General features: G+C 44.2%; 2 protein-coding genes, 2 non-coding genes and 1 pseudogene across 7 annotated transcripts; 4 read left to right on the top strand and 1 right to left on the bottom strand.

Moving 5' to 3' along the window:
• Positions 1-12,989: 12,989 nt before the first annotated feature.
• SLC25A30 (solute carrier family 25 member 30) lies at positions 12,990-117,788 on the bottom strand. Of its 4 annotated transcripts, none has more exons than XM_059995466.2 (10): positions 117,511-117,779; positions 32,198-32,319; positions 30,526-30,673; positions 26,568-26,662; positions 25,562-25,647; positions 23,681-23,776; positions 22,865-22,989; positions 21,425-21,563; positions 19,987-20,067; positions 16,692-19,051 (listed from the first exon to the last, which is right to left on the bottom strand). In XM_059995466.2, exons 1-10 carry the CDS (start codon positions 117,525-117,527, stop codon positions 19,010-19,012), a joined length of 951 nt encoding a protein of 316 aa, XP_059851449.1. In that variant the 5' UTR covers positions 117,528-117,779; the 3' UTR covers positions 16,692-19,009. The 4 variants fall into 4 exon arrangements, with proteins under 4 accessions (XP_059851452.1, XP_059851449.1, XP_059851450.1 ...); XM_059995467.1 differs by lacking the exon at positions 117,511-117,779 and adding an exon at positions 44,008-44,094 and having other exon boundaries at positions 16,693-19,051; XM_059995468.1 differs by lacking the exon at positions 117,511-117,779 and adding an exon at positions 43,793-43,995 and having other exon boundaries at positions 16,693-19,051.
• LOC132413760 (eukaryotic translation initiation factor 4E-like) lies at positions 50,230-51,447 on the top strand (annotated as a pseudogene).
• Positions 105,734-109,485, top strand: TPT1 (tumor protein, translationally-controlled 1). Its single transcript, XM_059995465.1, has 6 exons — positions 105,734-105,893; positions 106,160-106,233; positions 106,762-106,952; positions 107,353-107,458; positions 108,261-108,377; positions 109,272-109,485. The coding sequence occupies exons 1-6, from the start codon at positions 105,866-105,868 to the stop codon at positions 109,272-109,274; spliced, it is 519 nt and encodes a 172-aa protein (XP_059851448.1). The 5' UTR covers positions 105,734-105,865; the 3' UTR covers positions 109,275-109,485.
• On the top strand, positions 109,077-109,204 carry LOC132414000 (small nucleolar RNA SNORA31). Its single transcript, XR_009516878.1, has one exon. It is a non-coding gene; the product is annotated as a small nucleolar RNA SNORA31 (small nucleolar RNA).
• On the top strand, positions 110,288-110,414 carry LOC132414001 (small nucleolar RNA SNORA31). The gene has a single exon (XR_009516879.1). It is a non-coding gene; the product is annotated as a small nucleolar RNA SNORA31 (small nucleolar RNA).
• Positions 117,789-118,381: the final 593 nt, after the last annotated feature.

Here is a 118,381-nt window from a genome sequence, read left to right on the forward strand (position 1 = left end):
ACAACTGTGTTCAGTGACCCTGCCGGCAGGGGCCTTCGTGAGCCGCGGCATCTGCTGCTTCTTTCTGCTCACAGCCTGGTAGTCTGGGTTAGGTGTGTGGACTGATTTCCGTGTTGACATGTTGCCAGTTTTCACAACTTTTCAAACATCAATAATTCCGCTGTTAGAAATCTAATTTATGAAAACACATAAAAACTCAAAGATTTATATATATCAGACATCATAAATAGTATCAAATAACCACCTGAACGTCCAACATTGAAGAACTGGATCAATAATTCATGGCACAGACGTGTAATTGGAATACTGTTCTGCCATTTAAATCATGTTGTAGATTTCAACAACAAAATAAATAATGATTGTATTGGGTCATAACCTGTAGAATAAATACCCATGAGTCCATACTGATATAAATAAATGACTGAATAAATAAATAGGGGAGAAGAGACAACTCCACCTTACTGAAGAATTCCAATCAATAAATTTAGAAAGAATGAGGGGAAAGAAATCATTAAGGATACTACAGTAATGACTATAGCAGGCAAAATCTAAGGATGGATGCTAAAATTAGTGGGTGAAAGTCTGAGGAGAAACAGAAATTTGCATGGCATCTCTCCAAGGTATTTATTAATGGGGGGAGGGGAGGGTGGCTGTTAACTTTACAGTGGAGAAACCTGGAAGACATCCCCCCTTAACCAAATGATCAAGGTCAGCATCATCACCATGAAACTCCTAATATGATATATCAAGAAGCACACAATATTTCTTCTGTGATATTCTTGCCAGAAATGCAAAACCACATTCTAATTATGAGAAAACATCAAACAAATTCAAATTGATGGACATCCTACAAAACAATTCACGAGTACTCTTCAAAAGTGTCAAAGTCAAAAAAAAAAAGTGTCGAAGTCATAAAAGACAAGGAAAGACCGAGGAAATGTTACATTTTGGGAATGAGGGAGACATGACAAGTAGATGCAATGTGGGAGCCTGGATTGGATCTTGGGTCAGAAAAGGGAGAACTATAGAATAAAATATAGATATCCAAATAAGGTCTACAGTTTAGACGATAGTAGTGTACCAAAGTTAATTTCCCAGTTTTGATTGTTGTACATGATATAGTTATGTAAGATGATAACATGAGGGGAAGCTGGATGAAGGGCATATCTGAATTCAGTAATACTTTTACAGCTTTTCTAAAGTCTAAAATTATCTCAAAGTCAAGAGTTAAAATTCTCATGTTGTAGAAAGTATTTATCTCCTTGGAGAAATGATATAATTAAGAAGAATGAAACAGTGTATCATCCTATTGACCAAAGGAAACACTTCCAAAATATTCATAGATGGTTAGAATTACTAATAATTATTTTCTTCCTTTTCTCTTTTTTTTTCAATGAGTTTTGCATCTAAGCATAAGGGTGTTTGTTTGTTTTAATTGGTATACCTAAAACACACTTCCTCCTTTTCAGGCCAGGCTGATTCCAAAAATCTCAGAAATGAAGTTTATCCTGTTGAGTTTTGTGATGATAATTCTTCACGAAATATCATCCTTCAAGGGCCAAATATAAGCATCTTCTCTCACAAATGTGCTTCTACTGCAGATATTCCTAAACCTATAATCATGCTACTTTCTTCTAAACATTATGTTTAATTTCTTAAAATATTTTTACCAACTGGTGATTCATGATGCTAAAGGGATGCAGTGTAGGTCATGGCACTCAGAAAAGATTTGGGACAAGGCTGAATGTCTAATCAGCTGCTGTGAGGGCAAATGAAGGGAGAGAAGGGTAGATATTCAACACAATAATGCCTGGACTATTCCTGAATTGAAGAACTGGAGCTAAGGGAGGTCAGCAAAGATCCAGCAGTCACCAGCTGGCCCTGCAGGGTGGGGGAGAGACAACAGCAATGAAGCAGTAAGTGCAGTGTTACTGGGGTGTTTTCATTGCAGAACACTAGCACAGAAGTATATATATTTAAACGATGCACTTGTTGCTCAAAATACAGTGGAAAGGGTAGTATACAATATGCTGAACTCTGCTTCAGACTCTAGGGCTCTTTTCTGTATGGACAAATACTATCTAGTGTGCCCCATCCCCAGAAGTAGTACAAATTTCCTACAATGGATCCACTTTTATACTCTGTATTACAAGTCAAATTTCTTCCTGTTTCCAGCTGGTGATTAGCTTATTCCCAGAAGCACTAGATGTCATGACAAATACAACTGCAGCTTTAATTTTCTACTGTAATTTTTTTTTGACCGCACCTCACGGCTTCAAGGATTCTCAGTTCCTCGACCAGGGATTGAACCTGGGTCACGGTGGTGAAAGCGCCAAATTCTAACCACTAGACCACCAGGGAACTCCCTCTACTGTCATTTTTAACAATATTATTTATTTGATTCAAGTATTTATAAGTGTTCCCTTAGAAATGTTCAAGTTGATATAGTAAACACTCATATAGCATGTATCTGTACATATGCATGTACATATAAGGCACACATGTATTCATATCGTGTGTGCATGAAAAAAGAGAGAGAGAGAGAAATGAGCAGACAGGATTACATAGGCTATCTCGGGAAAAGGACGAAGATGAGGTCAGAGGAGTCTCATCCCCAAGTGATCAAGGTCCCATATCACAGTAGATGACATTTTGTTTGTAAGGTGTTATTCAGATTTCCCTCTTGATCTCTTGATTGAAACCCTGTAAGGCAGGTTATTCTCCCATTTAGATTTAAGCAAATGAAACACAGGATGATGAAGTGAGACATCAAAAACATTTGGGAAGGTGAAGGAAAAGACCACTTTTCTACACTCTTTCTAGAGGGAAACTTGCCAACACCTATCAAATCACAGGCTAGACACAGGGAGATCAGCTCGGTGGTTTGTGACCACCTAGAGGGGTGGGATAGGGAGGGTGCGAGGGAGGGAGACGCAAGAGGGAAGAGATATGGGGACATATGTATATGTATAGCTGATTCACTTTGTTATAAAGCATAAACTAACACACCATTGTAAAGCAATTATACTCCAATAAAGATGTTTAAAAAAACCCAAAAACACAGGCTAGAGAAATGGAGAGAGGATAGCTCTTTGATCCAGCAATTCTGTACCTGAGAATCTATCCTAGAGAAATTTACATATTAAAAAAAATAGTAGTACCTGCACAGGATAGTTTGCAATGGAGAAAAAGTGGACACAACCTAAATGTTTTTCAATGGGGAAATCGTTTAGTTTCTATTATTTATTGCTACCTAACAAACTAACCCCAAAATCATGCCCTAAACGAACCACCACTTTGTTCTTATCTTTCACAATCTTGCAGGTCAGGAATTTCTAGAGGGCACATCAGAAAAGATTCCTCCCTGCTCACCATATCTGGAGCCACAGCTGGGGAAACACAAATGGCTGCAGGCTGGACAGCTGGGGTCTGGCTGTGCATCTCTGCATCCTCGTGAAGTCTCAGAGCTGGTCCACTGGGTCTCTTAAGTGTGAAGACCTCAGAGTATTTGGATGTGGCTCAGGGCTCGAAGAGATGGTTCCCACTTCTGCCCTTGCATCAGAAGTCACAGAAGGTCATTTCTGCTGCACTCCACCAAGCGAGTCACTATAGTCAGGCCAGATTCAAGGGGAAGGATTGACTCTTCTTAATGCGGGGAGTAGTTAAGAATGGGCAGCTTTTTTTTTTTTCAGGCTGTGCTGCCTGGATTGCAGGATCTTAGTTCCCCGACAAGGGACTGAACCTGTACCCTCGGCAGTGAAAGTACGGAGTCCCCATCACTGGACCACCAGGGAATTCCCTAATTTGTGTTTTAATGTTACGTTAAGAATGCATAGTGTTTTACAACGTATGTGCAACTATTATTGCAGACCTGTCATAAACAGAAAAGTCTGCTTGTGGGATATATTAAAAAATATATCTTGTGAGGATAGATAGATAATCTTGCAATAGTTTGAGGAGCCTTTCAGAAAAGGGTAGAGGAATGCTTTCCTGACAGGGATTTGTGACTGTCTGCTGACATTAAGAACATGAGTTTAGGGCTTCCCTGGTGGCGCAGTGGTTGAGAATCTGCCTGCCAATGCAGGGAACACGGGTTCGAGCCCTGGTCTGGGAGGATCCCACATGCCGTGGAGCAACTGGGCCCGTGAGCCACACTACTGAGCCTGCACGTCTGGAGCTTCTGCTCTGCAACAAGATAGGCCGCGACAGTGAGAGGCCCGTGCACCGCGATGAAGAGTGGCCCCCGCTCGCCGCAACTAGAGAAAGCCCTCGCACAGAAACGAAGACCCAACACAGCCATAAATAAATAAATAAATAAATAAAAATTAAAAAAAAAAGAACATGAGTGTAAACATCACAGGAGCCTGGAAACTGAGCAACAGCTGGGCCAACTGTAGAGGAAAGAAAGGAAAGCTAGAGGCACAGAGGACTTCAGGGGATTGACCAAGTGTTGGAAACCACTCCACTGGCCTCTGCTGGTATTAATTCCCCACCTGGTGCTCATTCAGCTTGCGAACCCCTGCCAGGAACCAGAAGGTTACACTTACAGAACATGTAAATGAACATGTACTAGCAGTAAATCTAAGATAAACAAACACTGACACAAGGTCTGAAGTGGTTCCCCCCTCCTCCCGAAGTAGGTTCCCCCCTCCTTCCTTCTCCTCTTGGCTGGGATGAAGGGAGAGGAGGTATTTGTCACCTTTGGAGGTATCCTGGGGGGAAGACAGCGTTTCCAGACTTCTGTTTTAAAACTAACAGTCTGGTATATGAGGGGTGTTTTGTTTTTGATGAATAAAAACAAAACCACCAAAAAGCAAAAACATCTCTCTTCTTTTTCAAATTAAATAGCTTTCACGATTATGTCATGGCATAATGGGCATTCCCCCGGAATAACCTAGATCCTGCATTTTAAAATTTTCACTTGCAGGTTTTTATCAGGTGTGGCTGGCATTTTGTTGAATCCAACCGACAGCTTTCAACAGGGGAAGGAGGAGAAAACAATGTTCTGACCTTTTTCCTTCCATTTCTCTCACTTCCTTACTGGGATGTGAGCCACAGGACCAGGGCTGCCATGGTTTCTGTGGCCTTGGGTCCTAGCCTCCCTCCCGCCGCCCTTCCCCGAGTGTGAGCATTTGTGGGTTGGCGGCTCCGGGAGGACACGGGGGCCGCTGATGATGGGCGGGCGCCAGGTGCTAGTGGGCCTGTGGCCAGCTCACCACAACACCGCAACAGCCCCACAGAGCCCGTCCTTTCCGGGCCGGAGCTGCGACTCGGGCCCCACCTACCTGGGAACAGGCTGCTGGGGGTCACTCCTGTCCCTGTCGCAGAAGGCAGATCCCAGGCAGCCGTGACCCGGCTCCCCGCTGGAGAACGCAGACAGCCGTCAGCACCCTGGCCTAGGGCCTCTTTGGTTTATTCATTCCACAAGTGATGGTTGGGCTGAATTGTTCATATCCATGAGGCCGGCCCCAGGGTCAGCGGTCCAGGGTGCTCACCAGCCTTTGCCTATCCTCGTGTTGGTGCTGACAACAGTGTTTAACAGCCCGGCCCCGGAGCCCAACCACCCAAGGGTGTGTACCCTGCTTACCTTCCCCAGGTGAACATGGGCAACTAGAAACTCTGTGCCTGTGTCCTGATGTGAAAATGTGCACTGAATAAAATAATAAAAGTACTTGCCCTTTGGACGTGTGGTGAGGATAGCACAAGATGATCTGTGTGAAAGCCCTAGAATGACACAGGGTGGGTGCTCAGTAAGGTACCGGAGAGGAAGAGAGTGGGGAGGAGAAGAGGGAGAGAGTTAGGAGAAACGTTCAAGTAGTTTAGATTTTAATCCCTCTGGAATTCTGCAGCCTGATCTTCCAAAGTCTCTAGGACTTGAGTGCAGCTGTACCTCTGCCTGTGCGGATCTTTAAAAAACATCAAGCACGTTCCAAGGACAACTTCCTCAGCTGCTTTCCAACCATTTTTCTGTGCCACATCCCAGATGATTGGATCCACTGCCAGCAGCTCCAGGGGTCTATTTCCACCTGGTTCTCAGGTGGGGTGGGGCTCCAGATGGAAGTTCGCTGGATTGAGAAGCCCTGATTCTGATGACACACCACCTTCCCCAGGCCCCATAAGGAATCGCTGTCATACAGCAGGGACATCCAAAGCGTGTGCCTTGTGTCTGAGCCAACAACAGTTAAGGAGACCCCTTTCTACTCTTCCATGGGGTCAGAGCAGCTAAAGCAGCTTTGTGGTGATCTTGACAGTCTCCAGCTAGGGTCACAGTGACTTCAGGCTTTATCCCCAGGGAACAAATAGCACAAACCAGTGGCTGGCTGTGTTCCCAAATAAGGGCTCTTTGACCTTTTAAGAAGAGAATTCAGAACTGGCAAAGAATCTAAAGATCATATAATCAAACCTTTCATTCCGCAGATGAGCAAACTGAGGCATACAGAGAGGAGATGACAAGATGACCAGTCCAAAGTCCTACAGGTGGTTAATGTTAAAGTTAGGACTAGAACTTAGACAAGCTGACTTCTGGGGCTGAGGCTCTTTGTACGACCCCAGGGTTCTCCCAAGTTGAGTAATGCACAAAGTCCTTTTAAAAAACTGTAGATCGGGCTTCCCTGGTGGCGCAGCGGTTGAGAGTCCGCCTGCTGATGCAGGGGACACGGGTTCGTGCCCCGGTCCGGGAAGATCCCACATGCCGTGGAGCGGCTGGGCCCGTGAGCCATGGCCGCTGAGCCTGCGCGTCCGGAGCCTGTCGGGAGAGGCCACAACAGTGAGAGGCCTGCGTACAGCAAAAAAAAAAAAAAAAACTGCAGATCCCCAATGTTGATGTAATATATTATGTTGCTCAAGTATAAAAAGAAAACTTGACCTAAGCTTTGTATGTTTACATTAAAATGGATTTATAAGTTACATATCACTAGAAGTATAAAACCAATATTCAAATTAACGAGGTGGATGATACTGTCTTGCTGGAAAACGAAATTGCTGTTGGCAGCACGAAGATGGTGCTGACTGCTACCACACAGCTGCTTTGGGGTTCACGCACTTATGTTACACCGGTAACACGCTCAATCCCCTGACATTCGAATCACCAGGAAGCCTTCACTCAGGCTGTATCCCTAACATCATTTTGCCTTTAATGGTCTCGTACATACCATTTGCATATAGATCAATCCCTGTTCTTCTTTAATAGCTTAATTAAAATAGTCTAAATACACACATCAGGAGGGTGGTGGGGTGAAGGTGAAATCACGTGGCAATCCTAAGACAATCATGTCGATGATTCAGAAAAAAAAAAAAAATATATATATATATATATATGTTTAAGTATATGAAATGAAAATACATACTTAAAAAACTGTCCACAGGCTCTGGTTTTAGAAATGCCGCATATTATATCCTGCTACCCTAAAGGCATAGAAAGATAGTCGTGAAACTTCCCTATTACCTTCTGTAAATGTCCCCAGAGCCATAACTTTGCTTCTTAAGACTTCATCTATTAATGTCTTAGCATAGGCCTGTGAGGGACTTCTCTGGTGGTCCAGTGGGTAAGACTCCGAGCTCCCAGTGCAGGGGGCCTGGGTTCAATCCCTGGTCAGGGAACTAGATCCCACATGCATGCCGCAACTAAGAAGTCCGCATGCTGCAAGTAAAAGATCCCGCATGCCACAATGAAGACCCCACGTGCTGCAACTAAGACCAGCAAAAATAAACAAATAAATATTTAAAAAAAAAAAAAGAATAGGCCTGTGGAAAAAATACCCTAAGGGACAAGAGGCAAGGATGTTCCAGGTCAGGGATGGAAGGAGAAAGCGGAGGAGATGGAGATCGGGATCCCAAGACCTCCTTCCAGTGCGTACTTCAAGTCTCACCTCAGTCAGTCCCACTCAATTTTAACTCAGGAGGAAGTTGGTGAATATTATTACTATTATCTTTATTTAATGAGTGAAGAACTGAATCCCAGGAAGGTTTGTGACCTGTTCAGGATAATGGTTAGTAAAGGGCAGACATGTCATCGGAACCAGGATTCCTGACAAGACTTTCTCTTTCTCCTGTACACTAATATTATGAAAGGGAGTCACATGAAGATGGACATTTAAACCCATTAGTGCTTTTCTGTAATAGGGCATTTTAGCAAGCATGAGCCCCGAGGGTGAGCATTACAGGCTTGAAGGAATGCCTCTAAGAGGAAAAGGCTTGAAGCTTTGATAGGTTCTGTTCTACTGTAAGGCAGGAGTGGTTCAAGCGCCAAAACACTAAATCATAGCATCGATGAGGAGGAAAGATAAAACATCAGGCTTCTCCCATCATGCTCCATTTCACTTCATTGCTTACAATGAAGTCACAAAATGAAATGATTTAAAAGAAAAAAATTCTTATGCCACCTGCATGTCTGCAACTCCCTCCTGAATTTTCAGAGCATGTTCATTTGAAATTGCTGAAGTTCTTCATGTTCGATCCTCCAACTTACTATCAGAATCACTTCTCTTGGTGTTGGTTTTTACAGTTTCATCAAGTATCTGAAGATGTTTCCCTTTTCAAATTACTTCCTTGCTTACTGTATCAATTTCTCATTCACACATCAGTGAACTGCATAAATCACTTTAAATCTTGACTATTTAAATAGTACGTTGGGCTCTATTTCATAACAGAGGAATTGCTTCCTTAGATCAGACAAATGGTCCCTCAGCTTAGAATTTAGGATATTTTGAATCAAGGCATATTTTGAAGAAAGGCATAATTACCTGTCAAGATTTCAACCTCAAAAAGCTATGAACTGCATTTTTGCTAGTAAGAAAATGAAAAGAAATGGAATAAAAAGCATTATTACATTACGGTGATAAAAATAAACATTGGCAACATTGGTAAAACATCTTTGGAAACATCATTAGCTTTATAATATTCATTTTTTTACTTCTTCTTTGGGATTCTTTCAAAAATGATAATCTTAAATATATATATATATATATATATATATATATATTTTTTTTTTTTTTTTTTCCTTGGGTGGTGGTACGCAGGCCTCTCACTGTTGTGGCCTCTCCCGTTGCGGAGCACAGGCTCCGGACGCGCAGGCTCAGCGGCCATGACTCACGGGCCCAGCCGCTCCACAGCATGTGGGATCCTCCCGGACCGGGGCACGAACCCGTGTCCCCTGCATCGGCAGGTGGACTCTCAACCACTGCGCCACCAGGGAAGCCCTTAAATATTTTTTTAAAAAGCTTCAGACTCTGCAGTTCAGCTTACCCTCCAGAGCTCCCCTCCAGATCAGGTTGAAAGCAGAACTTAACACCACATTCCCGTGCAGCAACTTCTCCATCCCTATCTTGCTTCCTTCCCTCCCTCCCTTCCTTCCTTCCTTCCCACCCTCAATAAATCATGAGTGTACACACACACACACACACACACACACACACACACACAATAAATTAAGTTAAAAAAAATAAAAAAGCTTTATGCAGAAAGCTGTTCATCATAGGCTACTAACAAACATTTGTAAGCAATTTACATACAGAACTATGGTAAATTTGTTTGATGGCCTACTAAGACAGTGATTTTAAATTGTTTAAATTTTACTGGTATTTTTGTTTTTATATATTTTTAAATGAGTATGTGTTACTTATAATGATGGCATATATTAATTATTCCTACATATTTTTATGTTGTTGGCATGTGTATAGCATTAGGGATATCAAAACATAACCAATTACCCATTTATTCATTAGCTCATCCACTTATCGAAATCTTTGGTGTGTACTTACTAGGTGCCATGTGGTGTGCTGGTCTGAGTCTTCAAAACTAAATAAGAACATTTCGTGCCTTCAAGAAGCTTACAATCTAGTTAAGACAAGCCGACAAATGCTGGAAAGTATATTACGATTTGAGGTGCAGTCCCACTGGAATAAGCATAATTACATATTACAGAAAGCACAGAAGAAAAACACTGAATCCATTCTTGGAAGATCAGGGTAGGTGTCCTAGAGGAAGGAACCTCTAAGCACAGTGTCTGGCATATAGTCAATGCTCAATAAGTGTATTTTGAATGAATTGGCATCTGAAGGAAAATAGGGCAAAGAAGGAGAAACACTTTTAAGCCAGAGGGAAACAGGTGAGCTAAGGCCTAGAAGTGAGAATATACCACATTTTTAGGAAGTCAAAAATTTTACAATATGGCTGGAATTTGGAGTTGCAGGTGGACAGGTGATGAGACAGGAAGCCAAAGAAGTGAGTAGTGACGAGACCAGGAAACCCCTGGGCGCCATGCTAAGGAGGCTGGCCTCTACACTGAGGAGACTGGGTAGTGAGGACACTGTCAGATTGGCTGCAGAAAGGTCCTTGATAGGATGACGTGTGTATTGACAGGCCGGACCAGAGGTGTGGACATAGAGTGGAGGCTGTTTCAGCATCTAGAAGGCCTGAACTCAGGAGTGTTAATGGAGATGGTGCAAGGAGGATGAACAGAAGAGATATTAAGATAAAATCCACAGGGCTTGAGGTTTACTTGAATTGAAATAAAATGCCCAGAGAGGGGTCAGGGTGTCTGGCAGCAAATGGAAGTGGTGTGGGATAGACAGACAGCATCAAGCATGAGCCGTTCCTAAAGGCATGAGTACGGGGCTCAGGCTCCCACGGCAGGTAGTTCTCCTGCATCACTGCCTTGCCCTCAAACCACACCTATGGCATCACTGGGATTTCCCTATGGCCAGCTGACAGAGGAAGAAAAAACTTAGCCTCGTTTATAGATGGTTCTGAACAATATATAGGTACCAACCAGGAGTGGACTGCTGCAGTGTGCCAGCTCCAGTTAGGAGTGTCACTGGAAAATAACTGGGAGGGAAAGAAAATCTGACCACTCAGACTTCAAACAGTACCTCTGTACTACCAGGGCTGGAAGTCTTGAATCTATGACCATGGTCAAGGTGGTGAGTCTCCATTACCCGCCCCGAGTTACTATATCTACACCCTGCTCTATGCTTTGGGGTGATGGCTCCTTGAATGTGGATTGGATTACTCAGGTCTCTTTACTTTCTATTTTCCAGTTGGATTATTCAGTGAAAATAGCGGCAGGAAATTGGAGAGGGAGAGAGAACAGGGTATTTTTTCATGCTCTCCCTGTTTCTCTGCTGTGTCACTGGCCATAGCTGTGTCCTTCTATGATCACAGTTCCAGCCCAATGGCCCCTCCTCCACAACTGCAACTTGCACTAGGCTCTGGTGACTTGATTTCCTAGCCTTGCCTCTTAAACAACCAACGTACCAAAGAAGGCACAAGGGAAATTAGAAATTCTTAGAGATAAATGAAAGTGAAACACAACTTTACAACTTAAGCAACTAGAAAAAGAAGAACGAACTAAACCCAAAGCTAGCAGAATGAAGGAAATAATAAAGATTAGAGCAGAGATAGATTAAATAGAGAATGGAGAAAATAAATGAAACCAAAACTTGGTTCTTTGAAAAGATTAACGAAATTCACAAACCTTTAGCTAGATGAACTAAGAAAAGAAACAGAGGACTAAAATTACTAAAATCAAAAATGAAAATAGGGACATTACTACCAATTCTACAGAAATAAAAATGATTATAAGAGACTACTATGAATAATGGTACATCAGCAAATTGGATAATCTAGATGAAATGGACAAATTCCTAGAAACAGAAAACCTACCAAGACTAAGTCAGGAAGAAATAGAAAATCTGAATAGACCTATTACTAGTAAGGAGATTGAATCAGTAATTTAAAACTCTCCTAACAGGACTTCCCTGGTGGTCCAGGCGTTAAGAGTCCACCTTCCAATGCAGGGTATGTGGGTTCGATCCCTGGTTGGGGAGCTAAGATCCCACATGCCTCAGGAAAACTAAGCCCGAGTGCCACAACTACTGAGCACGTGGGCCACAAGAGAGCCCCCACGCTCTGGAGCCCGTGCGCCACAACTAGAGAGAAGCCCACGTGCTGCAACGAGGAGCCCAAGCACCACAACGAAGATCCTGCCTGCCGCAACTAAGACCCGACGCAGCCAAAAAAAAAAAAAGAAATATTAAAAAAACGAAATGACTAGAGGGGTTAATAATAAATTTAAAATAACAAGTAAAGAACTTGAGTAGACATTTCTGCATAGAAGATATACAAATGGCCAATAAGAACAGCAAAAGATGCTCAACATCACTAATTATTAGGGAAATGCAAATCAGAACTACAATGCGATACCACCTCACATCCATTAGGATGGTTACTATCAAATAGCAAACAAGTGTTAGCAAGGATGTAGAAGTGGAACCCTTACGCACCACTGGTGAGAATGTAAACCAGTACAATCGGTGTGGAAAACAGTATGCAGCTCCTCAAAAAATTAAAAATAGAATTACCGTATGACCCAGCAATTCCACTTCTGGGTATATGATCAAAAGGACTGAAAGCAGAGTCTCAAAGAGATATTCATACACTCATATTTACAGCAGCATTATTTACAACAGCTAAAACATGCAAACAGCCCAAGCGTCCACCAACGGATGAATGAATAAGCAAACTGTGGCATAAAGGTATAACAGAATTATTATTCAGCCTTAAATAAAAGGAAATTCCGCAATACGCTAAAACATGGATGAACCCTGAGGACATCCTAGAGACTGAAAGTAGAATGGGAGTTGCCAGGGGCTGGGAGGAGGAGAGAAAACGGGGACTGCTTATTTAATGGATATAGAGTTCAGTCCCACAAGATGAAAAGTTATGGGGATGGATGGTGGTGCACTTAATGTCACAAAACTGTACACTTAAAAATGGTTAAAATGGGGGGCTTCCCTGATGGCGCAGTGGTTAAGACTCCACCTGCCAACGCAGGGGACATGGGTTTGAGCCCTGGTCCAGGAAGATCCCACATGCTGTGGAGCGACTAAGCCCACATGCCACAACTACTGAGCCAAAAATAAATAAATAAGAATAATAAATTTAAAAAAAAAAAAAAAGGTTAAAATGGTAAATTTTTAAATGAATATCTTACCACAATTTTAAAAAAATTAATATCAGCCTGAACTGAACACTAGCTGACAGAGATTTTGAGTGTCATAAGAGAAACTGGGTAAATCAGGCAGTCAGTAGGAAATACTACATGCAGTGATCTCAACCCAATTCTCAGACTCCTTGGTGACCTTAAGGTCACATTTATTACATAAGAATCCCAGAAGTAATGAGCAAATCTTAGTAAGTTGCTTCCATTTGACACGGCAAGTATTTTTGGTATTATCTACTCTGCGCAAATTATTATGCTAAAAAAGCACAAAACAGTGCAGCAAATTAAAAAAGTGATGAAGGAATTCCCTGGCGGTCCAGTGGTTAGGACTCTGCACTTCCACTGCAGGCGGCACGGGTTCGATCCCTGGTCGGGGAACTAAGATTCCGCATGCTGCACAGGCCAAAAAAAGAGGTTAAATAGTGATGCAATTCAAGATAAAACAGTTTTTGGATGTTCGTAACCCAGGCATTAACTGTAAGATGCAGACTCCTTTTAAGTCTAGAATCATTGGAACTCTCACACATACATTCAGTGGACAGAGGTAACAGCTTATATTTAGTCAGCTTCTCTTTCCGTAAAGAATTGTGGGGTGTTTCAGAAATATATTTGCAAGATTATAATTGATGAAGCAAAACCTCTTAAATGAAAATGTAGTTGTCACTCTACCACATGACGCAATGAAAACAAACATAATTTGAAAATCAGTATGTAAGAGGGAGATTAATAATTATATAAAATACTCCAGGAGTTCGGAGGCTAAGTATGTATTCCACATGATACACCACTCTTCTAGAGGTTTCTCCTCACTGTCAAAAAAACACAAAAAGTTAAAAAACTTCTTAATTATAGAAGTATTAAGTTCATTGAGGAACTAAAGAAGTAGTTAAAAACTGAAATAAACAGCAAAAGTTTCCCATTTAAACTTTCAGCTCAATTTTATGTTTGACATTTAGTATACTTTTAGAAACACAGTATAGTTAAAATATAAGTAGAATATTATATATACTGCAACTCTCACTTTCCCCCCAATTCCCTTCACTTAGATGTCACTTGGACATCTATATTCCAAGCTAGTCCTTTTTAAGATTTTGTTTTCAACAGCAGAATATCAGTTTTCAAACCAACCAATACAATTATGCATAAAGAAAATATTAATAATTTTCTATCCTGTGATGGCAAAATTTTGTGTCAATCTGACCCGGCCACAGTGCCCAGTTGTATGGCAAACACAGGTCTAGGTGTTGCCATGAAGGTATTGGTAGCCCTGAATAACATCTACCATCAGCTGACTTTTAAGATTACACTCCATAATATGCGTGTGCCTCATTCAATCAGTTAAAGATCTTAGGAGGGAAAAACTGATTTCCCAGAGAAGGAATTCTGACTCAAGACTAAAAGAGAGGGAATTCCCTGGCGGTCCAGTTGTCAGAACTTTCACTACCGTGGCCTGGGTTCGCTCCCTGGTTGCGGGGGGCGGGACTAAAAGTCCCACCAGCCATGCGGCACAGCCCAAAAAACAACAAAGACAAACACCTGCCTGAGTTTCCAGTCTGCTGGCCCAACTGCCCTACAGATTTTAGACTTGCCAGCCTCCACAATCACATAAGTCTGTTCCGTAAAATGAATCATGTGTGGGCACACACACTCAGCCCACTGATCTGTTTTTCCCTGGAGAACCCTAATACACAACCTTTATATCCATTCCCTCCTTACATAAGTTTATGCTTTTTTTTCCCTAAGAGTTGCGTTCATGATACACCAAGAAGTTTGCATCTCAACTTTTTCCTACCTGATAGCATATCATGGACATCTTCCCAGGTCAGCAGGCTGAGACGTAACTCATTCTTCTCATGAGCCATGTGATAAGCCACTGTATAGATTATTATTTCAGCAAGGGACATATAGACATAGGGAGTTTCCAGTTTTTTGCTCTTGGTTACATGATTTGCATCAAGCTTTCAATAAACAGATTTATCCATGCCTTTGTCTTATAGTCCCATGCTTTGCTGCAGGCTGGAGATACTTGTAATCTATCAAAACTTTACCATCAGTTTTTCTCAGCTGTCCATTTAAAATTAAATAGCCTGGGACTTCCCTGGGGGCGCAATGGTTAAGAATCTGCCTGCCAACGCAGGGGACACGGGTTCGATCCCTGGTCCGGGAAGATCCCACATGCCGCGGAGCAACTAAGCCTGTGCACCACAACTACTGAACCTGCGCTCTACAACCCTCGAGCCACAACTACTGAGCCCGCGTGCCACAACTACTGAAGCCCACGCACCTAGAGCCCATGCTCCGCAACAAGAGAAGCCACCGCAATGAGAAGCCCACGCACCTCAATGAAGAGTAGCCCCCGCTCGCCGCAACTAGAGAAAGCCCATGCGAAGCAGCAAAGACCCAATGTGGCCAAAAAAAAAAAAAAGTAGCCTGGATTTCATGCCTAATGCTTCTAACAGGTGCGCTAATCCAGTGGGACATGAGTTCTCCAGGCATTTAAGGCTCCCTCTTTTTGCCAATTCTGTTTTTTCAATAGACCACTGTGTTTTAACTCAAACATTAAGACAGGCACCTTGAAAACATTTTCAAATAAAAAAAATAATGAACCAGGTTTGCATTTCATTCACTGGCTGTTTTATACCAACCAGAGGTATCTCTGCCTGGCCCACAGTTAACCAAGGATCCCGGCTCCGCCTCTAGCCAACACCAGATGCTAGAAGAAGGACTGAGGGGTCCTGGAATTTCAAGGCACTGATGGCGTACCACTGGTGTTCTGAATCTACAAGGTGCCTTGCCCAGCAAGCCCACGAACCGAATTCACTGGCCTCTACTGAGGTGCAGAGTGTTTCATAGACTGGGAGGTCACACAGGTCTCTAGGCAATTAGTAAGATGATCCCAACAACTTCTCTAAGCAGAGAGGAATGTCTGTGGCCACTTTCACGAATCCTATTTCTACTCCAGCCTCCTGGACGCTTTGCCGCTTATCTCTGTTTAAACGTTTCTATTCATCTGAAATAACCACGGAGCATTTTTTACTATTATATATTACTCCAGTTTATTAAATACTGAAACCAGTTTATGCCACATATTCCAACAATGTTTATATAAAGAGCTCAAAATATAAAGGCTTATGAAAACTTTTATAGCCTTTATATAATATACACTATTTCTCGTACATGAATAAATACGGAGAAAAGAAGCCATTTTTTATATAACAATCCGCCAACACTTAGCATCAATGATTACACAAACCCACAAGCAAACAAAAAAATCCACTTTCGTCATTTTGGTTTTCAAAGCTAAAAATCCCTTTGCCACATGTAGCGATACCCAAGGGGATGGATGACTTGTAGTCATGGCCCTGGAAACAAGGGGACCAAGTCTCCCAGTTCTTCAAGTTTCTTTCTTCGTTAGAAGCTTCAACAACTGCATTACTCTTTCAAGAAGCAGAAAAAAAATCAAAACAAGTTAAGACTCTGTTCTATAAGGTATTTAATAAACCTGCACTGAAGAAATACTACATTTTCGTCTTAAATACATGCTTACTAGGCTTCCCTGGTGGTGCAGTGGTTAAGAATCCGCCTGCCAGTGCAGGGGACACGGGTTCGAGCCCTGGTCCGGGAAGATCCCACATGCTGCGGAGCAACTAAGCCCGTGCGCCACAACTACTGAGCCTGAGCTCTAGAGCCCGCGAGCCACAACTACTGAGCCCGCGTGCCACAACTATTGAAGCCCGCGCACCTAGAGCCCGTGCTCCACAACAAGAGAAGCTGCCGCAATGAAAAGCCTGAGCACCACAATGAACAGTAGGCCCCGCTCACCACAACTAGAGAAAGCCCGCGCGCAGCAACGAAGACTCAACACAGCCAAAACTAAATAAATAAAATTAATAAATTTATAAAAAAACAAACACACACTTACCTTTTACAGTGAGGTTTGGCTTTCCTTTCATCCTGGTATGAACATGTACATTTTTGAATAAAGTGATATAATCAATATTGCATGACATTCAATCTTTACATTGTCTTCAAAATGAACTTGCTTCTACTGTTTTAGGAATTATATGTACACTTAACATGTTTTCTACGTTAAAAAAAAAAAAGAGTGGCTCATAAAAAGTCATCCTTTAAACTCAAGGAATTCAAAAGTGAAAAAGGCTTTCTATAGAAAGCCCTTACCATATCAATGGAATGTTTTAGTAAGAAGAAGAATAATCTGCTCTCTGAAGATATGGTCCAGTACGAGGGGCGAGGCCTGAACGGGCTCAGCTCTCCAGAGTCATGTCCAGAACTGGTCAGGGAGAACTGGGCTTCCATCTGAGCCTTGAAGCAATCAACACCTACCTGCCCTTCTGACCTCCTCCTTTCTTGACTTAGCTCTTACTTTTGGAACTAAAATTCTGCTTCACAAAATCTTTTTCAAAGAAGGCAAGGTCAAGGTGACTGGGAGCAAAACTGCCCAATCCCCAAGAAAAACATGCGTGCCTTCCATCCTGCTTCAAGGGAGGAAGCAGCCCAGGGGCTGGACCCACTGGGAACCTGCATATACTGCAGAGGTGTCTGTCCTGGAGGCCACAGGGAGTATGTATTTAATGTTACTCTCAAAGGGTGGAACCGAAGGTACCCAAGTAAATATTCAATATCGTCCCTTTCCTGGGGCTGTCTTCTAGAAGGGTAAAGATCGTGGGGCTCTGAGAATCACTTTTTATTTTGAAAAGAATAAGATGAAGATGAAAAAGAAGAATGATATCCTGTCTTTAGAAGAAGGAAGACATTATATACCTCTTATCAGACTCCAGATAAACAGGCACACACACAAAAAAACACCTTTCGAATTTCAAGCAAGTATTTTCATTCCAAACTGATTAGGAAGTCCAAGACAGGAAGTATTTTGACAAATGTGACCAGAACTAAAGTAAAACCCGGGAAATCTGGGGAAAAAAATCAACTCTTTGATTCACTTGCAACATTTTGCTACAGAAAATGTAATAAAACCTTAACCTCTTTCTTGCACAAGGCTTTTAACAAACGATCTCACTCAGGAGAAGCCCATGATAAAATGACTCTCTTCCATACACACGGACCATTTATTCTGGGATGATGGCTGTATGACAGCATGATGTAAACACACTAATCCTACAAGTCAAGTAGTAGCAGCTACTATCTTCTTCACCTGACCCTCAATATCAATAGATGTTATTATCCCCATTTTACAGATTGGGAAATAGAAACTTTGCTAAAATCACAGAGCAAATTACAAACATGACTTAAGACAGAACCCAAGTAGATTAATAACACCTCCCACCAGCACAGACTTTGCCACCTTCCAAGCCAACCTATCACACCATCATGAGTTTTGATATTAATGCTTTGTAACAATTCCTCACAAAGGTCAAGTGGTCAAAGGCTTAAAAATCACTTATTATAAGTGAAAGGTCCTGCCAAAATTGGAAATTAGAAAGCAGTGCAATATTCCAGGGATCTATATCCTGCACTGTTTATACCTGGGGTATACCAGGCCTCCATGTGTGAATTTCTTCAGCAGACACGAAGCCAAAGCCCCCCCAGAAGTTCAGGAACAATAACACCCTCTTGGAGGCTCTATTCATTCCATGGTTCCGAAGAGCTTCTTTCGAACAGTCTGGGAGTCTCAGCTATGAGCTGAGATGCATCAGGAGTTATTCTCCCCTGAGGGAATCAGTCCACAGTTCCTGATCTTCATGCAAGTTTTCTTTAGCAAGAAACATGCATTTCATGTTATCTTTGATGTCGAAGGGCACTTGAATGGTAAGGACTAGTGTCTGGATGTTACAGTCTATGCCATTAAACATCTGGTGCAGAGCGTCCAATGCCAGGACACAGCAATCCGAGCTAACCCAGTCTTCACCTGTTGCTCACACCTCAGAATCTGTGGCGGGCCAAGCAGTGAGAAGCAGTGGGAAAGACAGGAAGCTTCGCTATTTCAGACGTGAGCATTTTCAGCGGGATGTCTCATGCAGTCTTGACTTGTCACAAATCCAATTTCTTCAACTGCTCATATGTCACAAAGAACTGCAGGTATTAGTTAAGGCTGACATTTTATGCCATCTTAACCCTAACGCATCAAAACAGACCCACGAATAGCACACCTCCTAACAAATATTTCTGGGCAGACCACATGCCATGGACATGATTAAACATGAGGGGCTCCACCCTCAAGCACCCCAAGAGATCTCCCCATTAACCTTCCCAAGATCAGCTTGGAAGAGACAGACCACAATGGAGACACATAAATCCCCTGCATCAGCTCCAAAAGCTTCTAAGATTACATCCACACTGCTAGCTTTTCTGACTTTTAGGAAGACTTCACAGAACAGTAAATTCTGTGAGAAAGAGAAAGAGCAACCTCGGGGAGTTCTCCTCTAGGGCTGCCAGTAGGCAAGCTTGCCTGGGAGGGAGGCGCAGATAAACAAGGATGGTGCAAACTGACATCCCCTGCTTTATAATTCTGTCCTTTCATTTCTAATGAACTGTCTCTTCCTTCCTGCCTCCCACTTTGGCATAGAGGGAAAAGTGCTAGTCAGCCAAGTAATTCTGGGGCTGATTCCTGTCTGTCCTTAGGCGCTCTCTGAAATAAGCATTCTAGAACACGGCTGCCAAGCCACATCCTTCCCAAGGGTGGCTAGGGACTGAAAAAATAAACAAGTGAATAAATCCTTGTCTCTCCTCTCTCGGAAATCATAAACACTCTCAGCTCCTAGAGCAGAGTCTAAAGAAAAGTTTTTATTGCTACCATTGCCTTTCAATATCACCACCATTAAGCCACGTTTCACAGTGCCTAGCAGAGACTTTATACCTCCTGAAAAAGAAACTGAATAGTTATTTCTTGAATCAGAGGAACAGAATAAGAACCTACTTCTAAATTCTAATTAATAACATGACAGTTTATATAAACAACATTCTTCAGCTGTATCTTTTTTCAGATCTACTCCAACAGAAAAGGATACAATAATATTCCAAGGACCAAGTCTCAACCAATTTGGCCAAAACCCTTTATATAGAGCAAAAAACCCTTCATTCTTCCATGTCTGTTATAAGGGAGGGGGGAAAAAAGTTAACGTCCAACTTTCCAATTATGTCAAATATGCATTAATAATTAGTAGCCAGACTGAACTGATACATTTTTCTTAAAAACAAAATTCTATTTGGAAGGACTATCTAAGAAATCATTGCCCACTGCCTCTCTTCTTTCTTTAAAGGTTTCTGCATAGGTGAAGACAAAGACTCTGTACCAAACTATCCCACACCCAAAGCAAACAGCAGTTGGATAAGAAATGAGATTTAATTCCAACTAGAGTCTATTGCCTCCTTGCCATGTGGGCTTACAGCAGGTCAGAAATAAAAAAAGGAGGCAATGGCAGTAAAGACGTAATTCAGAGTACCACTATTTCATGTTGTTGGATAGATAACATTAAGTGTCTTTGCTTCATTAAAGCAATATTTGAAGTCTAGGGATGCGCCAGCATCACGCCGGTAAACAGCAACCACAAACGTGGTCCCTCATCTTTGGCTGCCGGCAACCCAGCAGGGGAGACAGTCACAAACTTTCATCTACGCAGGAACAGTAGGCCCAATTATTTAAACTGAGAATTAAGGTTAAGATTCATGTGTTCCTTTGAGAGATGTCTGAATGAAGGATGTTCATTCCAGTTTGACTCAACAGGAAGGTGATACATTCTGGAAGGAGACACAGTTCTACTACAATCACAGGAAATATGACTATTTTCTCACGCTTCACAGCAGAGCAGAGATATAAGAAAAATGAACTTTCATTTCTAAATATTCATTTAGATTTTGTATTTAAAACATTAGCCCCTGTGTGGCAAAAACTCTGTACCATCTCAAGACTTTAGAGCATCACTCGTCTTAGTTATTTTAGCCCTCAAAATTCAGATACTCCGTTGGTTAAATAAATATAAATACAAATATATATTTGGGGGCCTGTTTCACGGATTGAAGCAATCCACTAGAATGTTGAAGACTAACTTAAATAAATGTGCTTACTTCACCAGTGTCCCTTATTATTATACTAACAAGGTTTTATTATTATGTCTATACTTATTATTATAAATGTATATGATGTTTCTACCTAACATTACTCCAGGCACTGTGCTATTTTGTAGGTATGATCTCAATGATTTTTATAATAATCCTGTGATGTAGGTACTATTATTTATTGTCCCATTTCACTTGTGAGGAAACCGAGGTGTAGAGTCTGTACCTTGACCAAAGTCACACGATTACAAATGACAGAATCACAGGTTCGTCAGGCTCTAAATCCTTGTGTTTTTAAATCCTGAAAAGAAACTCTTCAGAAGGCAACGTGGAAGCCAATGAGCCACGAAAGGCATTCACAACAGCGTACAGATGGACATCCCCGCTCACCTGTAACAAGCAATCCAGGGAACCTGTGTAGCCAGGGCATCTGCCATCTCGAAGGACTCTCTGATTCATCATACGTGTTCTCACCACATCAACAGGGTTTGAGGCCAGGGCCCCCGCCAGCCCACAGGTGAAGCTTGAGCTATAAAGAAGAGACCGTTTGAAAAATAAAAAGTTTAATACCCCTGAGCTGCAGCCCCTACTATCAAGGGCAGGAAACAGCCTCCTCCCAAACTAGGTTAAAGTAACAGGTAACAAGATGGAATATATGAGAATGAGGCCCTTATCTAAAGAGCTGCACAGACTTCTTAAACACCAGCATTGTTTATACTGGCTTATAAATTCCAGCCTCGGCTAAGAATACTTTTGAGGTTCTGGAATGTCAACGAATCATAGAAACAGGAAGGAATGTCCTCCAAGGACGATCTATTGCATCTATCTATTCACCTACAAATAGGCATCAGAGTAATTTTAGCCATCTCATAACTACATTGCTCTTAGAGATCAGAGAAAAAATTTCCTCACTGTAATGTGATGCCCACCAGGGCCCTGGGTTCTACTAAACTTTCAGTCACAAGACTACCATAGACCAGCCCTGGTATCAACTGACACAGAGTAGGGTTTCACAACTTCAGCACTACTAACATTTTGGAACAGAGAACTCTTTGTTGTGGATGTCTGTCCTGTGCACTGTAAGATGTTTAGCAGCTCGCTGGCCTCCACCCAGTAGATGTCATTAGCACATAAGAATCAGAACAGTCTCCGAAACGGCCAAATGTCATAGAAACAGAGAGTCAAAAAGTGGCTACCAGAGCTTGGGGTTGGGAAGAAGTTGGTAAAAGCGTACAAAAATGTCAGTTATGAGATGAATAAGGTCTGAGGATCTAATGTATAACACGGTGATTATGGTTGACAACACAGTATTATATATAATTTAATTTTGCTACGAGAGTAGAATTTAAATGTTTTCACACAGACATAAAATGATGGATGTGTTAATTAACTCGATGAGGGTAATCATTTCATAATGCATACGTGTATCTAACCATATTGTGCACTTTAAGTATCTTACAATTCTACTTGCCAATTATACCTCAATAAAGCAGAAAAATAAAAAAATATAAAAATAAAAAGCAAGCAAGAGAATGCCAAGCATGATCGTAGCTGTATAATAAAGCACATGTAATATACTTTCGTAGACATATTTGCATATGCATAGAAAACACCTGAAGGTACATAAGCAAACAGTTAACAATGGCTACCTACGTAAAGCTGTAAGGACATACTTTTTCCTGGTTTACTTCCGTATTATAATTTTTCAAATATGAGAATATAATATTTTATAATAAACTTTCTTTAAAATGTCTATAAATTTGCAGCAAAGTTCTACCCTAAGCTCATGCATACCTAAAATATTAATTTTTTTAAAATCCATAAACATACAGGAAATGGGTATACACAGTGTCTCCCATCAAGCCCGAGAGAATAAGATGCTTCTTGGTGAGGTCGTAGACCGGCAGCTCCACACCAACAACAATAGCGGCCCTCTGAGCAGTAAGGGACACGCCCTGGGTAAAAATATCAATAATAACAAGTCAGACATGTCTCCCCTACAAACTATGGCCAATTTTTACATTTTCCTGCTGGTAGGTAGAAATGTAGAGTGAAAGAGTAGAAAAATGCAGACGGTAAGAAGTCAGAAACCCCAAAGTCTAATTCTGATTCTGGCACTAACTGTACGACCTTGACCAGGACGAGTCACCTCTCAGAGCTTCCGGTTTCCTTGTATGTATGGAGAGGATCGGACTGGATGACCTTTAGGGTCTAATCTATGAGATGACAGTCCCTAGAATACTAGGAAATAGCATTCCATACCAGCGCTTGCCTAACAGTCTTCACTTAAGAGCCATGAAACCATACAGATCAAAAAAATCCAATGTAACTATAACCTCTTCTCCATAAGAACTTAGGGGGAAAAAAAGCAAACAAATCAAGTATTCAACCCTCACAGAATTTCTTATATATGAATTTTCCGAAAGGTACTTTAAAATCACGACATACTCCTTATGTAAAATCATGACATTTTCACTTTTACAGATTAAGAAAATTAAGGAAGAAGACCTCTTCAAGGGCAGATGTCATTCTTCTTCCTTTACTCCATTATACCATTTGGATTAAATAAAATAATAAAAATAGGAAAAATAACTTTTTTTAAAAATGGGAAGAACTAAGTCAGTTGGGTCTGTTTTTGAAGCTTACCTTCCAAAGTCCTCTTGTTCCCTCTTGCTGGTAAATGTGAATGAAGTTGCCTATCATTCCTCCTTGAAGGGAGCTATTTTGTGCTTGCATCCGAATCTAGAAATTAAAGACTAACGTGAGAAAGAAACTAGCATGTTTCTCCACAAATGCAGACTTAAAAAAAAAAAAAAAATTCAATTTGTTGTTTAGTGATCATTAAAAGAAAAAAAACTGTCATATAACTATTACTACAATGCTAGTTTAAATTTATCAGGATTGGTTCTTAGGCACTTTAGAATCAACAAAAAGCATCTAGTAGAGTCCAGTCTTGCATGCAGTAGCTCGTTAAGTGTCAAAAAGAAATTTTTTTTAAATAGTCTTTTAAAAAGGAAAGAAAATGGCATATCTCCCTCTAGGTTACTAAGTAGGAAAGAGAGAATATCATGGTTAATTCTAAAGATTTATCATAATTTATGAGTATCCAGTGTACCTGGCAGCACTAAGCATTGGTAAGCACATTTCTTAAATTAGTTACTCCAAGCCCTATTATTTCCAACCAGCCAAACCCTAAGGTACACAGACGTGCTGGCCAAAGGATGGCCGTGTGATGTCCCTCACACTCTGTTACACGGGAACTTACAAGTGAACTTCACAACCGCCATGGAATTCACATGACCAATATTCCAACATAAAAATAATGTTTGATGTAGCTCTGCATTTTTAAGAATAAAAAGGGACTTCTCACTAAAAAACTGGTACCTTATTTTGGTTTAGGGAGCACATGCATTACCCTCTAATTCTACAGAGAACTGTTACTGCCAGGCTAACGTGAGAAAACAAAATGCAGGAACCGCCTTTCCACAGCCCTGATACAGCTTTAAGAGGTTAACAGGAGTGCGGATATTCTTCTCTAGCAATTCTACCCCAGCACAGGGTAAACTCAAGGCAAAAGGGCCTGGTCCTTCTATTCACACCGCGTGTAACTGTAGTGCACCCAACACCCTGCTGCATGCAATGTTGATGTTGTCAGAATCTCCTGTTAGACTGAAAGCTGAAGGCGGGGTCCTTGCCTGACTCACTTTTGGATTCTAAGCATATAGCACACCAACTGGTGCAAGGCAGAAGCACAGTGAATGCTGCTTAAATAATGGGGGAAAGAAAAAGAATGAAGGAAGGAAAGGAATATCTTCAGAGGGTGTGACCAATAACTCACACCTGATTTTGATTTTCTTTAATTAGTTAGTCCCTTGCCTTATTACAAAAAGGATTTAAGGAGGCTGTATCCCTGGTATTGTTGATAAGGTCATCTAATGCGTTATGTCTAATTGTAGTTATGTAAATATTTTCATTACTATTTCCTGAAATCAAATTAGTGGAAAACGTAACGCCTTCAGAAACGGTCACCAACAAGCTGCCTAGACTGCTGTAAAGCTTGCAGTCCATCTATTTTATTTTAGTTTTCATTTTTTGGCTGCGTCGTGTGGCTTTCGAGATCTTAGTTCCCGGACCAGGGACTGAACCCGCACCCTCAGCAGTGAAAGTGCCAAGTCCTAACCACTGGACCAACGGGAAATTCCCAACAGCCCATCTATTTTAATGAACCAATAAAAACAAGGGAGATTTTCAATGAAAAATGAAATTCAAATGCATCTAAGCCTAATTTTCTTTTTTCTGGTTAATCACCAAAACCTCCAAAGTCTCCAAAAATGGGTCCTACTTGTGAGCTTATCTGTATCACTGGGAAATCCACCTAGTGCATGTTTCTGAGTCTTCACGGCACTAAAACTGTAAAGATTCACACATACACAGTATATGTTACATTCACAGATTTTCATTATCTGTACGTTGATTACAATAAGAAAATGCGGCGTGTGCCTGTAAGACCTAGATAGCACTGCTTACTTTCAAAACATCAGTTGGATTAGCAATGGTTGAGGATATGACTCCAGAGAGAATTCCACAGACCACATTTATCAGCAGGGTTTCATCTGCAAACAAAGACATATTATTTGATTCTTCGTATGTACAGGACTCTTCATATGAGTAACTCATGTATAGGTGTAATTCACTTACACATCACTTGTTCATTTAAGAGACGAAAGAAATACATGCTTAATGAATCAAGTAATTTTCAAAGGATTAGGGATTTTGCTGGCTGAAGGGATTTTGCTCAGCAAAATTTCTTGACACCTAAAAAGGAATGTGAACTATCACGCAAGAGTAACCATGGGAATCATCATGGAAGTGAACCATAATTCACATCTGTGTGTAAGTACAGACCACTGTAATTAAGACGAGGTCGTACACCAACTGGTAGGAGAATAAAAGATACCCTCCTATGAGATAAGGTGGAGATAAAATTTTAAAGCACATCACACATATTTAATTTGAAATGTACTGAAGCACTTCTCAAACATCTTTGCTCCTGGCTCACTGCGCTCATAGAACAGTGACTAGTGCTTATCTCTTTGTAAAAAAGACAGAAACTTGTAGGGATTAAAGCAAAGTCGAATAATCAACCAGCAAGAGAACATCAGAACTCAGAGCTCTTAATACTAAGAAAATGTAGTCACTGCTTTCCTGAAAAATAGGTGATAATTCCTATGATTGTAGAGAATTTTAAGTGGGCTAGAACTACAACAACATACCCTCTAGTCTGGACATTGTGGAAACAAGGACAACTCATTAAGACGTTTGTAAGATAGCTCTGTTGCCCCCCTAAATTCAGCTGATATCCAACTTGCTTATTTATACAAGCAAGTATAATTCATTTAGATTTTACACCCAACCCAAAGTTCTCCTCCACAGTAGTAAAGACACAAATAAGAAAATCGATCCCAAACCACTTGAACAAAAAGACAAACAACCCACCTCCTGTCCGTAAGTGGAAAGAGAATTCCCCACTCACCTTCCGGGCGCTCGACAAATAACCGCTTCAAGCTCTGGTAGGCGCCTATCTTGATGGTGCCATAGGAAGCCTGGCGCAACATCGCAGGAGCAATCCTGCCAAACCAATGGGCAAAGGGACAAAAAAATCTAAAAAACCACTTAAAATCCTCTAGAAGACACACACAGGAGACGTAATCACGTATCTGCCTTCCACAATCAAACTACACTAAGACAGATTTCTTAAGAGTTTAAAATCCAGCAAAAATATAGGTGGAGGACTCCCCTGGTGGTCCAGCGGTAAAGAATCCGCCTTACAATGCAGGGGACGTGGGTTCGATCCAGGGTCAGGGAACTAAGATCCCACAGGCTGTGGGGCAACTAAGCTCACGCACCTCAACTAGAGCACTAGTGCCACAACTACTGAGCTCTCGCACCTCAACTAGAGCCCGTGTGCTGCAAACTACAGAGCTCACGTGCCCTGGAGCCTGCACGCTGCAACTAGAGAGAAGCCCGTGCACTACAACGAAAGATCCAGCGTGCCTCAACAAAGATCCTGCATGCTGCAACTAAGACCCGACGCAGCCAAAAATAAACAAACTAAATAATAAATAGGGACTTCCCTGGTGGCGCAGTGGTTGAGAGTCCGCCTGCCGATGCAGGGGACGCGGGTTCGTGCCCCGGTCCGGGAAGATCCCACATGCCGCGGAGCGGCTGGGCCCGTGAGCCGTGACCTGTAAGCCTACGCGTCCGGAGCCTGGAGAGGCCACAACAGTGAGACGCCCGCGTACCGCAAAAAAAAAAAAAGAAGCCACCGCGATGAGAAGTCCACGCACTGCAATGAAGAGTAGCCCCAGCTTGCTGCAACTAGAGAAACCCCGCGCACAGCAACAAAGACCCAACACAGCCAAAAATAAATAAAAATTAAATTAAAAAAAATAAGTAATTAATTTAAAAATATTTTAAGAAAAAAGTTAAAAAAAATTTTTTTATAAAGGTGGGTTCTGGGACTTCCCTGGTGGCGCAGTGGATGGGAGTCGGCCTGCCAATGCAGGTGACACGGGTTCGATTCCTGGTCCGGGAGGATCCCACGTGCCACGGAGCGGCTCGGCCCGTGAGCCACGACTGCTGAGCTTGCGCTCTGGAGCCCGCGGGCTGCAGCTGCTGAGCCTGTGTGCCACGGCTGCTGAGGCCCGCGCACCTGGAGCCCATGCTCCGCGGCAGGAGAGGCCACCGCAATGAGAGGCCCACGCACCGCAATGAAGAGTAGCCCCGGCTCGCCACAACTAGAGAAAGCCCACACACAACCAAAAATAAATAAATAAAAATTAAAAAAAAAAAAAGGTGGGTTCTTGGGAGTTCCCTGGCAGTCCAGTGGTTAGGACTAGGCACTCTTTCAATGCCAAGGGCCCAGGTTCAATCCCTGGTCGGGGAACTAAGCTCCCACAAGCCACACAGTGGAACAAAAAATAAAACATATGTATATGTGTGTGTGTGTGTGTGTGGTGTGTGTATATGGGTTCAGTTAAATGTGTGCAAGTTATTAGTTCCCTAAGTGATAGCTCAGCCCCTCATATTTATCCTCAATGAAAACACACGGAGTTCTATTTGCCCATTCACATTATAATGGGAGGGCTTTCCTTTCTCAGGACAAAGCACCTGGTGAAATGTGGCCTCTGTAAGCATCCTCCAGGGTTGCTGGAGCTCATCTCCCACCTCCCTGGGGGCCCTGTTCCATTTATTCCCTCTCCCTCCTCCAGGACCCTCCCCACCCCAAAACCACCCTGTGGCATTCATACTCGCAGGCTCTTCTGCCACACTTCCCACCTCCTTCTCAGATTGCAATGCGGCTTCCTTCCACCCTCTTCATCAATAGCCCCCTCACCAAAAGGGGCCCAAGGGACATCTCTGTAGCTAAATTAAATGATGCTTTTCAATCAGCATCTTATAAAGCCTCTCTGTCTTTCCAGTATTTGCTATGGTCCACTCTTTGTCCTGCTTGCAGCCGTCTCCTCCCTGAGCTGCCATAACTTCACTCTCTCCAATTCCTCTCCTTTCTCTGCACATCCTACCTCTGTCCTCTGAGGGGCCCAGGAGTTCTGTCCTTCCTCTCTTCTCTCACGGCTCCACACACTCCCCAGATGAGCTCATCTACTCGCATGGCTTCAACTGTCCAAAGAGTGATGACTCCTAAATTCATGTTTCCAACACTGATCCCAAGATGCATTTCCAGCTGCTTCCCAGATTTTTCAATTCACATGTCCTACACCTACCACCAGAGCAAGTGTCTCACCCAACTAATTATCCTCCCTCTCCAAACAATCCGCTCTCCTCTTCTGTGCCCTAGACCAAGGAATGGTACCTCCATCTGCACACTGGCCAGAACCAGAGACACTAGCCCGTCTCCTCCTTCCCCACCACCCCTCATGTATGAGGTCGTACACTATGTCGATCCTCTGCCCTAAACAGCCTGCCTTCTTTCTCTCCATCCCCAAGACAATTCCTCAGGTCAGATCCTTGTCTCTGCTTCCTATGTGCCAGCCTGCTTCCACTGTCACTGTCTCTCTTTCTCCCAATGGCAGGCGGGAATTTTTTACAACGGAAACCTGATCATGTCAGTCCCTCTACCCAAAACCCTTCAGTGGCTTCTGTCTGCCACAGGTATACTAAACTCACACATTTACAGGTACCGGGCAGATGCTATGAGCGTGTGAAGCGGGCTGAGTCTAATTGCACACCTACGCTATGTGAGTGCCAGAGATTTGGTAAACCAGAGAAAGCATCCTTAACACCAGTTACTGTTATCATAAGTGACCCAATGTGGGCCCAGATGTTAGCGTTCTTGAGAAGATCGAATGGTTTTTATGTTCAACTTCTCGCATTTAAAAGACTGGCTCGACTGAAAGACAAAAACCTTTGGGGACCCGTGGGTGGAAGGGCTGTGAGACATCAGTTTGGGATCTGGACCTGGTCCTTCAAGATCAGATCCAGGGCCTCTTAGTCTGGGATTGATGCCCTGCCTCAACCAGAGTCTAGTACTCGGCAGACGCCACTGTAATCCCGTTTGCACATCTGCAGTCCCCATTCAACCACAGTTCCTTCAGGGCAGGGGGCTGCTGCCGATTCCCATGTGTCCACCCAGATCCAGTCTCGCCCCTCTCCGTGCTGCTCTGTGCCGAGGCTGGTGCCATGGATGACACCACCCAGCTCCCCTGCCAGCTGGTTCCAGCCAATTGAAGATGGGAGAGAGAGAGGGAGGGAGGGAGGGAGAAGAAGTGGAGGTATTTCTTCCTCTCCCTGGGCACTAACTAGCAAGGCATCTCTCAACAACTCCTGTTGGGTCCTTCAAGGCTCCAACCCTAGTAGGCTCTGCTAACATCATTCCTGTCCTTGTCTCTCTGGTCCTAGGGTTGGTAACAATTTCTCATTTTGCTAGTTTCTAGGTACCTCAAAATCCTTTATTCGTTCCCTTAACCCTTAAGTAGCCCTTTCATTAATCTCCCTTCCTTTAAACCACCCAAACGAATTGTTTCCTGCAGGGCCTCTGACTGACATAGGCAGGACCCCGCCTTACACACTTTCCTATCCAGTGCCTGCAGTACACTGGTCGTTAAATGTTGGATTAAAGAAAAGCTGTTCACTGCAACTCTTACCTATGGCGAATATCGTATCATTTTCATTATAGCAAAAACCTCAGTAATTCAGAATAACCCAGAGGAAGGGCTATTAAAACAAATGTAATTTTTGTATTATTATCTGTATTTGAATATAATGAAAACAGGTTCACCACAACACTCGCTACATTAAAACACATATATAGAAAATAAAGTTGAAATGAAAAATGAAAAAAAAAAATCAACGATTGCTACTTGCTCTTGAATACACCCCAAACTTGTATTTTTTCTCTATGAAGTCTTAGTGTGAAGTCTGTTCATTTGAAAGCTCAACACTGAAATATAAACACACGAAGGTCTACTTACCCTGAATACAGTGCTTTTAGGCCTTCCTCTCTGCCTATCCTCACTAACGCATGCAACGTTCCTCGATACCTGATTTCTTTAAAGTTTGCATCATTCTTCTGGCCTTGAATCTGGAGCCGTGTCTTGGTTAAATCAATTGGAAAAGTACCTTAAAATTTTTAAGAAGGAAATGTTTCACTTAATAGAAAGAAATTTCACTAAACAAAGGATACACAGGGATACATTACTGAGGAAACATTCAGACTATAATGTAAACTAAGAAACAGAAATAAGAAAGGCAGATACTCTGCAATCTTCCTATTTAAAAAAAAAATTAGGAACCAAAAGATTTTTTTAAATCTTTTTAAAAATGCATAACTGTGTTTTCTGTACATTTTTATTTATGTCCCATCTTATTCTACCTAGGATTTGAGGAGGCTGCACTGCTATCAAAAGTAGGTACATGGAATGATTTACACAAACAGGAAATCCACTTTCAAATATAAGTTACTGGGAACTCCCTGGCAGTCCTGTGGTTAGGACTCAGCACTTTCACTCCTGGGGCCTGGGTTCAACCCCTTGTTGGGGAACTTAGATCCCGCAGGCCGCGCAGTGCAGCCAAGAAATAATAATAATAATAATAAAATACAAATAAAACGTAAGTTACTATTTTTCACACATGTGAAGGCTGATACGGGGTTCAACATGAACGGAGATAAATGCGTTTTCTAAAGGAATTTCTCACCTGTGTGTTACAGCCTAAAAGTGACTCTTAATGTAGGTAAAAACGTTTAATGTAGTACCTAAGAGATAGTCCATCCAAACATATAAACCCATACACAGTAACCTTGAGTCACTGTGGCGACGAATCTACACGGGGAGCCTAAGCCAGTGGTCGGTGGTTAATGTGCCTCAACCCCTCAGCCCAGGTCCCCACTGGCTCCTCAGGGGCAGCCTCTGTCCCAGGACAGCAGCGATTCAGCCCAACACCTGGCACTTGGCAGCATCTCAATCAACATGTGCTTTGTTTTGGTTTTGGCCACGCCACACAGCTTGTGGGATCTTAGCTCCCCAACCAGGGATTGAACCCGGGACCTGGGGCAGTGAAAGTGCAGAGTCCTAACCCCCCCACCCCCCCCCCACCCCCGCCGTCAATTAACATGTGCTGAATGAATGATCAGGGGAATAAACAAAGGAACAAATAGGATCTGACTGGAGCTGAGCGGATGAGGAAGTCACCAGCAGGACATGAACAACAGGCATGATTCGAACATGATGACACGATGACAGTCACTCGCCTCCGGCTCAGGAAGGCCCTGGGGCTCCCTAAACCTCTTTTAAAGCCAAACGTGTTAACAGTGATGAAGCGGGGGAAAAGGACAAGGAGAACAGGACAGATGGCATCCAACAATGATGCATGAAACTTCCATTTGAGCAACAGGTCCAACTGTCTCCCCACTGAACTTTCAACCCTAAACTGCTAATAAGCAGCCCAAGTCACTATTTCGTCTTAAAAGTATCGCAAAGGAAGAAAGAAATTGTGAATCCTGAGATTCAGTGTTTCATAATCTCACATTCTGTGCCTGAACTACATTCACACCGTAAGTCTTATGACACCCAACGATCACATCCATAAGTTTCAGCCTCATCACCTACAGCAGGCAGCTGACCGGCCTCGCCCTGGGCTCCTTACCGCACTCCGCTGTGATGGAGGCCAGGCCTCCGTACACGAAGGGCTTCCAGTTCAGGGCTGACATGCTCACCGCTGTCCCTTCTCCTTTGTTCACAGACGCATAGCCTCCAACAGGGTTTTTCCTGGACACAAAAGTAAGGTGTTTCAATGCTGTAACTTCTCACACAGGCAGTTTCTTCTTTTTTTTTTTTTTTTTTGGGGTACGCGGGCCTCTCACTGCCGCGGCCTCTCCCGTTGCGGAGCACAGGCTCCGGACGCGCAGGCTCAGCGGCCATGGCTCACGGGCCCAGCCGCTACGCGGCATGTGGGATCTTCCCGGACCGGAGCACGAACCCGTGTCCCCTGCATCGGCAGGCGGACTCTCAACCACTGCACCACCAGGGAAGCCCCAGGCAGTTTCTTCTTTAAGCTCGTGTTTCACTTGGAGTGAGCACTACCAGATGCTACCCCTGAACCCTGCCCTCACCCACACATGCACGGTTCCCAAGATGATCCTCACCTTATAAAGGAAAGCACCCCTATTTCCTAAACCCCAACTCACTCCATCAGTTGCCTTAATTCTAACCCAGGCCTTAAATAAGCCGATATATTGATATCTTGATATGCGTTGATTAGTGTAGTACAATGGAGGTGATTTTCTGGGTAGTCCATGTTATCTTAAATCTGTTCTTCACTTAATAAATATTTGCCATTTGCTTGCCACTGTCTTAGTGAGTCCCTCCCAGGAGGTACTGGAGTCTTTCAGATACACAGAAGCAGAAAAATGTTGCAACCCAGCGTCACAAACTAAAATGATAATTACTTAAAATGACCAAAATGAACCTGTAGTTTATAAATGTTAGCTCTCTTCTCTTACTCACGTTATGTTACTAGCTGTGAGGCGGCCCGGGATGAAGGAACGAGGCAGACTATGGAGTCAGAGCCTCATCACCCTCTTCCTAGTAAACTTCCTGTTAACCTCTAGGTTTTTAAATTCTCCCTCATCATCATCATAGTTGAAGCAGCCAATACAACCAATTAGGGGTAGAGTCCACACCTTTACTCATGCCTACTGTGGAAATTAAATACAAAAAAGACACTCACGGGAGGTGGAGTCAAGATAGTGGTGTGAGAAGACGCAGAGTTAGCGTCTCCCCACAACTAGTGCGCCTGCCTGGAGACTCTGACTCTCAAGGAGACGGGAGGGACCCCAAAGTGAACCAGTAGGATGTAGGGGGACTGAGGGGAGAGAAGGCGCGGAGGCCAGACAGGATCGGCGCCCCTGAGGCCAGATCAGGAGAGGCAGGCGGGAGGGACTCTCCTGGAGCAGCGGGAGAGGAGTGGAGGGCGATTGCCCCGCCCACTCAGGCCCCGGGAGCCTGCTGAGCTCCCAGGCCGGTACCCCACCCCCACCCCCACCCCGCCCCCGCCAAACCCCATCCAGGCCAAGTGGGTCCTGGGGGCATAGGAGGGAGGCTGGGGAGATCAGGAGAGGCAGGCTGAAGAGGCCATGCAAGAGAAGCGAGAGGAGTGGAGGGTGCTTGCCCCGGCCACTCAGGCCTGGGGAGCCTGCGGGGCTCCCAGGTGAGGTCCCCTGCCCTCTGAGACCAGGGCTGGGGGGCACGCATAGGCCCCTTCTGTTCCCCACAGCCCCCCTTTTCCAGCCCTCTGCGTCCTGAGCATTGGCCCCGCCGAAACCTCGCCCTTGCTTAGGCCCCGCCTCCACAGCCAAGGACTTCCCCCACACTTGGTTTTTTTCTTTTCCCTCCTCCTCTTTATTTATTATTATGGTAAAGATGCACCTTCCAGTTGTTGATTCATCTATATTTTTATTTTTATATTCTTCCTAACATGTCTGTTAGTTTCCTACTCAAATTTTATTTTTTACTTTGGTTTTTTTTTTTTTTGCCACCCCAGGCGGCTTGCGGGACCCTGGTTCACGAGCCCAGAGTTGGGTTGAAGCTCCTGCGGTGGGAGGTCCAAGTCTGAACCACTGGACTAACAGAGAACCTCATACCCCAGGGAATAGTCATCAGAGTGAGGTCTCAAGGAGCTCCTCATCTCAGCACCAAGACCCAGCTCTACCCAACAGCCTACAAACCCTAGTGTTGGAAGCCTCAGGCCAAACAACCACTAAGACAGGAACACAATCCCACTCATAAAAAATAAAAAAATAAAAAAAAAAGAGACGGCAAAAAAATATATCACAGATGAAGGAGCAAGGTAAAAACCTACAAGACCAAATAAATGAAGAGGAAATAGGCAAACTACCTGAAAAAGAATTCAGAGTAATGAGAGTAAAGATGATCCAGAATCTCAGAAATAGAATGGAGGCACGGATGAGAAAATACAAGAAAGTTTAACAAAGACCTAGAAGAACTAAAGAACAAACAAACAGAGATGAACAACACAATAACTGAAGTGAAAAATACACTAGAAGGAACCAATAACAGAATAACTGAGGCAGAACGAGTAAGTGAGCTGGAAGACAAAACGGTGGAAATAACTGCCAAGGAGCAGAATAAAGAAAATAGGATGAAAAGAACGGAAGACAGTCTCAGAGACCTCTGGGACAACACTAAACGCACCAACGTTGGAATATAGGGGTCCCAGAAGAAGAGAAAAAGAAAGGATCTGAGAAAATATTTGAAGAGATTATAGTTGAAAACTTCCCTAACATGGGAAAGGAAATAGTCACCCAAGTCCAGGAAGCACAGAGAGTCCCATATAGGATAAACCCTAGGAAAAACACACCAAGACACATATTAATCAAACTAACAAAAATTAAATTCAAAGAAAAAATATTAAAAGCAACAAGGGAAAAACAAAAAATAACATACAAAGGAATCCCCATAAAGTTATCAGCTGATTTTTCAGAGGAAACTCTGCAGGTGAGAAGGGAGTGGCAGGATATACTTAAAGTGATGAAAGAGAAGAACCTACAACCAAGATTACTCTACCCATCAAGGATCTCATTCAGATTCAATAAAGAAGTCAAAAGCTTTTCAGACAAACAAAAGCTAAGAGAATTCAGCACCACCAAACCAGCTTTACAACAAATGCTAAAGAAACTTCTCTAAGCGGGGGAAACATAAGAGAAGAAAAAGACACACAAAACCAAACCCAAAACAATTAAGAAAATGGTAATAGGAACAAACATATCGATAATAACCTTGAATGTAAATGGATTAAATGTCCCAAAAGACACAGACTGACTGCATGGATACAAAAACAAGACCCGGAAAATTTAAGAAAACTGAAATTGTATCAAGCATCTTTTCTGACCACAATGCTATGAGACTGGAAATCAATTACAGGAAAAAAAACTGTAAAAACCACAAATACATGGAGGCTAAACAGTGTGCTACTAAATAATCGAGAGATCAGTGAAGAAATCAAGGAAATAAAAAAATACATAGAAACAAATGACAACGAAAACATGACAACCCAAAACCTATGGGACACAGCAAAAGCAGTTCTAAGAGGGAAGTTTATAGCAATTCAATCTCACCTCAAGAAACAAGAAAAATCTCAAATAAACAATCTAACCCTACACTTGAAACAACTAGAGAAAGAAGAACAAAGAAAACCCAAAGTCAGCAGAAGGAAAGAAATCATAAAGGTCAGAGCAGAAATAAATGAAACAGAAACTAAGAAAAAAGAGAAGATCAATAAAACTAAAAGCTGGTTCTTTGAGAAGATAAACAAAATTGATAAACCCTTAGCCAGACTCATCAAGAAAAAAAGGGAGAGGACACAAATCAATAAAAGTAGAAATGAAAAAGGAGAAATCACAACTGACACTGCAGAAATACAAAGGATTATAAGAGACTACTACAAACAACTATATGCCAATAAAATGGACAACCACGAAGAAATGGACAAATTCTTGGAAAGGTACAATTTTCCAGGACTGAACCAGGAAGAATTAGAAAATATAAACAGACCTATCACAAGTAATGAAATTGAAACCATAATTAAAAATCTTCCAACAAACAAAAGTCCAGGACCAGATGGCTTCACAGGCGAATTCTATCAAACATTTAGAGAAGAGCTAACACTGATCCTTCTCAAAGTCCTCCAAAAATTGCAGAGGGAGAAACACTCCCAAATTCATTCTACGAAGCCACCATCACCCTGATACCAAAACCAGAAAAAGATATCACAAAAAAAGAAAATTACAGACCAATATCACTGATGAACATAGATGCAAAAATCCTCAACAAAATACTAGCAAACAGATTCCAACAGCACATTAAAAGGATCATACACCATGATCAAGTGGGATTTATCCCAGGGATGCAAGGATTCTTCAAAATACACACATCAATGTGATACACTACATTAACAAATTAAGGAATAAGAACATATGCTTTCAATAGATGCAGAAAAAGCTTTTGACAAAATTCAACACACATTTATGATAAAAACTCTCAAGAAAATGGGCACAGAGAGAAACTACCTCAACATAATAAAGGCCATATATGACACATCCACAGCAAGCATCATACTCAATGGTGAAAAACTGAAAGCATTTCCACTAAGATGAGGAACAAGACAAGGATGTCCACTCTCACCACTATTATTCAACATAGTTTTGGAAGTCCTAGCCACGGCAATCAGAGAAGAAAAAGAAATAAAAGGAATACAAATTGGAAAGGACGAAGTAAAACTGTCACTGCTTGCTGATGACATGATACTATACATAGAAAATCCTAAAGGTGCTACCAGAAAACTACTAGAACTAATCAATGGATTTGGTAAGGTTGCAGGAAACAAAATTAATGCACAGAAATCTCTGGCATTCCCATACACCAACAGCAAAAAATCAGGAAGAGAAATTAAGGAAACACTCACATTTACCACTGAAACAAAAAGAATAAAATACCTAGGAATAAACCTGCCTAAGGAGGCAAAAGAGTTGTACTCAGAAAACTATAAAACACTGATGAAAGAAATCAAAGATGACATAAACAGATGGAGAAATATACCATGTCCTTGGATTGGAAGAATCAATATTATGAAAATGACTACACTACCCAAAGCAATCTACAGATTCATTGCAATCCCTATCAAACTACCAATGGCATTTTTCACAGAATTAGAACAAAAAATTTTACAATTCATATGGAAACACAAAAGACCCCGAATAGACAAAGCAATCTTGAGAAAGAAAAATGGAGTTGGAGGAATCAGTCTCCCCAACTTCAAACTATACCACAAAGCTACAGTAATCAAGACAGTATGGTACTGGCACAAAAACAGAAATATAGATCAATGGTACAAGATAGAATGCCCACAAACCCACGCACATAGGGGAACCTAATTTACAACAAAGGAGGCAAGAACATACAGTGGAGAAAAGACAGACTCTTCAATAAATGGTGCTGGGAAAACTGGACAGCTACATGTAAAAGAATGATATTAGAACACTACTTAACACCATACACAAAAATAAACTCCAAATGGATTAAAGACTTAAATTAAGACCAGACACTATAAAACTCTTAAGAGTAAAACATAGGAAAAACACTCTTTGACATAAGCCACAGCAAGATCTTTTTTGACCCACCTCCTAGAGTAATGGAAATAAAAACAAAAATAAACAAAAGGGACTTAATTAAACTTAAAAGCTTTTGCACAGCAAAGGAAACCATAAACAAGACAAAAAGACAACCCTCAAAATGGGAGAAAGTATTTGCAAATGAAACAACAAAGGATTAATCTACAAAATATACAAACAGCTCATAGAGCTCAATATCAAAAAAACAATCAAGTTAAAAAATGGGCGGAAGACCTAAATAGACATTTCACCAAGGAAGGCATACAGATGGCCAAGAGGCACATGAAAAGATGCTCAACGTCACTAATTATTAAAGAAGTGCAAGTCAAAACTACAATTAGTTATCACCTCACACCAGTCGGAATAGCCATTATCAAAAAATCTAGAAACAATAAATGCTGGAAAGGGTGTGGTGAAAAGGGAACCCTCCTGCACTGTTGGTGGGAATGTAAATTGATACAACCACTATGGAAAACAGTGCGGAGGTTCCTTAAAAAACTAAAAATAGAATTACCACATGACACAGCAATCCCACCACTGGCCATATACCCTGAGAAAATCGTAATTCAAAAGGAGTCATGTACCACAATGTTCATTGCAGCACTATTTACAACAGCCAGGACATGGAACAAACCTAAATGTCCGTCGACAGATGAATGGATAAAGAAGATGTGGCACATATATACAATGGAGTGTTACTCAGCCATAAAAAGAAACAAAACTGAGTTGTTTGTAGTGAGGTGGATGGACCTAGAGTCTATCATACAGAGTGAAGTAAGTCAGAAAGAGAAAAACAAATACCATATGCTGACATATAACATGGAATCTAAAAAAAAAAAAAATGGTACTGATGACCTAGTTGCAGGTCAGGAATAAAGAGGTAGACATAGAGAATGGACTTGAGGACACGGGGTGGGAGGGCGAAGCTGGGGTGAAGTGAGAGTAGCATCGACATATATACACTACGGAATGTAAAATAGTTGGCTGGTGGGAAGTAGCAGCACAGCACAGGGAGATTGGCTCAGTGCTTTGCGAGGACCTGGAGGGGTGGGATAGAGAGGGTGGGAGGGAGGCTCAAGAGGGAGGGGATATGGGGACATGTGTATGCATATGGCCGAAGGGCTTTGTTGTCCAACAGAAACTAACACAATATTGTGAAGCAATTATACTCCAATAAAGATCTATTAAAAAAAAAAGACACAAATGTTCCTTCCATCCTCCTTTCCTTGTATAGGTCCTCACTCACTGTGACATATATGCACGCACCTGCCACAGCCAGGCCCCCCACATTCATTCCGTGTTCTGCAGTTTTATGCGATTTCCGTCGGCAAATCTGGCCTTGCGCCAATTAACAGGAGACACATGGAAATTAGCACACTTCTCTGTATATACTATCAACTCTAATTCTTGTCAGTTTAAAATAAAATCCTAATTTACTATAGTCATTGGCAAGCAATATGCCCAATGTTTTTACTTCGCACGTTTGGGAGTGTTCCCAAGTCTGTATTTCCCAGGAGACCTACCACAAGTCACCACTGCCAAGAACGTCACTTCACAAGATGGCCAAGGGGCTTCCTTACACCAACAGAAAACAAAGGAACTCAAAAAGGACCCTAACAGACATACAGATACCTGTTCCTCATCTACAGACATTAACCAAATTCAGAGTGGTTACACATGACTAAGGTAGAAGGCTCCCTGAGCATGGAACTTAAAAAATCATCATGTTTTATGTATTTCAGTACCAAAGAACAAGTCCTGCTCCCCAAAACTCATCTATTAGCCTTGAAAAAGTTTAATATCTGTGCTTAATTCTCAGCCTTACTAAATTCATAACTAAGGGAACGATTAACACTATAAGTTACAGACTATAAAACACATTAATAATAAATCCAGTAATTCATTACTGTCCTCAACCCATTCTTGGGTTTTGCCGAGTCCAAGTTAAAAAGCAAAACAGGGCCTCCCTGGTGGCGCAGTGGTTGAGAGTCCGCCTGCCGATGCAGGGGACACGGGTTCGTGCCCCGGTCCGGGAAGATCCCACATGCCGCGGAGTGGCTAGGCCCGTGAGCCATGGCCGCTGAGCCTGCGCGTCCGGAGCCTGTGCTCCGCAATGGGAGAGGCCACAACAGTGAGAGGCCCACGTACCGCAAAAAAAAAAAAAAAAAAGGCAAAATAACTACATAACGTTAGCGTCTGGAAGCACTGTAACTTGCCGTTACAAAAGTGTTCAACATAAATGATTTCAGTGGATCCCCCCTCAAGTTTGGGATAGGACAGAAAAAGAGACAAGGAAACCCAGTTTCAGGAAGGCAACTTGTCCAAGGCCACATGGCTGACGGGGCAGAAGTGGACCTCCAACACCCAAATGCTTTGATCCCAAGTTTAGTGTTCTTTCTGCTACCACCTGAGGCTGTACATGATCAAAAAGGAGTGATGGCATTTTAATTAAGGAGAAAATATTACCAAGCACCTTGGAAAAGGTACTACTGATAAGATGTACCTTAGAAACAATGAAAATGTGCTTTAAGAGAAAAGTCTTAAGAGAAAAATATAGTCAGAAGGTAGTCAATCTAAACAGTTATAATTAATTTTTCCAATACACAGTATACAAAGATAGTATTCGTACTTTTTCCCAAAGTTTTTTTACTGAGGTGAAATTCACGTACTGCAAAATAAACCAGGGAAGTCCCTGGCGGTCCAGTGGTTAGGACTGGGCACTTTCACTCACCGGGCCAGGGTTCAATCCCTGGTCCGCTGGTCGAGGAACTAAGATCCCACAAGCCGCACGGTACAGGCAAAAACAAACAAACAAAAATAAAATAAACCATTTTAGCAAATAATTCAGTGGCACTTAGTACATTCTAATTTTGTACAACCGCCATCTCTAGCTAGCCCCAAAATACTCCAGCACCCCAAAAGGAAACCATTAAGCAGTTCCTCTCCATTTCCCCTCCCCCTAGCCTCTATGATTCTTATTTTCTTGGCTGTGATACTATACATGCGTCAAGCATCTCTGTGGAACACTAGACTCCTTATTAGTAGTTCCTAACCTGGCTGATGAGCTTCTTAAAAGTAGACACACAGGGCCCCGGCCACTGAATGAGGGAAATCCCAAGCATCAATGAGTCAAATAAATGATGGTCTTGGAATATGTATCACTTAAAATTAGGTAGTTGATTAGGTAGTGTTGACATTATAGCCGGTTCTTCTTGGCATTCATCTTATTTAGTAGAGATTTTTTTTCCTACAGTGTATACATAAATGTATATGTACAAAATAGACACACACACACACAAGATATCCTCTAAAATGTCAGCAAAAACGTTATTCGGAATGGGATTACAACTTCTGATCTCTAATTAGAAACAAAACATTTTTTAGAAACTATGTCGTCGGGGGGCTTCCCTGGTGGGGCAGTGGTTAAGAATCCACCTGCCAGTGCAGGGGACACAGGTTCGAGCCCTGGTCCGGGAAGATCCCACATGCCGCGGAGCGACTAAGCCCATACACCACAACTACTGAGCCTGCGCTCTAGAGCCCGCAAGCCACAACTACTGAGCCTGTGAGCCTAGAGCCTGCGCTCCGCAACAAGACAAGCCACCGCAATGAGAAGCCCACGTACCGCAACGAAGACCCAACGCAGCGAAAAATAAATTTATTTTAAAAAACAACAAACTATACTGTCATGTGACTTCATGTCATCTCATCCATTAACTTTCTGATTTCCTGCCAATACTTTTGCCAGTTTAAGTTTAATGAGATCTGGCTATTTTTTCTTCTGTTGGTTTTGATATTAAATTTTTAGTTAGTTATAATATTAAAACCCAGAGGTTCTGGGTTATACTCATATGCAACTACTCAAGTAGAGCTCGACCTTGTGGTGGAATTGCCTCCCAGGGTTTTGAATCACATAGGATGAAGCACACACCCATTAGTTCCTATTCAGATATTACCCCACAATAACTTATCTTCCACAAACAAGGGTCCCCCCTCCAGTATCCCTGGTTAAACTGTAAGAAAGTACAGTCTATTCACTACAATGTTTAAAAGTTAACTAAGACGAGGATAAATTAACTTTGGGGCTCTTCTCTTTTCCTTTCCCAAAGCTAGGACTAGCTTCCTGAGCAGTTAAGACTACCGTGCCTTCCCAGGTTACTGTTTGCAGAGTCAAATAAGAATAAGTAAGCTGTACTGGCCAGGCCAAGCGGTGAAGGGCTTCAGTTATCTTGGGCTGAATTCTCTGTTCAGTAAACTAAACCACTTCTTTGTTTTTGAGCTCTTTGAGGGGTTCTCCTCACACACATTCCTTAACTTGCTAGCTCAATTTTTGGGAAAAATCCCAACGCTACTCAAGTGTCAAGACTAACAGGCCAACACAGTCAGGGAGATTGATGTGTCCCTTAGCGATCACTAGTGTCTGAGCAGCAGCTCAGCCTGAGACTCAGGGAAGGAAGGGCTTACAACCTGCAAAAGTTCCAGCTTCCGGCACGGAAGTGGCTATTGATCGCTTGCTACTTTGTTCTCCTCTTGGGGCCCTACCTTCTAGCCAAACTAAGACCCAGAGACCACTTCTCTGTGCTGCACTATGAACACAATACTGTCATTATTAATACCTGACATGTCAGGCACTGCTATATGTCTTCCACATGAAGGATTTTATTTAACCTTCACAAGCCTATGAAATAGGTATCATCATCTCATTTCACAATTGAGGAAAGACAGCCTGAGAGAGGGAAAGTGACTGTGCCTAGTCACACAGCTAGGAAGTACTCAAACTGAGCTCTCCCTGAGGCAAAGCTGATCCTTCCTCTATGTACTACAAAGCCAAACGCTATTTACCAAAGGCTGTTAAAAATACTGGCGCAAATAATAAGAATACAATAAAAAGCGGTGGGTGGGAGGGTAGTTAATCGACATATTCAAAATACAAGTAGGGTTTTCCCGAGCGGGATGTACAAAAATTTTTATCTATTTAACAACCAAAAAAAGTGTTTTCTGAGCAGAAGTGTCTATACAAATTAAGAACTACAAAGGATTCTCCCTACACCTAAGATATATGCTAAAGTTACATTCCTCTCTACTACATTTTCTATAACAGCATTTATTTTCTCCTTACCTCATCTATACAGCTACAAAGAGAGGGAATTAAAAACAGTAATTGCTGCTGGAACTTCCGAAAGCTTTCCAAGTTTCTCTTATATAATCAATTCTGGCTAAGTTCTTTCACTTTTACTGTGCTCCCTTTTCAGTCCCCAATCTTAAACCCCAATCCAGTCTCTAAACTTCTGCGCGCTCATAAATCTTTGTTCCTCGCAGGGCTGCCTTTCATGGCTTTTTCCTATTTCTCATTCTTTTTAAAGGTACGGGGCGAAAAATAAGCTCATCAGACTAATAACACGTGGGATTTGAAGGGAATCTTAGAAATTTATCTTATTTCACGTGAATTAACTAAGTCCATGGTCACAGAGCTTGGCAGCAGCAAAGTCAAGAACAGAATTCATGCCTTTCAACTTTCCTCGCCAGAGGAGGAGACCGAATCTCGACTCTTGCAGGGCAGTTCGACACGTTTTGCTATTCCTGCGCAGGAACAATGCCATTTCAACTGTTTTACACGAAATTACTCACACCTAGAATTACGCTAAAATCCAGAGCTGCATTAACTTTCCGAGCAAATGAATTCAACCGGTCCTTGCTAACGTGAGCCAGCCTGGTGTGTTCCAGGAACAATTCAAAGTACAGAAAGCCTTTTCCCATAGTAGGCAGCTCACGGATGCCCGGGCTGCACGCTCTTGAATGAACCGCAGGTGTGAGGGATGCAGAGGCAGGAGAAACGCACCTCGGCGGCAAGGGCACACACGCCGAGATGCCAGACGGGCCTCACGCCTGATCTCGGTGACGCTGGAAGAGAAATCACCCCCTACGCCACCGAGTGATGAGGGCCGGGAGCCGGCTCTCCTGCAGAACCGGCCCGGCCGCAGGCAGCTGCAGCCCGAGGAGCAGGGCCCACGCCGGAACCTCGCGCCCCACCGAGCCAGGCCCCGCAAACGAACCGGAGAGCAGAGGTGGCCCCTGGGTAGGGCCACCGGAGCCGGGGCTCTCCGGGACCGCGGCCGACCAGGGGGGCAGCGCCGCCGCGTTGGGGCCGGGAGTTCCGCGCCAGTGGTTCTGGACACCGGGGGGCAATGGAGGGCGGGCCGGAGCAGGGACGACCCGGAGCAGGCGCGGAGCGGCCAGCGCGGCCCCAGCCGGGAAGTCAGACACTTACCGGGTGGCGGCTGCCCTGCACCTCCTACTCCCCAGGCGCAGCAGCAGCCGTTTCCAGCGGCCGCACGGGAACTGGAGGAAAGGTTGGGGAGCGGCGGGGGCGGCCCAAGAGCCCGCGCGCAGCCCCGCCCCGCCCTGCGCGGCCCCGCCCGCAGCCTTGGCTCCCATTGGCCGCTCCCGGCACAGGCCACGCCCAGGTCGCGCGCCCGGCAGCCGGCGGAGAGGGGCCGCAGAGGGAGTGGGCTGCGGGACTCCGGCTCGCCGCTGGCGGGGGTAGGAGCTGTCCGGACTCGGTGACGCCTCCGACGGCCTCGAGGTCAACTCTGCGGTGAAAGAGAAACTTAAGAGCCTTCTCAGGGTGCTGATTCTTTTTGCTCACGTGAACCTCTGCAGTCAGAAGGAAGTAAACTTGCACTCCTTTTTTTAAAAAGTCAGCTTTTTAGTGTGAAAATTTATAAACCGACTGAAGACTTAAACAGTATACTCTGCACTAAATTAAATGCTAACATTTCACAGTATTTGCGTTCTCTCTCACTGTATAGTTTTTTTATTACCCCGAACCATTGGAAAGTTGCAAACAACACTGCTTCACCCCCAAAATACCTCGGCATTAGAACATGCAAGAAATTAAATACCATTTCAGTCAAATCCAATATACTGTCCATATTTCAATTTCCTTTGTTGTCCCTAAAGGTCTCACACACACACATATTTTTTTTCCAGTTCGAGATCTACCCAGGATTCGTTGCATTTGATTTCATGCCTCTCTGTACAAACTCCTTTAGTCTACTACCCTAGTACTAGTACTCTCACTTTAAAAAGAATCGTTTGTTAACGCAAGTTCGTGGGCGGAGGCACAGCGAGGCCAAACAAACTGAAACATCAGAGTTTGGAGCAGAGAAAAGCTTATTGCAAGGAGACAGGCAGCTCACGCCCTAAAAGCAACGAACTCCCCAAAAGGGTTTCAGCAAAGCACTTTTAAAAGCCAGGTGAGGGAGGGGGCGTCGCTGGGAATGTGATTAGTTTGTGCACAGCTCTCTGACTGGCTGACGGCGAGGTAGCAGGGTGGTGTCACAGGGGTCAACAGTATCTGTCCTCAGGCTCCAGGAGGACTGGGGCTAGTTGCTCACAGGGGTTGTCAAGTAATTAACATCTTCCATTTGTTGGAGGGGGGGGCGGGAGGGGGTGTTCACTTCTGCAAACAACTCAGGAAGTGTGCATCAAATACTATTATCTAGGTTCTTCAAAGAGGAGCCAGCACAGAGGAGATGGGGGAAGGCCTGTCCCTGGAAGGCTCCCATGGGGTCCTGCTCCGTTACACTTTCATTACTTTGACATATTTGAAAAGTCCAGGCCAATTGTAGACTATATCAGTATGGGTTTATTGAACTGTTTCTTCATGGTTAGATTCAAGTCAAACTTTTTAGTAAGAAAAGTCGGAGGTGATGCTATATACTTCCATCAGCAGGCACAGTATCCTTTTGGCCTATTATCCGTGATGTCAAGCTTGATCACTTGATCAAGGGTGGTCTGGTAGTTCTCTCCACAAAGATCTTCTCTACCTCTGCAACAGATATCTGCAATGCTAGGCTGAAACCAGATGAGTATTTTTACCCAATAGGGGTAGCAAACACATAGCGCAAATGTTATAAAATGGAGATTTTCTAATGCTATCATTCCTTCTCCGTTTATTAGCTGGCATTCCTTTCTAAAGAAGAGGACTCCCGCCCCCCACTTTCTCCTTTTCTTTTTTGTTTCTCCTCCCCTTCACAATTCCCCTCCCCCACCTTCTTCTGAATAACAGTGTGAACTCTGGCATTCTTTTAAAATTCAATTTAATTAAATTACTGTAATCAAATACCATTATTATTTGTTGTGCTCAAATTGCCCTTTTGTGAGCCGTGGAAGCCCCCTACCCGGCTCCTTTTTCCTTACATATATCCTATCAGTTTTTGAACATTACCTTGCTTTCTGACCCAGGACCTCCCAAGCTCTCCTTGCATTTTCTCTGCCTTATGCAGAGAAACCTTAGTTCCTTTTAGTAGGAAATGGTACTTGGAAAACTAAATCTGAGTGTTTGCTACTGGGATGTCATTTCTTCTAGGCCCTTTCAGTGGACCAAGTGTATATGTATTCATATAGATATAAAACAGTAAACAGGGCTTCCCTGATGGCGCAGTGGTTGAGAGTCCGCCTGCCAATGCAGGGGATGTGGGTTCGTGCCCCGGTCCGGGAAGATCCCACATGCCGCGGAGCGGCTGGGCCCGTGAGCCATGGCCGCTGAGCCTGCGCGTCCGGAGCCTGTGCTCCACAACGGGAGAGGCCACAACAGTGAGAGGCCCGCGTACTGCAAAAAAAAAAAAAGAAAAAAGAAAAAAGAAAAAAGAAAACAGTAAACAGTATAGTCTTTACCCAAATATATTTTAAAATCATGAGTTCATACTGATAACCCCAATTAAAAATTCAACACCGCGAGGTTCATTCTAGTCTTCCTCTTTCCATATTTATATCTTTTTTCTACCACAAAGTAACCCTGGTTACTAACAAAAAGATATGAAATATGATGTCAAAAACAGTAAACATGGCAGGGGTAAAAATGCAGGAAAATGCTGGTTCCCATCAGCATCAATATATTTACTCATTTATTCTATCCTACAATATACACAAAAGAGCTGAGACTTCAGTACTAATACCAGCAGCAAAACTTCTAAGTTCAGGATTTCTTTGCAGTTCTCTTTATCTTTATTAATACGGCCCTTCTCAACGATGTGCAATATATGTGATATATTGTTAGGTTTGTTATTTTTATTTGCATAATTTTAGTTTGCTTTTTTCATCTTTCTTATCTAGTTTGTTTTTGTTTTTGTTTTTGTTTGTGGTACGCAGGCCTCTCACTCTTGTGGCCTCTCCCGTTGTGGAGCACAGGCTCCGGACACGCAGGCTCAGCGGCCATGGCTCACGGGCCCAGCCGCTCCGTGGCATGTGGGATCTTCCCAGACCGGGGCACGAACCCGTGTCCCCTGCATCGGCAGGTGGACTCAACCACTGCCCCACCAGGGAAGCCCCTAGTTTTATTTTTTGAATGTATAAAGCATTCACCTAGTTCAAAATCAAATCTTACAAATGTTTTATTCAGAGGAAGCTCTCCCTTCCTGTTTCCTGCACTCTGTTCCCACTCACTTCCTATCACTAACCATTGTCATTAGTTTCTAGTTTATTCCCCCCCAAAATTAAGAATATTTATTTATTTGTTTGGTATCTATTGCTGTATAATTATGCTTTGCAGCTTAAAACAACAAACATTTATTACCTCACAGTTTCTGTGCATCAGAAATCCAAGAAGAGACTTCCTTGGTGGCACAGTGGTTAAGAATCTGCCTGCCAGTGCAGGGGACACGGGTTTGAGCCCTGGTCTGGGAAGATCCCACATGCCGCGGAGCAACTAAGCCCGTGCGCCACAACTACTGAGCCTGCGCTCTAGAGCCTGTGCTCCGCAACAAGAGAAGCCACCAGAATGAGAAGCCCGTGCACCACGAAGGCTTCAAAGAGTAGCCCCCGCTCTCCACAATTAGAGAAAGCCTGCGCACAGCAACGAAGACCCAATGCAGCCAAAAATAAATAAAATAAATAAGTTAAAAAAAAAAAAAGAATTGTGCACGAACTGATCACACACCCTGTGACACCACCCCCGCCCACCTTGCCTTTAAAAATGCTTTCCCGGGAATTCCCTGGCAGTCCAGCGGTTAGGACTCCGTGCTCTCACTGCCCAGGGCCCAGGTTCAGTCCCTGGTTGGGGAACTAAGATCTCACAAGCAGTGTGGTTCGGCCAATAAATAAATAAATAAACAAAAATGTTTTCCTGAAACCCACTGGGGCGCTCGGGTGTTTTGAGCACTAGCTGCCCTGGACTCCTTGCTTGGCACCTGCAATAAATGTTGCAATTTCCTTCACCACAACCCTGTGTCAGTAGATTGGCTTTACTGCAAGCAGGTGACCCAAGTTTGACTCGGAAACAAAATCAGTGCCCAGTACTACATTCATTATTTTGTAATAACCTATAAGGGAAAAGAACCTGAAAAAGTATGTATATGTATAACTGAATCACTGTGCTGTACACCTGAAACTAACATGACGTTGTAAATAAACTGTGCTCCAATTAAAAAAAAAAAAAAAAAAAGACAGTTCCCAGAGGCCTTTCTCATCCTTCATTACTACAGCATAGTTCTCCCTCATGTGGATAGACCCAGGTTATTTAACAGTTAGCTTCTTGTAGTGTGATAGGCAGAATTCTAAGATGGCCCCTAAGATTCTTGGCCCCTGATGTGCACATACCTTCTCCTAGTTATTCAATCAAACACTAATCTAGGTAAGTCTGTGAAAGGATTTTGCATGTATATTAAAGTCCCAGCGACTTCCCTGGCGGCACAGTGGTTAAGACTCCATGCTCCCAATGCAAGGGACCCGGGTTCGATCCCTACTCAGGGAACTAGATCCCGCATGCATGCCACAACTAAGGAGCCTGCCTGCCACAACTAAGACCCGGTGCAACCAAATAAATAAATTTTAAAAAATAAAAATAAAGTCCCAAGTCAGTTGCCCCTATGATAGGGAGATTATTTAGTGGGCCTGACCTAGTCATACGAGCCCTTTAAAAGTAGAGAATTTTCTCTAGCTGGTCACAGAAGGAAAGTCAGAGCTTCAAATCACAAGAAGGATTTGACACACTGGCTTGACAATGAGGCTTCACACGGCAAGGAATGAGGGTGCCTCTAGGGGCTGAGAACGTCCCGAGCTGACACCCCACGAGCATCCTCAGTCCTGCCACCACGAGAAACTGCCTTCTGCCAGCAATAAGGATGACTTGGAAGCAGGTTCATCCTGCTGAGTTCTCTAGATGAGAACTAAACCAAGCTGGCACCTTGATTTCAGCCTCGTGATACCCTGAGTGGAGAACCCAGCCACACCACACCACACTTCTGATCGACTACTAAATGGGTGTCACTTGAAGCTAAACTTGTGGTTTTATATTATGCAGCAATAGAAAACGAATAAATGTGGCATATGGTTGGTTTGCAATCTTTTGCTATGACAAATAGTGAGATAATGAAGAAACTTTTGCATATATGGTGTTCATTGGAGGAGGTATAGCTTCAGGATAAATTCCCACAAGTGGGATTGTTGGGTCAAAAAGCAAATGCGGGCTTCCCTGGTGGCGCAGTGGTTGAGAGTCCGCCTGCCGATGCAGGGGACACGGGTTCGTGCCCCGATCCGGGAAGATCCCACATGCCGCAGAGCGGCTGGGCCCGTGAGCCATGGCTGCTGAGCCTGTGCTTCGCAACGGGAGAGGCCACAACAGTGAGAGGCCCGCGTACCGCAAAAAAAAAAAAAAAGCAAATGCATGTGTACAAAACCTGCATTTATTGATGCAAAGCGCTCCTCCAGGAATCTTTATATTCAATGGTTCATTCAAGCCAAAAAACGTGTTATTTCCATTTTATAAATGAGGAAATTGAGGTTTCAGGAGGTAACTGGTCTACGCCAGAGACCAAAGCCCCCTCTCTCTCATTCCCTTTTCCAGTTTCTGTAGCTCAGGCTCCAGGCTGGGCTTAAACAACCCCAATTTCCACTCTCCAACTTGAGCTCTAAGTGAGACCCTGGAGTTTCGTCAACTCACTGTTTTGATGTCAGTACAGTTTAGACCTGTTTGAGGTTTCACATGAATCCTGCCATAAAAACAAACGTGCGTGTGCATTGAGATTGCAATGTGCACACTGTTTTTTGTAGTTGTGGCATCTTGCTGACATCGAATATGACTTTGATAATAAATACCAGTTCCTGAAAAAAACAAAACGAACAAACAAACAAAAAACCAAATGTAATCCCCAGGCTGTGGAGAAAGTCATTGGAATGCTTTCCTTTCTAGGGCAGGGAAATAAGAACATGACTTTTTCTACCCCAGCTCTCACCTCACCAAGTCCTTTCCAGACTCATGACTGTGTGACACACCCTTTCCTATAGATTCTTCAGACATCCAAACTCCACTATTTCCCCGTGCCCCACCAGCCTCTGCTAGTAGGCGTATCATCCTTAGTAATACACAGATAATATCCAGTAATTTATATTTAGTATGAAGATCGCTTTCAAGAATAAAGATCCGTCTGTAATACAAACTAAATTTTTAAAAATCTTGGAGTCCCCGGATTGTGCGATCAGATCGATCTAAGATGGCGACTGTGGAACCGGAAACCACCCCTACTCCTAATCCCCCACCTACTGAAGAAGAGAAAACAGAATCTAACCAGGAGGTTGCTAACACAGAACACTATATTAAACATCCTTTACAGAACAGATGGGTACTCTGGTTTTTTTTAAAATGATAAAAGCAGGGCTTCCCTGGTGGCGCAGTGGTTGAGAGTCCGCCTGCCGATGCAGGGGACACGGGTTCGTGCCCCGGTCCGGGAAGATCCCACATGCCACGGAGCAGCTGGGCCCGTGAGCCGTGGTCGCTGAGTCTGCGCGTCCAGAGCCTGTGCTCCGCAGCGGGAGGGGCCGCGGCGGTGAGACGCCCGTGTACCACAAAAGAAAAAAAAAAAAAAAGAAAAGATAAAAGCAAAACTTGGCAAGCAAACCTTCGGCTGATCTCTAAGTTTGATAACTGTTGAAGGCTTTTGGGCTCTGTACAACCATATCCAGTTGTCTAGTAATTTAATGCCTGGCTGTGACTACTCACTTTTTAAGGATGGTATTGAGCCTATGTGGGAAGATGAGAAAAACAAACGAGGAGGACGATGGCTAATTACATTGAACAAACAGCAGAGACAAGTGACCTCCATCGCTTTTGGCTAGAGACACTACTGTGCCTTATTGGAGAGTCTTTTGATGACTACAGTGATGACGTATGTGGAGCTGTGGTTAATGTTAGAGCTAAAGGTGATAAAATAGCAATATGGACTACTGAATGTGGAAACAGAGAAGCAGTTACACATATAGGGAGGGTATACAAGGAAAGGTTAGGATTTCCTCCAAAGATAGTGATTGTTTACCAGTCCCACGCAGACACAGCTACTAAGAGCGGCTCCACCACTAAAAATAGGTTTGTTGTTTAAGAAGACACCTCCTGAGTATTCTCATAGGAGACTGCGTCAAGCAATCGAGATTTGGGAGCTGAACCAAAGCCTCTTCAAAAGCAGAGTGGACTGCATTTAAATTTGATTTCCATCTAAATGTTGCTAAGATATAAGAGACGTCTCATTCGCCTTTGTCTTGTACTTCTGTGTTCATTTTTTTTTTTTTTTTAATTTTGGCTAGAGTGTCTGTTATCCCAATCAAAGAATTACAGTACACATCGTCCCCAGAATCCATAAATGTGTTCCTGGCCCACTCTGTAATAGCTTAAAAGAATTAACGATTACAAACACATTTGACCCATCTACAATATTAAAGAATTTGCATTTCTATACCTTATAAGAGAACGATTCTGTTTATGTTCCATTGTATGCAGAAGCAAATTTTTCTGGTTTGAAAGAGTATGATGCATACAGTTTTCTAACAATTTTCTTTGTTTCTTTTTACAGCATTGTCTGTGCTGTACTCTTGCTGATGGCTGCTAGATTTTAATTTATTTGTTTCCCTACTTGATAACATTAGTGATTCTGATTTCAGTTTTTCATTTGTTTTGCTTTTTTTCCCTCATGTAACATTGGTGAAGGATCCAGGAATACGACACAAAGGTGGAATAAACATTAATTTAGTGCATTCTTTGGTAATTTTTTTTTTGTAACTACAAAGCTTTGCTACAAATTTATGCATTTCATTCAAATCAGTGATCTATGTTTGTGTGATTTCCTAAACATAATTGTGGACTATAGAAAATGTAACATCATAATTACATTCCTAATTAGAATTAGTATGTCTGTTTTTGTATCTTTATGCTGTATTTTAACACTTTGTTATACTTAGGTTATTTTGCTTTGGTTAAAAAATGGCTCAAGGGCTTCCCTGGTGGCGCGGTCGTTGGGAGTCCGCCTGCAGATGCAGGGGATGTGGGTTCGTGCCCCGGTCCGGGAGGATCCCACATGCCGCGGAGCGGCTGGGCCCGTGAGCCATGGCCGCTGAGCCTGTGCGTCCGGAGCCTGTGCTCCGCAACGGGAGAGGCCACAACAGTGAGAGGCCCGCGTACCGCAAACAAACAAACAAACAAAAAAAATGGCTCAAGTAGAAAAGCGGTCCCATTCATATTAAGACAGTGTACAAAACTATAAATAAAATGTGTACAGTGAATTGTCTTTTAGACAAAAAAAAAAAAATCTTGGAGTCCCTATAAGATGGATGGTGGTACTTTCAGCATCTATCAAGAAAATTCACACCGAACTTGAGGACCCTCTGAATAACCTTGGGTTCCCACAAGGGTCCTGATCCACGGGTTGGAAATCACTGCTCTAGGGAATAGTAACATGGTTACATCATTATAACCAGTTTTGAAACAACAAGAATAACAAAAAAGAAATGTAAGTCAAGAAACAAATCTACTAACTACTCAGTGCCAGTCCCTGCTAAACACAGCTAATTTCTCACCTATTCTTTGCTCTCACCTTTGCACTGTAACAGCCCTTCGTATGTGCGTTTTACCTGACTACAGTCAAGACACCCAGATGGCAATATGGAAATGAAGACCTGAATTCTACTCAATCTTGGCCAAACTGTATTGGCTCTCTGACCTTGATTAATTAATTTCTCTAAGTCCTCAGTTGCAAAATGCAAACAATACCTCCCTTACAGAATGTTAAATGAGGTGATGTGTGCAAAAACACACTCTGTAAAATGTAGGTGCCGTGGAAATATCTTCTAAATTCATCTGGCTATGTCACTCATGAGCTTAAAATTCTTCCTTGTCTTCCCAGTGTCTTCAGAATCAAGGATAAGCCCTTAGCCTGGCAGAGAAGCCCCTCCCTGTGTGGTTTTTAGAGCTTCCAGTCACAGGAATCAGTTCCCCATCCTCCCCTGTTCATCTGCCTCTCAACCCTGCGTTCTAAAGTCTGGCCATCTCAAGGAGCTGGACTCTTCACCGTATTTCCATTTCGGCCCTTTATTAGCGCACTGTGTATGCCACTGTTTAGAACAGTAAGGCCCTCAAACAAGCCACAGTCTATAAGTTGGGCTATGCCAGGCCTCATGAGGAGGCAGCAAGAACCATTCCTCACCCACATCTTGGTTTTCATCATCTTGGTAGTTACATTTGTACTGTGATGAAGAACAAATGATTTGGAATCAGCTAGAATTCAATAAGTGTGTATACAACTAACTTAAGCTACAGGACTGATATTGATAGATTGTAATATGGCCCTACATTTGTCAGGAAGGAGTCTCTTGAGTTTTTCTGGATGCTTGATGCCATGCAGAATGAAAGGCCTGAATCAGACCCCTTTTAGGGTAGCCTTCAGTGATCGGTGGGGGGGAGAACATTGTATCTGAGACATCTGGTCACCTTCCCCTGCTCTTGGCAAAGTGGAGCGGTAATGAGCGATAGCTACTCCTAACAAGAACAGCTGGATAGGCGGTGTTCCCAGCTGGTATGCTCGGGGAATGAGCCAGTGAAATTCTTTATCCTCACCTCTTACAGCAGTGGATACCAACCAGGAGATTTGCCCCCCAGAGGACATTTGGCAATGTCTGGAGACATTTTTTTTTTGGTTGCGTTGGGTCTTCATTGCTGCCCACGGGCTTTCTTTAGTTGTGGCGAGAGGGCTTCTCACTGCGGTGGCTTCTCTTGTTGCGGAGCACAGGCTCTAGGGCATGTGGGCTTCAGTAGTTGTGGCTTGCAGGCTCTAGAGCGCAGGCTCAGTAGTTGTGGTGCACGGGCTTCAGTAGTTGTGACTCGCAGGGTGTGGAGCGCAGGCTCAGTAGTGTGGCGCACGGGCTTAGTTGCTCCGTGGCACGTGGGATCTTCCCGGACCAGGGATTGAACCCGTGTCCCCTGCATTGGCAGGCAGATTCTTAACCACTCCGCCACCAGGGAAGTCCCTGGAGACATTTTTGGTTGTCACAACTGACTGATAGCTACTAGCATCTTTTGAGTAGGGACCAGACCTGCTGCTAAACATCCTACGATGCCCAGGAAAGGCCTCCACAACAAAGAACTATCAAAACAGCAATAGGGCTGTGGTTTGAAAAATCCTGTTTTGTAGGAATGTTGCTTTTGGTATATGTTTTTCTTGGTTACAGGTGCTCTTTTGAGAGCACATCTTTTGCATAGGTCTGTGAGTGTTCATTTGTATAAAATAGTTGCAGCTCCCTGAACATGCCATTGCTCCCTTTCACCTCTGGAACCTTGCACACGCTAAGGTGCACCTGCTAAGTTCTTTCTCTTGCTAATTTCTTCTCATCCTTCAGGCTTCAGTTTGGACATCATCTCCTCCAGGAAGTCTCTCCTGATTCCTAAAATCTAGGCACAGTAGGTGCCCCCATGCACACCCATCCTGCGATCAGAACAGTTACGGCACTGCAGTAGAATTAACGTTTTCTTTGTCAGTCTCCCCGCCAGACAGTAAGCTCCTCGGGGTAGGGACGCAGTCTCGCTCGCTACTGTATGCCTAGTACCCAGTACCGCACCTGATGTGGTAGGCAGTCAATTAATATACACACATTTGAAGAGTCTACATAATCTGGGATCTGGCAGAGAGATGAAAGGCTTTTCAAAATGGTCCACCCCGTCTTCCTCTCATTGCTATCAGTTGTGTGTTTTGTTTGATCAAAGCTTCTCTAGTTGTGCTTCAGTAGAGAAAATGGAAGAATAGTGCAGAGAATCTCACGTGAATTCTGGTGAGCTGTACTTGGAGATCTCATTTATCTACCTTTACGCTACTCTCTGCATTGTTTTCCTTTTTAGTAGCCTTTTAGTAGCCTTTTAATTTGTATGCCCAGGAGCTGGCAAACTATGGTCTATGGGCCAAATATGGACAGTTGCCTGTTTTTGTATAGCCATAGAAATGGTTGTTACATTTTTTTAATGGTTACTTTTTTTTTTTTTTTTGCCAGACTGCACATGGCACGTGGGATCTCAGTTCCCGGAACAGGGATCGAACCCGTGACCCCAGCCATGGAAGCACAGAGTGCTAACCACTGGACCGCCAGGGAATTCCCAATAGTTACATTTTGAATGGCTATGTAAGTACCTACAGAATAGCCTCAATTTTGCCTCCTGGACTAAAGAGCAAAATATTTACAATCTGGTCCTCTACAGAAGAAGCTTGCTGACCACTGCTGTATCCTTTAGCGTATTTGCATTTAAATATTCCATTCTGGTCTCAGCTGTGCTTTGGCTATTGTGTCATCAGCCTGTTGGGGCTCATTTGGTAAAGGGGGAAGAGCACAGCCTTGTGACAGCTGATGGTAGCAGAACCGACTATCATGAGACCCTCACAAAGACCCCTGGCACCTGACAGGACAGATTTGTACCATGATTCTCTTAATACAATCAATGCAGTTTACACACTTAACCAAATTCTCTTGCACCTTCACTTTAAAATCATAAATATAAAATCAATTACACACTTCAAATTGAAATCACAAGGCATTCTGTCAGATTCTCTAGAGTATAGTTTCTATTTTTATTACAGACACTGCACATAAATAACAGACACGTAAGCGTTGTGTTACACTTCCAAGGTTAGTACTAAAAATATTAGTACTATGGGCTTGATTTAGCTCACCATTGCTATATTTAATTCTAAACCTTCTCGGGGTTATATAATCATATAATAATGTACCCAACTAACAGCAGATTTACTAGCTCAGGTCAGCTGAGTAACTAGATAATGAAAAAAATCAGGACATCAATAAGATTATCTTGAAGTGTTGTGAGACACACTCCAGTTATGTGTTCCCTTTTTACAGAGGAGCTGTGTCTGATACGTAGCAGGGACCTCAAGTCTAAGCCTTTCACTTGGAATTTCATTTTTCTATCTTCATCCCTGGTCATTTTCCCTCAGCAAACCCAATTTGTTTGTTTTAGAGCCTGATTTAGGTGGAGAGAGAGAGAGAAGCAAGTCACATTTAAAGGACTGAGAATACTAACAATTTCAAACTTCTCAACAGCAATACTGGAAGCTAGAAAACAACGGAGCAATGCCTTAAATGTGAGGGAAAATTATTGCCAAACTGTAACGCCATATCTAACCCCAAAATTTTAAAAGCTACAGACGTGCAAGGTCTCAAAGAATTAGCCTCTCCTCTATGTGTCCTCAGAAAAGCTAATAAAGGATATATTTCCTCAAAACTAAGGAATAAACTTTTTTTAAAGGTTTACATGGGAAATAGGAGCTCCAACACAGGAGGGTAGGGAAAGGACTTCCTAAGATGACAGTGAAAATCAATCTCAGGACAACAGCAACCAGCCTAGATCAGAGCAGGGATACAAAGAGATCCTGGAAATATATTGCAGAGAAAAACTGATACTGAAAAATCACCTGATGTTTGTGAAAGTAGTGATGGGGGCTTTAACTACAAAGAGAGAGTTTGCGGATGAATTTGAAATAGGCACCCAGAAAAGTAAGCCCAATTATTATTATTTTTTGCTGTGCTCGGCCTTTCTCTAGTTGCGGCGAGTGGGAGCTACTCTTCATTGTGGTGCGTGGGCTTCTCATTGTGGTGGCTTCTCTTGTTGCGGAGCGCAGGCTCTAAGCACGGAGGCTTCAGTAGTTGTGGCACTCAGGCTTAGTTGCTCCGTAGCATGTGGGATCTTCCCGAACCAGGGCTTGAACCCGTGTCCCCTGAATTGGCAGGCAGATTCTTAACCACTGTGCCACCAGGGAAGTCCCCAAAAACCTTTTAAATGATGACAATTTTTAATTCCAGGGAAAACCAGAGGTCATAAAAAGAAGAAACATAATCATGGTATACTACATGGCTCAGCTATGAATAACATTTACAAAGTCAGAGTAATTAAAACACTACATATTGGGAATTCCCTGGTGGCCCAGTGGCTAGGACTCCATGCTTCCACTGCAGGGGGCAGGGGTTCGATCCCTAGTCTGGGAACTAAGATCCTGCAAGCCGTGAGGCACTGCTAAAGAAAAATGTTCATAAAAAAAAAACCCTATATATTGGTTTAACCAAAACTGGTGATGAAATTGTAATTAGAGGATAGTGAAGAGCTCTGTGTGTCTGTGTGGGTAGGTGTGAGAGTGAGTGTGGATGGGCGTAAATCTTTGTCTTCAGAAGAAGGAAGTCTATAGATATCAAAGGAGAAAAATCAGGAAATGGCAGAGAAATCAGCTTATTACAAATCAAGGAGGTAAATGCCAAAAGAAACAGCTGAGGACTTCCCTGGTGGCACAGTGGTTAAGAATCCGCCTGCCAATACAGGGGACACAGGTTCGAGCCCTGGTCCGGGAAGATCCCACATGCCGCAGAGCAATTAAGCCCGTGTGCCACAACTAGTGAGCCTGCGCTCTAGCCCGCGAGCCACAACTACTGAGCCCACGTGCCACAACTACTGAAGCTCACATGCCTAGAGCCCATGCTCTGCAACAAGAGAAGCCACCGCCATGAGAAGCCCCCGCTCAACGCAACCAGAGAAAGCCCACGCACAGCAACGAAGACCCAATGCAGCCAAAAATTAATTAATTTTTTAAAGAAAGAAAGAAAAGAGCAAGGGGAAGGCCCACCTGCTCTTTACTGTCTCTGGTCACAATCCATGTGCAAGAATTAGTCCCAAAGCCCCACTAAGATACCAAGATGCTGGGAAGTGTGCTTTAATTGTATATCTAGGGGAAAAAAATGGATTTTGGTGAATATCTGGTGAATCTCTTCCCACTTTGGCGGAATGTACTTGCAGGAGGGAAGGTATATGATAATAGCTAGCCTCTCATGTCCACTCTTGCCTCCCTCATCCATCTCCACAGAGCACAGTGACCTGGATCAAGTCTTCCTGCTGCCTAAAAGCTTTCCACTGTACTTAGCATTAGCCTCCAAATCCTTATGCCAGCCTTGGAGGCCAGCATGACATGGGTTCTTCCACTGTGCCAAGCTCTTCTTCATCTGCACAGGTTGTCACCTCTGCTCGGAATACTACCGTCCTGCTCCCTCTTTTCACAGCCTGACATTTACCCATGTTTTTAGTCTCAGGCCAAATGTTGCTTCATCCAAGAGGCCACTGTGATAGTCACAGTAACAGCCCCAAAGAACTCTATGTCCTAATCCCTGGAATCTGTGACTATGTTAGGCCACGGGTTCGTGGCCCGGTCCGGGAAGATCCCACATGCCTCGGAGCAGCTGGGCCCGTGAGCCATGGCCGCTGAGCCTGCACGTCCAGAGCCTGTGCTCCGCAACGGAAGAGGCCACAACAGTGAGAGGCCCGCGTACCGCAAAAAAAAAAAAAAAAAAAAAAAAAAAAGATTACAGATAGAATTAAGGTGGCTAATCAGCTGGCCTTCAGGTAGGGAGGTTATTTGGGATTATCCAAGACAATGAGATAGTGAGTGGGTCCGATGTAATCACACAGGTCCTTATAAGTGAAAGAGGGAGGTGGAAAGGTCAGAGATACAATATGACTGTGGAAGTAGGTTGGAGTGATTTGATGTGAGAAGAACTCTACCTGCCATTGTCGGCTTTGAAGATGGAAAAGAGTCATAAACCAAGGAATGTGGGCAGCACCAAAAGCTGCCCAATCAGTCAAGGAAACTGATTCTCCCCTGGAGCCACCAGAAGGAATACAGCCCTGAAACGCCCTTGAGTTTTGTCTAATGAGTTCCAGTCCAGACTTCTGACCTCTAGAACAAAAGATAATAAATGTTTATTGTTTTATAGCATCAACTTTGTGGTAATTTGTCACAGCAGCTATAGGACACTAACCCATGCTCGCTAACTCTTCCCTGACCACCCTCACCTCCCTGCCACGTCAGCTGGGTCTGCAACTAATCTCTCTCCCCAACAAGACCTCTGCTCTTCCCTTGCACATCTGGATCTCTGGCGGGTCCATGCCTGGGTCTTCTGGGACCTCTCCTGGGAACTGACCTTCACTTCTCCCGGTCTCTCCATAAACACTCAGGAATGTGTTGAAGTTTTTCCCCTCCAATTTTTTTTCTTTTTTCTCTCTCCCCCACCCCCGGCCCCCCACTGCCTGGATCTTAGGTCCCCGACCAGGGAGCGCTGAGTCCCAACCACTGGACCGCCAGGGAATTCCCTCCCCTCCGGTTTTGCACCTGGTGAGTTGACAGGCAGAACAGTCAGGTAGGAGGAGGAACAAAAAAGTGTAAACACCTCCATGAAAATGGCTCAAAGGGTCCACATGCCTGGCGAATTTCTCTGCCTCCACAAAGGAGGGGATTTGGCATCCAACTCAGGAGAACTTTAAAAGTTATTTATCTTCTTTATAATTCTCAGTTCTCTTCAAAGTAAAATCATAAAATACTTTCTTCAGAGGGTTTTTGTAAGAATTAAAGGAAATAAATGAAATCGTGACCACGGTGCCTTGCATATAATCAACATCACTATTGCCATCGTTAGTATTACATCATCATGATTGTCATTATTCCAAATGACTCTTTCGTGTTATATACAAAAGGCCCACTCCATTGGGAATTCCCTGGAGGTCCAGTGCTTAGGACTCTGCGCTCTCACTGCCGAGGGCCTGGCTTCAATCCCTGTTTGGCCAAAAAAAAAAAAGGCCCACTCCATTTAAGTAAAACCAGTATTGCTAACAGGGTAAGAGTCTAAAATTAAAGCCTTTCACGTTTCTTAGTGGTTTTGTCCTGAGATTTACACTCAGCACTTCCAATTAATTTTTATTGAGTGATACAGCTTCAAAAATGTAATAGGAACAGAAACCAAAATGGCTACTTACTTGCTCTTACGGCAAGTCATATCTTTGAAATACTATGAAAATTAGCCAATTCAACGTGCCCCCCCCAAAAAAAAAATCATTCTGGGCTTTAATTAGAATTGTCTGCATTTTTTTTTTTTTTTTTTTTGGCGGTGCCCAGTGGCATGTGGGATCTTAGTTCCCACTACCGGGACCAGGGATGGAGCCCGTGCACCCTGCAGTGGAAGCGCGAAGTCTTAACCACTGCACTGTCAGGGAAGTCCCTGTCTGCATTTCTCTTTTATTTTATTTTATTTTTATTTACATTGGGTCTTCGTTGCTGCGCACGGGCTTCCTCTAGTTGCAGGGAGCGGGGGCTACTCTTCGTTGCAATGGGCGGGCTTCTCACTGCGGTGGCTTCTCTTGTTGCGGAGCACAGGCTGTAGGCGCGCGGGCTTCAGTAGTTGTGGCTCACGGGCTCTAGAGTGCAGGCTCAGTAGTTGTGGTGCACAGACTTAGTTGCTCCGCGGCATGTGGGATCTTCCTGGACCAGGGCTCGAACCTGTGTTCCCTGCATTGGCAGGCGGATTCTTAACCACTGCGCCACCAGGGAAGTCCTGCATTTCTTTAAGTCAATCATTTGGTTAAATATTTTACTCCCTTTCTGGGTGCCCTCACGTAGACACTGCCTAAGAAACTATCAGACTTCAGTTTATCAGAAGCAAAATAAAGGGGCCAACTGAAATCTCCAGTAGATAGAATAAATGACTTTTTCCACAAAAAAGGATTTGGGGAAGTGTAAGTGATCTGGGCCACCCGATGCTGAGAGGCACAGGATAAAAGGAGGTTAACAGGTAGCCTCTGCAGGGTAATTTTAGCCAGAGCTCCCTGCAGTGTGCTTCTTGGGGCCGGGAGGGAGGTCTGTGCGCTCGCCAGCGTCTATAGAAATGCCCTAGAGGGCTTCCCTGGTGGCGCAGTGGTTAAGGATCTACCTGCCAATGCAGGGGACACTGGTTCGAGCCCTGGTCCGGGAAGATCCCACATGCCACAGAGCAACTAAGTCTGTGCACCACCACTACTGAGCCTGCGATCTAGGGCCCGCGAGCCACAACTACTGAGCCTGCGCTCTAGAACCTGCAAGCCACAACTACTAAAGCCCATGCGCTTAGAGCCCGTGCTCTGCAACAAGAGAAGCCACCGCAATGAGAAGCCCGTGCACCACAACGAAGAGTAGTCCCCGCTAGCCACAGCTAGAGAAAAGCCCGCATGCAGCAACAAAGACCCAACGCAGCCAAAAATAAATAAAATAAAATAAAATAAATAAATAAAATGTAAATTAAAAAAAAAAAGGAAGAAATGCCCTAGAATGTTCGAGGACATTCACAAAATAACTGGGGACAGCAAAGCCAGGACTGACACTGTTTTTACCACTGGAAAGTCAAAAAGTTGTATAACCAGTGACAGTCATGCTCTTGGTTCTTGGAACTTGCCTTTGGGGCAGATGGTCACACTAAATTTTTGCCCCTGATAAAGAGCACAGTACTCTGAACACACACATGACATTTCCATCCTGGTAATATTTGGAGGGTCTGGGCAGCAGGCGAGGCCTGAGGCTGGCAGTGCTCAGATCTGAACAGTGCTGAAGGGACTGCAGCCATTTCTGTCCACAGCTTTCAAATCTGAATTTGTTAAACTGTAACCCACATTAGGAAACACATTGTACATCATGACCCAGTACACATACATACACACACACACACACACACACACACACACACATATGACTGAGGCAAACATTTCAGGAAAGAATACTTACTATGACTACAATGCACTCTGATATTTATTATTCTATTTTCTTTCATTTTGTTCATACTATTCATAACCCACTAAATGGAAAACCCACAGTTTGAAAAATACTGGTTATAAAAGTCAAATCAAATCATACTCTCTCCGAGTTATTCTGTAATTAGAGGGGCCTCTGCAGCCCTCCTTTCCTATCTCTACAGTTAGAGGAGGTGAGTGCCTAGAAGAGAGGCAGCCACTGTCTGATTGCGGGCAATGCTCTCAGAGCACAGGGTCCTCTTCTCGCGAGATGGCAACACCTGCCCTGCCTCCTTCATTGGACTGCCGTGAGGATCCCATGAGCTGACTCTGCGAGTATGCCAAAGAAGGGGAAAGGGCTCTGCGACAAATGCTGTTAAGGTTGAATAGTGACTTGGCCATCCGATAACTCATCTTAAGGACTTAACCTGGAAAACTCCTCTCCCAGTGGGTGAATTAAAGGAGAGATTCTATTTTCATGTCACACCAAGTCCACCCATGGCCTTGAACCTGACTCAGTTTGGTCATCATTTGCTGGTTTTGCTGTGAATTAACTGCTATCTAAGCCACCATAAAGTGGTTAAACAACAAATCCTCAGCAAACAAACAGCTTCTCACTGCAACTTTTGCAGCTGAGGGATGTTTGAAAGGGGGAGAGTGAGAGGTTTCTGAGAATTGGGACGGATGTCTGGTAACAGTCAGAAAGATAGCTTTTTCTTCATTAAAGTCTATACCAAATCCATAAGCGCATGGCTCCTGGGGTGAGTCTGCGGGCAGTGCCAACAGTCTTTTCAACACGGAGGACCAGATCATCCTCAGCATTCGTGATCACTTGTTCAAAAACGTATCTTTGATGCAGACGTAGAGAATGGACTTGAGGCCACGGGGAGGGGGAAGGGTAAGCTGGGGCGAAGTGAGAGAGTGGCATGGACACATATACACTACCAGATGTAAAATAGATAGCTAGTGGGAAGCAGCCGCATAGCACAGGGAGATCAGCTCGGTGCTTTGTGACCACCTAGAGGGGTGGGATAGGGAGGGTGGGAGGGAGACGCAAGAAGGGGGGGATATGGGGATATATGTATACATATAGCTGATTCACTTTGTTATAAAGCAGAAACTAACACAACATTGTAAAGCAATTATACTCCAATAAACATGTTAAAAAACAAACAAACAAAAAACCATATCTTTGGGTCTGGATAGAGGGATGGTTGCACAACATTGTAAATACACTAAATGCCACTAAATACACTTTTTAAATGGTTAGGTCTATCTTATGTGAATTTCACCTCAATTTAATTATTTTATTTATTTATTTTTTTGCCACAACGCACGTCATGCAGGACCTTAGTTCCCCAACCAGGGATCGAACCAGCGCCCCCTGCAGTGGAAGTGCGGGGTCCTAACCACTGGACCGCCAGGGAAGTCCGTCACCTCAATTTTTTTTAATGGAAAAAAAAGAGGAAAAAAAAAAAAAAACAGAGGAATACATACCACCAGAGCAATGTAGGGGTTTTTTGTGGTTGTTGCTGTTTTATTTATTTATTCTAGATTTCTGATACTCTGGGTAGTCAATGCAGAAAACTTTTAGGGCTTTAACTTTGAGCAAATGAAGCTAGAAAGGCAGATAACTCTTTGTAAATAGTAAAACAGCCCCAATCCCCATCTCCACCCCCCAAAAAAGGCCAGTCTGACACAGCTTAGCAAATAGCCTAGAACTAGGAATCCAGGACCAGCCACAGTTTCACTACCTCCTCTGGAAAGTCTCAGGGAGCCTCCCTCCCCCACGGTCCCCTTGGTCACCCCTGAGATGACCGAGACTGGTAGGTGGAAAGCGATCCTTCAGCCCGGTCACACTACTAGACCAAGGGAGCCAAGCCAGCCAGAGGCCTGAGGTGGCCTTGAACGAGCACCCGCCCCATAGGGGTGCCTCCCGTGGACAGTGAGTGCTGTCCAGCTGATTCCCTCTTGGGACTTCGATAGAAGACACAGGAAAAGCCCTGGAAAAGGCAGAAGGAGCAGGTTCAGAGGCAAAATATCTGAGTCGCCATCATGGCAGAGCCCAAAGCATGGATCCACAGCGCCCCATTCTGAAGAGTCGCCTACCAGGCATTGTTGTGACGGTGTCTCCAGAGCTGCTATCGGAGGAATGGAGCAAAGACTACACGTGGGACCGTCTTACCCTGCCTGACGGTGTAGCCTGAGACAACTTCCAGTGTCTTCCCGTTTCCCTTACCTCCCTGTGGAGCCTGTAAGTGGAAGTCACCTAAGGAGGTGTCTTGACTTGAAACTGGGTAGAATCTGATTTAAGTGCCACAAAAGGAAGCAACCCAAAGGATTCTGGCCACTCGCCGCTTCCCTGATGGGCTGCTCTCTGATGTTATTGGTAGGACAGCTTCTCCCTAACCCTCCTCTGCTTTGTCAGCCTCCAGTACAGAAGCTGGGAAACGTAATACTTCCTTTCCCAGTCCTTCTGCAGCTAAGCATGGCCAAGTGACAAGTTCCGGCCAAAGAGACAAAGGTGTCGCTCCTGTGGGGAAGGGAGAGTGTCTGAGGAAGCTTTTACTTTTTAATGAAAGGGCCAGGCCCAGGAGCAGCAGCCACAGGCACTGCCCTTCCCCATCCTCCCACCTGTAATACAGACATGGTACCCGGAGCTGTGGCAGCCGATCACAAAATGACAAGCATGGTAACAAAAGACCACGTGCTAAGAGGGGCAGGACCGGAAGACAGTCAGGGTCCTTACTGGCATTGTTGGGAAGCTACGCCAATGCCTGTAGCTTCCGACCTCCAGACTTCTGGTTCTATGAGAAAAGTATCGTTTTAAGCAGGCATTATTACTTGCAGATTTCCTATGTGATAACACTAACACGTATACTAGTGTATACATAAAACTAATAACAAAATATGTCTTATAGATTTATAATTTCCTTAAGTACACTTCTAAAAATTGCACATTATTCATTCCACAGAGGCATCCAATTGTTCCAACAACTCCTTATACAATCTCCAGTTTTAAACATCACGTTGGGTTTTGCTAAGGAGATGCACGAAGGGGACCCAGCCTCTGCACAGGTCAGTGCCTAGGCTCTGCGGAGGCATCTGAAAGGGCATAATTTATGTCTGAATGTGCCTCTTACACAGACACTGCTCACGTTGGCTACTGGACGTGGTTTCATGCAGTAAGAACGCGAAGAACCGAATTATTGACGCAGTTAAGCATATCTGATCACTGCTTATGTTAAAGACAACTATCACAGAATCGATGCAACCCTACATAAAATAATTAGCGGATGGTTCCTAGAGAGATACAAGCCACACGCATATGGTCTATTCAAAATGCTCACTGTATTTATGAGTTGAAGAGCACATCCTTTCAGCAGCCCACATAACAGGAACTCTAAATCGAGCAGACACTCAACCAGGGCTGGTTAACTAACAAAGTCCTCTGCAGAACAAGCAGCAGCCACGTCTCCACCCCACGCTTATGTTGAAACTGATGTCAGGTCGGGTTTCTCTCATCATCACCGTCTGTCCCCACAGGTCAAGGCCGGTTCTCACTTGACGGGCTGAGTCACATGAACATGCCTTCCTCTCAGAGTAGACAAATGCCAGACTTGTTCCACTAACATCACACAGGGGCTCTGAACTGATAGCAGTCCCTAAATATACGACCAGGAGCCCCTGTCCTTAATTTAGATTTTCCAGCAGCCTGGAGAAAATTCTACAGCCAGAGCGACAAGGACACACATTACCACTGTTCCCCTTTCACCTACTTACCTTAGGTGAGGCCTATCGATCAGTTCAAGAGAATGCCCTCCACACTCTGACTCAACCGTCTCTTTCCCAAATTAAAAGAAGTCCTATATAAACAAACAGGATGACCCTTTCCCCAGATATGTTTCCTTTCATCAGAATTCATGGAAAAATAAAAACTAAGGATGGTTTCTGTGTGATGTTCACTGTTCGCTTTCCATTTATGCTGTAAAGAAAAAGTGCTGGTGGGATGGCCAGGTGGCTTTCGCAGTTGTGACTATGTGATACACAGCAAGATGTGACTAATGAATAAGTGTTAATAGGTAAACTATAATCAGTGGCGCCCATCTGGAGATTCTCAAGAGCAGGCTGACAGTTGTTTTCTGACCTCCGTTTTCTGTGAGAATATCACAAGAATACCGTCAGGGCTTATCCATAATGAAGGTCTCCAAGTTCACATTTTATTATGTGCACTCACTCCCTAACAACACTTTACCTTAAAATGAACCATGACAGCCAACTATCCCAGGAGAAGAGGAGGGAGGTACATTGTCTAACAGTGATGCTTCCACAGCCAGCCCTGGGAGAGATGTAAAAAGATTCTCCTGTGTAGAACAGTGGGGCTTCTGATTGCTAATTTGGTCTAACTGTGTTTTGCAAATTTAACTTCCTTTGAAGATTTATATTCACTTAATTCTCTGGTCCAGGAAAGCAGAATTGAATTTCCAGCCACTAGTGTGTATCCTGAGTCTTGAGTCTTATTTCCCTTTGTATTTAGTAAAAAGCAGAGAATGAAATAGAACAAGAGAAAACATGCCTAGGAAAAAAACTGATAAAACCTGTGGAGAGTGGTAGGTTAAAAATGGAAACATTCGACCATGAATCTTACGTGCAGCTATGGAAAATAAGAATTATTTCCTCACCTTGGTCATTTATATACTCATGCATTCATGGACTGAACCATCACTGATTAAGTACCACGTTGTGTACAAGGGGAAAGAAGACTTTAAAGACTTTGCCTTTAGAGATTTATGGTCTAATGAAAAAGAAAAAAAAAAGAACCTAACAATTATTTAATGGTCTGAACAGGCTTTTGGAAAGCTTCCTGGGGGAGATGACACTTGAGATGCCCAAGTCTTGAAGAATCAATGTAGGTTTCCCAGTTGAAGAGCTACATAAGACAGTGATAGTGGGAACTGGGGAGGTGAGCAAGGCAGAATGCACAGAGCCTGACTGGTCACCCTGGAGGTGGAGGAGAAGTAGTTGAGGCAGACGCCTGGGCTCCTGACTTGTGTCCAAAGGTGTCTGGTGGTGCCACTCAGAGCAGAGACTGCGGGGAAGAGGGCAGCTTAGAGGTAAAGGAGATGCTTCTGTTTGAGGTATGCTGGTGTAAGGTGTCTGAGAGACTTTACATGGAAGTGTCTAAGTCAATTTGTTACACGGCTCTAGAGCTCAGGAAATAAGTAGGAGCTAGAAATGAATGTAGACTAACTGAAGTTATACAAGCAGCAGGGGAGTCCACAGCTCTGGCTGTGGGCTCCCAGGGACAGTGAGATGAGAAGCCACCTCCGAAGAGGCCAACGCGGAGCCATGGGCCAGAGAGCCAGCGAGGGGGCAGCGCCCCTGGGAAGGAATGGCCGACCCATCACTTACCAAAGGACAAATGAGATAAACTCTGGGGGGGAGGATACTACCTTTTCTTCTGAGAAAGAAGTGAAGAACCAAGGGAGGATAAAAAGAGGACTCAGAGACGAAGAAAAAGGCAAATAAGAGTGTCAGAGACACATGGGAGTTGACATTACCTACAACAGCTGGTGGCACACACTAGCCCAGGCGTTGAATGACATCACGCTTCCCACAAAAGACGGGAAGCGTGGTGGAGCTCTGGGTCGGCTCCGTCACTAACAAGCTGCGTCTGACCATCTCTCAGCAAAGACGTGAACCTGGGCGACCTCAAAGTTTCCTTACTCCTTTAAGACGGACTCTGTTAATGCAAATGGCGTCCTAGCCTTTCTCCAATTCCTCCTCAAAGGGTCCCACTGAGTCCCAGGGAATGGAATCAGACCAGGTGCTGCGGTAGGTGAGACAGGTCTACTCACAGGGGTCTCCCACCCTAGAGAACCCTGGAGTCCCTGCTTCCCTGGTTAGAACAGGAAGAGTTGCCCCAGCTCAGCAGGGCCACTGATGCCCGGAGTTAGAACACAGGGAGTTTGGGAGTGCAACAGGGCGCTGGCGCAGGTCCCAGGCCTTTTGGGTTCAAGCACAGGTGTGTCAGCTCCCACTCTCCTCCCATCTTCCAGAACTGTGCCCCAAGCTTGTCCTAGACCTTTATCCCGCATGTCATGCCAGGTTCCAGCACAACAGGGTCCCTTCTGACCAGAAAGTGAAAGCGACTGACCTAATTTGTGGAGAGCTCAGAGCTGCTCTATCAAAAATTAAGCCTCGGGACTTCCCTGGTGGTGCAGAGGTTAAGAATCCACCTGCCAATGCAGGGAACACGGGTTCCAGCCCTGGTCCAGGAAGATCCCACACGCCACGGAGCAACTAAGCCCGTGCGCCACAACTACTGAGCCTGCACTCTAGAGCCCACGAGCTACAACTACTGAGCATGTGCGGCTCTAGAGCCCACGAGCTACAACTACTGAGCCTGTGTGCCACAACTACTGAAGCCCGCGTGCCTAGAGCCCGTGCTCTGCAACAAGAGAAGCCACTGCAATGAGAAGCCCGCGCACTGCAACGAAGAGCAGCCCCCGCTCGCTGCAACCAGAGAAAGCCCGCGCACAGCAACGAAGACTCAACATAGCCAAAAATAAAATAAATAAATGAATTTTAAAAAATTCTCTTAAAAAAAAAATTAAGCCTCCTAACAAGTTTCTCTCATGTCAGCTATTGTGCTTTAGAAGAAATAATTCAAATGATTTATTCCTGGTCCCATAAATCCATCCCAGATTTTAGTGCCTCTGTTCACACTGTCGTTTCCCTCTCTCCTCACTTGAGTTGGAATGGATGGCCAGTCCTCCAGGATGCCTCACCATGTGGCTTGTTCACTATTACATCCCAGTGGCTGGGACCAAGTACGTTGTGAAAGAATGACTCTGCTGATGCTATTACTGCACTAATTAATAGCATCGACCATCAGCCTAGCTTGGTATTTCTCTTGTATTGTTATTATTATCTTTCTTTTTGGCCGCCCTGCGTGGCATGCGGGATCTTAGTTCCCCGACCAGGGATCCAACCAGTGCCCCCTGCAGTGGAAGCATGGAGTCTTAACCACTGGACCACCAGGGAAGTTCCTCTCTTATATTATTTAACTTTTCATAAGTTGAAATCTTATCTCTCAAATCTAGTGTTGATATCACGTCTTTATGCTTCTCTTTACCGTCAATGAGCACAGTGTTTTGCACATAATAGCTGCTCCATGACACTTGTTGTCTGACAGAGAATCTAGAATTTTACCAAAGGACTTCCTCTCCCTCGTCTCCTTTTGGACTCATCCTTACTCTGCACCTGTTTGTCCTCTGACTTTAAACACTTTCCTCTAGTAGAATTTCTCATCTCCAGAAAAACTCAGAACACTCAAGAGAAAACAGCAAGCTTCAGAGAGGGCAATTAAGTGGAATTAAGATTCCCTGGGCTAACATTCCGGGTGACTGAGGAAAATCCGCTGAGTATAATTCTTCCAAACTGAAAAAGTCCTGAGGCCAAATAACTACTTTGGGCTGTAAACAGGATCATGAGACACTATTCATTGGGCGGTGACCTTGATAAAGGACATAGTTAGAACGGACAAAGGCAGTAAAGTGCAAAAGCTACAGTGAAACTCATCTACGGAGGCTACACTTTCAAAGGTTTCCAGGGAATTACCAGAAAGCAAAGCGAAAGCATACAGTCTTAAAGGCTTGATACCAGGAATACGAACATAACACCAAGCAAAATGTTGCCTTGAGGGGGATTTTATAGGACAGCTTTGTGCAACACAGCACTTACCACCCTGCATCTTAAGTGTGGCCTTTGTTAGATAATTCAGAATTAACCTTGGTAACCGTCTTAGTCAGTTTGGGCTGCGCTAACAGAATACCATGGACTGGGTGGCTTATGAACAGTAAACATTTCTTTCTTTCAGTTCTGGAGGCTGGAACTCTGAGATGAGGGTGCCGGTGAAGCCAGCTTCTGGGTTACAGACTGCCGTCTTCTCGCTGTGTCCCCACATGGCAGAAAGAGGGCAAGACAGCTCTGTAGGGTCCCTTTTATAGGGGCGCTCATCCCATTCATGAGGGATCCACCCTCATGACCTGATCACTTCCCGAAGGCGACACCTCCTAACACCATCACACTGAGGTTAGGATTTCAACATATGAATTTTGAGGGGACACAGACTTGGGGTCTGTTGTAGTAAGGGTCCAATCTTTCTAACTTCTGAACCAAACAGGTCTGATTGCCAAGAATTCACTTAACTAATAGGATATGGTTATTCACGTTGTCATTAGTTATAAAATTATATATAGTCAGTTTTTAAATTTATTTCAGCAATTGACTTTTGGGTTCAAGGTTTATAAAATCATGTTTATGTGCTGTGTGTGACACACATTATTTTGTTTAATCCTTGTAACAACCCATGGGAGGTAGGAATTATTACCCCCATTTTCTAGACAGAGAAATCGAGGCTCAGGAGATGGACTTACCAAGCACCCTGACGATCACTTAACTTCCTGTATAGCTTTGCTTTGGGGGAAAATGTTCTGGGCAGTGACTACAAGTTTCACATCTACTCTGTAGTTTTCACTGAACATACAGGAAGCGACATTCTGAGTTTTCTATATCAGACTCCTGTGAGTTTGTTTGCAAACCTTACAAAGCAGGAAGTGGCGGCCACGGCAAAGGCCCCTGCTCCAACCCCACCCCACCTTTTCTTCAAAGGCCTGTTAGAACCACACAAATACACTTGGAAATGGACTGTGCTCAAGAGCATCAAGAACATAAAAAAGTGGTTTCTGAGGGCTGGTGGGTGCCAATAACCACTCCCATTCCCCTTCTGGGATGATACAGGATAATGAAATTCTGACGCTCAGCCTGGTATCCAGCTGAACAGGAAGGGTATCTTTCAGTCGCTCCGGACCAGTGTAGGGCTCTTTCCCTTGTCTGAATACCCTACTCTTTACCTCCTTTCCTTAACTATTGACCATGGTACCCATTTCTCGGTCCAGCATCTTGCCTTCATTCCTGTTCCTTTACGTTGACCAGACCTCCATCGCCTCCGTCACGTCCCGGTGCATCTCCTTCCTCCATATGCCCCCCCACACATCCACTGTGTCCCCCTCCACACATCCCTCCATCAGGCCACCGCCATCTCCTTCCCGTGCTGCCGCCCCCGGCCCCTAGGCCTGCCTGGATGACCTACTTTATGCGTCCCAGTCAGAAGAGCTTTCAGAACGGAAAGCCTGCGGGTCTCCCTCTCCTTCGTGCTTCCTTGCCGCCTTCCGAACAAAATCCGAACGCCCGGGCTCGGCACCCGGGGCCCTTCGTGATGCGGCTCTCGGCTTCCACCCATCTTCCTCCGCGCCACGGCCGCTAAGCTGGTCTCAGCTCTGGTCACACCCGCGGTACGTCTGCCTCCCAGTGTCCAAGCTCCGTGCTCTTCCCGCCCGGCCCTCTCCACTCCTTTCCTCTGCTAACTGCCTCTGGTAAGTTATTTGCAAAAAACTCCCCATCCTTCCTTCTCCTCTTGCCAGCCAGGTCCTCCACAGCTTCTCCCGTCAAGAGATGGAATCAATTTCCACACCCGCTGAGTCTGGACTGGCCTGTGGCCGCTTGGACCGTTAGAATGTGCTGGAAAGGCGCTGTGTGGGTTCCGAGGCTGGGCCTCAAGAAGCTTCCAGCTTTTATTCAGTCTCTTGGATCCTTACCCCAACCACAGTGTGAACTTGAACTTCAGTTTCGGATGTAAAAGAAGCAACAGAGTCTGAGGCTTAGGATAGGATTTCCTACGCAGCCTGAGGGCTGGATGGAATCAACTCCAAGTTCCAGGGCATTAACGCCACCCTCCACCCCGACATGGATGAACCTTGACCAACTGGGAATGAGAAACCTGAGCAAGACAGTCAGACATTTTCTCTCCTTCCTCTCTCTGTGGACGACTCTGAGGAATAGCTCCTCTTTGCAACCCTGATGTGCTATTGAACAACCCGCTGTGTCTCTTCACAGCTCACTGTAGAGCAGAGGCCAGGCGGTAACGTATCTCAGAGCGAGTCTATGCCTCCTTCCTTGCTTTACTTCCCTCACTGCCTGGGGCTTGCACACCTAAAAGCCTCAGGTTCTGCTTGTTGCTAACGTAGCGGCCAATGTGCACATGTCACATCTAGGAAGCTCCTTTCTGATTCAGATGCTCCGGTTCCCACTCCTCCGAAGCCAAGAATTCCCAGAATGCACTTGTGTAAATTTCCTATTGCCGCCGTAACAAGTGGTCTTAAACTTTGTGGCTTAAAACAACACAGATTTATTCTGACAGCTCTGGAGGTCAGAAGTCTGCAGTCAGTTCCAGCCAGCTGAAATCAAGGTGTTAGCAGGGCTGGTTCCTTCTGGGGGCTCTCAGAGGAGAATCTGTTTCATTGCTTTCTTCAGCTTCTAGGGATGGCCTCTGTTTCTTGGCTTGTGGCCTCTTCCTCCATGTTCAAAGCACATCATTCCAAGCTTTGCTTCCACCGTCACATCGCCGCCTTCTCCTCTGTGGTCTAATCTCCCTCTGCCTCCCTCTTACAAGGATCCTTGTAATTTACATTTAGGGTCCATCCTGATAATCCAGGGTAGCTTGCCCATCTCAAGATGCTTAACTGAATCCCATCTACAAAGTCTCTTTTGCCATATAAGTTGACAGCACAAGTTCTGGGAATTAGGACCTGGGTATCTGTGGGTCCATTATTCAGCTGACCACAGCACATACAGTCCTTTTGCGCCCATACGTATATTCACCCCCAACTGTGACAAACCAGTCACCTCTCAAAGGGTTCTCAGCAGTCAGTTTCTACCACAGTGTCAGGCCCTTGTTTCCTTTTTAAATAAAAGACCAAGTTTACAATTCATCACTATTTTGTACAGATATTCTATCCCTTCCCCTCACTGTTTAAATAAATGAGCCTTTGCGAGCTCAGCTGTCTTTGGTTGTCACAACATGAAACAGACATTCGGCAATTACCTAAGTAATGTGACCCATTTGGCTGTTGGATGCCCTGATTTTATCTAGACAGGATGTTTATTTTACCCAGTCTCTACTCCCTTTTGTGCTGGCTGGGCCCACCTGGTTGTGAAGCAATAACTTTCTGTGGTTTCTTTCTTTCTTTTTTTTTTTTTTTTTTTTGCTGTAGGCGGGCCTCTCACTGTTGTGGCCTCTCCCGTTGCGGAGCACAGGCTCTGGACGCGCAGGCTCAGCGGCCATGGCTCACGGGCCCAGCCGCTCCGCGGCATGTGGGATCTTCCCGGACCGGGGCACGAACCCTCGTCCCCTGCATCGGCAGGCGGACTCTCAACCACTGTGCCACCAGGGAAGCCCCTGTGGTTTCTAATTAGAAACCAGAGCTTAATGCACACAGCAATATTAATCTCCTTTATGACCTGTTTTTATGACTTACAGGAAATTCACTAGGCACCAGGGAAAGGAATTCAATGGCAGGTGAGCACATTACCCAGTTGTCTACCTCTCATTTCCTTAATACTTCGTTTCCATAAAATCTTATTTTTGATTTAAACCAATTTAAATATGTAGAATGGAAAAAAAAAAAAACAACAACCCTGTGATGACAGCCTGGTTTTAAGGCATCCATTTGGTTGTATTTTCAAAAAATACATTCTTTCAGACAGATGATGTGTGAGTTCTTCCATTCTGTTGACCCATATTAATTTTATTGATACGCCAGGTACTACACTAGGCGCAGTGCGTGGAGCAGTGAGCAACATCAAAATCCTTACCCTCTCAGACTTTAACTATGCTTAGGAGGAGACAGATAATAAACGCACACACAAGGAAATAATGTCAGGTGAGCCATTCACAAAGAAAAGGAAAGCGGGGTGGAGAGAGAGAGAATGATGGTGGGGGTGTGCTGGGGTGCCACGTGAGATGGAATGGCCAGGCAAAGGCACATCTGAGAGGAGACTGAATGAGATGAAAGCACAGGCTGCACACATCTGGGATAAGGGCAAAGGGAAGAAGGCACCTAAGAATTTGAGACACCGGCAACAGGAAGTGCAAAGGTCCTGAGGCAAGTGTGCTGCGGTTGTTTGAGGAACAGCGATGGGGCCAGTGTGGCTAGAAATGGAGTGATGGGAGATGGTGGTGTAGACGGAACGCTCATCTCCCCCAAATTCATATGTTGAAACCTAACCCCCAATGTCCTGAATTCACCCATTCTAAAGTCGAAAGGATTAAGATTCCAGGGGAATAAAAACAGAGTTGAGAGGCCTGGGTTAGGCCCAGTTCTTGCAGGAACCTGCTGTGACCCTGGACAACACGCAGAAGGAGACCACCATACCCACAGCCACCCCACCTGCCAAGGGTGATTATGACCATCAAATGAGGGAACACAGGGGAACATTATTATAGACTGTGCCTGACATTATTATTCTGCTGTGACTCCGTGAAGTTCAAAGACTGAATTCTAGTCCTCGGGCTTGGCATGTAGTAGGGCTTGTGTAAATGTATGACTGGATGAGGGAATTCTTCTCCCAGGCTGAGAATAGGAAGCTATGTGTGGGACATGACCATCAACCAAGCCCCAGAGGGAAGTGTCTTGCGTTTCTTTCCTTTAGAAACCAAAGCTGACGTCATTTACTTGTAAAATCCGGAGTGAAATACATTCCTAATTGGCTATTGTCACTATATAGGCTGCTGGGAAGGTGAGGAGGCCCTTCCCTCATCCCCAGCAGCCCCTCGGGAAGCCTTCAAGGGGGTAGCATGAGCCCAGAGACAACCTGGAAGACAGATGGTGTCACTTAATAAACAGAGAAGAGAAAGGGCCTTGGCATAGAGTAGCGATAGACATGTACACAAAAGGAAGTGGGTTTTAATTCCAATAGGAACAGGGACCTGAGAACAAGGCCAACTACCAGAGTCCCTTTGAGAGCTCAGCTCTGAGCTCCGAGAGGCTCAAAGAGGAGGGGGGCCCTGCGACAGCTGGGGAGGGGCAGGATTGGGCTGAGAGGAGGGTAAGCCTCTCATATACCGAAAGGCATGGATGAGAGAAAATGAGAGGCACGGTTTGGAAGGAAACAGAAGCCATCATTCAACCTGCCCTGGCTCAGGGCCTCCTGTGTGAAACAAGTTAAATAATACCTCTTAAAGTTATGCAACTATTTTCCAAAAGCCTCCCATTACCCCTCCCCCAAAGTCCTCCCTGCACTATTTTTCCTAAGGGAAGGGAAGTAACTACCTGCTTAAGGGTATGTCCTGGGGCAGGGGCTGGACAGGCAGGCTGGACCATCACAGAGCTGCCCTCCCCGCCTTCTCCAGATGTGTCTCCCCTCCAGCTGTTGTTGGCTTCTGTTACTGCTCACCGGCCTCCTTCCAGGTCAATGAACACACCAAGCCACTTCTGATGACTTGCCTTGTTCACTGCCCGGCAAGCTCTCCTCCCAGACCTTAGCGTGGCAGGCTCTTTCTCATTGTCCAGGGCTCTGCTCAGATGTCACCTCCTTGGAGAGGCTTTTCTGGACCCACAAGCCTTTGGTTCTGTTGTTGAACCCAACTCCATGTGCCTGACACACAGTGAGGCCAAATAAACCAAGATGTTGGAATTTGGAGCAGAGAAAGGTTTATTGCAGGGCCAAGCAAGGAGAACAGGTGGCTTGGCTTAAAAGACCTGCACTCCCCAATGGCTTCAAGGAAGACTTTTTAAAGGCAAAATTTGGGGTGAGGGCTGGAGGGTGCATGACTTTCTTCGGGTTGGTGGTGAGGTGACCAGGAATCTCAACTGGAACCTACTGGTTCTGACCAGTCTAGGGTCTCAGCAGGTAGTTACCATCCTCCCCCTGGATGGGGGCCTTAGGCCCTGAAAAACAACTCAAAGATTTGTATCAGATTGTTATGCATACCCTTTGAGGAGTAACTAGGACTTGGTTTCATCCCTGAGCTATCATTTCTTGACCGCTTTCCCTCTGTTTCTGCATTCACTCTAATAAGTAACTGCTTGAGTGTGCTCTTTGGAACTCCCAGAAGGCCTAGGAGACTTAAACCTTTTTCTACAAACAAGCAGGGGGGTGAGGGACACAGGGACTTTTGTATGGGGGAGGGCCCCGCAGGGTCCTGCTCAGTTTCAGTTCCCTGGTTCCCAGGCACTTTCCATCACACCACGTGTTCTGTTTTCTCAAAGCTCTCAACACTCTGAAATCATCTTAGATGTGTGATTGTCTTTGTCAGTCTCTCTCAATTCTCAGCAGAATGCAGGCTGCACGAGAGCAGGGAGCTTGTTTGCTCATTGTGGTACCCCCAGTGCCTGAAACACTTTGAAGTCTTAATCAGTCGTTGATGAATGCATGAATAGGATAAGATGAGCATTACATGAGATGATGTGCCTAAGCTTTTGGAGGGTGTCAGGCAACTTAACAATGGCATTTGTTATTATCACTATTACTATCATTCCTCTTTTGTTCCAAATCTGATCTGTTGGATAAGTCAGTAATAAGGACCTTACGTTATTATCCCTGAAATAGAAATGTAAGAAGCACTGATTTCTCTTCTCTGGAGGACAAGGGCAAGACCCAAAAAGATTCACCAGAAACCTTCCAGAGGCAGCACTGAATGCTGGCGAGAGCACTCAGTGCTGCCTGGCTTTGTGCTCACGAGCTGTGTGACCTTGGGTTAAGTCTCTCAACCTCTCTGAACCTGTTTCCCCATCTGAGAAATATAGGGGTTCACTAAATGCTGCATAAGATCCCTTCTAACTTCTAGAAACATCGTCCTTTATCTCCTCATAGGTTGTTCTTGCCTGCTTTCTGGAGGAAAAGTGAATGAACTAAAGACAGGCAGAGACAGAGGTGGCCTGGAGGTTCTAGAGCCAAACATTATAGTCAGTTCCCAAATGATTAAGTTACTCGGTCTCCTCCTTCCTACCGATGGAAAGACCCAGGAGAGGTACCAGAATGCCTCTTCTGCCTTTTCCTCAGAGCAGAGACTACCTTACTTTGAACACTTATTATTAGCATTCTTTACACCTGGATATCCTTTTGTCCTTAAAATAACCTTACAAAGTATGCATTATTACTCCATCTTTATTAACTCCAGTTTACAAGGGGGGTGGAGTACTCTGAAAGGTCACAGCTAAAAAGCAACAGGGCTGGGCGTGGAAACCGGCTTTGTCTCCTCCTTACCCCTTCGGCTCCCCGAGTTGACCAGGGAATGCCCACCAATGGGTCCCAAATCTCTTGATCATCAAAATCAGCGGGAACATCTTCAAGACGGTCCTGAGTCCGCCCAGGTCGTGCTGAACCAGAAACTTTTGGGAGGGCCATACAGAAATCAGATATTTTTCAAAGTCTCTCCGGATACCAGTGATACTCAGCCGGACTCGGAAACCACTGCATGATACTGGCCGCCCAGCAGTTCAGAAAGCCTCCGGAGACCTTGCTAACGCTTCTCACTGTCGTCATTTAGAACGTCATTCTACTCTCGCCCCGCCCCTCCCTCGGGGCTGCGCCTGCGCCCGCGGCAGCTGTGTCTCCGCAGCGCCTTCTGCTGGACACGCGGTAAAAATCTAAAGTGCAACCAACTCCCCTAGTGGCATGTATACAGGGGCTCCAGGTGCGCTCACCAGTCCCTTTGTAATATCACAAAATGTAATGCAGTTCCCCACCGTCACGTGGACGTGAGTACTACTAATACCAGCTGACCGAGAAAATGCATAACGATCATATTCTATTCATGAATGAACAAATGAATTAAGAATTTGCTTTCAGTTAGAACAGTACTAACCACATGCTCTGGTGGAGGGGGGGCGGACAGGGGAGGCGGGTACATACATGGTTTATTCAGTAGTTTTGGGCACCACTGGTAAAGAGTTGCTTCCCTGGTAGTTGCCCAAACTTGATTCATTTACTCATTAATCTTTCCCAATAAGTATTAAATGCCTAGTAAATACCAAGCACTTTTCTAGCACAAAACAAGACATAAATAAATAAACAACAACTCTCTGCTCGTGGAGTTTATAGTCTCGTGATGGAGACAGGTATTAAGCAAATAAACAAACATAAATACCTACTTACAAATGGTGTGGATGTTCTGAAGGAAAGAACTAGGTTTTGAGAGCCTTATTCTAGGAAGGATGGTCAAGGAAGTCCTCTCTGGAGCTCACTTGAAGCTAAGATCTGAAATTTGAGAAGGAATGAGCCACACAAAGCAGGGAGGGGATTCCAGGTGGCTTAAGGAGCTCCCATTTGAGGCAAAGGAAGCCAGGAGCATCCTGAGTAAGGGCGTGGTGTGAGGGTGTGAGTTGAGATGAGGTATCTATTTCTGTAGATAGTAGGCGGCAAACCTAGGATTTAAACCACAGCGGTACAGCTTCACCCAGCCTCAATATTCTACTGCCTCTGTGCATTGATAAGGAGCTTGAGTTTTATTATTCTAAGTATAACGAGACATCTTTGTAAGCTTTTTTTTGGCTGTGTTGGGTCTTCGTTGCTGTGCGCAGGCTTTCTCTAGTTGCGTTGAGCGGGGGCTACCCTTCGTAGTGGTGCGCGGGCTTCTCACTGCGGTGGCTACTCTTGTTGCGGAGCACGGGCTCTAGGGCGCACGGGCTCAGTAGTTGTGGCTCGCCGGCTCTAGAGCGCAGGCGCAGTAGTTGTGGCGCACGGGCTTAGTTGTTCCGCGGCATGTGGGGTCTTCCCGGACCAGGGCTCGAACTCGCATCCCCTGCATTGGCAGGCGGATTCTTAACCATTGCGCCACCAGCGAAGCCCTCCGTGAATGTGTTGTTTTTAGCCTAATAGGTGCTATTTAGAAATGGATGCTGTTCCCCTGGGAGAGAAGAGTTCCAAGGACCAGACTTTCAGAAACTCCAACGTTTGGAGGTTGGATCTGAGAAAAGAAGGGGGTGAGGTGGGAGAGAGAGAGAGACAGAGACAGGGAAAGAGAGCCAATTGGAAGGATGAAATTACAAAACAAAAGCAGCCTAGGACTCACAGCCTAGGTCCTTTGAAAAAGGAAGACACCTCCTTGCTGTTTCCTTACACAAGGGGAGGAATTGGCCCAGACTCAGAGCGGTCAGTGCCAAGTCTAGGCTAGCTCGTACGGCGCCATAGGCTTGTCTAAGCCCATCCATCACTCTATACTAGGAAGTAGTAAGTACACCGGGAAATAGAAAGATGTCTCAACACTTTCCTGTAACCCCTCAGTCTCCTGTTGGGCTCACAGGGATACACGGAGGAGTGGACAGGGTGCCAGCTCAGGTGCAGGTGCCCACAAACCTTTGGGAGAAGCATTCAGGATGGGTGGGACTAAGGTATTATGAGTCATAGTCTTGTCATTTCCTGCGGTGGTTTTCCTTTTTTTAATCTTTCCCTGCCACTGACCCTAATTTCACCCACTTCTCTTTCTGCTTTTTTATATCCCCCCCAGAAGCCATTATGATTTTAGCAATCATTTCATCCCCATAATCCCATGGTAATAATAATCTCATTCATCAATATGCTGATTAAATTTTTCTCTTTCACATCCCTTTTGGGTGCTTGAGAATCGCTGCTCTAAATGTTTAAGAGGTTTTTGTCCCCATAGTAGGGAGAAAGATAACTCTTCACCCTAAGGCCCAACAATCGCACAGGGAGGTGCAATTCTATGCAGAGAAGTCTCCAGCTTCTAGCCTGACAGCCCAGAAACAGGGTAAATAAGTCATTGGGGAAGTCTGCCATTTAAAAAAAATCTATCATTTTCTCAATTATAAATGTATATTTATTGTAGAATTGGTTTCTCACGCTTTAATGAGCATATGAATCACCTGGGGATTTTGTTAAAACGCAGCTTCTGATTTGGGAGGTCTGCGGTGGCCACAGAGATGCTGCATTTCTCACAAGCTCCCAGGTGATGCTGACATGGCTGGCAAACAAGCCACCTTTTGAATATCATGGATACAGCAAAGAAACAAAAAATAACTAGGATAATACACATCAACTGTGAATTTGTCTTCTCAAATGGGACATTCTGCTTTCCCTTCGTAGCTCCATGCAGAAGTAGCTCAGGACTCCTGGCTTCCTCCTCAATGCCACCCAGAGAGCCAGAGAGGTAACAGATCACAACAGGCAGCAAGGAGCCCCTGGGAGGCAGGAAGTGGTTTGGAACTGTGAGTACAGGTGGGAGAGGGTGGCGGGGGAAGGAGTCTTGTCCTGCTTGAGACAATTGATACTTTGCCTCCTCATCAGGTGAGTTAGACACAGGGATCCTCAGGCTCAAGAGGAAAATCCATGCAGGGCAAGAGGCAGGTGTGGGTGAAACGCTGTGTCAACAGGTGGGACTGATCAGACCTAGGGATTCACTTCTCCACCCTCCCGTCCAGGGACAAGATGGGGGATTATAGTCTAAGGGAAGCCTCTTCCTAAAACTCTCAGTAGAGACTTGCTTGGTGGTCCAGTGGTTGAGAATCCATCTTGTAATGCAGGGGACGCTGGCTCGATCCCTGGTTGGGGAACTAAGAGTCCACGTGCTGCGGGGCAATTAAGTCCACGCACCGCAACTACTGAGCCCAGGCGCTCTGGAACCCGTGTGCCACAACTAGAGAGAAGCTCGCGAACTGCAATGAAAAACCTGCACACTCCCACGTGCTGCAACTAAGACCCGATGCAGCGAATCAATCAATCAATAAATAAAGCTTTAAAAGAAAAAAAAAAACCCCTCAGTACTCTACCTGGGAGGATTAAGGGAAAGCCCTGATCTTGATTCAGGAGTGAGACTGTAGTCCTCTGTGCCTGGAACTTTCCACCCTAGGGGTATCTGCCCTCATTTATCTCACTACTCCTCCTTCCAACCCCCAACAAAAGCCAGAAACCATATACTTCAAGTGAAAAAATCAGAATGAAAAGCATAATATTGAAATAAACAACAGAATTAATGGGATAAATGATAAAATTGATGCAGCCAAGAACAGAATTCGTGAAAATGAAAGATCAACTTGAGAAATTATTATAGAAGGCAAAAGGTCGAACGATCTGAATTTGCCAACAGATGAGTTAGACAAAAAGAAAGGAACAGGGCTTTCCTGGTGGCGCAGTGGTTGAGAGTCCGCCTGCTGATGCAGGGGACACAGGTTCGTGCCCCGGTCCGGGAAGATCCCACATGTCACGGAGAGGCTGGGCCCGTGAGCCATGGCCGCTGAGCCTGCGCGTCCGGAGCCTGTGCTCCACAACAGGAGAGGCCACAACAGTGAGAGGCCCGCGTACCTCAAAAAAAAAAAAAAAAAAAAAGAAAGGAACAGAGGAGAACTTATAGGTTAAAAAAAATTTTAGAAGACCCATCAAATCTTTTTAAAATGCAAGACTATGTGTAAGCATGCCATTTGGCTGATAAAACTATAAAAAAAACTATAAGGAAGTGATCACTACAAAATCAGGAGAGTGGTTACTTTGCAGAAAAGGCAGGGGTGAGGTGGGATAGGATTAATTTGAGGGCTGCAAAATGGTGATTTCTATCCTACCATTTCTTTTTTTATGTTGGTAAAAATAGTCATAGATAAAATTCACCATTTTAACCATTTTTAAGTGTACAATTTAGCGGCATTAACCACACTGACAATGCTGTACAACCATCATCACTATCTATTTCTGAATTTTTGTATTATCCCAAACAGAAACTCTACCATTTCTTATTTAAAATGTATTTACTGGGCTTCCCTGGTGGCGCAGTGGTTAAGAATCCGCCTGCCAATGCAGGGGACACAGGTTCGAGCCCTGGTCCAGGAAGATCCTACATACCACGGAGCAACTAAGCCCGTGCACCACAACTACTGAGCCTGTGCTCGAGCCCGCTAGCCACAACTACTGAACCCGTGCGCCACAACTACTGAAGCCCACGCGCCTAGAGCCCGTGCTCCACAACAAGAGAAGCCACAATGAGAAGCCCGCGCACCGCAACGAAGAGTAGCCCCCGCTCGCCGCAACTAGAGAAAGCCCGCGCGCAGCACCGAAGACCCAATGCAGCCAAAAATAAATTTATTAAAAAAAAATGTATTTACTGGAACCCTTTCATAAAAAGACACTTTCCCGCATCTATTATGTGGTTAGCCAGGGTAGGATTCCTATGGAAAGGCAGGATAAGTGATGGGGATGGGGCACAAGGGGCAACTTGTGGGGTGGCTCAAAACTCTTCTAGTTCCTGTGATTAGGAGGGTGTTTGCAGCCAGCGTGCTGAGATTACCATAGCACAGGGAGGAGGAGGGGGGAGGGGAGAACCAAGAAAAAGAAGAAAACCATTCTGCTAACACAAAAAGCACATATGATACAGCAACATTTATGCGTTTCCTAAAATGAATTAGATGTAGTTTTATACATAGAAATAAATAAAATAAAAAGGTAGAGTGTTTGCTCATCTGTGTAGGTGGATTTAGGCGTGGGCCTACTTAAAGACAGGTGAATGTATAAAATAACTTCTCATAGGCCCTTCTGGGAACACAAAGGGGGCTTTTCAGGGCTGGTAACAATCTCTTTATAGATCTGGGTGCTCCATTTCTGAAAAATTATTGGGTTGTACACTTATAAAATGTGCACGTTTCTGCATGTATATTATATGTTAACAAAAACATTTCTAAAAAATTAAAAGTCGCTTCTGGGACTTCTCTGGTGGCACAGTGGTTAAAGAATCTGCCTGCCAATGCAGAGGACACGGGTTCGAGCCCTGGTCTGGGAAGATCCCACATGCCCTGGAGCAACTAAGCTCGTGAGCCATAACAACTGAGCCCGCAGGCCACAACTACTGAGGCCCTCGCGCTTACAGCCCATGCCCAGCAACAAGAGAAGCCACCGCAATGAGAAGCCCGCACCCCACAGCGAAGAGTAGCCCCCGCTCGCAGCAACTAGAGAAAGCCTGCGTGCAGAAGGGAAGACCCAGCGCAGCCAAAAATAAAAATAAATAAATTTATTTTTAAAAAAAAGTTGCTTCTGCTCTTAAGATTCTACATTAGGGAATTCCCCAATCCTTATTTAGGTTGTTAAAATTAAAAGAATGAAGACCGACATGTAGAACTGGAATCGCAGTCCTTTCCACTCGTTAATTATCCGTGAAAGGAAATTAGACCTGACTCATCAGCTTGCCTGTTCCTGACTGGTGAGGGAGACCGTGGTGACTATACCTCTGACGTGTTGGGCCTGGGAGCACCCACATCCTGGCCCACGGCCTGGGATCCAAGAATAGCCATGGCTGCTGACTGCTGAGTCGGATTCCAATGAATGGATCCAAGAGGGGAGTTGAAGGAAATCTCACCCATAGCACACTCTGAGAAGAAATGGAGGGCTTCCCTAGTGGTGCAGTGGTTAAGGATCTGCCTGTCAATGCAGGGGACGCGGGTTCAAGCCCTGGTCCGGGAAGATCCCACATGCCGCGGAGCAAATAAGCCCGTGCACCACAACTACTGAGCCTGCGCTCTAGAGCCTGTGAGCCACAACTACTGAGCCTGAGCTCTAGAGCCCATAAGCCATAACTACTGAAGCCCGTGCGCCTAGAGCCCGTGCTCCACAACAAGAGAAGCCACCACAATGAGAAGCCCACGCACCACGACGAAGAGTAAACCCCGCTCGCCGCAACTAGAGAAAGCCTGCACTCAGCAACAAAGATCCAACGTAGCCAAAATTAAATAAAAATAAATAAATTTATTTAAAAAAAAAGAAATGGAGGGAGGAGGAAGAGGGGAGATTGAAGAGAATGTAAATGAAAGGGTATCTACCTCATGCTTGTTGTAATAATGATCTTTGAGCTATAGGCTCCAGTATTCCCACAAAGCATACATCACCCTATATTTTATTGACCTAATGGAAAGGAAAACTAGCACTTAAATGGAATTTCCCCTTAAACGTTCTGATCTTATCAACTCTGAGATTACAGCTGCTCTGGAAGAAGTATTTCCCTAATGGGATTTACTGTAACTACCATCCTTGATTCCTAAGGCCTAAGCAGGCTGCTTGGAAAGGAAGGGGTGATTCTTGTTCCCTGGGAATATTGGTTCAGTTGCTCCAGTTCCCTGGCCAGAAAGTACTTGGGAAATACCAAGTCTCTCGAAGTTTGTCTCTCAGTCAAACAAGTAACCTGTAAGAAGATGATGTCCCTTCCCTGTGAAAAATTGCCTCTCTGTAATTATGAAGCATTATTCCACCATAGATATGATGTTCTGGAAAACGGTTTTACTGAAGGAGAGGACAGAATTAGCAACTTAAAGGGAGAAAGACATGAAAGTGTACAAGACTCAAGGCACCTCAGTGTTTGTAACTTTACAAATGAGCTTTACCAAAGCACCTTTTGGATGATGTGCGCTGTTCCTTTGTATGCTAGTCAATAAAATGAAACAGTGGATGATCCAAAGATGCAAATTCACTCACTGTGTAGCTGTGTGTGTGTGTGTGTGTGTGTGTGTGTGTGTGTGTGTGTGTGAAAATATACATAACATAAAATTTACCATTGTAGCCATCTTTAAGTGTACAGTACAGTGGCATTAAGGACATTCACATTGCTGTGTGACCATCAACCCCATCTATCTTTAGAATTCTTTCATCATCCCAAATTAAAACTCCATACCCATTAAATAATAGCTACTCATTCCCTCCTACCCCCAGCACCTAGTGACCTCTATTCTACTTCCTGTCTCTATGAATTTGCTAGGTTCCTAAAAAAAAGTGGAATCATGTAGAGTTTATCCTTTGGAACTGGTTTATTTTACTTAGCATAATGGTTTCAAACTTTATCCATGTTGTATCTATCCTGTGTCAGAATGTCCTTCCTTCTTAAAGCTAAATAATATTCCATTAACTGTCTGTATCACATTTTGTTTGTCCATTCATCTGTCAATGGGCACTTGGGTTGTTTCCACTTTTTGGCTACGATGAATAATGCTGCAATGAACATTGATGTACAAATATCTGTTCAGGCCCCTGCTTTCAGTTCCTTTGGATATATATCCAGAAATGGAATTGCTGAATTATATGGTAATTCCATGCTTCATTTTTTGAGGAACTACCACGCTGATTTCTACAGAGGCTGCAGCATCTTACATTCTCACCAGCAATGCACAAGAGTTTTTCTCCACGTCTTCACCAACATATTTTCAGGTTTTTTTTATTATAGCAGAGCCATCCAGTTGGGTGTGAGGTAGATGCTTCCACCTGCTTTGACGGCACTCATTCCTTACAATCACCCAGAAAGTCACACCTCATTTTACTGGCGAGGAAACTAAAGTTCAGACAGGCTTCATGGGTCACGTGACCGGTAAGTGGCTGAGCCGGGATCTGAAAACACACCTGGCTGGTTCCAAAACCCATTTTCTTTCCATTAGACCGCACTGCCTGCCCCAGGAGGTACGTGCTAACCCCGCCCAGAGCTGACCTTGCCTGGAGATGTTCCAGGAGACGGAGCAGCCGCCACAGGCCACGTGACTACTAGTAAGGTTATCCCCGATTCTAGTTGACAAGAGCCGGTGAGGAAACTAAGCCACGCCTACAGGGAGAAACCGCGACCGCACATTTGTTTTGTTCAGGCAAGTGAGCGAAGCACAGGAAAAGAGGCAATGGGTGAAAACCGGCCTTTCAGCAGTTACAGGCGGATCCTGCGGGGAGGATGGCGATCGGAGCTGGGAGCCGGGGAGGAATCTGAGGGACCAGCCGGGGAGCTGGCTCCCCTTCCAGGGCCTCAGGAACAAGGCGGCTGGAGACAGCTTGACCCAGGTAGCAAAGTGCCGGTCGGGGACCTCACGTGGTTTGGGCAGGACCCAGAATTCCAGCACGTCTGTCCGAGTGCCATCCCAAATCCACCTTAGCCAACAGCCCGCTCTGCACCCTTACTTCCCTGACAGGTGCAAGGGGAAGGGACAGGTGCCAGGAATCTCTATTAGCTGTACCAAATCTGTGTCTCTACCTTACGTCCCTGAGGGTAAGAAAGTTAAGTCTTCTCGGAAAGTCATGCTCCCACGCTGCGGTGTTTTCTTTGTATTTGTTTTTCCTTTGTTTTCTGGTTAAGTTACTTTTGAAAAATGTCAATCTTTGCCTTGCACAGGACAGGGGAAGAGATTTCTTCAGCCCTAAGCCAAGGTAGCCTGGGAGGTGAGAATATTTCTAGAGTCAGATAAAGCGTTAGCAGGGCTGCCCCAGTTCCTGAGCCGGGCACAGTCTTTGAGGTGGAGGCAGCTGGAGGTTGCAACCCAGAAGTGGAAGCTGAAGGGATTCATCTCTTCCGTAAGTCTGGCCCTCGCTGCTCTCCATTCAACGGGTGATGGTCTCCCTTCAGCCTGCCTGCCACATGTAATTTATCGACAGTATATCCTTTTTTACTTTGGATTAATACTGGCTTTTATCATCAATCATAAGAAGCATCATTATTTTACGTATGACTTAGAAAGAAAAAAAATGCTGCCATGTACCATGACATACCGTAAGATGCATCTCAATATCAGAAATGTTAAAAAAAAGATGCACCCAAAAAAAATAAAACAAAAAATAAAGTAAAAAAAAAAAAAAAAGAAGCACAAAATCCCCATCTCCACCTCAACACCAACCAAACAAAAAACCCCACAAAGAATAAAAATAAAAAATAGAAAAAACACAAACAAAAATAATCACCTTAGTATTGATAATATGCAGTTTTTAATTTGTCTTCAAGCCATTTTCCAATTACAGTGTTTTCTACTCAAGTTTGCCATAAAATTAGAATTAGAAACACTTTTTCCTCTGAGACAAAGTTAAAATTCATTGAGGTACTCATTTAAAATTTCTACTGTTTACTGGATAACCAGGGGTAAATCTGGAATAGTCTACAAAGGGAGATAAAAGTCCAGAAATAGCAGTGGCCCAAAGAACAAAGTGAGATAGTGAAAGCTCAACTCATTTTCGTTTTAAAGTAATCAAAAATGCCAAAAAGGCTAGTAAACTATGTTCCAACTGTGGCTTTTCTTCCACCATATATGTGTATATGTTTGAGTATTCAAATTTCATATATGTATAGACACTGCACATATATATCTGTTCTACGCAGGCCCACCATTCCTACCTTTTCAAAGCCTACCCATACCTCAAGGACTAGTGGGACTGCAACTTTCCCATAAAGACAGGAATGGGCCTCTCTTCTCCTGAATTCCTATTTTGCTTGTACCAGCTTTGTAACCTATCAAATTCTATTGTTTCTAGTAGCTGTTTGCATATGTGGCAATAGCTTGTAATCTCATCAAAGACAGAGATGGTATCTAACACACCCTCAAGATTTTAAAATACATTTTTTAAAAGATTTAAAATGCAATGGACCCTAACCTTAAATATTTATTTTTAGTGTCCTGCCTTGTTTCAAAAGAGGCTTACAGAGGTGCATATGGTTGTACATCAACTACCATACACACAAGAAAAATCCTCAAAATACAAAGTGAGGAAATCAGGACAAAGGGAAAATGAAAGGAGGGAAATTGGGTGTAAACAGGAATTAGTTAGAACATAAAAGCATTCCCATAGATCCTATTGTTGGAAATAAGCCCAAATTTGGCTCTGAGCTTCCTAGTAGTCAAAGTGAAGAGGGAAACAGGAACAGTTGTAAGACGTTGTCCATACACAAAAGACTAGTTGCTCACAAGTCAGCTTTTATTAAACCCTGCTTGTCTGCACAGCTAGTGAGTGCAAAGTCAGTAACCTATTTAGTTTTATTTTTATTAAAAAAATTTTTTTAATTAATTAGTTTATTCTTGGCTGTGTTGGGTCTTCGTTGCTGCACACGGGCTTTCTCTAGTTGGAGCAAGTGGGGGCTACTCTTCATTGCGGTGGCTTCTCTTGTTGTGGAACATGGGCTCTAGGCGTGTGGGCTTCAGTAGTTGTGGCACATGGGCTCAGTAGTTGTGGTTCACGGGCTCTAGAGCACAGGTTCAGTAGTTGTGGCACATGGGCTTAGATGCTCCGCAGCATGTGGGATTTCCCTGGACCTGGGCTCAAACGCTTGTCCCCCGCATTGGCAGGTGGATTCTTAACCACTGCACCACCAGGGAAGTCCCCCTATTTAGTTTTATATTTCCAGATCCCAACACAGGGCTTGGCATGTGGTAAGTAAGTGGTTCTCAAATTCTTTGGTCTTCAGATCCTTTTACACTTTAAAAAAAAATTTTTTTACTTTGAAATAATTCTAGATTTACAGAAGAATAGAAAGATAGTACAAAGAGTTCCCATATAACCTTCACCCAACTTTCCCTAATGTTAACATCTCATGTAACCACAATACATTTACCAAAGCTAAGAAATTAAATTGATCCAATACTATTAATTAAACTATGGATTTTGTTTGGATTTCATCAGTTTTCCCACTAATGTGCTTTTTCTGTTCCAAGATACAATATGCATTGAATTTAACTCTTTACACTTTTAAAAATTATTGAGGGGGCTTCCCTGGTGGCGCAGTGGTTGAGAGTCCGCCTGCCGATGCAGGGGACACAGGTTCGTGCCCCGGTCTGGGAAGATCCCACATGCCGCGGAGCGGCTGGGCCTGTGAGCCATGGCCACTGAGCCTGCGCGTCCGGAGCCTGTGCTCCGCAACAGGAGAGGCCACAACAGTGAGAGGCCCGCATACCGCAAAAAACAAACAAACAAACAAACAAACAAAAATTATTGAGGAAAACAAACTGTGGTTACCAAAGGGGAGAGGGAAGGAGGGAGGGACAAATTAAGGGTATGGGATTAACAGGTACAAACTAATATGTATAAAATAGATAAGCAAAAAGAATATACTGTATAGCACAGGGAATTATAGCCATTATCATGTATTAGTCTATAATGGAGTATAATGTGCAAAAATACTGAATCACTATGCTGTATACCTGAAAGTAATGTGATACTGTAAATTAACTATACTTCGATTAAAAAAAGTATTGAGGACTCTGAATGCTTTTGTTTATGCAGATTATATCTTTGGATATTTACTATATTAGATGTTGAAATTTTAAAATATGTATTTAAATAAAATATATTAAATAAAATACATTAAATACATTAAAATAAAATACATTAAGTAGAATACATTAAATAAAGTATTAAAATAACAGGACTTCCCTGGTGGTCCAGTGGTTAAGACTCCGTGCTTCCACTGCAGGGGGTGTGGGTTTGATCTCTGGTCGGGGAACTAAGACCCCATAAGCTGCGGGGCAACTAAGGCCGTGTGTCGCAACTACAGAGCCCATGCGCTACGAAAGATCCTGCGTGTCACAACTAAGACCCAACGCAGCCAAAAAATAAATATTAAAAAAGAATTATTAAAAAAAAAAGTGAAGTGAAATAAAACAAGGTGTGCCGGTACTTCTATTTCAAAAAGAAAAAAAGATTCTGTGCTCCCAATACAGGGGGCCCGGGTTCCATCCCTGGTCAGGGAACTAGATCCCACATGCCACAACTAAGAGCCCACACGCTGCAACTAAAAGATTCCACATGCTGCAACTAAAAAAATCCTGCATGCCGCAACTAAGACCCAGCACAGCCAAATAAATAAATATTAAAAAAATAACAATAATAAGCCCATTACATGTTAAGATAAATAGCATTTTATGAATAATAACTATATTTTCCAAAACAGAAGTTAGTGAGAAAAGAGGCATTATTTTACATTTTTTTCCAATACCTTTAACAGCTGAGTTCATACCTGCTTTTGCATTAAATCTATTCCAATATCACACATCATGTAGCCTCTGAAAAACTCTATGGAACATTGTGAGAATATGAGAACGAAAAAGTAAATAACAGCTTGGCATTATCATGAAAATAGTTTTGGTGTATTGGACTCCTGAAAAGATCTCGGGGACCACACCTTGAGAGCCACTGTGGTAGACACATAGCATGCTTGAAATGTTAATTAAAATGTTCATAGGTGCAAAGCCTTGTTTTTCATGGTCTGGCTAATTTCTTTCAGACGCTGGGCCTATGGGGCAAGGACTAAATGTGAATTTGTACGAGAGCTTGTGGGTGAGGCTCCCATCACCATGTTATAACTTCCCAAAGTGCACTAAGGAAAGGATCTATATTCTCTGAACAGGATGCATTCCTTCTACAGCCAAGCAAAGGTCTCTAAGCAACTGGAAACACAAGCAGGTGTCCAAAAGAATAAAGGATAAGAATCACAGATCTGACCTAAGACCGCCCATGCCCTATCTCAAAAGCTGACCTCTGCTTGTTTCCAACCTCTGTCACCCCAGGCTCACACTTAGTAGGTTCATGGCCACCTGGAGCGGATTTGTCCACAAGAACAAAAATATCCATCCCGCCGACCACTCCCAGCATATGTAGCACAGTCACCCTAGGCCTCCTCCCTGACCACAGGCCCAGGGATGGGTACCAACTAGCTCCCTTCTCATCCCACATGCATTCTTATTCAAACCACTTCAAATTAAAGTGGCAAGTCAAATTTCCTCAGATATGGCACTAGCTACCCTAACTTCACAGACATCCTGTAAGGCAGCGGTCCCCGACCTTTTTGGCACCAGGGACCGCTTTGGTGGAAGACACTTTTTCCACGGGGGGCTGGAGGGGTGGGGTGACGTTCAGGCGGTAATGGGAGTGGTGGGGAGCGATGGGGAATGGCAGAGGAAGCTTCGCTTGCTCACCCGCTGCTCGGCCCCGTTCCTAACAGGCCGAGGACTGGTACTGGGCGGCGGCCCAGGGGTTGGGGACCCCTGCTGGAAGGGACCAAAAGGCATACTCTGTTTGCTGTGGGAATCGTCTTGCCCCGCCTCTCCCTCTTCTCACCCACTTGGTGAGTTTGGAAGGATACACTGGACATATGCGGTCCAACCCCTTCCTCTTTTTTTTCCTCTTGGGACCTGGCCTACCAGTCTTCTCTACGTAGTGTGGTTTATAGGCAAGTTGGCCTCATTTTGGGGTTAAGTATTAGGAAGTCTCTCTCCCACAGACAGAATCTCTGACCTCCAACTGGGCCTTTGTCAGCAATAAAGGTGACATTTTGGTCTCCACTTGCTGACTCCTTGATTTTACATCTTAATTGATGCTGAACCCCAATGAGGTAGAAGGGCATCATCACTGTGCCCCCTCAAAGACCCCAACCTGGTCACATAGGTAAATATTAGCAATTCTAGATCCCTGCTAAAAGACAGTTATTAAACGTAGTCTAAAAGTTATAAACTTTGCTTTGAGTGTTATCTGCAGACAGTTCTGATATTCTTCAAAGAAATGATTTTTTAAAAAAATAAATAAATTTATTTATTTATTTTTGGCTGTGTTGTGTCTTCATTGCTGCGCGCGGGTTTTCTCTAGTTGCGGCGAGCGGGGGCTACTCTTCATAGCGGCGCGCGGGCTTCTCATTGCGATGGCTTCTCCTGTTGCGGAGCACGGGCTCTAGGCGCACTGGCTTCAGTAGTTGAGGCTCACGGGCTCTAGAGCTCAGCCTCAGTAGATGTGGCGCACGGGCTTAGTTGCTCCGCGGCATGTGGGATCTTCCCGGACCAGGGCTCGAACTTGTGTCCCCTGCATTGGCAGGCAGATTCTTAACCGCTGCGCCACCAGAGAAGCCTCGCTTGCGGGATCTTAGTTCCGTGACCAGGGATTGAACCCGCACCCTCGGCAGGAAAGCGCAGAGTCCTAACCACTGGACCGCCAGGGAATTCCAATTGCTATTTTGATTGACTTTTATCTGAGTTAGAGGCTGTCAGCAGCATTCTGACCTTCCCCTACAGTGAGGCTTAGGACACTATTACAATTTGCATGTTTAATCTGCTGTCTGCCTCCCTTTTCCTTCAGAGCAAGGACTCTGTCCTGTTCATGTGGTCCATCTAGCAGGTAGCTGCCTGCCATGCACAGAGTAATTGCTCCATATACATGTGCTGAATGAACAAATAAAAAATTAATACTACTTGAGTCTCGCCAAAAGCTCACATGCTAATAACTTTTTTTTTTCCTCTTGGAAAAGAACTGCCTTTGGGAAAAGACTTTAACAAATCGTCTTGTAATAAGAGTGAGGGACATTGAAGGAAGGAGAAAGACATAGTTAAGCTGCCTCTGACTGAGAAAACAAGAGGGATTTGTCTCTCTCTCTCTCTCTCTTTTTTCTTCTGATGCGGGAAGTGGGGGATTGGGGTGGAGACGAGAGAAGGGCCAGGAACTGGTCTGTGCTGGGGGATGAGGGAAGTCGGAGTGGGTGGCTAAGGATATTTTAACAACAGAGACCCCCAGAGCGTAGTCTGAAGCTGCAGTGCTGGGAGGTCATGCACTCTTTTTCTCCCCTACATTTTGCCAGTGACTATGAGGATGATATACACATCGCCAGAAATCTTGGGGAGGGTTTTGGATTTCCTCAGAGGGTACGTGCCAACCTTATCTGGGTTTCCTGGGGACAGGGGATCCCAGCAGACATATGTGTTACAGAAACAATACGTGTGGTAAGTTGCTTGAAGAATATTCTGTCCATTGCAGATCATATAATAATTTTATCTTTGAATGAGTCCAGACCTCAGAAAGCTGAGAGGCGGGATCCCCTTGTTCACCTGCTAGTAGAATTATTTCTACTGAATTGAGTTTGAACATTAGGACTGCACTGAAGGAGGCTATAAGAAATAAGCCATAGGGAATTCCCTGGCAGTCCAGTGGTTAGGACTCCGCGCTTTCACTGCCGGGGCTGGTTTCGATCCCTGGTTGGGGAACTAAGATCCTGCAGGCCACGTGGTGTGGCAAAAAAGCAAACAAACAAACAAACAAAAACCATGTGAATAACCCATTACTACATGTATTGATTTACTGTAGGGATATTTACTGGTGAGGACTCATGGGAGAAATGCCTTGTGTGTCTCATTACTGGATGCTTTAAAAAAAAAAGGTTTTGGGCTTTCCTGGGGGTGCAGTGGTTGAGAGTCCGCCTGCTGGTGCAAGGGACACGGGTTCATGCCCCGGTCTGGGAGGATCCCACATGCCACGGAGCGGCTGGGCCCATAAGCCATGGCCGCTGGGCCCGTGAGCCATGGCTGCTGAGCCTGCGCATCCGGAGCCTGTGCTCCGCAATGAGAGAGGCCACGACAGTGAGAGGCCCGCGTTCCGCAAAAAAAAAAAAAATAGGCTTTTCCTAGAAAAAATGATTTTTTTAATACAAAAACAATGGTGGAAGGACTTTCCTGGTGGCGCAGTGGTTAAGAATCTGCCTGCCAATGCAGGGGACACAGGTTCGAGCCCTGGTGCGGGAAGATCCCACATGCCACGGAGCAACTAAGTTCGTGCGTCACAACTACTGAGCCTGTGCTCTAGAGCCCGCAAGCCACAACTACTGAGCCCACGTGCCACAACTAATGAAGCCGGCGCAACTAGAGCCCATGCTCCTCAACAAGAGAAACCACCGCAACAAAGAGTAGCCTCTGCTCGCCACAACTAGAGAAAGCCCGTGAGCAGCAAGGAAGACCCAACACAGCCAAAAAAAAGATAAATAATTAATTTTTAAAAATGATGGTGGGTCTTATAACTAATTAGATTCTCCCTCCATCCTGTTTTTGGCTGCTAAAAGCTCCTGACCAAATTTTGAGGCCACCTCTGATGACTGTACAGAGCTTGATGACTGACACTCAGTTTGACAGCATCCTTACCCGTGGCTTCATCTTACTGTCTTACTCTCATTTTCTGTTTGCACTTATTGCCTCATTCTTTTTTTTTTTTTTTTTTTTTTGCGGTACGTGCAGGCCCAGCAGCCATGGCTCACGGGTCCAGCCGCTCCGCGGCATGTGGGATCCTCCCGGACCGGGGCATGAACCCGTGTCCCCTGCATTGGCAGGCGGACTCTCAACCACTGGGCCACCAGGGAAGCTCTTGCCTCATTCATTTGTAAAGATGCTGTGTGCTACACAGAACTCTACAAGCTGCTACTGGTAATTTTTCAAGCAGGGCAAAGGGTAAGGAAAATAAATGAATCTACTCTCCCAGTTATATTATCTCTAATTCCCACGCCAGTGTGCTCTTGGCTTGAAAGAATGGAAAGCCAGAGATAAGCTATCTTCCTCCTGCAGCATGCTGACAAGCCTCCACCCACCCCTCCCTCACCGATGCCTAATAAGTACTTGCTGCCGGTTTTTTTGTTTTTTTTTTTTTAATTTATTTGTTTTTGGCTGTGTTGGGTCTTCGTTGCTGCGCAAAGGCTTTCTCTAGTTGCGGCGAGGGGGGGTGCTATTTGTTGCGATGCATGGGCTTATTGCGGTGGCTTCTCTTGTTGCAGAGCACGGGCTCTAGGTGTGCGGGCTTCAGTAGTTGTGGCGCACAGGCTCGAGAGCACAGGCTCAGTAGTTGTGGCACACAGGCTTAGTTGCTCCGCGGCATGTGGGATCTTCCCAGAACTGGGCTCGAACCCATGTCCCCTGCATTGGCAGGCGGATTCTTAACCACTGCGCCACCAGGGAAGCCCCTTGCTGCCGTTTTCTAGCAAAGTAATTTATGGGTCAATGTTTTGGATCAAAATCAGGCAAGCACATGCATGCACGCACGCACCCTCACACACACACACACACACACACACACACACGCTTTATGCTTATTAAGTGATCTGAAAACGCACTGCCTCCCGCTGCACAATTCAGGAATAGAGAGCCCTTAGCTCTTCTAGGTACATATGCTTCTTCTTTCTGTAATGCATTTTCATCATACATTGTCTATAAATAATATAAGTATTTCCCCCATACTTTAAATAAATAATACAAATGTATCATTATGTTTGGTATCTAGGAGACAAAGAATGCTTTAGAAATTAAATGTGAAATTATATGTGAAAACATTCTTGTGATACATTACAATCCAAGCAACACAATGAGCACCAAAGCTCCCCTTAACCGTGTTTTTCCTCCACCCCGATGCCTCCCAAAGTTAGCCACCGTTATCAGTTTGCTGCATATCCTCCTGGACTGTCATCTACACTTTTGCAAATACATGCACGTATCTATAGCAATGTGCTGGGTATATTATGTGCGTCTGGCTGTTAAATGTGCGTTCTGCTGCACATGTCCTGCTTTCCTACCGCTTGCATTTTTCCCTGAACAGTACGTCTTAGAGCACTTCTCCTGCTTCAAGGGAAGAGCTCTTTTCTAGGTTAACTTATCCAAACAGCCTCCTCTAGCCACTAGCTGCTGTTCTTCCATCTTTATCTTTTGTCAATGGCACTGCCAAAAACCTAAATTGCGGGTCATAAAGGGATTCAGAAAAGCTGATTACACAAATGTGACTACCTCATAGGGTTGCTGCGCCGGAATATAAGACTAAACCTATATTAGTTACTATTATTAGTCTTGATCTGAGATCCATTCTTTGACCAATTATTGACTGGGTGTCTACACTGTTCTAGGCACTGGGGAGACATCCGTGAGCAAAAAGGGCAAGCTCTGTCGCTCTGGTGTCCTGAGGGCAGGCAGAAGATAAAAACCAATTAAAAGAAATAGTATGTTGGTTGTTGATAAGTGCTACAGAGAAAAATTAGAGAGAAAAGAAGAATGGGGATTTCTAAGAGGAGATCAGAGATTACAATTTTAAACAGGGTGGCCTTTGGAAGGCCTGTGGAGAAGGTGACAATCTCAGCCCAATTGTACCTTTAATTTGTGTAGACAGTTAGTTAGTAGCTTCTTTTTCAGCGAGAGAGAAAAAGAGTAAGTGAGGCATTTTCAGCAATCTCTTTCTCATCATTCAGCCCTCCCAAGGTTGGCTCACCCTCCAAAACTTGACTGTTGAGCAATTCTCTTCTGAGGGGTCAGGATGATCATACTCTGTTGTCAGCCTGCAGACAGCAAGCTCCAAAACCACTTAGCTGTTTTCTCCTTCTGGCTTCCTTTGTCAGGCACTTGTACTTTTAAAACATATCAACTTGCTTCTCTTGACCATTATTTTGAAAAACTCTCTTATTAAAATGCCTGAAGACAGAGATTCTCAGCATTGGCTGCATACTGGCATTACCTGGAGAGCTTTACAAAATTCTGATGCCTGTGTCCCACTCACAGAGAACCTAATTTCTTTGATCTGGAGAATGGCCTGGGCAGCGGGATTCTTAAAAAGTTTTCCAGGGCTTCCCTGGTGGCACAGTGGTTAAGAATCTGCCTGCCAATGCAGGGGACACGGGTTCAAGCCCTGGTCCGGGAAGATCCCACATACCGCGGAGCAACTAAGCCCGTGCGCCACAACTACTGAGCCTGCGCTCTAGAGCCCGCGAGCCACAACTATTGAGCCCGTGTGCCACAACTACTGAAGCTTGTGCTCTGCAACAAGAGAAGCCACCGCAATGAGAAGCCCGCGCACCACAGTGAAGAGTAGCCCCCGCTCACTGCAACTAGAGAAAGCCTGGACAGCAACGAAGACGCAACACAGCCAAAATTACTTGGCTGAAATGTCAATTCATCCCAAAAGAATTTGCTTTCTTCCAATTATATTGCGATATAACTGGCATACAGCACTGTATAAGTTTAAGGAGTGTGGCATGATGATTTGATCCACAGACCTCATGAAATGATTGCCGCAGTAAGTTTAATGAACATCCATCATCTCATACAGATACAAAATAAAAGAAAAAAAAGATATTTTTCCTTGGGATGAGAACTCTTACGACTTACTCTCTTAACTTTCATATATAACATGCAGCAGTGTTCATTATCTTGATCCTGCTGTACATTACATCTCTATTTATCTTATAACTGGAAGTTTGCACCTTTTGACCGCCTTCATCCAATCTCCCCCCCACCCCCGACCCCCAGCTCTGGTAACCACAAATCTGATCTCTTTTTCTATGAGTTTGTTTGTTTGCTTGTTGAAGTATAATCGACCTACAACACTATGTGAGTTTCTGGTGCACAACATAGTAATTTGATATTTCAATACATTTCAAAATGATCACCACACAAAAGAGTAGCTACTATGCGCTTCATTGCACTCTAGAGTCATAAAGACGACAATTAGGTTTCACACCTTTCTTGAGAGTAAATAAATCAGCAAGAGTAAGTAAACTGTTCTCCTGGGTTTTGTGAGCTGTTCTAGCCAATGACTGAACCCAAGGAGCGGTTCATGGGACTCTCCAATTTGTAGCCAATTTGTACAGAAGCTGTGGGTAACTTGGGGCCCTACTACTTGCAAATGGCATCTGAAGGGGGGTGCATCTGAGTCCTGTGGTACTGAGCCCTTAACTTGTGGGACCCAGAGAGTTAGTGTCAGAATTGAATGGAACCGTAGGACATCGTGCTGGTGTTGGAGAATTGGTTGGTATGGGAAAAACCCGACACATCTGGTGTCTGAAGTATTGTATATAAGGGTAAAGGAAAACACAGTGTGTTTTCCCCTAGACACCTTCACAGAATTGTGACGAGAAAGACTACTTGCAAGTATATTTCCTCATCAACATAGAACTACTTGTTACAAATCTAATTCTCGTCATTTTGGAACAGTTTTTGAGAATGGTGTCAACTTCCATACCTATACTAACAGATATACAATATAGGGTAGGACAAAAATGGGCCAATAAAGAATTATATATTCATGGTCATATATATTTCTATAAATATGTTTATATTGTATATATAATTTATGTATATGATATATTTATTTTATTTTTATAATATTTCATTTTAGGTTACATATTTAAAATATATTTATATTATATTAACATAATATATATTCCTATATACATTTCTATAATTTTAGTTCTTGGACTTTTGAATACATTTTTACATATCTGATATTTCAAATAGCATTAAATTGCTCTAAAAGCAGTTATAAATTACTATGCCTTAGTGTGCCCTATGAGCTCTAAAGAAAAAATTAATTTCTTTTCATTGTTAACATTCCAGTGACCCCAGCTAAGGCAGCCTTGAAAAATTACTGTTGCCATACCGACAGCTTAATGAAGAGATCTACTATTGTTTTCTTCCCCGTTTGTCTCAACTATGTGATAAATTTCAAATATGAATTAGACCAGTTAAATACTGTCTCCAAAACATCCTGTTTTGGATTTTCACTTTTTTTTCATTGCTGCCCTTCTCCTAATACAAGTGTTGAGTTAATTCATTCTAAAAAGCTTGAATTCTGGTGTCAGAATTCAGAGTGTCTAGCCATATTCAAGCATTTATTCATTTGTTTATTCAACCAGAAGGACCCCATTGGGAGCCAGAAGTCCATAAAGCTGGATCCCTCCCCTCTGCTATCCACTGGCTGTTTGTCCTTAGGCAAATCACTTGTCCTATCTGTGCCAAGTATAAAAATGTCAAGAAACCCAAACTACAAAGTTTTCTAAAAGATCCAAAGCAAAAATGAGAAAAATAAGGACAACGTAATGAATTTTTCACGGAATTAAGTGTATTCAATTTAGAGGATTACCCATTACTTAGAGACTATGCCCTTTGATTCATGAAATAGCAATTGTAGAACACAGTCGTGGTTATACTTTTAATGGCTTTATTGGCAAACGTATATGGAGACTCAAATTTCTTGGAAATTTTTGTTTTTGGCTGTGCTGTGCAGCTTGTGGGATATCAGTTCTCTGACCAGGGACTGAACCCGGGCCATGGCAGAGAAAGTGCTGAGTCCTGGCACTGGACCGCCAGGGAATCCCTTGGAAATGTTATTGGTACATAAACTCCCAAAGTTTGGGAAGCACTGCACTATAATATTTTAATTTAATTATAAAAGTACCACATATACATGTTAAAGATTCAAAGAGTACTACTGGGTATAAAATTAAAAATAAAACTCTAACTCTTCTCCACATTAATCCCAATCACAGTTCCCATAGTAATCACTATTAATAGTTTAATATGAAACACCTGAAAAAATTTTATACAGGTGCAAAGAGATATTCTTTTCCTAAAAGGGATACTGATACTATTTATACTACTCTGTAACTTGCTTTGTTCTCATAATGAGATTATACTACCTTCAGGCCCTTTATTTCAAAATCCTAAAGTTTGATATTCTAAAATGGTATTGGAAAACAAAATGGTATTGGGTTCCTACTATGTGCTGAATTCCATGACTATTATGGGGAGGGATGGGCAGACAGGCAGGATGCACCAGGAAAGGAGAGGTCATGTAATGAAAAGAGGAGTAAGCCGGACAACAAGTTAGTGATCTGGAAGGGAGACAGCAATAAGTATGGAAATAACTCTACTGTTTGTTTATTCATTTGTTCATTCATTCATTCATTCATGATGACAAAGTACTTCTACATCCAACGTTAATTCTGTGACGCAAGATGGAAAAGCTGAGGGAGAAGTCAGCCACTATTTCATAACCATTAAATTTTCCTCTGACTTAATTCTGTGCTGTTTCTCCTCCCGTACGCCACAGAGCACAGAAGTGCCAATATGGCTATGTTTGAGCCTGCTCATTCTTCCAACTCCCTATCCATTTTCCAACCAGCATAAAGAATACATTTCCTAGCCACCCTTGGAGCTGAGGGCTCTGTGATTAGGTTCTGGAAATAAGATAAAAGAAGTGAGTGATATGAGCAACTGCTGGGTCAGGACCCAAAGGGAAGGAGTAGACCCTCCGATTTCTGCTTATTCCTTTCTTACTGGAATGTGGTTACCTGAAGGGGGTATTGGTGGGGAGGGGGAAGGACCTCTGGAAGGAGATAAAGGAGGATAAAGTAGACTTCAATTTTATCTGTAATTATTTTTTAAAATTTATTTTTGTATGTGTTAGGTCTTTGTTGCTGCGCGCAGGCTTTCTCTAGTTGCGGAGAACAGGGGCTACTCTTCGTTGCAGTGCGCGGGCTTCTTATTGCAGTGGCTTCTCTTGTTGCGGAGCATGGGCTCTAGGCGCGTGGGCTTCAGTAGCTGTGGCTCGCGGGCTCTAGAGCACGGGCTCAGTAGTTGTGACACACGGGCTTAGTTGCTCTGCGGCATGTGGGATCTTCCCGGATAAAGGATTGAACCCATGTGCCCTGCATTGGCAGGTGGATTCTTAACCACCGTGCCACCAGGGAAGCCCTGTAATATTTTTATAAAAAAAAAAAAAAACTTTGGGGCTTCCCTGGTGGTGCAGTGGTTGAGAGTACGCCTGCCGATGCAGGGGACACGGGTTCGTGCCCCAGTCTGGGAGGATCCCACATGCCGCAGAGTGGCTGGGCCCGTAAGCCATGGCCGCTGGGCCCGTAAGCCATGGCTGCTGGGCCCGTGAGCCATGGCCACTGGGCCTGCACGTCTGGAGCCTGTGCTCTGCAACGGGAGAGGCCACAACAGTGAGAGGCCTGCGTACCGCAAAAAAAAAAACAAAAACAAATATAACTTTAAGCAAATATGAAAAACTGTTAGCAGTTATTTACTGTGGTTGGTGGGTACCTGAATATATATTTAAAAAAATTTTTGTGCATCTCTGTTTCCCAATTTTTGGATGTATAATTTAAAAATAAATTATAGTACATTCATCAGTTGGAATATTTATAATAACTTTATATGGCATTTTAGATGAAGAGCTACTGATATGGGAAGATATTCATAATAAATGAAAAATACCTGAGCAATTTTCTGATAGACCTAAGAGAGATTTAGAATGGGAAAGCTGGAGTTACCTACCCAGCTCACTGATTAGCCTAATAATCTTTTACTAGAGATATTAAAAACTTCAGTCTAAAAGTAATTAAAAGTAGTTCCAAAGAAGAGATCTTTGAAGTGGGACAATTTTAATTTTTATTTGTTTATATTTTGGCCATGCTGCACAGCATGCAGGATCTTACTTCCCTGACCAGGGATTGAACCTGTGCCCCCTGCATTGGAAGGGCAGAGTCTTAACCACTGGATGGCCAGGGAAGTCCTCCAACCAAGAGATCTTTGAACTGGCTTGTTCATAGATCTCTCCTCTTAGAGCAAGCCTAAAACAAAACAGACCAATGCCCTAAAGTCTTATGATGGAGAAGTTGCTTTAACATCAGCGGGATCCCACACACCCCCTTTTTATAAATCTACAAACTGAGAATATGAAGACATCAATACTAGTTATCAGTGGCTTCTTCTATGGTTTATAAATACTCTATAATGTGTATTATTATTTTTATAATCAGAAAAACATCCTATTTTTCAAAGCTAAAAGAAATATTCAAACATCTGAAAACATCTTAGATTCTAGTGATCACTTTACATTCATCAAAAACACCAATGGGAGTTACATTAGTTATATTGCTTGGTTTCACTTAAGAGGATAGGAACCTGTACTCTGAGCTAGGCCTAGACGTTGCTAGGAGCTGGCCTTGGTATTCTCCTGTTGAGCATAAACACCTCACAGAACATAAGGCCACAAGAACCTTGTCCAAAAGCGCAACAAAGTCAAAAATAAGTGTTCACTGAATCTTGGGGCGCATTCCACTCAAAGTGAACAACATTTGATGCTGCCAAGAAATAGATTTGAAGAGAAAATTCGCCTGAATCAATGATTTCAAACCTCTTGGGCCTAGAGCCACATGAAGAAATACGTCTTACGTTGAGATCCAGTGCATATATACACATATAAATCTAAGACAAAAGCTTCATGAAACAATACTCATCTTTACCACACGTGAGTCTATGTTCTTTTTTATCCTATTTCATTTCTTTTTTTTTTTTTTTGCGGTATGCGGGCCTCTCACTGCTGTGGCCTCTCCCATTGTGGAGCACAGGCTCCGGACGCGCAGGCTCAGCAGCCATGGCTCACGGGCCCAGCCGCTCCGCGGCATGTGGGATCTTCCCGGACCGGGGCACGAACCCGTGTCCCCTGCATCGGCAGGCAGACTCTCAACCACTGCGCCACCAGGGAAGCCCCCTATTTCATTTTTAATAAAGTTAGTCACTATTCACTAAATTCTCAGTTTGAAAAACACCGTGATACCAGGTTTTGGATATACAGTATGCTAAATCCAATTAATCAACTGAGTTGGAATTAGACTTAATCTAATTAAGAGAAATGAAGAAAACGTCATCTCTTCCACTCATTGATCAATAATTATTAAGTCAGGCCACAGTTAACAAAATGACATCCCTCGTGTCATTGACCTCATGTCAAATGACCTCGCAGAGTTTACATTACAGAGCTCTGCTGCCCAGTAAAGTTACTAGCCATGGATACCTAAATTTAAATTCATTAAAGCAAAATAGAAATAAACATTCAGCTCTATAGTCACACTAGCCACAGTTCAAGTGCACATAGCCACTTGTGGCCTAGTGGCTACGGTGTTGGACGGAGCAGATATAGAACATTTCCTTGTCCAATAAAGTTCTTTTGGACAGCTCCACTCTAAAGCAAAGAACCTTGCCTTGTAACTTGACTAAAGCAATGATTTGTTAGCAGAGTATGAAGACTAGGAAAAAAGAGCAATAAGAATTCATTAACACATCTCCAGAGGAAGGGGTTCAGACCACACACACCAAGAACAGTCCAGCTTGGCTGGTTCTTTCCTAATCACCTTCTGTCACAACCATGTGCTGCATTCCAACCCCCTCTGCTTAACTCCTTATTGATCAAACCACATTTTCTGAAACATAACTACTTTCTACACTACACCTAACCAGCGAGGAATTTCTCATCCTAAATTAACAGTATTCTGGGTGGCAAATCAATCTGTTATGAGCTTGAACCTGACCCCCAGTGAGCAAAGTGGACACTTCTAGGCTGAGAACCAGACCCTTTGCACTGTGGGTACAACAGGGGCTTCTAGCTGCCTCTATTCATCCCTAGTAATAAAATCCTGATTTTATTACTAGGGTGGTAATGAGCCTATCTCAATGAACAAGCCGACTACAGTTTGCTGCCATCCTTGTAATTGCTCAGTGGGGCTTCTAGAATAGCTCTTTAGAAGGAAACACGCAGATAGAATGCACCCCTATGGTCCTTCCCCTCTTCTGGCTGTCTGCAAGATGGATGTGATGGCTGGAATTCCAGCATCTATTACAGATCTCACGGATGATGGAGAAGAAAGGAAGATCCTGGGTTTGCGATGCCCATGAAGTCAGACGGCTTCATAGCTTCCATCTGACTGCATCCCCCATCAATGAAAAAATGCTGCCCGCCATATCAGTAAACAAAGGATGTTGCAGCCGTCAAGCCACTACAGCCACCTTGGACGGTGAGCCTAGAGGGAACTCAGGATGGAGACGAACGGGCTGCCCGCTGCCAAGCTCTCAGTCACTGCAGCCCTCCAGCCCCGCTCTCCCTCCCCAGTGATACACTCTGAGGAGACTCAGGATGAGAAAGCAGAGGATACTGAGGATACTGGCCCCAGAGAGCTGAGGTGCATATCAAAGGAATGATTTCAGTGACCCCAGACTCTTGCATCTTCCCATACATAGAAAAGCGCTATATTCCTTAACTTGAGATCCATGGCTTCTTTAACTAACAGAAATCTACCCGGGTCTTTGTTGCAAAAACTCCTTATATCCTGGCTCCTCCCCTACATCTTCGGAGCAGTCCCTCAGAGCTGTCTGAGAGGATGTGTCCCAGGCTTAAGTCCTCAGTTTTGTTCGCCAAATAAAACCTAATTCTCAACTATTAGGTGGTGCATTTTTTTTCAGTCGACACCCTTGAATTTCTTTTTATAAGGGAGAATAAACCCTTATGTGTTTAAGCCATGTAGTCAATCCCTAACTGATAAAATGGAGAGCCCACCTGAGTTGCTTTTCTCATGTGAGGACTTGTGTGTGAAGAGACCAGAAGACACTGTCTTTGAAATCTCTTTAATTGTAAGAGATACCAAGTCATATTCAGCTGTAAAATCTAGGACAATCTTAGATTTTGTTAGAAATCAATGACTGTAAGGAAAGAAATGTAATAAAAATATTCAAGTGATTCCTAAGTAAAAGCCAATCAGCCTGGAAAAAGTCAAATCCTTGCAATTTTGTCAGTGGCTTGCAAGCAGTGACTATTTTCCCCTCAACTATTGCTATCACTGGTGTTCTAAGTAGATATTTTCAAGGTACAGCACAGATTTTCTAGACCACAAGACGGAGTTTATGAAATACCCTGAAATTTAAATATGATTTTCCTAAGACTTTATTTTTAGGATGTCTAGTCACAGAATTATCGTGAGCTATCACATATGAACCTGAGACAGAAATCTTTTAAGGACACAAGTTGAATTCTTTCAGGGATCCACTATGAGTGTTGTGATTAAATAGAAGAATGTCTTTAGTACAGTATCTATCAACTAAATCCTCCAAATACTTCCAAATAACAGAGGGTTAATGGAATAGTTTCAGGAATATTTTGAAAAGTATTAAAATTTGGCGAGAATTATGCACCCAAATTCAACTAATATTTACTGATAACCTATTGAGGATGCTAGGCATTTTTTCGTTATCTTATTTAACTCCCAAAAACCCTTTTAACTCACAAAAATTTCATTTTATACTTAGGCTTAGGGAGGCTGACTTTCCCAAGGTCACAGGACTAGTACCAGATAAAGCCAAGATTTCAACCTAGGGTGCTTTGATTCTAACTTCAGTACTCTTTTTCACTGTGGCTATCTTATAAAACTTGAAAAAAAGTTTTCAACTGAACATAAAACTGGAAAGGAGTCGAGGGAATAATGTTTGACGGTACTGCATGGGTGATGGGAAGATTTCTGAATAATTTGAAAATGTTCAAGTTGAGGAAAATAACTAAATTGTGATATGCCTGGGATAATAATGTTCCATTCACACATCCCAGAAATAAGAGGTTTGAGCGATCCTTAGTTGACCATCTCTCAGAAGACGTCCATTTGTTTTCAGATCCCCTTCATCCCATTTTTAGCTTCCTTCCAGTCATCCGGTGACTCCTGGGGTGTCCAGTACAGCCCCACACCCCATCTTCCAGGGAGGATCCCGTTTCCGGGCTCTTTTTCATTTTGACTTCTCCATCAATCTCAATTCACTGTCTTGTGCCCTGCTCTTTCACAAGGGTTGCGCTCTCTTATTGTGTGGAATGCTTTATTGTTGGATCTGGGGTAAATTGTTAATGTGTTGTAATTGCCTGTTTTTGATTTACTAGAATGAAATTTTCTGTGCGGGTAGGACTGGATTTAACTTGTTCACAATTGGGACCTCTGTGCAAAACCCAGTGCTAGGGACACAGTAGAGCACAAATATAGTTGAGGAATGGAACAAGCTCTCCGGTTTCATACAGGCATATATCTTTGCCTTTAAACCAAAGACGTGACTAAACCAGGCTTTTTTTTTTAATTTTTATACCGAGTAATTGGGTCTAAAGCCCGAATAAAATTTCGGCCAGTGGGAAGCTCCATCCTTTTATATTTAACCCTCTAGCGCCTGGGTTATAATTTCGACTTCACCTTAAAGTGACAACATACCCTTTTTTCAAACAAAGGACCTAATTCTAAACCAAGTGCAAAACAGAAACATGAAGATTTTATAGCTGTCTTAGGAACGGCAAACTTCCAAATATGGGACCAAACTGAGATGGGAAACCTGCGCAAACTCCCTTGACACCTTCCTTCCTCTTTAAGTCCCTTCCCACAGACTCTACGCCCCCTACGATTATTCCCAGGGGGCAAGCGGGACGACCTGGATCCCACAACTCGGACTCGGCTCTGCCCCACAAAGGCGTCAGAAAACTCGAGGTGGGTCAGCCCTGGGGGCAAACGCTGAAAAGTTCTCCGAGGCCCTCGAAGATCACAGAGGCTGATCGTAAGCCCAGTCCCCTGACCGCATCCTCGTGGACAGCCTCGCGGTCTCCAGACGTCGAGGAGACCTTCCGTAAATGCAAAGTTCTTTACAACAGCGGACACTTTTGCTCCCAGAAAGGGTGGGAGCTTGCGCTGGGCGAAGCCCGGTGCGGAAACCTGAAGAGACTTCATCTAAGCCTCACCTAAGCCCAGCACCTTCTAGAGCTACCCTGAAGTGTCGGGACGGGCAGGGCCCCAGGCGCCGCTTCAACACTAAGGGCCCGGGACTCCCTTCCTCCTCCCTCCGCCGCGCGCTCCTCCCTCTCCATCCCCCCCACCCTTGCCAAGCCCTCAGGCATTTTCCCTCTGCCTCCTCCTCTCCCCTCCCCTCCCCGCCTCCTCTCCCTCGGCCGCCTGGCGATCCCAGCGGAACGCGCATCATTGTATCCCGGGGCCAAGTCCCCGGATGCTCGCCTGTCCTCCCCTCGGCCCGCGCAGTGGCCCTGCCCACCGCGTGGCTCTGCGTGCCACGTCACCGCTTGCGGCGCTTCCGGAGGCGCAGCGGGAGATGACGTAGGGGGACGTGCCCTCTATATGAGGTTGGGGAGCGGCAGAGTCGGCCTTTTCCGCCCGCTCCCCCCTCCCCCCGAGCGCCGCTCCGGCTGCACTGCGCTCGCTCTGAGCTCCGTGCTCCTAAGCTAGTGCCACCGTTGTCTCCCTCCAGTCGCCATCATGATCATCTACCGGGACCTCATCAGCCGTGAGTCGGGACTGCACTGCCCCTAACGCCGCGCACGGGGGACGGGGGTGTGGGTGGGGGCGGGGAGGCGGCCGCCGTCGCCGTGTCGTGGGCCTGGGGGACGCCGGCGCCTTCCTGGGAGCGAGGAGGGTCGGTGCTTGGGGCGCGCGTCGGGGTTTCGAGCGCCCGGGGAGGAGCGGGGGCCGCGTGCGGCCGGCCGGCGCGGGAAATGGCGCCCGCTCGGGCCTCGGGCGTACCGTGACCGGCGGGTATATGTCCCCGAACAGATGATGAGATGTTCTCCGACATTTACAAGATCCGGGAGGTTGCGGACGGGCTGTGTCTGGAGGTGGAGGGGAAGGTGAGTCGGCTGGGTCGCGGTGCGGGGCCGGGTAGGCTCGGGTTTCCGCCGCTCCCCCGCCCGGGGTTGTGCAATCCTCCCCGTTGCCTCCTGGCGGAGGAGACGCTCTTTCCGGGCTCGGGTTTTTCTAGAAAAGTGGAGGCGGAGCTGAGCCTGGAAATAGGTCCGCCGCTTCGGCGCCCATCCTCCTCCCAGGCGGTCCCGGACAGGTTGTCTCCGGTTTGGGAGCCCCAAGTCCTTCGGCGTTTGCCTTATTCCTACTTGGCTCTTCAACCCGACAGCCCACGCAAAACTTCCACTGGGTTGTAAATGACCCCCTTTCCGTTCCGGTCAACAAAGAATTGTAGAGCTGAGGTGTTTCAGGAAATCGATTTTAGAATCTTTTCCCCCATAACGTGTTCATGGTATTCGACAAGAACTAAATGTTTGGTGGAAGGATGACGGGTACATGAGGTGCCAGTAGATTTTTTGGATGCGTTTATGGTAAAGTCGAGGATGTGTTAGCAACTAAACTTTTTCTTAATGCAGATGGTCAGTAGGACAGAGGGTAACATTGATGACTCGCTCATTGGTGGAAATGCCTCCGCTGAAGGCCCCGAGGGCGAAGGTACCGAAAGCACGGTAATCACTGGTGTGGATATTGTCATGAACCATCACTTGCAGGAAACCAGCTTCACAAAAGAAGCCTACAAGAAGTACATCAAAGATTACATGAAGTCGTAAGTGATACCGGCACACCCCAGTCGAGGTCTGAAAATCCTATAGGATTTAGGGGTTGGCTAACTGAGATTTTTAGCGGCAGGCGTGCTTGTCAGAGGTTTTTTTATTAATGAGCTCAGAAGGGTGGTTGTTTTTCTATAAGTAAAATAATGTGAGCATACTGGAGCATGTGGTTGGTTTTACCTTTTTAGAAGAGTACTGTGGAGATAAGCTGACATGAAATTCCAAGTTAGAAACAGTCTTGTGGATTAAAACATCCCTCCTGTGAACTAGTAATTTCTTGATCGCGTGCGCCACGTTATTTTGCTCAGTGACAGTTGGTTTCAGTTTGTAATTTTTACTTAATGAAAATATATTTTGCTCAGAACTGAATAACCTATCAATAAAATGTTGTTTTAGAATCAAAGGGAAGCTTGAAGAACAGAGACCAGAAAGAGTAAAACCTTTTATGACAGGGGCTGCAGAACAAATCAAGCATATCCTTGCTAATTTCAAAAACTATCAGGTAAATAACTTAAATATTTGGACCGAAGGATTGTACAATTTTAACTGAGCAAAAAATGAGTTGCTTGATGAATCTCTGATGTAATTAAGCTGTGGTTATTTTCTCGGTCTTTCGAACAGTTTAAATACTTCATAGATTCAACTCCAGTAGTCTAGGCTGTAGGAAGTAGCTTTCTCTGCTCCCAAGCATGTTTCCAGATCTTGTCTTCTGGTTCCAGAATCTTATCTGTACTCAGATAACATACATTTCCCAATTCTTTCTCTTGAATTGCTTGTTAACTCCCAAGTGGTCTTCCTTTTCTCTTTCCACTTCCAGTGTGTCTTGTTGCCGCTGAAGCCCTTTCTGATCTGAGCTTGTCCTATTGAGAAACTTCCGTGACTTTCCTTTACCCCTGAGAAAAAAAATGAACACAACCTGGCTCTTTAATTTTCCGGTTTTCATACATCCTCTGGCCATAAGATAACTTCTCATGTGATATGCTCTCGTTGCTAGCTTTATGTTCCCTGTGCTTGACTATGTAAAAAGCCTTGTTTGTAGGGTTTGGAAATGGATGTGTGGGGCTGAGTAAGTTTCCTGAAAGCCTCGTGTCCCTGGATTGCTCTGTACTTTTATTTGGTTATTATTAGTACTTTGAGTGAACTGAAGTTGGATTAGTGAGCATTTTTTCTCCTAGGCATCAGAGCCTTTAGTTGCTGAAATCCCTTGACTTAAATAGCGGTGTTCTGAATCATCCTTTGATTTATTGTTTTGATATAACACGTCCGTGCGTAATCTAATTCTGAGTATTTGTTTGCTTCCTAAGTTCTTTATTGGTGAAAACATGAATCCAGATGGCATGGTTGCTCTGCTGGACTACCGTGAGGATGGTGTGACCCCATATATGATTTTCTTTAAGGATGGTCTAGAAATGGAAAAATGTGTAAGTATAAAGAAGTGGGTTGAATCATTAATGTAAAAATGGAGCTATCCAAGGCATAATCCTCCTTGTTTTGCCACTAGGATAGTTAAAATGGATCCTTTTAAACTGAGGCTCTAGGTCTTAATTCTCTTAGGGGCATAAAGAGGGTGTTTCACATGTAAAAGATTTTTATGGTACAGAAAGGCTTAGAGTCTTTATCTGCAGAAAACTTATAGGTGACATTACAAAGCACAGCTTAAATCCTGAGCTCTAGAGGTCAGAGATAACACTATGTTTATCTTCCCTATAGAAATGGCTTGTTGAAATCAGACTGCCTTTCTCCTGTTTTGCTGCACATATACATGAGTATTAAAAGCTTTTTGTAAAGAAACCGTTCACCTTTATCTACTGATAATTGGCAGCTGGTTGTGAAAGCTGTGACGTTACTAGCTTTTAGTAAATGGCTGCTGATCCAGTATGCCAATTGCTTTACTAAAATTGAACGTCTGCTATGCAAGGAATTGCTAGAGGCAATATAGAAATGAAGGCATTCATTATCCTAGCCTTCAGGGGCTTCTGTAAATTAGGAGTAAGATAAATTTAAGGCTACACTAAACAGGATTGGGGCAGCAATGAACAAAAATGTCTAAAGGGACTCAAAGAATGTGTGAGGCTTTTGTTAGAACAAAGTGAGTGGAACTTTCTCAGAATGAGACGTTTCCGCATCCACTGATAGACCTTGAACAATCCGCTGTTGTTCTTTTGGTTTGCACTGGGATGCAAAAGAAAAATCCCTGCGCTTTCTGTCTGTCTTCGTGGCAGCCCAGATTGAATAGGGGAATACATTTGCAGCCTAGCAATGTTAAATATCTTCATATTGGAAAGGTGGTAATGGGGTCTTCCTTGTTTTTACAGTAACGAATTCGGCTGTTTGGATCTATCACCTGCTCGTCATAACCGGCTGGCTGCTGCTTTTCATCCACACAACACCGGGACTTAGACAAATGGGACTGATGTCATCTTGAGCTCTTCGTTTTGATGTTGATTTGTTTGGAGCGGAGGCATTGTTTTTGAGGAAAAAAAACCATGTCATGTAGGTTGTCTAAAAATAAAATACATTTAAACTCAATTGAGAGAATGCCTCTTAGTTTAATATGTAATATCTAAATCCATCCTGTGTAGCCTTCCTGGAGAAGCTAGACGCTGGTTGTAGACCACTACTAGAAAGCATAAGACCATCTTCAGATAACTTCTGCAATGAAAACCACTTCCGGGACTTGGAATATAAACAAGAATCAACAGTAATTGAGTTGAAATAAAGGGGAAAGACCATGCTCGTAGCAGTGCCAGCATTTGAAGTGGATGTCTTACACATTTCATCACCTACAAATGGAAGTAGTTAACTCTGGAAGAAATTACCAAAAGAATAAAAAGAGACTTAACACAGTTGGAAGCAAAGTATTGTCTCAGCTTATTTACAAAGCAAGTAGAGCCAAGTTCTAGAGAAATCTAGACGTCTCCTGGAATACTTGTGTCAAACTTCTTAGAACAGGGCTGGCAAACTGGCTTGTCCTACCACCTGTTTTTGTGTGACTAAGGTGGTGCTTACATTTTTAAGTGGTTCAAAATAGCTTACGGGATGTGAAAAAATACAAAATCGAAGTTTGTGTCTAGTTTTATTGGAACACTACCATGCCCATTTGTTTATGTATTGGCTGGCTCTGACACTGCAAGAGCAGAGATTAGTGACAGATCTAAGGGCCTGCAAGCCCTAAAATAACCATGTGGCCCTTTACAGGAAAGGTTTGCTGGCCCCTGTTTTAAAGATGAAATTACAGATGGAGTGTGGGATAGTTGGTGGGCAGAGGAAAAGCAGGTACTAGTCAAATTGTATCTGAAAAGGCTGTGGGTATCAGAACAAGGATATGAAAATGCATCTATTTGACATGCCTGGAGCAGTTACTGTCTGCTAAGGTTTCCAATACAGATGCAAGAAAAAAGTGCACTTGCACTTTCTGTCTGGTTGTGGCAGTCCAGATTGAATGGGAGAATACAGGGAGAAAATCGCAATTCACAAATAACAGTAAAAGCCTCCAAGATTCCAAAGAAGAATTCATAAGTGTTTACAAGAAAAATACTGGAAAATTATTCCCCTACACCCTTGCCTTTTGATTTCACTTTTAAAAGCATAAGGGTTAAGTCTAAAGGCAAGCCAGTGATGCTTTCATGTGAACCCAGGGTGCAGCCAGTGACTTCAAGAGACGGAGGTGTGGTTCAGAGCCTAAGACAAATGCTCATCAGGTTGGTAGTGCCCCCTGGTGACTGGCGAAAGCATACCCAACTACTGGAAGCTGCACTCATGCTGAGGGTGGTTTTGAGCACCAGTGATCTAGGAGGCCACTTGCCTGCCTCTGAAACATACTATCGGAAGAGAATTTTCAGGCAGGGGTCAGTGCTGTGAAGGTGAGGATAATCTGGTAGTGGGAGAAGTCTTGAGGTAATGTAAGCTGCAGCCTGACTTAGTGAGCTCGCGTGGAAAGGACTGGAAGAACAGGAATAGCAATGCAGAGGCTTCATATAGGGAGCAGGTTCGGGTAGTTGCCTAAGAATGCTTATTTTGGATCTTTGTCTAGTTAACTCCCAGTTACAGCCAGGTTAAGATATCTTGTGCAAGAATAACAGGTGGTGAGTACTTGCTGTGCATATCAGAAGGCATGTGTTTGTATCAATGCTGCCTAGTTTGAAACAGGTACGTTCCTAGTGGACTTGAAGCTCCGGGCTACATGTATGTAAAACGGGTGGAGAAAGGACTCTTACAGTATGTCTAGGAAGGCTTTTGTAATGTGATAACTGGAATAGGAAGCTGAAAGCAAGGAAGGAGCTTATGTGGGTATCTGGGGGCAGAGCATTACAGGCCAAAGAGCAAATGTAGTGTCTGAAGTTGTGTGGTTGACATGTTCAGGTGAAAAGGTGGCCAGTATGCTGGACCCAAGATGGCAAGAGGAAAAGCTGAGGTAAGTACACAGGAAAAGAGGAAACCAGATCAGGCAGGGAAGCCACCAGAGGGCTTTTGAACAGAAGGGTGACATGATCTGACCTAAAAGGTCATTTTGGCTGTTGGGTAACTGTAAAAGCAAAGAGAACAATGATGTATAATATTTTTAGGTGAGAGATGATAGTGGCTTAGTCTAGGGTGATACTTGAGGTGGCTGGAAATTAGAGAACAGGACTTGCTGATTTGTTGAATGAGGTGAAAGAATGGGTTTAAGGGTGATGCCAAGTGTTTTGTCCTGAGCATCTGGAAGAAAGGAGTTAACACTGAGATGGGGAAGACTGAGGATAGGAAATCAAGAGTTCAGTTTTGGATAAGCTAAATTGAGATGCTGACTCTTGACTGAAGTGAACTAGGTAAGCAGTCAGGAGGAGAATTAGAGAATTTAAGAGATACAGGTTTCCCCAGCATCTGAAAGAACCTTCCTATGATACCTTTCTTAAGCTGAAATGGTGTAAAGCAAAGAAGCAATTACCTTAGGACACATCTTGCTAATGGGTACACAAAATAAACTGAGATAAGCACAGATGCTCACAGACACAGCTCAGAGCTATGGTAGCTTGATACAGATGCTGATTGTAGTTCTGGGGAAGCTGCTTGGGGTGCACGCTGCCTCTGAGGCCTCACTGCGAAAGAAATGCTGAATGCCGTTTTCAATTTTCGCCCTTTTTTCGTAAAAGGGAAAATTCTCTTCGGATTTCTTTTGATTAGCGGGATCAAGTACTAGTGTAGCTAGGTCTTTTGTAAAAGTGAAGTGGTGTAAAGTGAAGAATATCTGCTGGGAAGATATAATGCATGACATCTGAAGCTAGAACAGTGAGGTCACCTAGGCAGGATGGACTCAGTCCTCCAACATAGATTGGTCAGCGCGATGAACCCAGAGTGATTAAGAGGGAACTGCCCCTGAGGTAGGAAAACCAAGGGAGAGGCCTGGAGGTCAAGTGGACAGCATTTTCGGAAGGAGCAAGCAAGTCCACAGGGTTACCTGCTGTAAACGGGTCAAGAAAGATGAGCACTGAGAATGGTGGACTCGACAGGTGTTTGGTTTGAGTTGTAGGGAAGAAAGCCTGATTAAGATCGGCTCAAGAGAACAGCAAACTCACAGGCAGCATATTGCCCATGGAACGTCAAGATGCAAGATACATGTGCATCTGCTTAAGCAATAGTGTAAATGACTCATTTGAACCATCAGACGTTTTTTCTTAAAATCTAATCAGATCACTAGTAAATAGTGCATGGACAGTAAATTCCATCTGAACTGCAGGGTTTATCCAATAACTCTACAAACTATACTGGTAAAGTTGCAAGAAGAGTAGCAAAAACCTCAACCAACTTGAAAAAAGCCCGACAACAAAGCCTCCTTGTAAAGTTCTGAGCATCTGTGCGTGCATGTGCTTGGGGCTGTGACCTGGGCTAGCAGCCAGGATACTCGCCGTAAAATGGAATTGAAGCCAGGGGGACTTGAACTAATAGAGACCACATCTTAGTGACTGGTGACTTGCCCTTAGTAGGTCATACTATACAACTCTTAATTCTATGGTAAAAGTCTGGCTAACGACCCCCTCATGGGCCACAAACATTCCTGCAAAAGCTCATTTTGCAGCAATTGGTGAGTGTTTCCAGAGACTTTGTCCATAAAAACTGAGGGCCCAACTTGCTGGGTTTTGGGTAGATTATGGTCCTCTGGGGCTGTGGACCATACTTAAAAATCACTTCATTGAAAAAGTTTTCTTTTGATACTGCATAAAAACGTGAGCTGCTTCTTTGGATATTCGGTTCTTTTGTTGACATTTAGTGTTGCATTATTCCAAAGGAGAATCCCTTGACTGAAATACTTTAACACAAGTAAAGGATGCTCTACACCTTTCATTGAATTAAGTTTTTTTTTTTTTTTTTTTTTTGGCTGTGAATTTAAAAATCTTAAAGGAGGGACTTACCCTGGCAGTCCAGTGGTTGAGAGTCCACGCTCCCACTGCAGTGGGCGCAGGTTCGATCCCTGGTCTAGGAACTCAGATCCCACAGGACGCGCAGCACGGCCAAAAAAAAAAAAAAAATGTAAAGGAAAAGCACTCCTGTGTGTCTCCTTTACACTCAGTACTCCACTTCTGGTCACCAAATGTGTGTATGTTTTTCCCGTCACCAAGCAGCTCTGCAACACCACCTGGGTGTCCTACCATTCAACTCAGTTCTGACACTATATACCTGGAGAGATACCTTGCACCACTCAGCAAGTGGGATCTTAGTTCCCCCACCAGGGATCGAGCCCGCGCCCCCTGCATTGGAAGCACGGAGTCTGGACCACCAGGGAAGTCCCTCTGAAGTCGGCTGTTATGACAGCCATCTCAAATAGGATAGGTTCTTTAAACTTAGAGTTTGCAGATAAAGTTAAAAATGATAATAATGCTGGTAGTTTATATTTATCCCACTGAAGTCCTCCAAGTCCATCCCTTTCTTCAGCGGTGGTACATTGGACTGCATGCTTGTTGGCTGTCCAAAGCAGATTTCCACTACTGTGCGGGCATGTTTTCAACTACCAGCACGTTCCAGTTTGTTTGAGAGCTTGTACATTGCGGATTTGTGCTACTATACGTGGTTTCGTACATTTAAGATTTCTCCTTACGCTGAGGCCTCAAGTGGATGTGGTTTTCACAGGAGTCCACACAATTCAGTGAGAAAATTGCCAACTATGAGCCTGGGTGGGGATTCTTTCCAAAGTAATTGCTTGCTCGATGATTCCCTCAATGACTGACCTCCCCCCTCCCACTCCAGGATACACCTGACATCTGCTTTCATTTATAAATGCACGGCGCTCTTTTCTGAGATTTGAGGTAGAGTGGGGACCAGGAGACTGGGGGACAGGGGGACACCATATGCAGTGCTTCTGCATGTGTGAGTCACCATTTAGGAGAAATGAGAATTCAAACACTAGGTGACTCACTTGAGGGGTTCTCTGGGAGAGGACACAGACCACAATTGCCAGTCAAAAGATAACAGTATTTTCCTTGAAAAACTAAAAATAGGGCTACCATATGATCCAGCAATCCCACTCCTGGGCATATATCCAGAGAAAACCATAATTCAAAAAGACACATGCACCCCAATATTCATTGCAGCACAATACGATAGCCAAGACATGGAAGCAACCTAAATGTCCATCAACGGATGAATGGATAAAGAAGATGTGGTACATATATACAGTGGAGGACTTTCCTGGTGGCGCAGTGGTTAAGAATCCGCCTGCCAATGCAGGGGACACGGGTTCAATCCCTGGTCTGGGAAGATCCCACATGCCACGGAGCAACTAAGCCCGTGCGCCACAACTACTGAGCCTGTGCTCTAGAGCCCACGAGCCACAATTACTGAGCCCGCATGCCACAACTACTGAAGCCTGCGTGCCTAGAGCCCATGCTCCGCAACAAGAGAAGCCACCACAATGAGAAGCCCGCACACCACAACAAAGAGTAGCCCACGCTCGCTGCAAATAGAGAAAACCTGTGTGCAGCAATGAAGACCCAATGCAGCCAAACATAAATAAATAAAATAGAAAATTTTATATATATACAATGGAATATTACTCAGCCATAAAAAGAACAAAATAATGCCATTTGCAGCAACGTGGATGGACCTAGAGATTGTCATACTGAGTAAAATAAGTCAGAGAAAGACAAATACATGATATCGCTTATATATGGAATCTAAAAAAAAATGGTACAAATGAACTTATTTGCAAAACAGAAATAGAGTCACAGATATAGAAAACAAATTTATGCTTACCAAGGGGGAAAGTCAGGGGGAGGGATAAATTGGGAGATTGGGATTGACATATATACACCATACAAAATAGATAACTAGTAAGGACCTACTGTATAGCACAGGGAACTCTACTTAATACTCTGTAATGACCTATATGGGAAAAGAATCTAAAAAAGAGTGGATATATGTATATGGATAACTGATTCACTTTGCTGTACAGTAGAAACTAACACAACATTGTAAATCAACTATACTCCAGTAGAAACTAATTTTAAAAAATGATAAAGATTATAGTATTTTAAATAGCCTCATAGAGCTACTAGACGTCATTCAGTCCTGAGTTTCGAACATTTAGTATGACACTAGAAATCCAGTTGTGTACTTGGCCATTTTCTTCACGTGTAGAGACAGCAGGAAACCCTAGTTCGCTATCAAACGCAGCTTGCTATGGCCTCATCTACAGTGCAGGGTTATAAAATTATTCCACCAAGTTCATAACCTTCCATTCCCTGAGCAGCTGGTAGAAATTTGGCAAATCACAGAGAGTTGGTATTTGGTGGACATCTATTCAAAACAGAGCTGTACATGTAATTTCCTTCTCCTTGAGTACATTAATTTGGAAGTCTCCCTCAAGAACTGCCAATTTATAGTTTGAGTCAAATACCCAAACTGATATTCAACCCGGGGGGAAAAACTGGCAAGTGAAAGTGGGACAATTATTGCCCATGAAGTTAAAAAGAAAACATATGGGACTTCCCTGGTGGTGTAGGGGTTAAGAATCCACCTGCCAATGCAGGGCACACGGGTTCGAGCCCTGGTCCGGGAAGATCCCACATGCCGCGGAGCAACTAAGCCCGTGCGCCACAGCTACTGAGCCTGTGCTCTAGAGCCCGTGAGCCACAACTACTGAGCCCATGTGCCATAACTACTGAAGCCCACGCACCTAGAGCCCGTGCTCTGCAACAAGAAAAGCCACTGCAATGAGAAGCCCGCGCACCGCAACGAAGAGTAGCCCCTGCTCGCCGCAACTAGAGAAAGCCCGCGCGCAGCAATGAAGACCCAACGCAGACAAAGATAAATAAATAAATAAATAAAATTCTTTTTAAAAAGAAAGAAAACATACGCCTCTTTTAACTACCTCAGGGAGGTGAGATAATGTTTATCAGCAGATGGCAAGTATAAAACTGGAAGCCAGGTCAACTCAACTCTTGGTGTGATGCATTATAATGTCTTTCTCCATCACCGGGCAAGCAACCCATCCTGCCTAAGCCTCCTCCATTGTGTTAACTCCACATGGATGGATTCTGTCAAGTGGAACACGGGCTGGGTGGCAGTACCCTTGACGGCTGCCGTAATATCAGCGGGACGGTAAATACCAACTGCTGGCATCTATTAAAAGCAGAAGTGACTAAGCTTTTGAAAATTGGTTAAGTAATGTGCCACCTGTTCTCTGCTCCACAGACAAGAGGGGGGAGGACTGGGTGTGAACGTGGGAGCAGCAGAGATTTTAGCATCCCAAGAGCCACGTGGAGGCTTGTTTTTCGGAGGGAGTTACTAAACCCTATGGTTCATGGGGATGAGAGTTGTGCAAAACCCCTTGCAGCTACTGCTAGCCTTCCTCTGTCAATATCCTCTGGTAATCTTGCCGAATATTCTCTTCTACCCCCTCAGGTTGCCTGAAGGTCTTTCCCACTCCTCCTACCCGATCTGCCTGTAATCATGCCTGGGCGGAAGGGAGAGGTGAGTATACTGTTAGAGGCTGGTAATCGGTGGCAAGCGGAGCAGGGTAAGCTGGTCGGGAGAAATGGAGGCGGCTTGTTGGCCCCAGTGAATTTTGTCCTCTTGTGCACATAATAGGCAGCTGACCAACATATAATCAGATTTGCTCCTGTGGACTAAAAGTGCAAATGTGAGCTCTGACTAGGTGGATTTCGACATGTGCCTCTTCTCCAAGGGAGAAACGTGAGAATAGCTGCAGAGTCTTACAAGGAACAGGAGGGTTTGGGAGGTTGAGCACACTCTACCGGCCTTCACATCCCAGACACAGATTTTTGGTTTTTGCTAAATCATGGCTCAGGCCCGTGAGCACACAACCCAGGAATGACCCATTTGATGGAATGACCAATAGGGAATTTCAATAGGGTTATTCACCAAGAGGGTGTATCCAAATTGCCAGCCGGCCACTGTGCATTTACTCTTTCTACTTTGTATCTGGGTGTAGAACTTGGGAAGGTGCAAATGGAAAGCTGTTTTATAAGGAACACACCATTTCCTTCAACATAAAGTTTTAAGGAAATTCTGTACAAAACCTTTCATAGCTGGGCCACTTGCTTACCTGTTCAAGCTTACCTGCCTCTCCTTCCCATCCGCCCTCAGCTGCCAGGGGGAACGCAGGTGGCGTGACTCTGACTCTTTGCACGAAAGTCTCGTTCTTTTCTACAGGACTGCGCTGCGTTTCATCTTGGAAGGGTTTACTCATTTCTGCATCCACCCTCTCCGGCTTTACTGAAGTCACTGAATTCCTTTTCTTTGCGTCACTGTTATTCCTGAAAGCAAGGAGCGGGGTTTTGTCAGTCTTCCTTCTTTGCCGATGGCATTCCGTATGGATTTGCTGATGGAGTAAATCGTGAGCTTTCACGAGTTCCTGAAGTACTTTGAACCACACTTCCCTGTGCCGCTCCTGTTTTCAAATGCAGTCTCTAATTCTGGAAAAGTGGGTAACCAGACAACAATGTTTGGTCTGAAAGAGAGCAGTATCTTCTACCTGAAGTGCTTTCCGCACAAGTCACCGGTCCCGGCAGTTTGCTAGTTGAGTCAAAGGCTGAGGTACCTAATCGCAAAGAATGCAAAATGCTTCTCTTCTGCCTTAATGGTGAAATGATTCTTTTTCAGAGCACCTCATGTCTGTAAATGCTTAGCTTTCTCTAGGGTCTAGAGTTAACTGTAATGCTCTTTGCGTTTGCTACTGCATGATGGGCTTTTTCTTATCCTACTCTAGATTCCAAAGTTATGTCCGATGTGCGATTCCATGGTGGGAGATGCGGCATTTTGCTGAGTCTTGGAAAAATGTAACACCCTTGTCTCATCCCTGGTCGCGCTTCAGAATTACCTGGTATGATTTTTATAATACAGATGGAATTCTTTGCATACCACATTATAGACAGAGGAGTTTTTATATGTTAAGTTAGAAACTGTAAAGAATCTGAGATTTTATCCTATT

Source organism: Delphinus delphis, chromosome 18, assembly GCF_949987515.2.
Source record: "Delphinus delphis chromosome 18, mDelDel1.2, whole genome shotgun sequence".
Lineage (NCBI taxonomy): Eukaryota > Metazoa > Chordata > Mammalia > Artiodactyla > Delphinidae > Delphinus > Delphinus delphis.

Bases quoted from the DNA above. Each gene is read 5' to 3' on its own strand.
- TPT1 (XM_059995465.1), top strand. From the start codon at position 105,866: ATGATCATCTACCGGGACCTCATCAGCC. The intron at 105,894-106,159 runs GTGAGTCGGGAC...GTCCCCGAACAG, and splicing joins CTACCGGGACCTCATCAGCC to ATGATGAGATGTTCTCCGAC. The intron at 107,459-108,260 runs GTAAATAACTTA...TTGCTTCCTAAG, and splicing joins CTAATTTCAAAAACTATCAG to TTCTTTATTGGTGAAAACAT.
- SLC25A30 (XM_059995466.2), bottom strand. The intron at 23,777-25,561 runs GTAAGCAGTGCT...TTTAATTTCTAG, and splicing joins ATCCAACTGATGTTTTGAAA to ATTCGGATGCAAGCACAAAA. The intron at 22,990-23,680 runs GTAAGCTTCAAA...ATTTTTACCCAG, and splicing joins GAACAAGAGGACTTTGGAAG to GGCGTGTCCCTTACTGCTCA.